The following is a 144,179-nucleotide window of genomic DNA, read 5'->3' on the forward strand; positions in this document are numbered from 1 at the left end:
TATGAGAATTGGGAAGTAGAGGAAGCTTGTCATAAGAAATCAGAAACTTATATCTATAGGAAATGGGAAATAATAAGGACAGGACAGGAGTGTAAGAGACAGATACTTACTGTAAATCTCCTACTATAACCCTCAACGGAATTCTGGGTGAGCAGTTGCTTATATAGTCCTCATGATATCATAATGTCCAGGCAGAGGTGACCATGGTGCCCATCCTGTGATGTCATAACATTCTAGAACAAGCCCTGCAGCCAATGAGATCCAATATAACTATGTATAATAATAAAGTCTATGGAGGGTTTATAATTGTATGTAAATAATCTGACACAGTAAATGGTTACAAATGATAAGAAACAGCAACACATCACATACAGACCCATGAACACATATACGCAGAAGGGTCTTATAATCAAATTGTTTTCTTCTACGTATTGTTACTATACATATACACCATAGGGACATAAGTATAGGGATACAGAATTTTATGACATCCCATTCTGAATTCATAGGCAATAATTTGGAGTTGGTCTCTTTGTACAAGATTTTGGAGGCGTCTGTGGGAATTTTAGCCCCTTCATTCAGAAGAGTGTTTCGTCCTGGCTAGCAATCTCCATTCTAGTTCATCTCAAAGGTGTTGGATGGGGTTAAAGTCCGGACTCGGTGCGGCCCGTCAGGTTCTTCCACACCAATCTCCCCCAACCTTGCCACATTTCTACTGCTCTGCAGTATGACAGATATAAAGTGATAATCCTGAAAAGACATTTTAAGAAAAATGGAGAATAATTTCGGTATTCAAGCTGATAAGAAAGTTCATGTCTTTGACAAAGAACTCAAGTCTAACACCTGAATTTATTACTCACTACATGGGCCATGTCACACCTCCACCAGGCTGACTCCAGATCACTACACTCCTAAGCCATCACTGCCATCATCCAGAGGCATATCTAGGAGAAGGGCAGCCGGGGCATGTTCCCTGGACGCAGCCAGCATGGGGGCGCAGTCGGGCCGCCTAATGCGGTGGTCCGAAGTGTCTCCCCCGGCGGCTGCATTCTGCCGCCCCCTGGACTGGAAGTCGGCAGTTCTTTGAGCCGGCTGTCAAGCTAACATCCGGCTCACAGAAGCTGCAGCGCACCCGCTCCCTGTGATCAATTGTACTCGTGTCTTTAAGATGCAAGAACAATGGAAGCTCTGACTGCCAGGTTAGAGTGTCGTCAGCAGCACGATCAAGTCATGTTATCACGCTGCTGACGTCACTTGCTGGCACGGAGAGCATTGATGGTAAGTGACGCACCCCTGGGCCTTCTGTGCCGTGCGGCATCGCGTACACGGGGGCTTACCCGGAGCCGGATCAGATGGGGGTAGTAGTCTTGTGGCGGTGACCCGGTCCGTGCCCAGGGAGTCAGACTAAGTGGCGGTAAAATAGCAGTGGATGTTGGATGACTACGCCACCCGTTGAATGCAGCTTTGGAGCTGCCGCTGCAGGGCAGACCGCTGAGACCGGTGGAAGGATGGTGCAGCGGGGATGGTATAACCCCCAACGGGAGGGGTATGGCCTCAGGGCAGCCGACGTGGATGATGGGGGTAGCAGGAACCACTCAGAGACGATGCGTGTAGTTCAGGGTCTTTACTGGTGACAAAGATAGACCCTCCCGGAGTACTTGCTAGCGATCGGGGCCTGGTCAGTCCTTGAGCAGATGGGATCTCCCCTGGCCAGGCGGAGTTGTAGGCCTTCCCAGCTAACTGTACTCTTCTGGCTACCTTGCTAGAGGCGGGTAAAAGTAGCCCACGTCCCTGAGTGTACCGTGTGGTGCTCACCCGTATGGCCGGTGACTCAGGGCCTTCTAATGGCTTCCGCTCCACGATGGCGGTGCTGGTCCCACGTGTGTGACCGTGCCTTCGGGTTTCTGGGCCAGAGGACCTGCAATCCCCTGCCGGTCGGTTTCTGCTGCTGGGTAAGGATTAGTCCCCACAGCCTCGGACTCCGGGTCCGGTGATAACTTCTCAGTCAGGGCGAGCTCTGCAGCTGCCAGCCCCTGACTCCTTGTAGCACTGCTCCCACAGAGCTCCTGTTGTTTCTTCCTATGCTGCTTCTCTTCTCTACTCTTGTTCTCTCCTAACCCTGCCTCAGCCCCAGGTTTATATAGGGGAAGTTCTTCCCCTCCCAGGACTGGGCAGGAGGTGTGGCATGCATAAGATCCCTGACCAAGAGACCTCCCACCTGCTCTCAGACATAATATTGCTATTATTGTGGAGACCAGACCCCTGGGGTGCCACATAAGTGCTCCACATTAATGGAGCTGAAGACACCGAAGATGGGGGGGATTTGGTGTAATGGGGCTGGGGTGTATTTACTGCTTGGGGGGTATTTACTTTCTGGGGGGGTATTTACTGCATGTGGGGTTATTTACTGTGGGGGGTATTTACTGTGTGTGTGAGAATATTTACTGTGTGGGGGGTGTATTTACTGTGTGTGTGGGTATTTACTGTGTGTGGGTATTTACTGTGTATGGGGGGTATTTACTGTGTGTGGGGTATTTACTGTGTGTGTGGGGTATTTCCCAGGTGTGGGGGGTATTTACTGTGTGTCTGGGGAGAAATTTGAAGACACAATATGAGGAGGAAGGGGTGAGATGGGGGCATGTATGGGGAGATGGCTGCAAATACAGTATGGTGAGTGGGGGTATGGCTGCGGACAGTATGAGGAGCAAGGGAAAAATGTATAGGAAGGGGTGATGGGATGGGTGCGGACACTGTATGGGGGGGTCAGAGGGACTCCCTGTCCTGTGTGGAGAGGCAGTATGGAAAGTGAGAGGGTAAATGTATGAGGAGGGTGGGGGAAACGTGTGAGAAGACTATTTGGGGGAATAGTGCGAGGAGACAGTATGGGGGGGGAGTGTGACTGGGCACAGATTAGAGACTGAGTAGTGGGGGGTAGCATGGGGGAACAGTGTAAGGGCACAGCCAGGAGGGAACAGTATGCCAAGGAGGGGGAGTGTGATGAGGGGGCACAGTATAGAGAGTGGGCCCTATATGGGAGACCCAGTGTGAGAGAACAGTGTGAAGAGGGGGCCCAGAATGGAAAGGAGGGGGGCAGTGTAGGGAGCATGTACCATAGGAGGGAGAGTGTGGGGGTTATATTTTGTTCTGGGAATATAGTGAGGGGCAATCATTTATTCAAGGGATCAGCGTATGGCAGATATTTTTATTCAGGAGCATTATAATGACACTGCTATCTTTAAGGGCATCGTGTCGGGATGTGCTGAAGAAGACCGGGGATGTAAGTGACTCGCCCCCCACGGCCGTGGGGTACTCGGCAGCCGGGCCTCTGGTTGCCAGGGTATATCACTGTGGCTGGCCTGGTCCGTGACCCAGGGCGGTCAGTGAAAAAGGGAACTTCTATATGGGGTTTTTGGGATTTTTCGTGATGCCACCTGTGGTGTCTGGTGAGGATCACCAGCGCTGCAACAGTCCACTGAGGCAGATGATAGGGCAGCTTGGGATGGAACGGCTCCCCACAGGTGGAGCAGGCCTCAGGGCAGTGTAGAATAGATTGAGGTGCGCTGGGCGTTGTGGTGCAGGGAGGGAAATGACAACGGTGAAATAAAGGAGCGAAGGCAGTTCAGTGCAGTCATCCAAGATTTACTCACAGTTCATAGACAGTCCACAGGTGCACTGTACTGGTGCAAACCTCCCGCGTCGCGCTGCATTCATCAGGCAGGGGTTCAGTCCTTCCTCAGGCAGTTCGGGTGTACTGGCAGAACCCCACTTTCCTGTGTACCTTCCTAGACCGACTTCACGCTGGGTCTTTACTCCCTCCTGCTCTGCGCTTCCCACTGTGAATCCTGTTCGGGTGCTGCGAGGTCCCCCCTGTCCGTCGGAGTTGCACAGACCTGCTTGACCTTACTTTTGGATTGAAGTGAGAGTTTGGCTTCTGGGTATAAAAGCCAGAAGCCTCCGGTTTTTCCAGCCGAGGCTTGAAGCTGCACGACTGGGCCAGTGGCCGGTCCCCTTCTTGCGGCCTAGATCCTCCTGACACTTGGCAGGTTCGGGTGTACGGGTGCCACCTGCACTCGCCGTACCCCCTAGGATCCCCTCTGAAGAATGGAGCCTACTCCCTGCTCCCCTCCTGGGCCTCAGTCCTTGGCCCGTGTAGTGGAGCAGAGCTCCTAAGGAGACTCTGCCCCCAGACTGTTCTCCAACCACTAGACTGCCACCCTAAGATGTCTTCCCTATTTTATATCTTTACTGTATGAGTGCTCCCATGAACTACTTCCTCCACCCACACCCACTACTGGTTCCCCCTAACTTTGGGTTCTCCCCACCCCAGCCAGGGTCAGGGCTCAGCAGAAAACTACATTGCGTCTTGCCCAGGAGCGGACACAGACTGTAGTGGGCCCCTGTGCAAGAATTTTTTGGGGGGCCCCCCCCCTGCCCTTCATAGGGGGCATGAAGGCCCCCCCCCCCGTGCATCTCTCATCCCCCTGTGCATCTCTGATTCCCCCCACTCCTAGTTAATTAATTGTATTTAAAAAAAATAAAACTTGTTATACTTACCCCCAGGGCCAGCTCCAGGTTTTTGTGGGCCCTGGGCGACAGAGTTTCAGTGGGCCCCTTTAACACATACCACGATTCATGATGCACAGATACCGCAGAGAAATATATATATATAGTACAAGGCCAAGGATTTCACTTACTACATTACATGAGCGATATCTATTGTAAATTCTACAATAGCTCAGAAACCGGCGAATCCTCACAGCGCACAGTGCAGACCGGACAGTATAGTCCTCCATACAGTATTATGGGCACCATATAATTCTCCATACAGGATACTGACCCCCTAAGGCTGCGTGCCCACAATGCGTTTTTCATGCGTTTCCGCTGCGGAATTTCCGCAACGGAAACGCATCAAAACGCATTGGTAATCCGCACCCCATGGTCCCCAATGGCATTCCGCAATGTCAATGCACATGCTGCAGATTTTTCCGCAGCGTTTCTGCAGCGCTCATAAATCCACAGCATGTTCATTAATTTTGCGGAAGCGCAGCGGAATGGCCGCCATTGACTTGCATTGAGACGCACATAATCCGTGTCTGTACATTTGCGGATGGTACCCAGGTCTGGAGGAGAGGAGACTCTCATCCAGACCTGGGTACCATTGTACCTGTGAAAAAAAGAATAAAATAATAAAAAAGTTTATATTCATCTGTCCGGCGGCCCCTGCAGCGCTTCTCCTTCCAGGACCTGAGATGACGTCGCGGTCATGTGACCGCAGGCTGTCTCGCGATGTGCCGGCAACCCGGAAGAAGCCAGGACGAGTGCGACAGCACACGCGGCGAGGGATCGGGGGTAAGTATAGCTTTATTTTTTTATTTTTACGGTCACACTGTATAAATCCATGCCTTTTGCATGGATTTATATAGTGTGACCTAGTTGTCAAGCACTTTCCAAGTGATGCTATCGCCTGGAAAGTGCTTGTCAGTCCGCATACGGAAACACATGCGTTAACGCATGTGGATACGCATGTGAATCCGCATGTATTCTGCAGGAAAAACGCATGCACAATCTGCATGCGTTTTTTCTGCCAGGGAGATGCGGAAATGCTGCAGAAATTTTCTGCTTCATTTCTGCATCGTGGGCACATAGCCTTATACTGCTCCATACAGGATACTGGTCCCCATATAATGCTCCATACAGGATACTGGTCCCCATATAACGCTCCATACAGGATACTGGTCCCCATATAACACTGCATACAGAATACTGTCCCCCATATAACGCTCCATACAGAATACTGTCCCCCATATAACGCTCCATACAGAATACTGTCCCCCATATAACGCTCCATACAGAATACTGACCCCCATATAACGCTCCATGCAGAATATTGGCCCCCATATAACGCTCCATGCAGGCTGTTCCCCCCTTATAATGCCCCATTACACGAGCGATATCTATTGTAAATTCTACAATAGCTCAGAAACCGGCGAAACCTCGCAGCGCACAGTGCAGACTGGACAGTATAGTCCTCCATACAGTATTATGGGCACCATATAATGCTCCGTACAGGATACTGACCCCCTTATAATGCGCCATACAGGATACTGGTCCCCATATAATGCTCCATACAGGATACTGGTCCCCATATAACGCTCCATACAGGATACTGGTCCCCATATAACACTGCATACAGAATACTGGCCCCCATATAACGCTCCATACAGAATACTGTCCCCCATATAACGCTCCATACAGAATACTGACCCCCATATAACACTCCATACAGAATATTGGCCCCCATGTAACGCTCCATGCAGGCTGTTTCCCCCTTATAATGCCCCATGCAGGATGACACCCCCTTTTAATGCCCTATGCAGGATGTCACCTCTCCCCCCCCATATAATGCCCCTTGCAGGATGTCACTTCCCCCCTTTTCAATGCCCCATGCAGTATGTCAGACCACCCCCTCCCTTATAATGCCCCATGCAGGAGGTCACACCCCCCCTCCTTATAATGCCCCATGCAGTATATCACACATCCACCCTCCTTATAATGCCCCATGCAGGATGACACACACCCCCTCCCTTATAATGCCCCATGCAGGATGTCAATTCCCCCCTCGCCCTCTTATAATGCCCCATGCAGGATGTCACACCCCCTCCCTTATAATGCCCCATGCAGGATGTCACTTCCCCCCTCCCTCTCTTATAATGCCCCATGCAGGATGTCACACCCCCTCCCTTATAATGCCCCATGCAAGATGTCACCCCCCCTCCCTTATAATGCCCCATGCAGGATGTCACTTCCCCTCTTCCCCTCTTATAATGCCCCATGCAGGATGTCACTTCCCCCCTTCCCCTCTTCTAATGCCCCATGCAGGATGTCACACCCCCTCCCACCCCCATATAATGCCCCCATGCAGGATGTCAATTCCCCCCTCCCCCATATAATGCCCCATGCAGGATGTCAATTCCCCCCTCCACCTCTTATAATGCCCCATGCAGTATGTCACCCCCCCATATAATGCCCCATGCAGGATGTCAAACCCACTCTCCCCCCTCCATATAATGCCCCATGCCCCCATACATAAAAAAAAAAAATCAAATGCTCACCTCACTTCTCACCTGATGCTGATCCGGACTCCAGCATCGCCCGCGTCTTCGCGCTGTGACAGCTCACGGGAGATCGCGCGCGGTGTAAACATATCACCGCGCCCTCTGACCTGAGACATCACAGTCAGAGGACGCGGAAGACGCTGTGGAGGCACGGGGAGGGTAAGTATTGTGCCGGCGCCGTCACATGACCGGAGATGTCCCTGCGCTCAGCATGGGGCCGGGGGCCCATGTCGAGCGCAGGGACATCTCCGGTCATGTGACGGAGGGGGGTCCTGCCGGGGGGCCCCATGAGGAGACGCACAAGAGGGGGGCTCCGAGGGGGCCCCGACCGGCCGGGCCCCATGCTGGAGTCAGGGCAGTCATGCCCTGATGGCGGCCCTGCTAACGGCTGGAGGGGCGCCCTCTCCTTCGGGGGCCCCGTTCAATGAACCGGCTGCACGGGCGGTAGGTCCGCCCCTTGTCTTGCCCCTCCTGCTGGCCTGGGGTAGTGTAGTGTTGGATGTAGGTGTTTGGGGTTCCGTGCAGCACTCCCTCCTTACCTGAGAGAAGGGAGACACCACACCTCTGGGAGAGGTGCAGTACCTCTGTGGCGACCGAACCCTCAGGGGCGCCACATAAGTCTGTAGAGATGAGCTGTGGATGAGAAAACTCATCATGGAGACTGGACAATATGAAGAAGAAAAGAAAGAGAACGACTCCAGAGATAATGTCATCTATAAGGTACCTGGATGTAAATGTTTTCTTTTGATACTAACTAATTCTCATATTTTTATTTATGTTCAGAGCATTAAAGGGGTTGTCCAAGTTTGTGATGAGTCTGCAGTCATTCTATGTGACTGCACGCTGTCAGGATTCTCTCGTGCCAGCAATTTGCATACATGTGGTCACGAGCCGACTAGACATGCGTGGCCTCACTCAATGAAAATGAATTGAGCGAGGCCGGACACATCTAGATGGAATGTGGCCAGAATTATACAAATCGCATACTTGTGTTGTGCAAGGGAGAATCCTAAAAGTGTATAGTGCATGCGCTGGGAGAATTCAGAAGCCTGCAGTCACATAGAGTGACTGCAGACTTTCATCTCAAGCCTGGACGAGCCCTTAATTATAAAATGAAGCCCTGTTGCCGATCCTAACAGCTCTGGTTCCAGCAGTCATCTCATGGCCACTTCACTCATATGTGATTTTCAGTGTTACGGTCACATGACGAGCTTCTCTTCCCGCTTCTCTTTTTTTCACTGAACATTGAGAGAACTACCGAGAGCAGCTTGTTGGCATGTGATTAAGGCTGGGGTCCCACCAGCGTATCACATTCAATGTGAGAGCATCGGATGCAATATGCTAATGACTTAGTCCATGAAAAATAGTAAAAACGTGGCGCTCACCGTCCTCTTAAAAAAATGCATATAATGTCCTTAAAATATTGCAGCGATGTCATCATTTGGATGCTGGACGGACGACGGCCGTTTTCTGCTAGCTGCGCATCAACGTCCAATGTTTTAGGGACATGAAATAAAGGTTTTTTAAGAGGACGGTGAGTGCCACCTTTTTTTTTATTTTTCATGGACTATGCTATTTGCACTTTTCTTCATGGTGAGCACCCAAGTTCCCAGAGCCATAGTGTGATCCACCTGTCCAGAGTAGGCTTGATTGTGTCAGCGTGAAGTGTTTTCTGGTGTTGGCATTTTTCTTTTTATCCTCCAGTGTTCGATATGCTAATGACACTCGGCTCCTGCTCTGCAGCGAGCGTGAGCCGAGTGTCAGTGCTCTGTGCTCCAATCCTCTAGCATGTGAGAATCACAGCACAGCTGCGGAGGAGACGTAGAAATTAATTTCTCCATCTCCCCTGTTGCTGGCATCAGAGGGAATCACACTGCACTCGGGTGACATCTGAGTGCAGTGCTATGTTTCACACTCACCCATTGACTTATATGGGTGCGTGCGATCCAAACTCCGTATGCAATTGCAGATTGCGTTTTTTTTTTCAGTCCGATCGTGATCCAATTCATAGATTAACATTGGACTGAATGCAATCTGATTTTTTATTCGATTGCATTTTTCCAATGTAATCGAAAGTGAGAGCGAGCCCTATGACTGTTCCTGGGAGTTCCTGGGATAAGCTCAGTGTGCTGTATATGGGTCTCTGTGCAAGCTCAGCTCAGTTTCAGATGATGAAATGAGTCCCTGGAGTTTTGGAGAGATGTATTTTTTTTATTTTTTCTATTACATGGCAATGTGTTTTGTCAAAGAGGTCACTGGGGTGGACTCAGTGGACAGTGGAATATGGGTCCCTGGGGATGAGCAGAGTGGACAGAGAAAGGAATCTTCATCATAGCCAGATTTCCCCCTGAGCTAAATCTGCTAAGGGTTCCCAGGGTGAGCTCACTGAACAGTGGGATACATCCCTGGGGATGAACCCAAAAGACAGTAATAGGATGAGAACAACGGACGGCATGTAATGACATTCAATTGGTCAAAATCCGCACTAAGACGCTATCTCCACTACAGAAATTGACATGCTGCAGCTTGTAAACCCACACCGCAGGTGAGTTTACGCAGCGTTAAACAGAAGCACAGTGGGCATGGGATTTCTATAAATCCCATCCACTGTGCTTGTAATGTAGAATGCATCGTTCTGGACGCAGCGCAGATGGGCTGCGTCCAAAACTCTGCTCTTCCTGATCGTGGGCACGAAGCCTTAGCAAAAGACCATACAACCCCTTTAAATCCCAAGTATTGTAGTGCACCTCCCCTTCACTTCCCCAAAGTTGTGCATTGGTGAAGGTATTTTTCTCGGGCTGAGCCCCTCACCTGGGACTGCATGTAAGATTCCCTGTGGTGGCGGCTCCACTGGGTCTAATATCTCCATCCACATAATGGGACTAGTGACTGGGAGAAAAATGGCTTAATTGTGGCCCCTGAGACAGTAACTAGAGTAATGGAATGATTGCTTTATCTGATTACCAATCTCTGTCTGGCCTTATGTATATGACTCGCCCCCTGGGCCGTGGGGCACTCGGAACCGGGCTTCAGGGCAATGCTGGGAGTAGTAGTGGCGACCCGGTTCCGTGGCTCAGGGTGGTAAGACCAGTGGTAGTCTGCTATGTGCTGTAAGTAATGTCCGACTACGCCACCCGTGGATTGCGGTCAGGGCTAACCGCCTCTGCAGTGCAGACCGCTGGGGCTAATATAAATGTGCAGCACTGAATAGTTCAACTCCCCACTGGAGGAGTATGGCCCCAGGGCAGAATATATAATGGATGATGGGGGGGATGATTCCGACCGCGATAGCCAGGAAACGGAGGCCTCTTAAACAGTTCAGGGTCTTTATTAGAACAGGTAATATGACCCAGAAAAAGGCCCGGCTAGGAGGGGGGCCTGGATGTCTGAGAACAAGTGGGAGGCTGGCCCTGGTCAGGGTGAGGGTGTAGGCCTACCGTGCTCTCTGTGCTCCTTCTGGCTATTTCCCTCCTTGTAGTGTAACAGCCCACGTTCCCGAGCTCACCGTGCCCGTATGGCTTGCAACTTGGGTCCCTTTCTACTCCCGGCCTGGTACGGCTTTGCTGGTCCCTTCCGCTGTGGCGGAGCCTCCGGGCTTCTTAGGCCAAGGAACATACAGTCCCCTGCGGACTGGTTATCTGCTGTAGGACGTGGAATCCTCACAGCCTCAGACACCAAAGTCTGGTAGATTAGTTTCTTCGTCTGCCAGGACAGGCGCACTTCGCCTCTTGTCCCTGGCTCATGGCTCTCCTACTGCCACACGTCCTCTTAGGCTGCAACACAACTGTCTCTCTCTGCTCTGGGACACCTCTCAATCCAGAGACAGGTCGTCCAGTTCTCCCTAACCCTGCCCCCAGCTCCAGCTTTTATAGGGGCAGCCTGCTCCCCCTACTGGTCTGGGACAGGAGGTGCTGCATGCTAATGATCCCTGACTAGAGGACCTCCCCCTTGCTCTCAGACACAGCTTTATTATATTTGTGGCATCCAGGCCAGGGTGACACATTCCCCCCTAGTGAAATTTAGTACTCCGGGACTAAACGAGAAACAAGAATAACATGCATGACCATAAAACATTAGTAGACAAACGACGCACAAGTTGAGTTCTTAAGGTCACAGTGTGGTCTGTGACCGGGTGTCCATATCACCAACACAACGGTGAGCCTTAACCAGGTGGGGGTCTGTCCTAGCCCCAAGTCCTTTACAGTCTTAGTTCATTCCTTGGTCAGGCTCCGAACGCAGTCCATACAAAGTTCCGGTTATTAAAAGTCCATAACCTTTGAGTCTGTACGGTAACTGCAAGAAACTGAAACACACAATTACCAATCATGCATGTAACTTTGCAAACATTTCAACACTTGGCAACAGGGTTATTTACAGTTTAGTGCACCCTATATTCTCCAGCGAGCGGGTATCTGCCCCTTTGTGCTCCTGGTTGACCTACTTAATCCACTGCCTGGTGGTGGACCGACCTGGCTTTCCCCACTAGCGTTAGGGGTACAGCTACCAGCTTGGTGTACAGGTAGGGCAGGCAGCTGTCTGCGGGTCCTTTGGCTTACCGCAGGCATGGCAGGCTCACTGTCAGCAGAGGGTTGATTCTCCTGGGCTGCTGGTACAGGCTCTTCTGCCTCTGGAACTGCTTGCTCTTCTTCACCTTCCGGCTCTGGTGTAGGTTGTTGCTGAGCCGGTTGCAGGAAATGCAGGACGGGTACCACTATGGCATCGTTTATTCGAGTCCAGGACTGAGGAAACTCTCCGAGAACGGTGCTGATCATTTCTTCCTTGTCCTCTGCGGGTTCAAGGTCACTTTGATCCTCTTCTGCACTACGGAGTTGCTCGGGGCACCTGTTTAGGTGGTCTCTGGAGACGGTACTAGTGGTTTCTCCTCCATCCTTGGTGATCACGCACACCTTTGAGTTGTCGTGGTCAGACTGCAGTACGGTGTAGGGTTCCCTTTCCCACTGGTCGTCCAACTTATGTAGCCTTCTCTTTCGCTTCAGGACCTGCTCACCAGGTTCTAGGGGACCAGCAGGGGCGTGTTGGTTGAAGAGTCTTTCTTGCCTTTCTCTCACCTGGGCCAGGCTCTTCTCCACACTCTCCTGTACCTTCTTGTACTGCAGTCGCCTTTCCGTATCCCAGTCCGCATCCAGGGAGGTGTCCTCAGGTGTTAGGACTCCCATCTCCAGGTCCATGGGCAGCTTACCTGGTCTGGCTCGCATCAGGTAAGCCGGGGTGCAGTTTGTAGCATTCACCGGGATATGGTTGTACAGGTCTATTAGGTCCGGCAGTTTTTCTGGCCACAGGCTGCGTTCCTCCAGGGGCAACGTCTTCTAGAGATCAATGACTATATTGTTCATTTTCTCACACATCCCGTTGGTTTGTGGGTGGTAAGGCGTTGTACGAATCTTCTTACAGCCATAGAGGTTGCAGAACTCTTGGAAGATTTCGGCTTCGAACGCTGGACCCTGGTCTGTCAGGACCTCTTCTGGATACCCGTGTGGACGGCAGAAGTATTGCTGGAAGGCTCTGGCCGCCGTTTGGGCTGTCAAGTCTTTCACCGGGACCACCACTAGAAAACGGGAATAGTGGTCCACGATTGTCAGGGCGTAGATGTATCCTGACCGGCTTGGAGCCAATTTGATGTGGCCAGAGCTACCAGCTCAAGAGGCTGCTGGGTGACGATGGGCTTCAAGGGTGTCTTCTGGCTGGTGCGGTCTTTTCTCCTTAAGTTACAAGGGCCACAGTCCCTGCACCACTTCTCTACAGCCCCTCTCATGCCGACCCAAAAGAACCGTCCTCTTAGCTGGAACTCCAGTTTCTTCCAACCAAAGTGCCCCGCTCTGTCATGGTAAGCCCCCAGGACCATAGCTGCATCCCGCCTTGGGACCATGACTTGCCAGGTCAGCTCGTGTGTCCGGTGGTTGACAAGTCTTCTGCACAGCTTGCCTTCATAGAGGAACAGCTTGCTCTTCTCTTTCCATAGCTGCTTGGCTTCCTCTGGAGCATCCGGATCTAAGCGGGTCAGCAGATCTTTCACCAGGCGGATTGCAGGGTCACTATCTTGGGTCTCGGCCCAACTGTGGTGAGGTAGGGGATTGATCATAACAGTTGTTAAATCTTCCTCTTTCACGCGGTGGGAGTATTGAGCGGCCCCATACCGGTGGAACGCGGGGAGTTCTACCTCCTCCAGCTCTTCTGAGTCTTCGTCACCTTCAGGTAAGTGAGGCATTCTCGACAGGGCGTCAGCATTGGCATTGGTTTTGCCTGCCCGGTACTTGATCACAAAGTCATAATTGGAGAGACGGGCCATCCACCGCTGTTCCAGGGCACCAAGTCTTGCACTGTCTAGGTGTGTTAACGGGTTGTTGTCCGTGTACACAGTGAACTTTGCAGAGGCCAAGTAATGCTTGAAGCGTTCCGTTACGGCCCACACCACCGCCAAGAATTCTAGCTTGAAGGAGCTGTAATTCTCCGGGTTCCTCTCGGTGGGCCTCAGCTTCCGGCTGGCGTACGCGATCACCCTTTCTCTGCCCTGTTGGTTTTGTGACAGTACGGCTCCCAGTCCCACATTACTGGCGTCTGTGTGGAGAGTAAAAGGCTGGCCATAATCAGGGTAGGCCAGGATCTCATCCCCTGTGAGGGCCATCTTCAACTGGCGGAAGGACTCCTCTTCCGGTTTATCCCACTTGAAGGGTGGCTTTTGGCTTCTGGACTTAGACTGTCCTATCAGGAGGTCCTGCATAGGAGCTGCCATCTTAGTGAACCCGGGGATGAACCTTGGTAGTAGCCTACCAACCCTAGGAACGGCATCACTTCTTTGATGTTCGAGGGGCTTGGCCAGCTCTTGATTTCCGTGACCTTGTCAGGGTCGGGGGCTACTCCTTCCGCACTTACCACGTGCCCTAGGTACTGGACCTTCGGTTTCAACAGGTGACACTTCGATGGTTTCACCTTCAGGCCATAGCCTGCCAGGGCTTCGAACACCTCGGCCTGGTGCTTTAGATGGTCCTCGTAAGTCTTCGAATAGACGATCACGTCGTCCAGGTAAAGGAGAACCGTCTCGAAGTTTCGGTGCCCTAGACAGCATTCCATCAGCCTCTGGAAGGTCCCTGGTGCGTTGCAGAGCCCGAAGGGCATACAGTTGAACTCGCTCAGTCCCATCGGGGTGGTGAAGGCGGTCTTCTCCTTGTCAGCCTCTGCCACAGGAACCTGCCAGTACCCGCTAGTAAGGTCCAAAGTAGAAAAGAAGTTAGCTGATTTTAGTGCGGCTAAAGACTCCTCTATTCTAGGCAGCGGATATGCGTCTTTGTGGGTGATACGGTTGATTTGTCTATAGTCCACGCACATTCTCATGGTGCCATCTTTCTTTTTTACCAGAACCAGGGGGGCTGCCCAGGGGCTACAGCTATCTCTAATGACCCCAGCTTCTTTCATTTCTCTTAGCATGCCCTTGGCGTTCTGATAATGTGCAGGGGGTACAGGCCTGTGTCTCTCTTTTATTGGTGGGTGGCTCCCCGTGGGCGTATGGATCTATCCCTTTTACTCTGCCGAAGTCTAGCGGGTGCTTACTAAAAATTCTCTGGTACTCCTGGACCACCCGGTAGACTCCTTGTTTTTGGTGCAGGGGAGTGGAGTCAGCACCCACATGGAGTTTCTGGCACCAGTCCTCCTTTTGTTTCTGGGAGCCATTACCCTCCGCCTGTGGAGATGGAGGCAAAGGCTCCACGGCCCTGATAGCTTTGTGTTCGACAGCAAACAGTTTGGCAAGTGTATCGTACCTGGGTAAGTGTACCTCCCTCTCTCCGATGTTGAGAATGCGAACGGGCACCCTCCCATGACGGACATCAACCACCCCCTGGGCTGTCAAAATGGTGGGCCTGCTGTCTGAGTACACGGGTTCTACCATGGCTTGGTAGTCTCTACCTCTCAACCCGATTGCAGTCTGACACCAGATCATCATTTCACTTTTGGGAGGCATGGAAATAGGGAATGGGTCACTCATTCTTACGCTACCGATCTCACCACCAGACAGTTCTACCTGCTGCCGTCTCATCAGGGCTTTTATCTCTTTGTTGAGGACTCTCTGTTGGCTGGAACTAGCATTCACTGCCACCTGTTGTAGAATTACAATTACCTCTGAAAGACAATTTTCAATCACGTTAGTACCCACAGTTATTTTAGGGTGACTTTCACGACGGTCAATGTCCACAATAATCACTCCCTGTGCCGGCAGTTCAACTTTACCAATCTTAATGGTCATCTCTTTGAACCCCATCTGCGGCACGGGAAGCCATTACTGGCGATGATGCTCAAGTCACTGTCTGGATACCGTGTTATATCAGCATCAGTCCAATACTGCTTAAAAAGTACATAAGGGATAGTGGTTACTTGCGACCCGGTATCCAGCAAGGCGCTCATTGTTATGTTCTGCTACCAGAGCTAAGGAAAGAGAGGAGATCTGTCCCTACGATACAACTCAGCTTAACCCCTACGATGTAACAGGGGACCTGATCCTGCGATCAGACCTGCTAAAGTCCTAAGCTAGTCTGTACGGAGACCTATAGATGTGGGGAAGGAATCCCTACAAGTACTAAGGACTGGGAGGAAAATGGGACACCTCCTAACAGAAATAGTAGCAGACAGACGAACAAACAAAATATATAGAACATAGAGGTCCGTAGACCAAGCAAACTAACAGAGTTAGATACAGAGCACAGGCTAGCTAGAAAGTAGTTAAACAATGAAGTCCAGCAAAGCCAGAAGGGCGGAGCAGGATTAAATAGGCCAACAAGGTCATGTGACCAGCAAAGGAAAAAACCTAAGAGCAAGGTTCTAACAGTACCCCCCCTTCTAAGAGGATCCTCCGGATCCCCTAGGACCAGGCTTATCAGGAAATCTCCTGTGAAACGCTCTGATAAGTCTGGACGCGGAAACATCATCCGACCTCACCCAAGAGTTATCCTCGGGTCCGAAACCTTTCCAGGCCACAAGATACTGCAAACTACCTCTTTACCGTCTAGAGTTAAGGATGCGAGAAATTTCATATTCCCCGTCCTCCACCACCGGGGGAACAGAGGCAGAGGCGTCACAATCCGATACAACAGCTTTTTTCAACAGAGAGACATGAAATACCGGATTAATTCTCCAGGAGGTAGGAACCTCCAACACTAACAGCAGATTGGTTGACAACCTGAAGCACCTTAAAGGGCCCTACAAACTTGGGACCCAATTTCTTAGAAGGAATCCTCAACCGCAGATTCCTAGAGGACAACCAAACCATGTCACCAACAGCGAACATAACCTCCTGTCGTTTCCTATCAAAGTAGTCTTTAGATTTTCTGTTGGCCTCCTGAAGATTACCACGCACATCCGTCCAAACTCTCTCCAAATCACCGGAAAAATTCTCCTCCTCAGGCACGGCAGATCCCAACTTGGAGAACGACCCAAACGACGGATGTCTCCCAGAACAACAAAAAAAAGGCGAACAACCAGCAGAAGAAGATGTATGATTGTTCAGAGCAAATTCAGCAAGTGGCAGAAACTCAGACCACCCCTCTTGATTGTCTGCCACAAAACAACGCAAGAACTGCTCAACATCCTGGTTTTTCCTTTCTGTCTGGCCATTAGATTCAGGATGATATCCTGACGAGAATGACAAATGAACTCCCAACCTGTCACAAAAGGCACGCCAAAAACGAGCCACGAACTGAGGACCTCTATCAGAAACAATGTCAGTAGGAACGCCATGAAGTCTGACAATTTCCTTGACAAAGGCCTTAGCGAGAGTTTTAGCGCAGGGCAGTTTGACGAAGGGAACCAAGTGACACATCTTGCTAAAATGGTCCACGACCACCCAGATGACAGTAAAACCCTCAGAGGGGGGAAGGTCAGTTATAAAGTCCATAGCCAAATGTGTCCAAGGAGCACTGGGAACCTCCAAAGGACAAAGCAACCCCGCAGCAGGAGTATGTGAGGACTTAGATCTAGCACATATAGTACATTGGCGCACCCACTTAATGACTTCCTTCTGCCATCCAGGCCACCAAAAACTGCGACCCACCAGTCTCTTGGTCTCAGAGATTCCGGGATGACCTGCCAACCGAGATTCGTGACACTCAACAAACAAATCTCTCCTAAAGGTCCCAGGCACAAACAACCTCCCATGAGGAGTGTTAGATGGGGCATTCTCCTGTGCTTTAAGAATCTCATCTTCCAAAACGGAGTCCAAAGCAGCTATCACAACACCTTCTTGTAAAATGTTCTCCTCTTTCTCAGCACCGACTATGGGAGAAAAACTGCGAGACAAGGCATCCGCCTTAACATTCTTAGTACCAGGGATGTAAGTAACGGAGAAATTAAACCGCGAGAAAAACAGTGCCCACCTAGCCTGACGGGCATTCAGGCGCTTGGCAGTATCAAGATATATCAGATTTTTATGATCCGTAAGAACCTGAACGGGAAATTCCGCACCTTCCAAGAAGTGGCGCCAGTGTTCAAATGCGAGTTTAATAGCCAATAATTCCCGATTACCAATATCGTAATTCAGTTCAGTCTCCGAAATTTTTTTTGAAAAAAAGGCACAGGGATGTAATCCATCCCCGTTATCCTGAGACAATACTGCGCCAACCCCCACAGAGGAAGCATCAACCTCAACCAAAAACGGCTTAGTCACATCAGGCTGCATAAGGATGGGAGCAGAGGTGAACCTCTCCTTGAGATACACAAAAGCTTCAATGGCCTCAGAAGACCACTGAACCGCATCAGCACCTTTCCTGGTGAGATCGGTCAGAGGTTTGACAATACTAGAAAATTTTTTTATGAATTTTCTGTAATAATTGGCGAAACCCAAAAACCTCTGTATCGATTTCAAACCAATAGGCCTAGGCCATTCCTGTACAGCTTGAACTTTAACCGGGTCCATCTCAAAACCTTCGCTGGAGATAATGTAGCCCAAAAAACTAATTCTCTGTACAGCGAACTCACATTTCTCCAGTTTAGCAAAAAGCGAATTGTCCATCAATAACTGTAATACCTCACGTACGCTCCGCCAATGAGACTCCAGATCCGGCGAATAAATCAAAATGTCATCCAAATACACAACCACATTTTTGCCGATCAAAGGTCTAAGGATGTCATTAATAAGATTCTGAAAAAATGCAGGAGCACTAGTAAGACCAAAAGGCATAACCAGATTCTCAAAATGACCCACAGGAGTGTTAAAAGCAGTCTTCCATTCGTCACCCTCCTTCATGCGCAACAGATTGTATGCCCCCTTAAGGTCGATTTTAGAGAACCACTTGGCCCCCATTAACTGGTTAAACAGATCAGGAATCAATGGCAGTGGGTAAGGATTGCGTACAGTAATTTTGTTAATCTCACGAAAATCCAGACAAGGACGTAAACCGCCGTCCTTTTTTTTTACAAAAAAAAATCCAACCGCCACAGGAGACTTAGAGGGCCTAATGTGACCGGCGGCCAAGCTTGTCTGTATGTATTCCTCCAAAGCCTTTCTCTCAGGAATAGTAAGGTTAAATAAACGACTTTTAGGAAGAGTCGCTCCAGGGACAAATTCAATAGAACAATCATAGTCTCTATGGGGAGGCAAAACCTGCGATTCCTTCTCAGAAAAAACTCTCCAAAAATCCTGAATAGGAACAGGCAATTCTCCCCTATCCAAAGCTGCAATACGCCCGTTACAACACTTGTCATAACATTTATGGCTCCAGGATTTAATTTCACTGGTAGACCAATCCAGTACAGGATTGTGAAATTTTAACCAGGGCAATCCCAATATTACTGGAGAAGGCAAGTTATTCAACACTACCAAATCCAATTTCTCATGGTGAACACCATTAATAGTGAGAGGAAATTCACAGACCTTGAGAGTAATATTCTTCAAAGGGGAACCATCCACAGAAACCACAGCAATGGGGGATGATAAAGGTTCGGGTTTTAAATTGAGTCTTTCCAAGAATCCCCCATCAATAACATTCAGAGTAGACACACAATCAACAAACACCCGAAATTCCATTAATTTTTCCTGAGCAATCGTGGAAGCAGCTAAAAATACACCCTTGGAATTTAAACAGGCAATACGGGCATGACTGACCATTTTTTTTTCTTTCTTGATACGAAGCTCACAGTCTTTAATTAAATGACCAGATTTTCCGCAATAGAAACACAAGCCTTCAGAAAATCTGCGATCTTTTTCTTGAGAGCGAGGTGCCATCGCTCCAATCTCCATCGATTCACCACTGTTGTTAGTACACACATTCTCATAACCAGAAACTGAGATAGCAGAGGATTTGCTCTCATTAACCCTTGCACGCAGTCTCCTATCCACCCGTATAGCTAATTGCATAGCCTGTTGCAAATCTTCAGGTGTAGGATAAGCAATTAGCAGGTCTTTAACCCTTTCACTGAGCCCAGCAAGAAATAGACTTTTCAGAGCAGAATCGTTCCACCCTGTTTGAGTAGACCATCGACGGAAATGAGTACAATATTTTTCCACATTACCTGATCCCTGTTTCAAATGTCTCAACTCAGTCTCAGCTGATGCGACACGGTCAGGATCATCATATAATAGTCCCAAGGCAGAAAAAAAACTATCCACTGAACTGAAGCATGTATCACTAGGTTGCAAAGAAAAGGCCCACTCCTGAGGCTCTTTGCACAAAAGTGACATTATAAACCCTATGCGCTGGGAATCACCCCCAGAGGACTTGGGTCTCAAACGAAAATACAATAAGCAAGCATTTTTAAATGAAAAAAATTCTCGGTGTTCACCAAAAAATAAATCCGGCAAACGTACCTTAGGCTCCAAGAAATGTGCTCCAGGACAGTTACTCACGTGTTGACGGAGCTCAGTCACCTCCAAAGAGAGTCCCTGCAGGTGTTTAGCCAAATCCAGAACCGACACCATGATGGAACAGAAAAAAATCTTTCCTTAGAGCATTTGCTGGGCTGGACTTACTGTTATGTTCTGCTACCAGAGCTAAGGAAAGAGAGGAGATCTGTCCCTACGATAGAACTCAGCTTAATCCCTACGATGTAACAGGGGACCTGATCCTGCGATCAGACCTGCTAAAGTCCTAAGCTAGTCTGTACGGAGACCTATAGATGTGGGGAAGGAATCCCTACAAGTACTAAGGACTGGGAGGAAAATGGGACACCTCCTAACAGAAATAGTAGCAGACAGACGAACAAACAAAATATATAGAACATAGAGGTCCGTAGACCAAGCAAACTAACAGAGTTAGATACAGAGCACAGGCTAGCTAGAAAGTAGTTAAACAATGAAGTCCAGCAAAGCCAGAAGGGCGGAGCAGGATTAAATAGGCCAACAAGGTCATGTGACCAGCAAAGGAAAAAACCTAAGAGCAAGGTTCTAACACTCATGGGGATACCGTCCAGCACCACGGGTAAAACCGGGCGCCCCCCAACGTACTTATTACGCCAATTGTAAGGGCCTGGTGATCTTATGCCTGGGGGTTGGCCCTCTGCCCCAGGTTGGACCCGTTTAAATTACAGTACCTGGAAATGTGTCCGGGCTGGTTGCATCGACGGCAAATGGGCTGTCCATCCTCTGCGTAGCGGTCTGTAGGCCTCCCTCGAAACGACAGGGTCCTCCTCTGTCGACGCCCCGGGACATCCTCCGGACTTGAAGCCAACTTGATGAGTCTTGACGGGTCCACTTGTAACGCCTGGACGGTCCTGGTCAACGCCGCGACGCTCCTGGTCAGCTCCTGGACTTGGTGATGCAGATCTTTCGACGGGGCTTGGTTCAGGGCCTGTGCATCGGCCCCCACAGAGTCCATAGAGGAGGGCGCCGCCTCCTGGTGGTAGGTGAGAGCAGGGCGCCGGGGGTTTATAGCGCCACTTGTTGCGGGTTCACGGAGCACCCTTATGGCCCTGTCCTTGAATTGGGCAAAGGTCAGATCAGGGTTCTGAAAGAACTTGAGGCGCAGCTGAGTCCTGTGGGCGCTAGACAGCAGACCTTCTATGAACTGTTCTGTTAGTAGCTTATCCGTATCCTGCATGCTGCCAGGGTCAGCTTGTTTGATGGCCCTCAAGGCTTCCTGCAAATTTAGGGCATAGTCTCTAATGCTGTCCTGTGCCCGCTGCTTACATCCATAGAACCGCATTTTAATTTCAGCGGAGGTACGGGTATCAAAGGTACCTCGCAGCCGGGCCACAATGTCCTTTACAGTCCTTTTCTCCTCAGCGGGCCATGACTTTACCTCCCGCTGGGCTGCGCCAGTTAGCTGCCCTGTCAGTATGCTAATCTTCCCTGAGGATCCCACCGGGTAACGGAAGGAGCGGAGCTTCCACCCGTACCCTTTTTCTGAGTGAAGTTCAGAGGGAGACCCGGCCTATCTACACACACACAGACAGGAAAGGACCCGGTCTGAAGTCCAGGAACACTCTGGTGCGGGGTCCTGATTGAACACTGGACTTACTCGGAGGTTGTCGGACCCCCCCCCACCTCTGGTGACCGCAAAACTCTGCGATGAGCAGGGAGAAGCCTTTCAACTGCAATCTCCACCGTGAGTAAAAACCCTGGAAGTTAACCCCTATGGCCTCCAGACTCTTTATTCTGCATTACACCGCACTACGCAGCACCAGACCTCCTAGACTACAACCCCCTCCATCCTGGCTCTCTCTGCCCTGAGGCCCTGCTCCGCCTGTGGGGAGTAGTAACAATGACGGGTGCCATAACATCCTGCCTCAGCGGCCTGCAGCAGCGCTGGTGGCCTTCACCAGGTGCCACAGGTGGCGTAGTCGAGATCAGCCACTCAACCCGGATAAGCCCATACCACCCCTTTTTAGTGTGACGGCCCTGGGCATGGAGCGGGTCCGGGCCACGGCTGCACCCCATCTACAACACAGGACCCGGCTCCGAGTCCCCCATCTCCCAGGGTAGGGCTTCCAGCGTCACACACACGCAGTGCGCTGTGTGGCTGTGTCTGGTAGTAATGATGCGGCAGGGGAGACACACAAGCAAAATTAAAGGCGTAGTGTCACCCCTGCCGCATCATTACTACCAGACACAGGCGCACAGCGCGCGGCCATGTCTGGAAAGTGACAGCACTGGGCCTAATTGGTGGAGCAGCAGCACACTAACTGCTGCATGAAGCAGAGCAGGACCCTGTACACATGACGGGTAAGCGTCCCGGGCCCCGACGGTGAATGGGTCCCCCTGATGGTCCAGGGCATGTGACACGCCGGAGGTCCTGCACTGCCACATGACTGAGGAGCTGGACGGGACACATGCCAGGGGGCAGGTGAGCGAGGCTTCCCCAATCCTCATATAAAAAATATTTCTAATGTGTGTGTGCATGTATGATGTGAATGTCTGTGTATGTCAGTGTGTATGACTGTATATATATATTTATGTCTGTTTTATATGCTTTTAAGAATCTGTTAAAATATGTATGTGTATGTATCTGTGCGTGTCTGCGTATTGTATGTGTGTATATCTGTGTACCATGTGCATGTCTGCAAACCGTGTGTGTGTGCATGTCTGCCTACTGTGCATGTGTGCATGTCTGCATATGTGAAGGATGAGGGGACAGGCTGGGCCCCGTGTACTATAACTATATTTCTCCGCCGTATCTGTGCATCATGAATGGTGGTATGTGCTAAAGGAGCTCACTGAGCCTCATTCTCCGGGGCCCACGAAAACCTGGAGCCGGCCATGCCTGGTGGGTATATGTTAGTGACAACATCAGAATGTATGGAGTCCTGGTGGGTATATAATAATGAAGACATCAGAATGTATGGGGTCCTGGTGGTATATATTAGTGAGGACATTACAATGTATAGGGTCCTGGTGGTATATATTAGTGAGGACATCAGAATGTATGGGATCCTGTTGGATATATATTAGTGAAGACATCAGAATGTACGAGGTCCTGGTGATATATATTAATGAAGATATCAGAATGTATGGGCTCCTGGTAGGTATATATTAGAAAAGACATTAGAATGCATGGGCTCCTCGTAAGTATTTATGAGTTTGTATGAAGGTTTACTGTGTATACACATGTCTATATGTATGTATGTGCATTTATGTGTCTGTATGTATGTGCTCTGTGTATACATATAGGTGTGTGTGTGCTCAGTGTATACATGCGTACATGAGTGTGTGCACTATGAGTGTGATACATATAGCCATGGTCGAAAGTGTTGGCACCCTTGAAATTTTTTCAGAAAATGAAGTATTTCTGCCAGAAAATTATTGCAATTACACATGTTTTGTTACACACAAGTTTATTTCCTTTGTGTGTATTATAACAACACAAAAAAAACAGAGAAAAAATGGCAAATTGGACATCATTTTACACAAAATCCCAAAAATTGACCGGACAAAATTCTTGGCACCTTCAACTTAATATTTAGTTGCACACCCTTTGGAATAAATAACTGCAATCAATCGCTTCCATCAACATCAACCATCAACAAGCTTCTTACAACTCTCAACCGGAATTTTGAACCACTCTTCTTTTGCAAACTGCTCCAGGTCTCTCATATTTGAAGGCGCCTTCTCCCAACAGCAATTTTCAGATATCTCAAAAGGTATTCAATGAGATTTAGATCCGGACTCATTACTGCCACTTCAGAACTCTTCAGCGCTTTGTTTCCATCCATTTCTGGGTGCTTCTTGAAGTATGTTTGGAGTCATTTTCCAGCTGAAATACCCATAACCTAGGAAGCAAACCCAGCTTTCTGACACTGCGCACTACATTGCAACCCAAAATCCATAGGTAATGTTCAGATTTCATGATGCCTTGTTCACAGTCAAGGCACCTAGTGCCAAAGCCAACAAAACAAACCCAAAACATCTTGGCACCTCCTTTTTTATTTGCTAAGCAGTAGAATGATGTGCTTTACCAAAAAGCACAGATTTCATAATACTTTGCACAAAGTCAAGGCACCCAGTGCCAGAGGCAGCAAAACAACCCCAAAACATATTTGAACCTCCACCATATTTGACTGTTGGTACTGTGGTACAGCAGAATGATGTGCTTTATCAAACAGCTCATCTATCCAGAAGACACTTTTTAAGAAGGATTTTGGCTTACTAACATACAATTTGGCAAACTGCAGTCTATCTTTTTTATGTCTCCGTGTCAGCAGTGGGGTCCTCCTGGGTCTCCTACCATAGTGTTTCATTTTATTCAAATGTCGACAGATAGCTTGCGCTGACACTGATGCACTCTGAGCCTGCAGGACAGGTTGAATTTCTTTGGAAATTGATTGGGGCAGCTTATTCACCATCCAGGCCATCCTGCGTTGCAACCTTTCACCAATTTTTCTCTGCCGTCCATGTCCAGGGAGATTAGCTACAGTGCCATGGGTTGTAAACTTTTTCATTATGTTTCGCACTGTGGACAAAGGAACATCAAGATCTCTGGAGATGGACTTGTAAGCTTGAGATTGTTGATATTTTTCAACAATTTTGGTTCTCAAGTCTCCAGACAGTTCTCTTCTCCTCTCTCTGCTCTCCATGCTTAGTGTTGCACACAGACATAAAATGCAAAGATTGAGTCAATTTATCCCCTTTTTATCTGGTTTCAGGTGTGATTTTCATTTTGCCCTCAGCTGTTACTTGCCACAGGTGAGTTGTTTACTCACAATTTTGGAAAGGTGCCAGCAAATTCTGTTCAGCCCATTTATGGGTTTTGTGTGACATTATGTCCAATTTGCCTTTATTTCTCTGTTTTTTTTGTGTTGTTCCAATACTCACAAAGGAAATAAACGTGTATAATAAAACATGTGGAGTTGCAATAATTTCCTGGGAGAAATACTTCATTTTCTGGAACAATTTCAAGGCTGCTAACACTCTTGGCCATGACTGTATGTATGTGTGTAACATACAGTGTATAAGAAGATGGAAGTATTGCCAACATTTCCCCTTGAAGACACGTGTATTGTTGCATTGTATTTTATGTGTGACCTGTTGGGACTTGTCTACCATTAGTCTGCTGGAAGTCAAGGAGTGAGCAGTACCGTGTAGTGACTGAACGAAAGTCCATTATGGTAGAAGTAGGCCTCACGTGCAGCGTACAGTCGGGTGGTGAAAGAGGATGTGGCCGGCTGTGGCAGTTGATGGAATTGGTGGAGCAGAGATGGGAGGATAACACAATGGAGGGGGTGGTCGCCCACTTAAAGGGAAGAATGGTAGGATCGCACGGGGAACATAATCGCGGGCCGTGTCAGCCTCTTTCACAGACTGCGATGGAGGAAGAAGAACCCGAGGCCTGCAGCCTGAGGGTGCGCTAAGGCCGGGTGGTCTAAACAGAGAAGACCACTGGGTCCCCTGAGGAAAAATCAGATGCGGGACTGGCGTTGGAGGTCTCGCATCTGATTTTTGGACAGTATATACTTCTCCCTACGTTATTGTCCAGTAAAAGACAGTTTATGTTTGAGTGGTGCTCTCATTAAAAGACTCTACAACATCTGGTCCTGGCCAACATGTTTGCAATCTCCCAACGAACGATCAAAATGCCGCTCATTCATTGGGTGATTGGATTGTTTATGCTGGAATAGAAAACATTGTTCTCAGCAGCACATCGCCCAGTGAAAACTGTAGATGTGCTGCTGATAACACGATACTGTATAGGGACAGATTGATCTATCAGGGACCATTCTGTTCCCATCATTCTTCATAAACCTGTGTAAAGTGGCCGGGAAAGAAGCGCTGACTGACTTCAATATTGTCATTCACGCTCATTTAACGGCCTAAACTCAGCCCATGTAATTGCAACCTTAATAATTGAGTGTGATGGTGCAATCTGTTAGCATTTAGGGCCCCGGTTAGGTTTGTCTAAAACTGGTCCTGGGTTTAGGTTAATAATAAATAACATTGGTAACCAAGGACACAGTAGCACCGGGACACAGGAGAATTCTCCGGTGGGCCCGCGTCCTTGGCGGGCCCCTGAGCAGCACTCATGGGGCCCGCTGGTTAACATGGCCGCTGGTGCTCCTGCACCGGGGCCCGAAGGTGGAGGGGGGGCCCTTGCAGTGCGGTTGATGAGGGCAATCTGGCCTGCTTCGTGGACCCCCAGGCCTCATAGTGTGCGGCAGGCAGGGAGCGATGTGATCCCTCCCGCTCCGTTGTTGACGGGAGGAAAATAACAGCGGAGCGGAGGGATCCGTCCTGTGCTTCCTGCCTGCCACTTTCTCCCTGACACAGACTCGCGCTGCTTGATGACGTCACCATGCAGCGCGAGCCTGTGTCAGGGAGAAAGATGGCGGGCAGGAAGCCGAGGATGATGCTGCGGGGGAACGAGCAGAGAGGGTAAGTGTTTTTTTTTTTTTACTAATACAGTGATGATGGAGGAGGTGGAGAGGAGATGAGGGAGAGCAACAATTATGGAGGAGATGGAGGGAGATGAGGTAGAGCAATGGTGATGGAGGAGGTGTGGGGGAGATATGGGAATGGTGATGGAGGAGGTGGGGGGAGATATGTATGGCATTGTGATGGAGGAGGTGGGGGAGATATGGCAATTATGATGGAGGAAGTGGGGGAGATATGGCAATGATGGATAAGGTGGAGGAGATATGGCAATGATGATGGAGGAGGTGGGGGAGATATGGCAATGATGGATAAGGTGGGGGAGATATGGCAATGATGATGGAGGAGGTGGGGGAGATATGGCAATGATGATGGAGGAGGTGGGGGAGATATAGCATGGCAATTATAATGGAGGAGGTGGGGGAGATATGGCAATGATGATAGAGGAGGTGGGGGGGATATGGCAATGATGGAGGATGTGTGGGGGAGATATGGCAATGATGGAGGAGGTGTGGGGGAGAAATGGCAATGATGGAGAAGGTGTGGGGGAGATATGGCAATGATGATGGAGGAGGTGGGGGAGATATGGCAATGATGATGGAGGAGATGGGGGAGATATGGCAATGATGATGGAGGAGGTGGGGGAGATATGGCAACGATGGATGAGTTGGGGGAAGATATGGCAATGATGATTGATAGGTGCGGGGAGATATGGCAATGATGATGCAGGAGGTGGGGGAGATATGGCTATGATGATGGAGGAGGTGGGGGAGATATGGCAATGATGGTGGAGGAGGTGGGGGAGATATGGCAATGATGGAGGAGGTGTGGGGGAGATATGGCAATGATGATGGAGGAAGTGTGGGGGAGATATGGCCATGATGGAGGAGGTGTGGAGGAGATATGGCAATGATGATGGAGGAGGTGGGGGAGATATGGCAATGATGGAGGAGGTGGGGGAGATATGGCAATGATGATGAAGGAGGTGGGGGAGATATGGCAATGATGGAGGAGGTGGGGGAGATGTGGCAATGATGATGGAGGAGGTGGGGGAGATATGGTAATGATGGAGGAGGTGTGGGGGAGAAATGGCAATGATGGAGGAGGTGTGGGGGAGATATAGCAATGATGATGGAGGAGGTGGGGGAGATATGCCAATGATGATGGAGGAGATGGGGAGATATGGCAATGATGATGGAGGAGGTGGGGGAGATATGGCAACGATGAATGAGGTGGGGGAAGATATGGTAATGATGATTGATAGGTGCGGGGAGATATGGCAATGATGATGGAGGAGGTGGGGAAGATATGGCAATGATGATGGAGGAGGTGGGGGAGATATAGCATGGCAATTATAATGGAGGAGGTGGGGGAGCTATGGCAATGATGGAGGAGGTGTGGGGGAGATATGGCAATGTTGATGGAGGAGGTGGGGAGATATGGCAATGATGGAGGAGGTGTGGGGGAGAAATGGCAATGATGGAGGAGGTGTGGGGGAGATATGGCAATGATGATGGAGGAGGTGGGGGAGATATGGCAATGATGATGGAGGAGATGGGGGAGATATGGCAATGATGATGGAGGAGGTGGGGGAGATATGGCAATGTTGATGGAGGAGGTGGGGAAGATATGGCAACGATGATTGAGGTGGGGGAAGATATGGCAATGATTGAGGAGGTGCGGGGAGATATTGCAATGATGATGGAGGAGGTGGGGGAGATATGGCAATGATCGAGGAGGTGGGGAGGATATGACAATGATGATGGGGAGATATGGCAATGATGATGGAGGAGGTGGAGGAGATATGGCAATGATGGAGGAGGTGGGGGGGAGATATGGCAATGATGATGGAGGAGGTGGGGGAGATATGGCAATGATGGAGGAGGTGGGGGGGAGATATGGCATTGATGGAGGAGGTGGGGAGGATATGACAATGATGATGGGGGAGATATGGCAATGATGATGGAGGAGGTGGAGGAGATATGAAAATGATGGAGGAGGTGGGGGAGAACAATGATGGAGGAGGTGGGGAGAGCAATCATGGGGATGGGGGAGAGCAATGATGGGGATAGGGGAGAGCAATGATGGGGGATTATTTGGACGCTATATACTGTTAATATGTGGTCTGGTCATGGTGTGGTGGTATTTCTCCCTTGTATGTAGTATTATTTGGTCACTATGTGGTGGTAATATGTTGTCTGGCCACGGGGTTACTGTATTTCTCCCTTGTATGTAGTATTATTCGGTCACTATGTGGTGGTAATATGTGGTCTGGTCACGGTGTGGCAGTATTTCTCCCTTGTACGTGGTACTATTGGTGTTGGTATAGTGGATTGTGTTGTGTATGGCGGTCATTTGTTCTCTCTGATATTAATTAGAAGATTCTTTGTTTCCATTAGTGATTAAATACTTGGAACAAGATGCACTCACAGGGGTTCTCCAGGGAAAACAAGTAATCACCTCTCCACAGGATAAGTGATAAATTAGTGACTAGTGGGGGTCTGACTGCTGGGACCCACACCGATTGGTAGAATGTGGAGTTTTTATCCCATTAGACTGGAGCTCATGTGCGACTTGACCACTGATCCATTCATTCCCTCAGTGGCTGTTCTTGTCTTTTTCTGGAAGCCACAAAGAGAATGAATATCCTGTCAGGGATAAAATGTCCCCATTCTTCCGATCAGTGCGTTTTCCAATGTTTGAACACAAACAATCAATAAGTTGTCACTAATCCTGTGGAGCCCATGGATCGATGATAACTTGTTTTAACCAAAGAACCCCTTTAATGCAAACTATCGTAATTGTACATCCCAGTTATGGTGGCGCACAGTAGTTGTGCAGGAGCCGCCTGTGATTTACAGTCGACACTCCACTATAACGGGGATAACAGCTAACGGGTATTTGCATATAGCTGTAGGGTGGGCCCTTAGGATCAATTCCTCCTGTGGACCCCAGACACCACAGTCCGACATTGTTGGTAACCTAATGGGTCATATACCCGATAAGGTGCTCAACTATTTTTTAGGGATAGTGGTTTAACCTCTTAACTCCGAACACCAGCATTCTTTAACACCTCCTAATAATACTATGTTAAATATTATTTGTATTCCAAAGTTATGAGCTTTAAAATGTGGAGATTAAAAAAAAAATTGCCATGTCAGAAAGCACCAACCCAGGCAGACGTTTGACAGGTGAAGTGTTATTTTTTGGGGATAGTAGGAAAAACAATAAAATATAAACGTAGATTGACAACGGATTACAATAATGTATTATTTCTCAGAATTCATTGCCATTAAAAGGGAGAATCTGTCTGACTCCCAAAGTTTACAAATTTTCTCAGTAATCGTGATGAGATAAAATTCTCACAAGGTGACAACACTGAACCCGCTTATTCTCACGTGATCTAAAATTGCCAGACTCATAGAGATGACAAAACGGGAATCAGCCACTTCCCTGCATGTCTCAGAAGTGGCTGTTTGTATAAATGAGACCTAATTCCACAGGAATATTGCTTTCTTTAAGGCAAAAGACGTAAAATTTATTAAAGTGAATCTGTCACCAGGTTTTTGTTACCTCATCTGAGAGCAGCATAATGTGGAAAAATAGACCCTGATTCCAATGATGTATCACTTAGTTTCCTGGGTGCAGCAGTTGTGACACAATCAGAGTTCTTAGATGTAGAATGTAGCAGAGCTTAGAAAGCTAACCCCGCCCACACCAGCCTCTGTATGTACCTAGTCTATTGACAGTGAGCTGATTATCACAGGAGGGGGGCGTGGTCAGACTAGCAGTTGTGTGAGACCTAGTCTAGCAATGATAATATCCTGGTGATAGAACCTTCATTGTAAATAAGCAACAGTACACAAGCTGATAATTGACACATTGCTTAATTCAGTGTTTTAACACCTACATTATGCTATCCTCACATTACATAGCAAAAAAAACTGCTGACAGGTTCTCTTTAAGTGTGACATTTTATCACAATTTAAATATTATTGGGAACATCTACTTTTCTCTGTTGGTTTTCCACAGATATATTGCTGAAGTTACAATCACATAATAGCAGGGGTTATCCAGAAAGAGTTTTTCAAAAATACTCTAAGCTCTTAGTATCAGAACATAGTATAAATGGTGAATTTCTGTATTATTATTATTATTATTAACCATACACTGACACCTAGTGGTCACAGAGTTAACTGTTGTTAGGGTGAGAGAAAATATACTGTACCAGACAATCTTCATATCAGTGATATTGAGTTGTGTGTTTCATTTATAATTCAAGTAATAATTTTTTTTTTTCATAGAAAATATTTTTTTTCTTTTACATAGGAAACAATATTTAATTAGTATACTAGAATACTGGCTCCTATGAATAAGAATGTAGATGGGCTATTTCTGATACCAAAAATGTTTGAATGATTAAAATTTTTATATTTATTTAACGGTTTTCTACTTTTACTTTATTTTTTAGTCCCCTTAAGAGACTTGAAGCTGCATTTGTTTGATCACTTATACTATAAAACATCAGGGCTGGTGCATATACATCACTGGAGACACTGGGCTGGGGTATATACATTACTGGAGACACTGGGCTGGGGTATATACATCACTGGAGACACTGGGCTGGGGTATATACATTACTGGAGACACTAGGGTGGGGCATATACATTACTGGAGACACTGGGCTGGGGCATATACATTACTGGAGACACTGGGCTGGGGCATATACATTACTGGAGACACTGGGCTGGGGCATATACATTACTAGAGAGACTTGACTGAGGCATATACATCACTGGAGAGACTGGGCTGGGGCATATACATCACTGGAGACACTGGGCTGGGGTATATACATCACTGGAGACACTGGGCTGAGGCATATACATTACTGGAGACACTAGGGTGGGGCATATACATTACTGGAGACACTGGGCTGGGGCATATACATTACTGGAGACACTGGGCTGGGGCATATACATTACTAGAGAGACTTGACTGAGGCATATACATCACTGGAGAGACTGGGCTGGGGCATATACATCACTGGAGACACTGGGCTGAGGCATATACATTACTGGAGAGACTTGACTGAGGCATATACATTACTGGAGACACTGGGCTGGTGCATATACATTACTGGAGACACTGGGCTGGGGCATATACATTACTGGAGACCCTGGGCTGGGGAATATACATTACTGGAGAGACTTGACTGAGGCATATATCTCACTAAAGATGCTGGGTTAGAGCATATATTTCACTGGAGAGACATGGCTGAGGCATATACATCACTGGAGACACTGGGCTGGGGCATATACATTACTGGAGACACTGGGCTGGTGCATATACATTACTGGAGACACTGGGCTGGGGCATATACATTACTGGAGACCCTGGGCTGAGGCATATACATCACTGGAGACACTGGGCTGAGGCATATACATCACTGGAGAGACTTGACTGAGGCATATATATCACTAAAGATGCTGGGTTAGAGCATATATTTCACTGGAGAGACTTGGCTGAGGCATATACTTTACTGGAGACACTGGGCTGGGGCATATACATTACTGGAGACACTGTGCTGGGGCATATACATTACTGGAGAGACTTGACTGAGGCATATATATCACTAAAGATGCTGGGTTAGAGCATATATTTCACTGGAGACACTGGGCTGGGGCATATCCATTACTGGAGACACTGGGCTGAGGCATATACATCACTGGAGACACTGGGCTGAGGCATATACATCACTGGAGAGACTTGACTGAGGCATATATATCACTAAAGATGCTGGGTTAGAGCATATATTTCACTGGAGAGACTTGGCTGAGGCATATACATTACTGGAGACACTGGGCTGCGGCATATACATTACTGGAGACACTGGGCTGGGGCATATACATTACTGGAGACACTGGGCTGGGGCATATACATTACTGGAGACGCTGGGCTGGGGCATATACATTACTGAAGACACTGGGCTGGGGCATATACAGGTGCATCTCACTAAATTAAAATATCATCAAAAAGTTAATTTATATCAGTTCTTCAATATAAAAAGTGAAACTCATATATTATATGGAGTCATTACAAACAGAGTGATCTATTTCAAGTGTTTATTTCTGTTAATGTTGATGATTATGGCTTACAGCCAATGAAAACACAAAAGTCATTATCTCAGTAAATTAGAATACTTTATAACAACAGCTTGAAAAATGTTTTTAAAATCCGAAATGTTCGCCTACTGAAATGTATGTTCAGTAAATGCACTCAATACTTGGTCGGGGCTCCTATTGCATCAATTACTGCATCAATGCGGCGTGGCATGGAGGCGATCAGCCTGTGGCACTGCTGAGGTGTTATGGAAGCCCAGGTTGCTTTGATAGCAGCCTTCAGCTCGTCTGCATTGTTGGATCTGGTGTCTCTCATCTTCCTCTTGACAATACCCCATAGATTCTCTATGGGGTTAAGGTCAGGCGAGTTTGCTGGCCAATCAAGCACAGTGATACTGTTGTTTGTAAACCAGGTATTGGTACTTTTGGCAGTGTGGACAGGCGCCAAGTCCTGCTGGAGAATGAAATTTTCATCTCCAAAAAGCTTGTCGGCAGAGGGAAGCATGAAGTGCTCTAAAATTTCCTGGTAGATGGCTGCGCTGACTTTGGTCTTGATAAAACACAGTGGACCTACACCAGCAGATGACATGGCTCCCCAAACCATCACTGATTGTGGAAACTTCACACTAGACCTCAAGCAGCTTAGATTGTGTCCTCTCCACTCTTCCTCCAGACTCTGGGGCCTTGATTTCCAAATGAATATTGGAACTCTGAGACCTTGTGGAGTGTGTCAATGACTGCCTTCTGGACATCTGTCAAGTCAGCAGTCTTCCCCATGATTGTGGAGCCTACTGAAACAGACTAAGGGACCTTTTTATAGGCTTAGGAAGCCTTTGCAGGTGTTCTTTGGTAATTATTGTATTTTACTGAGATAATGACTTTTGTGTTTTCATTGGCTGTAAGCCATAATCATCAGCATTAACAGACATAGACACTTGAAATAGATCACTCCGTTTGTAATGACTATATAATATGAGTTTCACTTTTTGGATTGAAGAACTGAAAGAAATTACATTTTTGATGATATTCTAATTTTGTGAGCTGCACCTGTACATCATTTGAGACGCTGGGCTGGGGCATATAGATCACTGGAGACACTGGGCCGGGTCACCACCCCGCGCACCCAGGCAAGTGCCAGGGCCCTGAGAAAGCGGGGGGCCCACTCGCCACCGGGAACTCTATCACGCTATGGGGCCCTTGAGTTGGGGGAGCCCAGTGCCAGCACCCCCGAGTGGGCCCCCCCGCTTGCTTAGGGTCCCAGCCCTTGCAATAACTACTTCTCCCTGTTCCACCGCAGCTCCGGTGTCTTCCATGTCTTCTGACTCTGTGATGTCTTAGGGATGTAAGTAATAAAAGAAAACTAAAAAAATACATTGGTGTCTTGAATTTTAGTCCTTGTGAGGTTGGCTCAGTTAAACCTTGCATCAGAGGAGACTTGATACAGACATCTATAACAGCTGTTATTCAGAGTTCATATACATGGCTGATATTTCAGTCATTTTAGACAAAGCAATCATGACTTATAATTGATGTCACCATTCTGTAAGCATGTTCCTATTAAGGGCAAGGCCAGTGTTGTAACATAGGCGGCTTTCTGTTGTCATTAATTTTTGGTGTAATAATAATATATATGTCCATAAGTAAAGTACATCTGCGAGCGGCGTTATCGAGTATTTTCATAGCAATAACTACTATATACCACTTTCACGTACAAACAAGAACTCTTCTTTGGTAATGCTCAACTGCATTGTTATGACCATGTTCACACTCTAACACAGGTAACGGTTGAAAAAAAGGAAAGAGAGACGCTGTACCTGCACCCAACTGGTCCCTGTACAGACTAGAAAAATCATTAACCACATAACTCAAAAACACTTCCTGGCTCCCTAAAAGGCTGTTGAGGGGTTTCTTGTACCTCCTAAGGAACCCGATGGGAGGCCGCAACACAAATGCTGCAAAAGGGAAAGGCAGGGAGACAGAAGAAGTCAGGGTAAGAAACTAAACACGTTCACACAGGATAGACAGGGATATATATCTAGAAGCAAAAAAATAAATGGACTAAGCGAAAAACCTCCCAATCCCCCAAACATAAAAGAAAGGGAAGGGTACGGGAAGGAGAACTCACAGTCAGACCGCAGGAAAAGCAGCTGGGCTTTATCAAGCAAGATAATCCTTAGTTGAGGAGCTGGAACGCCTAACACCATCTAAGATCTCATTCCCACGTCCGTGTCTCCAGTACGTGTGAACGCAGTATAGGCCGCAAAATGTCCCGCACACGTGCACACTGATGACATCCGTGTGTCATCAGTGTGACACTTACCGGACACTGCAGTTTGCGCTGTTCCCCGGCGCCAGGTGCTGAATGCAGCTCACATAATTGTCGTCTGCTCTCCCTGTGATCAGGCGACAATGATGGAAGTTGTATTCAGTACCCGCAGTGTACTTTGTGTGTAAAATCAAGAATTAAATTTTAAAAAATCGTGGGCTCCCATCGATTATTCATAACCATAAGAGGAAAATCGCCCGCTGGGGGAATAATGGGCCCCACATAGTTCTCCATAGAGTATAATGTGCCTACATATCCTCCATACAGAATAATGAGCCCCACATAGTCCTCCATACAGTATAATGGCCCCACATAGTCCTCCATACAGTATAATGGGCCCCACATAGTCCTCCATACAGTATAATGGGCCCCACATAGTCCTCCATACAGTGTAATGGGCGCCACATAGTCCTCCATACAGTATAATGGCCCCACATAGTCCTCCATACAGTATAATGGGCCCCACATAGTCCTCCATACAGTGTAATGGGCCCCACATAGACCTCCATACAGTGTAATGGGCGCCACATAGTCCTCCATACAGAATAATGGGCCCCACATAGTCCTCCTTACAGAATAATGGGCCCCACATAGTCCTCCATGCAGAATTATGGCCCACATAGCCCTCCATACAGTATAATGGGCCCCACATAGTCCTCCATACAGTATAATGGGCCCCACATAGTCCTCCATACAGAATAATGGGCCCCACATAGTCCTCCATACAGAATAAAGGCCCCACATAATCCTCCATACAGAATAATGGGTCCCACATAGTTCTCCATACAGAATAATGGCCCCACATAGTCCTCCTTACAGAATAATGGCCCCACATAGTCCTCCATACAGAATAATGGGCCCCACATAGTCCTCCATACAGAATAATGGGCCACACATAGTCCTCCATACAGTATAATGGGGCCCACATAGTCCTCCATACGGAATAATGGCCCCACATAATCCTCCATACAGAATAATGGGCCTCACATAGTCCTCCATACAGTATAATGGGCCCCACATAGTCCTCCATACAGAATAATGGGCCCCACATATTCCTCCATACCGTATAATATGCCCCACATAGTCCTCCATACAGAATAAGGAAGTCAAGAGGCCAATGAAAAACAAAAAAAGGGCTTTCGGTAAACTTAAACAAGAAGGCAGCGAGGAAGCGCTAATATCTTATAGGGAAAAAAACAAAATCTGTAAGAAACAAATAAGAATAGCAAAAGAGGAGACAGAGAGACTAATTGCCAAGGAAAGTAAAACGAATCCCAAACTGTTCTTTAACTATATAAACAGTAAAAGGATTAAAACTGATGGAGTTGGCCCATTGAAAAATAACCTGGGTAAAATCATGGAGGGCGATGAGGGTAAAGCAAACCTACTCAATAGCTTCTTCTCCACTGTTTTCACAAAAGAAAACAATTTATCGGAGGAAATGCAGAGTGATAAAGTAAACCCTCCGCTAAATATCACCCACCTAACCCAGGAGGAAGTTCAGAAACGCCTAAATAATATCAAAATAGACAAGTCACCAGGCCCAGATGGCATACACCCCCGGGTACTAAAAGAATTAAGTAATGTGATAGACAGACCGCTGTATCTTATATTCAAGCACTCTTTATGGACAGGGACTGTCCCACTAGACTGGCGCCAAGCAAATGTGGTACCAATATTCAAAAAGGGGTCTAAAAGTGACCCTGGGAACTATAGACCAGTCAGCTTAACGTCTGTTGTGGGTAAATTGTTTGAAGGATTTCTTAGAGATGCTATTGTAGAATATCTTAATGATAATAACTGTCTAACTCCATATCAACATGGATTCATGAGGGATCGCTCCTGCCAAACAAACCTGATCGCCTTCTACGAGGAGGTGAGCTCACAGCTGGACCGGGGAGAGTCAGTGGATGTTGTATACCTTGACTTCTCCAAAGCGTTTGATACCGTGCCACACAAAAGGTTGGTATATAAAATGAGAATGCTTGGTCTGGGGGATAATGTGTGCAAGTGGGTAAATAGCTGGCTGAGTGATAGAAAGCAGAGGGTGGTTATCAATGGAGTAAGCTCAGGGTGTGTCAGGGTTACTAGCGGGGTGCCTCAAGGGTCTGTCTTGGGCCCTATATTATTTAATATATTTATTAATGATCTAGTGGAAGGGTTGCATAGTAAAATAGCAATATTTGCAGATGATACTAAACTTTGTAAAGTAGTTAATACAGATGAGGATAGGGCACAGCTACAGGAGGATTTAGATAAATTGGGGAGTTGGGCCAAAAAATGGCAAATGGGGTTCAATGCCGATAAATGTAAGGTCATGCACATGGGAAAGAAAAACAGCAGTCACCCATACATATTAAATGGGAAACCGTTGGGGAAATCTGACATGGAGAAGGACCTGGGCGTCTTGGTTAATAGCAAATTAAATTGGAGTGCCCAGTGTCAGGCAGCAGCTGCGAAGGCAAATAGAGTCATGGCATGCATCAGAAGAGGAATAGGGGCATATGATGAGAACATTGTTCTTCCTCTGTATAAAGCGCTGGTAAGGCCGCACTTAGAATATTGTGCACAGTTCTGGGCTCCGGTGCTCAGGAAAGACATATTGGAGCTAGAGAGGGTACAAAGGAGGGCGACTAAGGTAATAAAGGGAATGGAGGGACTAGAATACCCAGAGAGGTTGTCAAAATTAGGCCTATTTACTTTGGAAAAGAGAAGGCTTAGGGGAGACCTCATAAACATGTATAAATACATCAGGGGGCAATACAGAGATCTCTCCCATGACCTGTTTATACCAAGGATGGTGACAAAGACGAGGGGGCACACTATGCGTCTGGAGGAAAGGAGGTTCCTGCACCAGCATAGAAGGGGATTCTTTACGGTCAGAGCCGTGAGACTCTGGAACTCTCTGGGAGAGGAAGTGGTGATGTCCAACTCACTTAATGAGTTCAAGAGAGGCCTGGACGCTTTTCTTGAGAACAATAAAATTACATTTTATGCTTAGTTAATTAATCCAGGGATTTAATCTGACTGCCAGATTGGTGTCGGGAAGTGAATTTTTCCTCAATGATGTAAATTGGCCTATACCGCATGGTTTTTTGTTGCCTTCCCCTGGATCAACGCTGCGGAATAGCTGCAGTGCACAAGAAATAGGCTGAACTGGATGGACGCTTGTCTTTTTTCGGCCTTATAAACTATGTAACTATGTAAAAACTATGAATAATGGCCCCACATAATCCTCCATACAGAATAATGGCCCCACATAGGGGTGGCTGTTCTGGTGTCACGGGCCAAATAAAACCACCCTGCGGGCCAGATTTACTCCATGGGCCAGAGTTTGACATGTATGCTTTAAAGTGGCTCTGTCAGAAAAAAAAAAATATTTAAAATATATGAAAAAAAACAAAACATGAAAGTTAAAAATAAAGATAATAAAAAAAGTAAAAGAAATAAGCATATGTGGCATCGCCGTGTTCAGAAAAGCCCAATCTATCAAAATATGAAAATTATTAGCCAGATTTGCAAACATTGTAAACAGAAATTTTTTTAAAAACGACAAAATTATATTGTTTGGCTGCTGCAATATCACAAAAAATGCTGTAACAAGCGATCAAAAATCTTGTAAACAGCAGAAAGTTTGTAAATTTTACTAATAAACCTAATTTGCAATGAGTTTGAATACTTTTCATAACAACTAATTTAGTAGGTGTTATTTATAGTCTTAAGAGTATGAACACATGGCATTTTTTAGACACCAGCGTCAAGTTAAATATTTCAGGAAAATGCTGGCGCAGTTTCTCCTGAAGCATCTTTCTTGCCATTGTTATTTGCGGCAGGGGCGCCATCAGGTCATTACTGCCCTTACTGCTGTATGGGGCCAGGTGAACAGCTGTAAAGAGCAGGGGCCGGGGCCCCCCTCTTGTGCTTCTGGTCACCGGGCCCCGGGTTATCACGTGCTGGTGCTGAGAGCATATGATGGACTGGGACTGGGGGGTAGGGAGAGCATATGATGGACTGGGACTGGGGAGTGGGCAGAGCATATGATGAACTGGGACTGGGGAGTGGGCAGAGCATATGATGAACTGGGACTGGGGAGTGGGCAGAGCATATGATGAACTGGGACTGGGGAGTGGGCAGAGCATATGATGAACTGGGAGTGGGGGGTGGGGAGAGCACATGATGGACTGGGGAGTGGGTAGAGCATATTATGGACTGGGGAGTGGGCAGAGCATATGATGGACTGGGGAGTGGGCAGAGCATATGATGAACTGGGAGTGGGGAGAGCTAATGATGAATTAGGAGTGGGGGAGCAAATAAAGAATGGGGGTAGGGAGAGCAAATTATGAATTGGGTGTGGGGGTGGGGAAAGCAAATTAATTAGGAGTGGGGATGGGGCTAGTAAATAATGAATTGAGGGTGGGGTAGCTCAAATAATGATGAATTGAGCGTGGGGGTGGGGAGAGCAAATTATAATGAATTGAGGGTGGGGGAGAATAAATGATGATGCAGTGGGGGTAGGAGAGAGAGGACATGAAAAAATGAATTGGGGCGGAGAGGGGCATGTAAATATAATTAATTGGGAGAGGGGGCATTGAGGGTGACAGAGTGTGACTAGTAATGAATTGGGGGAAAGAGTACAGGTTCTAATTAATTGATATATTTATTAGGTGGGGAAAGTGGCTATTTACAGTCAGTGGGGGCAAAGTGGTGGATTACAATTTATATTTGGAATGGTGGGTTACATAATAGCTACTTATATATTAATGGTGGGTGCATGTCTGTATTCAGCTGCGTAGTGTAGAAGTTGGGGAATGTGCTTTAGATAACTGTGATATTTTATGCAGAGAAGAGTCCTGGCTGGAAGAAGTGATGGCAGTCTGCGCTGGATGAAGGACTTCAACTAGTCAGTGAAATCTTTCGCATTGTACTGCATCTATATTTTTTATCCGTGCATCATGAATCGTGGTATGTGTTAAAGGGGCCCACTGAGACTCTTTCGCCTGAGGCTCACGAAAATCTGGAGTCGGCCCTGATAGCAACAGTTAACAGCCTCCAGCCAATCAGAGGCTAGCAGCTGACATCGGCACGCACATCGCCGGCAACGACGTCACTGCCATGCGCCAGCGTGTCCGCGCCTCAAATGGATGAGAGGACGCCGCTGTACCGCCAGGTAAGGAGAAATTTTTTTTGGTTTTTTGTATGGGGCCAGGATGGGAAATCATATGGGGCCTGGGGGCAGGATGGGAGAACATATATGGCCTGGGGCCGGGATGGGACATCATATGCAGCCTGGGGGCAGCATGGAGACACATGGAGACACATGGGGCCTGGATGGGAAAACATGGGGCCAGAAATGAGACACAATGGGGGCCAGGAATGAGACACAATGGGGGCCAGGAATGAGACACAATGGGGGCCAGGAATGAGACACGTCATTACAGGAAGGGCCAGGATGTGAAACATTATTACGGCTGTGATGTATTTTATTTTTGAGGATACGGTTTTCAGTGAGGGGGGTCCTGTTACGATGCAGGCCGGCACTATGTCGCCTTTTTCTTCATCTGGCGTAGTGTACAAGTTAGGGAAAAATTGAGGAATGTTCTCTAGATAACTGTTATTTTCTGCAGAGACAAGTCCTGGCTGGAAGAAGTGATGGCGGTCTGTGCTGGATGAAGAAGAGAAGCGAAGATGAAGGACTTCAACTAGAGACGTCACTGGTGAGTCAGTGTGTTACCTGTACACTTACACTATATACTATATACAGGGCTCAGGGCCGGCGTCAGCACCCGGTGCACCCAGGCAAGTGCCGGGGCCCTGAGCAGGAGGAGGGCCCACTCGCGGTCAGGCTCCCCGCCGGGCTATGGGCGGAGGAGAGCGGTGCCAGCACCTGCCCTTCTCCCCCGCTTGCTCAGAGCCCCGGCAGCCGGATACTTACCTCTCCCCGTGCCACTGCAGATCCGCTGTCTTCCTGCTGTGCGTTCCCTGTGACGTCTCAGGTCAGAGGGTGCGGTGACGTCTTTCCACCACGCCCTCTCCTGAGCCTTCACAGGCAGCGCAGAGTGGGAAGACGCCGGCAATGCTGGAGTCAGGACCTGAACAGTGGCAGCAGGTGAGGAGGAGTGAGGTGAGTATTTTTTTTTTTTAATGTATGGAGGCATGGAGCATTATATGAGGGGGTGACATCCTGCATGGGGCATTATATGGGGGGGGTGACATCCTGCGTGGGGCATTATATGGGGTGGTGACATCCTGCATGGAGCATTATATGAGGGGGTGACATCCTGCATGGGACATTATATGGGGAGGGGGGTGACATCCTGCATGGGACAGTATATGTGGGGTGACATCCTGCATGGGGCATTATATGGGGGGGAGAAGTGATATCCTGCATGGCGCATTATATGAGGGGAGTGACATCCCGCATGGGGCAATATATGGGGGAAGTGACATCCCACATGGGGCATTATATGGGGGGGTGACATCCTGCATGGGGCATTATATGGGGGGTGACATCCTGCATGGGGAATTATAAGGGGGGGACAGTCTGCATAGGGCATTATGTGGGGGGAACAACCTGCATGGAGCATTATATGGGGACCAGTATCCTGTACGGAGCGTTTTATGGGGGCCAGTATTCTGTATGGAGCGTTATATGAGGGCCAGTATCTTATACAGAGCGTTTTATGGGGGTCAGTATTCTGTATGGAGCGTTATATGGGGGCCAGTATACTGTGTGGAGCAATTTGCTGGTTTCTGAGCTATTATGGAATTTACAATAGATATCGCTCATGTAATGTAAGAAGTGAAATCTTTGCATTGTACTGCATATATATATTTCTCTGCGGTATCTGTGCATCATGAATCGTGGTATGTGTTAAAGGGGCCCACTGAGACTCTTTCGCCCGGGGCCCAGAAAAACCTGGAGCCGGCCCTGACAGGGCTCCTGTGTATAAAGTCACTGGTGATCTGTGTATTACCTGTACACTATATACTATATACAGAGCTCCTGTGTATAATGTCACTGGTGATCACTGTATTACCTGCAGGGGTGGATTAGGAGTAGCCAGGGTCCAGGCAGTTTAAAAGGTGTGGGTTCCCCCAGGTACCTGATGTATCACGTGACATGCCACATGATCCCCTTTGATAGATCATGTGATAGGTCATGTGAGTAAAACGCAGGTGCTCTGGTGCAGATCTGTGGATGGAAAACGGCAGAGATAGCGGCACGCAAATTTATCTCTTACATACAGCACTATACATAACATAGCGATATACATAATAGAGCAGGGGTGGGAGAATAATTTTCATGAGGAGCCACATGAGAGACCGTGACTGTTGAGGACGCCGAACCATTATGCTGAAATTAACTTTGGTAATTCTGATCAATATTAATATTAACATATTGATTAGAATTATTTTTTATATTAATTGTATCACTTAATATTGAGCAGAATTAAGTATGCTCACACCACCCTATCTACAGTATGAGTCCCCACAGAGCCCCCTACATGCAATATGAGCCCCCAAATAGCCCCCTCAATCAACAAACAAAGCCATCAACCTATGGGGCTCTTATACATGTAAACCATAGCAAAAAAAGACACCTTAAAAATTCTCCCTTTCATTATTTCTTTTAAAAACCCATTACATAAAAACATAAATGCACATACATTTGCACAGAAAAACAGGGATTTAAAAAAAAGAGCAGAAATGAGGGGATATAGGGACTAGTTTTACCTTTTACAATTCCCTTCCTGACAGTGGAGGTTGGCACACTAACTTGAAACGGTATGGCGCCCCCACTCCTCGTTGACTACCCCTATGTGGCCTTACCAATACTCTAACTGATCAGGCATCCTCAATCAGATAATATGTAATGAACATGTATAAATATATAAAATATAGATACTAGTGGGCTGAGGGATCGATCATCAATACTGTTCAACAATCTGGCCAGAAAAACCCTAACAAAGTCCAAAAGAAACACATATGATGTCCTTGTCAAACAAACAATAACCCTTCAGATCATAAATGGCCAGTCAATTAGCAGTGCAATTAAACCACAAAACATCCATATACCTCATATCACGTTTCTATGGACATGGACTAACTATGTATATATATATATATATATATATACACTGCTCAAAAAAATAAAGGGAACACTTAACAGAATATAACTCCAAGTAAATCAAACTTCTGTGAAATCAAACTGTCCACTTAGGAAGCAACACTGATTGACAATCAATTTGACATGCTGTTGTGCAAATGGAGTAGACAATAGATGGAAATTATTGGCAATTATCAAGACACCCTCAATAAAAGAGTGGTTCTTCAGATGGGGACCACAGACCACATCTCAGTGCCAATGCTTTCTGGTTGTTGTTTTGGTCACTTTTGAATGTTGGTTGTGCTTTCACACTCATGGTAGCATGAGACGGACTCTACAACCCACAGAAGTTGCTCAGGTAGTGCAGCTCATCCAGGATGGCACATCAATGCGAGCTGTGGCAAGAAGGTTTGCTGTGTCTGTCAGCGTAGTGTCCAGAGGCTGGAGGTGCTACCAGGAGACAGGCCAATACACCAGGAGACGTGGAGGGGGCCGTAGGAGGGCAACAACCCAGCAGCAGGACCGCTACCTCCACCTTTGTGCAAGGAGGAACAGGAGGAGCACTGCCAGAGCCCTGCAAAATGACCTCCAGCAGGCCACAAATGTGCATGTGTCTGCACAAACTGTTAGAAACCGACTCTATGAGGGTGGTATGAGGGCCTGATGTCCACAGATGGGGGTTGTGTTCACAGCCCAACACCGTGCAGGACACTTGGCATTTGCCACAGAACACCAGGATTGGCAAAGTCGCCACTGGCGCCCTGTGCTCTTCACAGATGAAAGCAGGTTCACACTGAGCACATGTGACAGACGTGACAGAGTCGGGAGACGCGTGCAGAGCGATCTGCTGCCTGCAACTTCCTTCAGCATGACCGGTTTGGCAGTGGGTCAGTAATAGTGTGGGGTGGCATTTCTTTAGAGGGCTGCACAGCCCTCCATGTGCTCGCCAGAGGTACCGAGATGAGATCCTCAGACCCCTTGTGAGACCATATGCTGGTGCGGTTGGCCCTGGGTTCCTCCTAATGCAGGACAATGCCAGACCTCATGTGGCTGGAGTGTGTCAGCCGTTCCTGCAAGATGAAGGCATTGAAGCTATGGACTGGCCCGCCCGTTCGCCAGACCTGAATCCGATTGAGCACATCTGGGACATCATGTCTCGCTCCATCCACCAACGTGACGTTGCACCACAGACTGTCCAGGAGTTGGCGGATGCTTTAGTCCAGGTAGGTCTGGGAGGAGATCCCACAGGAGACCATCCGCAACCTCATCAGTAGCATGCCCAGGCGTTGTAGGGAGGTCATACAGGCACGTGGAGGCCACACACAATACTGAGCCTCATTATGACTTGTTTTAAGGACATTACATCAAAGTTGGATCAGCCTGTAGTGTGTTTTCCACTTTTTTTTTGAGCAGTGTATATATATATATATATATATATATATATATATATATACTGTATACAGTATATATATACCCTATATGGCTGAACAGTTGTGCACTTAGCTTAATGGCATCTTCTTCTGACACATTTCCCTCCTCTTTTAGTAATTCAGGGGTTCATCAGGCAATTCCTTCAATCAGGACAAGAAAAAGAGACCATCAGCCGTACTGCAATGAGGATAACAGCTCACAGGCCTAGACACTATGCCCCCACATAGCCCCTTACATACAATATAAGCCCTCACACAACCCCCTATATAGAGCATGAGTCCTCACATAGTCCCCAATATACAGTATGAGCCCCCACATAGCTTACAGCCTGTAATTACGCCCTGGCACTTTGATTGACAGCTCCCAGTGCAGTGCATCATTGACCGAAAGCCAATGGTTCCTGGGATGAATAAAGTCAATTTTTTCCCCATGAGCTGCACTTTCAGTACAGCGGTCAGGCACCTTTCTAACGCTTGTAAGGAAGCTAACGGACACATAGTTGATGGGAGGTATGTATAACCGAGATGGTTGCCATCTGTGATGTAATCCTGAAGTGTTGCTCTAGTGCACATAGCGCTAAGAGGTTTGTTTGGTGCATCCGGGCCCAGATTTTACGGGTAGCTGGAGAGATGGGTGGATTTGGTTACCCACATACCTCACCTCTGGGTGTGGTTAACAAGGTAAAATGGAGTCTGTTATTTGACACATTGTTATTGGACACTGTGTGTGGAGGGAAAAGGCCTCCGGTGTGATATCAAGACGGAGGCAGGGTACTAGATGCTCTCCAGCCTGTGTGCTCACAGGACTGGCTAACCAGAGACTTTGGCTAAAGGACTGTTTTCTTTATTTTGCCTGCACTGAAGGCTGTTTGTTTTCCTTTTGCTTGTGGATGATTTATGAAGCAATAAACCGACATGGACATTTAAACAGAAACGCTTCTTTTTTTGCCTCCCGACGCACCCAAGTGAATAGAAATCCCACAATTGGTGTTAGAAGTGCAGGCAGCGTTACCAGCAAATACAGTACGTGTGACTGCTACAAGACGTACTGCATGTCCTGGGCGAAGTTTGCCATAAGCCAGCAAGTGACACCAGACAAAATGGAGGACATTCTTAAACATCTCGTGCAAGCACAGCAGGCACTGCACCAGCAGCATCTGCAATTGTTACAGCAGCACAGGGAGCAGCAGCAACAAATGGCGCAACTGGAGACAAGTAAACTGCTTATGCAGCAGCAGCGACAGGACCAGCACCGTCAATAGCAGCAGCAAATTGATTTGCTCGCAGAGGCGATTCGTGGCATGGCGACAGCTCCGACAAGGTCAGTGGATGATTTTTCCATCCGGGAGGCGGTAAGCAGAGCCCTGCAGAAAATGACCTCAGGGGATGATACAGAGGCCTTTTTGCCTGTTTTTGAAAGGGTCTCCAAGAGGGGGTAACTTCCGCCAGAGCAACCTCAGAGGTGCTGGCGCCATACTTGACGGGGGAGCCCCAGAAGACTTACTGTGACTTGGCTTTGCAAGACGCCAAGGAATATGGCAAGCTAAAAACTGAAATTTTGGCGTGCTTGGGGGTAACGATGACTGTCAAGGCGCAGCAGGTCCACCGCTGGGCGTATCATCGTGACAAACCCCCTCACTCCCAATTGTTTGACCTACTGCACCTGGTCCAAAAATGGTTGCAGCCGGATCCTCTTCCCCTGCGCAGATGGTAGAGCGAGTGATGATGGACCGGTTTGTGCACTCCCTTCTGAGGCCAATACAGATTTGGGTTGCCCAGGGTGATCTCTGGAACGCTGATGAACTGATCGGATTGTTCGAGAGGTATCAGGGGGTTGAGGGTTCCTTGGGAAGGCAGCCCACTCCATACTGGGGTTCCCAACAGGGGCGGAGGCCCAAAAAAGGGTGGGGCGTCCAAGGTCATGCCAAAGGTCCCTGCTGGCTATATTATATGCTGGAGATGGCACGGCCCAGGTCATATAGCCGCCCGTTGTCCCCTGACCTCCAAGCAAATGGATGTAGCATCCAGGCTTCGTCCAGGACTTATTGCACCCCATTACTATAGAGCGGGACTTTTGTTTGTTTTGGGATCTGTGGGGGAAGAGATCAAGGCTTAGTTGCTCGAATAAAAAGCCGGTTGGACCTAAAGAAGTATCACCACACCCAGAATCTGACAGGTTTCCCTTCTGTGTCCTTGTGGGGGATGAGGAGGTAGTGTCCCCTGGGACTGACTTCCTGAGTTAGGGGTGACCAGCGAAAATTTTGTGTCCACTCAACATAGGGACTTAACTCTAAGGAAAGCATTGAACAATGTAACAGTCATAAATGTTATTGCGCCGGTGGCTGACACGAGATTTCCCTATTTTATGTTGAGTGGGGAGTTATTGTACCAGGTTACGAAAATGAGGGTTAAACTTGTGGAACAGTTATTGGTACCAGGAGCCTATAGATGGAGGATGTTGGACATGACACATTTAATGTCTTGGGTGGCCATTTGGGAGTGGAAAAAAACTCAGAAATGGATCATGCAGCGGTTCTATTGGCCCGGATGTCACCGGGAAATCTTAAAGTATTGCAGGTGATGTCCTACGTACCAGTTAACAGCCCCCACCTCTCACTTTCGAAGTCCCCTCATGCCATTGCCCATCATTGAAGTGCCGTTTGAGAGAATTGCCATGGTCTTGGTCGGTCCCCTGGTTAAATCTGCTCGTGAGCAGCACTATATATTGGTAATCCTGGACTATGCCACACACTATCCTGAAGAGGATCCAAAGAGAAACTCCTCGGCAAAAAGTATAGCTTGCGAATTAGTCCACTTTTTTTCCCGGATAGGATTACCAAGGGAGGTCCTGACTGACCAAGGAACACCCTTTAGGAGTAAGGTGATGAGGGAAATGTGTAAGGTGTGTAAGGGCCTGCAAATCACCCAACTAAAGACATCAGTATATCATCCTCAGACAGATGGCCTTGTGGAAAGATTCAATAAAACTCTGAAGATTATGCTGAGGAAGACCATAGAAAAGGACGATAGAGACTGGGACTGTCTCCTGCCGTACCTGTTGTTCTCTATCCGAGAGGTTCCACAGGCCTCTACTGGGCTCTCGCCATTTGAACTTCTGTATGGCCGACATCCGCGGGGTCGCCCATCTCTATATACTACTAACATCAGCAGTTGTGTGAGCAGTATATAATTACAACATAAGTGTTACCATATTATCATTGATGCAATTAAGGTATTTTTTTGTATTATATGCAGAATACGTGTGAACTGGCACAGAATAGAAATGAATTCTTGTTATAATGACACATGGGGAGATTGATATTCTTGCACTGTATACTTGTGCACTATCCTTTCCTGATGTATATTAATCACTGATTATGGCGTGTTACCTATATATACCTTGTTTCTGCACTGTGAATGTTCATGGTTTGAGATAAACTCACAGTTAGAAGGGCCGAAACGTCGCCCGTACATGGGGAATAAAGGCCACAGTTTCTTTTACTATCAAGTCTGGAGTGCTGACATTTTTTGCCGTATATCACTATAAATAAATATGTATCTGTATCAATCTCTAATCATGTGGTTACTTTTTTATATGTAAAGCAATAACTGCACAGATGTCCTCATGTATATGAAATGTATAATCTACAGACTCGAGCCAATCGATCACAGGATCTATTGTAGTGGGACCAAGGTCCCACAAACGTCTTCGGCTGGTATTGGGACCCCGGCATCCTGGATGTATGTGGCATTTACAAGGGCGCACTATTTCCTGACCGGCCTAATTATTTTGCATGACCCTGACCTGATAACCATGGAGTCCTGTGGATCTTTTTATTCAGCTCTACAGTACACTGTATTATATATTGATGATGGCTTACACAGTGATTTTGGCCATGGCACAGTTTGTGCAGCACAAAATCATTGCAATCTCCTGCTACATTACATAGCAGCAGAAATAAAGTGAATAGGGTCACATTACATCCTCTAGGTACCACAACAAGCAACTAAAAAAAATCATAACTTGTCACATCACCGCAGAGGTCGCAATGTGACCCTACTCACGAGCGTCATACAGAGTCTGATGGGCAGAGGGCAGTGCTGGACACTTAGGCCGGGCAGTGCGAGCTCTGGCTGTGAGTTTAGAAAAAAGCACAGGGAGTTTCCCAGTCTGGAGAGCAGCATGTAAACAAACCAGGTGCAGGCAATGTAGTGAAATTCAGGAGGAACGAAAGTTAGAAACCACAAAATTTATAGGGGAGTTATAAATTATAATAGAGCACAGATTATCTTAAAAGTTTTATTTTTCGGTCTGACAACCTTCTTAAATTGGTGCCAGATGGAATTGGCTGCTTCTGGTGGTGGTGGTCGCCAGGTGGAATTGGCTGCTGGTGGTGGTGGTGGTGGTTGCCAGGTGGAATTAGCTGCTTCAGGTGGTGGTGGTGGTTGCCAGGTGGAATTGGCTGCTGCTGGTGGTCGCTAGGTGAAATTGGCTGCTGCCGGTGGTGGTGGTCGCCAGGTGGAATTGGCTTCTGGTGGTGGTGGTGGTCGCCAGGTGGAATTGGCTGCTGCAGGTGGTGGTGGTCGCCAGGTGGAATTGGCTGCTGCTGGTGGTGGTTGCCAGGTGGAATTAGCTACTTCAGGTGGTGGTGGTGGTCGCCAGGTGGAATTGGCTGCTGCTGGTGGTCGCTAGGTGAAATTGGCTGCTGCCGGTGGTGGTCGTGGTCGCCAGGTGGAATTGGGTGCTGCTGGTTGTTGCAAGGTGGAATTGGCTGCTGCTGGTGGTGGTGGTCGCCAGATGGAATTTGCTATTGCTGGTAGTCGCCAGGTGAAATTGGCTGCTGCTGGTGGTGGTGGTCGCCAGGTGGAATTGGCTGCTGCTGGTGGTGGTGGTCGCCAGGTGGAATTGGCTGGTGGTTGCTGTTGCTAGACGGATGTTTCTTTGCTATATAGAGTGGAGATATAAGAAATAATGTTAAAGTGCATTCAATTCACAAGATAAAACCATTTTTTTACACTTTCTGCATGCTTCAATAGTCTCCATAGGAGACTAGAAGCAGCAGTTGTCTGATAGCTTCTACTACATACAGGCGATAAGCAGATCGCTTGTATGCAGCAGAAATGCTCACTTGCTATGAGCGCCGACCACTAGGTGGCGCTCATAGCAATTGAGACATGACAACCACAGGGGTCTGCTGCAGACCCTGGGTTGTCATGCCCACCCATTGGTGACCCGCGATCACGTGACGGGGTCACCGATGGGCGGGGCTTAAGACGCACTTCCCGGAAGCGCGAGTTAAATGCCGCTGTCAGAGATTGACAGCGGCATTTGACTGGTTAACAGCCGCGGGTGGATCGCGATTCGACCCGTGGCTGTTGCGGGCACATGTCAGCTGTACAAATCAGCTGACATGTGCCCGGTTCAGTGCGGGCTCAGCGCCGGAGCCCCCGCTGAACCGGCCTTTCCGAGCTGGTGCATAATATTACTGACCAGGTCGGAAATGGGTTAAAATATGAAAAAATGAATAAAAAAAGCATAAAAGTTGGAATCACCTCCTTTATCCCCCAGTGAATAATAAAGAAAATAAAAATATACATCTGTGGTATCGCTACATCCATAAGTGTCCAGTCAAAGCATAAAAATAATTAACCCGTTTGGAAACATCATAAACAGAAAAAAATTCAAAATGATAAAAAATGTGTTTTTTTGTGTGCAGCAACACTGTAAAAAAATGTTGTAAGTAATAAAAATGTCATATCTGTCAATAAATTATATTGATAAAAACTTTGTCTCACCCTGCAAAAAATAAGTCCTCACACAGCTCTATAGTCCCAAAAATGAAAACATTATTAGTTTTGGGAAATGGAGACACAATCCCCCCCAATTATTTTTTTTTCAAAAATCTGTTTTTGTTTTCACCACTAAAATAATGAAAAAACTACTAGTTTGGTATCGCCGTAATCATACTGATGAGGAGAATCACATTGGCAGGTCATTTCTTACCACACAATGTTTGCCATAAATATAATTCCCAATATACAGTACAGACCAAAAGTTTGGACACACCTTCTCATTTAAAGATTTTTCTGTATTTTCATGACTGTGAAAATTGTACATTCACACTGAAGGCATCAAAACTATGAATTAACACATGTGGAATTATATACTTAACAAAAAAGTGTGAAACAACTGAAAATATGTCTTATATTCTAGGTTCTTCAAAGTAGCCACCTTTTGCTTTGATGACTGCTTTGCACACTCTTGGCATTCTCTTGATGGGCTTCAAGAGGTAGTCACCGGAAATGGTTTTCACTTCACAGGTGTGCCCTGTCAGGTTTAATAAGTAGGATTTCTTGCCTTATAAATAGGGTTGGGACCATCAGTTGTGTTGTGCAGAAGTCAGGTGGATACACAGCTGATAGTCCTACTGAATAGACTGTTAGAATTTGTATTATGGCAAGAAAAAAGCAGCTAAGTAAAGAAAAACCAATGGCCATCATTACTTTAAGAAATGAAGGTCAGTCAGTGCGAAAAATTGGGAAAGTGTCCCCAAGTGCAGTTGCAAAAACCATCAAGCGCTTCAAAGAAACTGGCTCACATGAGGACCGCCCCAGGAAATGAAGACCAAGAGTCACCTCTGCTTCTGAGGATAAGTTTATCCGAGTCACCAGCCTCAGAAATCGCAGGTTAACAGCAGCTCAGATTAGAGACCAGGTCAATGCCACACAGAGTTCTAGCAGCAGACACATCTCTACAACAAGTGTTAAGAGGAGACTTTGTGCAGCAGGCCTTCATGGTAAAATAGCTGCTAGGAAACCACTGCTAAGGACAGGCAACAAGCAAAAGAGACTTGTTTGGGCTAAAGAACATATGGACATTAGACCAGTGGAAATCTGTGCTTTGGTCTGATGAGTCCAAATTTGAGATCTTTGGTTCCAACCACCGTGTCTTTGTGCGACGCAGAAAAGGTGAACGGATGGACTCTACGTGCCTGGTTCCCACCGTGAAGCATGGAGGAGGAGATGTGATGGTGTGGGGGTGCTTTGCAGGTGACACTGTTGGGGATTTATTCAAAATTGAAGGCATACTGAACCAGCATGGCTACCACAGCGTCTTGCAGCGGCATGCTATTCCATCTGGTTTGCCTTTAGTTGGACCATCATTTATTTTTCAACAGGACAATGACCCCAAACACACCTCCAGGCTGTGTAAGGGCTATTTGACCAAGAAGGAGAGTGATGGGGTGCTACGCCAGATGACCTGGCCTCCACAGTCACCAGACCTGAACCCAATCGAGATGGTTTGGGGTGAGCTGGACCGCAAAGTGAAGGCAAAAGGGCCAACAAGTGCTAAGCATCTCTGGGAACTCCTTCAAGATTGTTGGAAGACCATTTCCGGTGACAACCTCTTGATTCTCATCAAGAGAATGACAAGAGTGTGCAAAGCAGTCATAAAAGCAAAAGGAGGCTACTTTGAAGAACCTAGAATATAAGACATATTTTCAGCTGTTTCACACTTTTTTGTTAAGTATATAATTCCACATGTGTTAATTCATAGTTTTGATGCCTTCAGTGTGAATGTACAATTTTCGTAGACATGAAAATACAGAAAAATCTTTAAATGAGAAGGTGTGTCCAAACTTTTAGTCTGTACTGTAAGTTAGAATTGCTTTTTTTATGCTAAGTAAAGTACACACATGGCTATACTGGGGCTGTGACACTGATTAAAACGATACCTGTGGTGCAGAAATCTGTTTTGTGGATTTTGTGTTTGAAGCGGTGGAAGTTTTTTTCTAATCATAGCTTTGTGCGTCGGGGCGGGACAGTGAGATGGAACTGTGGGTAGGGTCTTCGGCTCTGCCACAGCCCCTCCGCTGCTCTTGTTGTCTTTATCGTCCTCCTGGTTTAGACTTCGCGTCGGTGCTGTCCTAGCCACAAGTGGTGCTGGTGCACATTGATCTCTTTGCAGTTTTTAGGAAAATGGCGCTGCTGGTATCACATGCGCAAAATTGACCTCCCGGTGGTCTTCAGTAAAATGGCGCCAGTGGTGGCACATGCGCAGATTAAGATCTTGGCTAGTCATTGAGCCGAGATCTAAATCTGCCAGTGAGCCACCACCGGGACCATTTCCCTGAAGACTGGCAGGAGATCAATGTGCACAAGTGACGCCCGCGGCTAGGACAGCACTGGCGCAAAGTCTAAACCAAAAGGACAATAAAGACAACAGGAGCAGCGGAGGGGCCATGGCAGAGCCGAAGACCCTACTCCCAGTCCTGCCCCGATGCACAAAAAAAACTTCAAACCCTTTATGCGGAAAATCCACAAAACTGATTTCTTCACCACAGGTATCGTTTCAATCAGTATCACAGCGCCAATATGGCCATGTGTGTATTTTATTTAGCAAAATCCTGCTGACAGGTTCTTTTTAAGAGTATGTTCATACTGAGTCTTTTTCCTCAGTCCTTGGAGGGGAAACAGCAGAAATTCCTAGTTTTTGAGGAGTTGTGAATTTTTGAAGAGGATTTTGAAATTTCTGTTCCAAAAACTCAGTAAAAAAAAATCAATGTGAACACTCCCTAAAGCTAAACATTGGTTACATCACGGAGAGTATGTGCTCATAAATATTTTTTTAGGTTTTTTTTTTCAAGCAGATCTCCAAAATTCACCTCAAAAATTATTCCAGAAACTCTTGGAAAACAATTCCAGTTCATTTCTATGGAAAATCCACTTTGAACGCTTCAGGAAAAAAAACTCTTCCAAAACCTCTTAAAAATCAGGTATATAAGATGTGCAGTCAGAAATATACAGTAGTAAAGAATCATCTATATCATTATGTCATCATTTGCTAAGTACATCTCTGCTCTTACATGATCAGGGTGGTGGTCTTCTCCTGATCATCATTTTCGGTGATCTCATATCTACAGTACATAAAACATCTCATGTAAATGTGCAGGTAACGGTGCGGATTAGGGTCAATATTCACAGTGAAAATATACCAATAAAATCATACTTTATAAGATATGCACTAAAAAGAGCAATACTTAAAACCAACACAGTACTCAAACAAGAAATGCTCCAGGGGCCGGGTGGTGATCCCTAATGGAAAACTACAAGTGTAACATCTGACGATGTGGGGTCCCAAACTGACCCTATTATATATCCTACCTAACCACGGGGGTTGCCACCCTAGAAAACGCAAATGGCGCTCCTGCTCAAAGACTGGCCCCAATAATCCCTAATGGCCCAAAGGGGAACAGGTCACAGTTGTTAAGTCAAAATACAGAAGGGTGATATCAGGATACAGGTATATTACCCACACAGGCAGACAGATATGCTGATAGCTGCAAACTAACATGGAGTCACATCCTCATTAAATATAAAGGTGAACTAGATTGATTTGTGCAAATCCAAACAGTATAGAGCAAGTTCTCATATATGGCATTAAAAATTATTGTAGCCTAAATGACAAAGCCCCAATCAGCACTAAACATATTGAAACCAAATCACTCAACGCGTTTCCCCTCCAGCATCAGAGGATCTTCAGGAGAGAACACAGAAACAGATCTGCAGCAAAAATAGGTAGAGATATAAAGGCCAAAGGACTTCACTTATTTCAATGGATTTCAGTAACCACAGGTCCAATGGAGAGTGGGCTCCTCATAGAAGCACATATCAAAGAATATATCCTCCGAAGGTGAATGGCCCCATAGGAAGTGTGTGCCACAACTGTGGAGCTCTGTTCCTTAAGTGTGTCCAGGACCGGATGTGGTGAGCCCCCTTACCCTGGAGAAGGGGGTCTCTCCCTCATATCTCATAGAGGGAGACTGGATACCATACAACAGGGGTCTCAAACACGCGGCCCGCGGGCTGCATGCTGCCCCTCCGGCTGCTTCTTGTGGCCCGCAGGCACAGACTCCGTAACTATCGCGGCTCTCTCCAGCTGCCGCCGACATCAGCGCTGTAATGCAGTGTATTGCCGCGCAGAGACCGGCTCTCTGCACAGCAATACCAGTGCCAGCCATATTGCAGACATGGTCCCCCATCCAGATCCCCCATATTGCAGACATGGTCCCCCATCCAGGTCCCCCATATTGCAGACATGGTCCCCCATCCAGGTCCCCCATATTGCAGACATGGTCCCCAATCCAGGTCCCCCATATTTCAGACATGGTCCCCCATCCAGGTCCCCCATATTGCAGACATGGTCAGTTGTCTGTTCTCCTTTACTACACACAGGCGATCATCAGATCAACTGTGTGTAGCAGAATTGCTCACTGGCTATGAGCGCCGACTGCTGGGTGGCACTCATAGCAATCTGGCAATGACAACCGCAGGGGTCTCCTGCAGACCCCGGTTTGTCATGCCAAACCATCGGCGACCCGCAGTCATGTGATGGGATCACCGATGGGCGGAGCCAACCTTGCGTTTCCGATAAGTGCGAGTTAACAGGTAAACAGCCGCGGGTGGATCGAGATTCCACCCGTGGCTGTTGCGGGCATATGTCAGCTGTATAGATCAGCTGACATGTGCCCGGAAAGGTGCGGGCTCAGCACCAGAGCCTGCGCTAAACAGGGGGTTGTGATGTGTGTTGTACTATTACGGCAGACGTCATAAAGGGGTTAAACCCGTACAGCACACTGATGGTACACTAACTCCATCCATGAGCTGTACGTGTTTATCACGGACCCATAGACTTGTATTGGCCATTGTCATCCGTGCTGCCAGAAAAAACAGACCTGTCTCCATGTGTTTTGCAAGGACACCCGGTTAGGTTATAACGGGTACCGCATTTACTCTTCCGGGGTGGTGGCGTGTATACACCAATTGTCTCTGTTGATACATTTTGTAATATCACAAGGTAGTTTTCTGTCCACAGCATGGATGTCTATACCTGAGGGACTGTCGGGGCCTATTCCCTCACACATACTACCAGGACGATCCTTTTCAAAAACAAGAACAACCATGTAATGAAAGAGAGTAGTAATTATACTGAGGATTCATTCCAAGCCTGTGTTTTATGGTCTGGGTACATAATGCATTTTCCGGACTGGCTGCGAGTCTCCTCACCCGAACCCAACAGCTTCATATGTGCCTGAGGATGTGGAGTGTGGGGTCCGGAGATTCACAGTCGGACTGGAAATCACGGTCCATATAGCCTTAGGGCCGTTTCACACTGCGTTCTTCACCACGTTCACTCGGGGCTTGAGTCCGAACCCCCCGCAAAACAGGATTCGTGCATATGCGCCGACAGGGCCATTTACTATAATGGTGCAGATAGGACCATTGACTCTACCTTCACCATTATAGTCAATGTCACTGTCAGCGCATAAGACCCAATCCTGCTTTGAATTTATTAAGCCTGTGAATTAATATTCAACAGATGGGAGAAAAGCAGCACGAGCCTATAATACTGTGTGGATGGGGCCACGGTGGGATTTGAACCCACAACCCAGAGCCGCGCCGTCACTAAGCTCTGAGCCACCAAACCTGTAGGAAAAAATTGTGCTTTGGCCGAGACCACTTCATGTCTTGGAGTCCCTGGCAATGTCCTGCCAGCTGCATATGTGGTGGGCAAGCCACATAGGAGAACTCTCTGATCTGCTGCCTATCCTATCTATCTTCTGATAGATATCTGGCTTGCTGGCAGATGCTTTCTTTATGACACTACCATGATCTCTGCACTGCACCCGATTATACAGGTAAACCTCAGCTCTATTTATGTGCCCGTGATGGCAGAAACTTTTAACTTAGGGAGACTTAAAAAAATATATATCTAAAGTGACCTGCTGACAGTGACCCCGCCCCTGCCGGCAAAATGTCCCGCCCCTGCTGAATATTTAGGGCAAATTTGTTGAAAAGTTGTTGGTTTTGCCACCAGCTCATTTGCATATGTCGGTGAGCGAGCGCTCTGATTGGCTGGCTGTGGAATGCTGCATCTGCAGCCATGTGATAGACCGGAACATCACCCTGACAGGACAGGTCGCTGCACGAGGGATACGGGGTCACAGATTAAGGAAATGGGGCGTAACACAAGACTGTATTTACCCCATGGCACCTTAGAGCGGGTGTCTAGGTCGGCAGACTGCAGGGGGCGACGTCAGCATGATTGAATAAACAAACATGTATTTCCGCTGCTTCACCGCTGGACCGAGCGTCAGTATTGCCGATGATATTTGGTGGGATATCAATCCATCATCTACCACATCCTATACATAATCTAGGGCAGGGGTCTCAAACACACGGCCTCCTCCGGCTGCTTCTTGCGGCCCGCAGGCACATAGACCCCGTAACTATCGCGGCTCTCTCCAGCAGCCACCGACATCAGCGCTGTAATGCAGTGTATTGCCGCGCAGAGACCATCTCTCTGCACAGCAATACCAGTGCCAGCCGCCGGCCTATCAGAGGCCAGCAGCTGACATTGGCGTCCCAGCACAGCGGCGTATGACGTCACTGCCATGCGCAGATGTCAGCGGCTGGCCTCTGATAGGCCGGCGGCTGGCACTGCTATTGCTGTGCAGAGAGCCGGTCTCTGCGCGGCAATACACTGCATTACAGCGCTGATGTCGGCGGCTGCTGGAGAAAGCCAAGATCATTATGGGGTCTGTGCCTGCGGGCCACAGGTGAAGAAAGGACGCCGAGGGAACGGAGGACAGGTGAGAATCTTTTTTTTTTTTTCTCTGTCGTGTGAAATACACCACAGGGGACCTGTGCTCAGTATGGGGGGGGACACTGTGCACAGTATGGGGGGACAGGGACCCTGAGCGCAGTATGGGGGGACGGGGACCCTGAGCGCAGTATGGGGGGACGGGGACCCTGAGCGCAGTATGGGGGGACGAGCACCCTGAGCGCAGTATGGGGGGGACGGACCCTGAGCGCAGTATGGGGGGACGAGCACCCTGAGCGCAGTATGGGGGGACGGACCCTGAGCGCAGTATGGGGGGGGACGGGGACCCTGAGCGCAGTATGGGGGGGGACACTGAGCGCAGTATGGGGGGGGACGGGGACCCTGAGCGCAGTATGGGGGACTGGACGGGGACCCTGAGCGCAGTATGGGGGGGGACGGGGACCAGGAGCGCAGTATGGGGGGGGACGGGGACCCTGAGCGCAGTATGGGGGGGGGGTCGGGGACCCTGAGCGCAGTATGGGGGGGACGGGGACCCTGAGCACAGTATGGGGGGGGCGGGGACCCTGAGCGCAGTATGGGGGAGATGAGGACCCTGAGCGCAGTATGGGGGGGGGCGGGGACCCTGAGCGCAGTATGGGGGGGCGACGGGGACCCTGAGCGCAGTATGGGGGGGCGACGGGGACCCTGAGCGCAGTATGGGGGGGCGACGGGGACCCTGAGCGCAGTATGGGGGGGCGACGGGGACCCTGAGCGCAGTATGGGGGGGCGACGGGGACCCTGAGCGCAGTATGGGGGGGCGATGGGGACCCTGAGCGCAGTATGGGGAGGACTGGAGACCCTGAGCGCAGTATGGTGGGGGATGGGCACCCTGAGCGCAGTATGGGGGGGGGACGGGGACCCTGTGCGCAGTATGGGGGGGGACGGGGACCCTGTGCGCAGTATGGGGGGGGACAGGGACCCTGTGTGCAGTAGGGGGGGCAGCCCTGTGCGCACTATGGGGGGGACCTAGATGGGGGACATGTCTGCAACATGAGGACCTGGATGGGGGACATGTCTGTGAGATAAGGATCAGGATGGGGGACCATGTCTGCAATATGGGGGACCTGGATGGGGGACCATGTCTGCAATATGGGGGACCTGGATGGGAGACCATGTCTGCAATATTGGGGACCTGGATGGGAGACCATGTCTGCAATATGGGGGACCTGGATGGGAGACCATGTCTGCAATATTGGGGACCTGGATGGGAGACCATGTCTTCAATATGGGGGACCTGGAGGGGAGACCATGTCTGCAAGATGAAGGACCTGGAGGGGAGACCATGCCTGCAAGATGGGGGACCTGGAGGGGAGACCATGTCTGCAAGATGGGGGGCCTGGAAGGGAGACCATGTCTGCAAGATGGGGGACCTGGAGGGGAGACCATGTCTGCAAGATTGGGGCCTGGAGGGGAGACAATGTCTGGAAGATGACCAGTTCAAAAGGCGTATAGAAAATAAAATGGTATCACTAAAAATGTCACTTTGTCATGCAAATAATGCGGCCCCCCAAATTAAATGTTTTTCCGTGTGACCAGCTGAGTTTGAGACCCCTGATCTAGGGTATATAATATACACAGGGGCAGACATATCATTGGTGATCACAGGGGCCACTTCCACCGATAAAAGCACAGGGGCCCGTGTGTGTATAGACTTCTCGAATGACACCAGTCCCGTTAATTCACGTCCGTGTTTAAACTCTGATGTGTGAAGGAGGCCTTAGGCAATAATAATATATATTTATATATATATATATATATATATATATATATATATATATATATATATATATATATTGGCGCTAGACCCCCTTCACACATCAGTGTTTAAACACGTACGTGAAATAACTGGACTGGTGCCATCCGTGTTATTCATCCGTGTCTCCGTTTTTACCATCATTGTAGTCATCAGTGTTTTTCCAGTATGGATAAAGAAATGACAAAGCTTCTCCTATACTTCACAATGTTATCCCCTTACTGACCAGGCCATTTTCCGATTTCGCATTTTTTCGTTTTTTTGCTCCCCTTCTTCCCAGAGCCAAACTTATTTTGTTTTTCAGTCAATATGGCCGTATGAGGGCTTATTTTTTGAGGGACTAGTTGTACTTTTGAATGACACCATTGGTTTTACCATATCGTGTACTTTAAAACGGGAAAAAATTCCAAGTGCGGTGAAATTGCAAAAAAAAGTGGAATTCCACAGTTGTTTTTTTGGGTTATTTTTTCCATGTTCACTAAATGCTAAAACTGACCTGCCATTATAATTCTCCAGGTCATTAGTTCGTAGACACCAAACATATATAGGTTATTTTTTATGTAAGTGGTGAAAAAAAATCCAAAGTTTGTTAACAGAAAAATGGCGCCATTTTCCGAGACGCGTAGCGTCTCCATTTTTCAGGATCTGGGGCAGAGTGAGCTTAGTTTTTTCCCACCGAGCTGACGTTTTTATTGATACTATTTTGGGGTAGATCCGATGTTTTGATCGCCCGTTATTGCATTTCATTTAAATGTTGCGGTGACCAAAAAAAACTTAATTCTGGGGTTTTAATTTTTTTCTTGTTACGCCGTTTACCGATCGGATTAATTCTTTTTTTACATTGATAGATCGGGCGGTTCTGAACGCGGCAATAACAAATATGTGTATATGTAGCACCCGAGGGCTCGGCTGCTACAGGGGTATTGCACCTCAAACCAGAGGTGTGATATTCCACTCCCGGGTAAGGATGGAGTGTGGACCAGGACTCGGTAGGCTGCATGCACCACACACACCCCATTTCCGAGGGACAGCTCAACGGTGCTCCCACAGAAGTGCAGGCACGACAGCATCTGTCCCTGGCTGGAGTGGGGAGGGGAAAGTACACCCAGTGATGTAGGAGCAGATAGGGGTTGGGTCTCTGGGCATAGGTAGGAGCCCATTGGTTGCTAGTCACCTGGGCTCACACATAGAGGGAAGTATATAAGGTGGGCACCATCTTAGAACGGGGTTCTGTTCAGACAGACAGTCAGAGGAGAGAAGGAGTTCAGCCAGAGAGGGCTGACAGGGAGCTGTGGCTCAGTCTGGGCCCAGCTCCACGAGGCAGGCCTAGGGTGAAGGCCGGAGCCAGAGAGAGAGAGAACGGGAACAGAAAGGAACAGAAAGGAAAGAAGAAAAGGAACTTTAAGAGAGGCCCAGAGACACGAGAGAAGAAGGAACCCCATAGGCCCAGGAGATTGCGGGTGACGGGTTGGCAGAACAGGGTACCGGAACCCAAATTGGTGGAGGCAATAAATTCCTCAGCCAAAGACCGGAGGTTGTGACCACAACTTGGTGCGACCCCTCACTACATCCACCAGGAAAGCATACCACATAGGGTCAGGGAAACCGGAGATAAGTTTTGCCAAGAGAAGGCCCGAGGAAGCTGGACAAAGGTGGGTCACTGGTGGGGATGGCCAGAGAAAGGAAGAGAAGGGAGCCCTGTGCCACGCTCTGGAATTGCCTGGGAGTTGGTCGAGCCCCTTGCCTGGTGGACGCAGCACGGCTTGGGCAGTCACCGCCGGTACCGAGGTGACTAGGACCAGTAAAGAACTGTGAGTAAAGCATTGGAAACTGCAACTGACGCGCCCCTGGGCCTGTGTCGCGCTGCGTTGCGCACGCGGGAGCTTACCCGGAGCCGGATCTCTTGAGGGTTGTAGTCTCGTGGCGGTGACCCGGTCCGTGCCCAGGGAGTCAAACTGAGCGGCGATGTAACAGCGGTAGATGCAGGACGACTACGCCACCCGTTGAATGCAGCTATGGAGCTGCCGCTGCAGGACAGTCCGCTGAGGCCGGTGGATGGATGGTGCAGCGTAGATGGTATAACCCCCAACGGGAGGGGTATGGCCTCAGGGCAGCAGATGTGGATGATGGGGGTAGCAGGAACCACTCAGAGACGGTGCGGTGTAATTCAGGGTCTTTACTGGTAACAACGATAGACCCTCCCGGAGTACTTGCTAGTGAACGGGGCCTGGTCAGTCCTTGAGCAGATGGGATCTCCCCTGGCCAGGCGGAGTTGTAGGCCTCCCAAACTGACTGTACTCTTCTGGCTACCTTGCTAGAAGCGGATATAAGTAGCCCACGTCCCTGAGTTTACCGTGTGGTGCTCACCCGTATGGCCGGTGACTCGGGGCCTTCTAATGGCTTCCGCTCCACGATGGCGGTGCTGGTCCCACGCGTGAGACCGTGCCTTCGGGTTTCTGGGCCTGAGGACCTGAAATCCCCTGCCGGTCGGCTTCTGCTGCTGGGTAAGAGTTAGTCCCCACAGCCTCGGACGCCGGGTCCGGTAAGAAAGCTTCTCAGTCAGGGCGAGCTCTGCAGCTGCCAGCCCCTGACTCGTAGTAATATTGCTCCCACTGAGCTTCTGTTGTTTCTTCCTATGCTGCTTCTCTGTCTCTACTCTCCTTGACTGACCAACCCTGCCTCAGCCCAGGGTTTATACAGGGGAAGTTCTTCCCCTCCCAAGACTGGGCAGGAGGTGTGGCATGCACAGGATCCCTGACCAAAGGACCTCCCACCTGCTCTCAGACGTAATATCTCTATCACTGTGGCAACCAGACCCCTGGGGTGTCACATTCCCCCCTAGTGAAATTTAGTACTCCGGGACTAAACATATTTTTTTTTTTTTTTGAAAAAACATAACAAGGTATAACAATAACAATACAACAAGAAAACACATAAAGATGGTTACGGCGTGTCCGCAACCGGGTGCAGTTTTTGAAGAAAGCAAGGTGTCCATTTCACCAAAACAGGGAGACGTAACCAGGTAGGGGTCTGTCCTACCCCGAGTCCTTAACAGTCTCTAGTCCATCCTGGGTTACGCTCCAACTAATTGTACAAGGATTCCCGGTAGATCCACCAAGGATTCCTAAAAATAACTGGAAACACAAAATTATACACAAGCAACAATACACAGATAAACATAAATAAAACAATTTATACACTTCAAATCCTCCAGCGTGCGGGTAACTGGCCTCTAGTGGCCCTAGTGGACCTACGGAGCTGACTGTCTGGCCCTGAACTACAGGGTGTAGGAGCTGTCAAGGGTAAACTGGGCAGCTGTCTACCGGCTTTTTGTCTCACTAGGGGTACGGCAGACTCACTATAAGCAGAGGGTTGATCCTCCTGTTCTGCTTGTGTGGAGTCTTCTGCCTCCTGGACCGGCTGTTCTTCCAGCTCTACCTGTTGCTCCGTAGGTGCTTGGGATGCTGGTTGGAGGAAGGTGAGTACGGGTACCACAACTGCACCATTGACTTGAGTCCAAGACCGAGGGAAGTCCCCGAGCACAGTACTAACCATATCTTCCCTTTCCTCTACGGGTCGATGGTCTTCTTGTTCCTCTTCAGGGTTCCTCAGTTGTTCGGGACACTTCTTCAGGTGGTCCCGGGATACAATGGCTGTGGTTTCCCCTCCGTCTTTACTGATGGTACAAACCTTCGGGTTCTCGTGGCTTGAGGGCAGTACGGTGTACGGGTCCTTCTCCCACTGGTCATCCAACTTGTGGAGCCGTCTCTTCCTCTTCAAGACCTGCTCTCCGGGTACCAGGGGAACAGCGGGAGCATACTGGTTGTAAGTTTTCTCTTGTCTTTCCCTAGCCTGACAGAGACTTCGCTCCACGCTCTCCTGTACTCTCCGGTACTGCTGCTGCCTCTCTGTGTCCCAGTCTGTTTCTGGTGAAGTGTCCTCGGGTGTCAGGACTCCCATTTCCAGGTCAACAGGTAACTTACCAGGTCTTGCCCTCATTAGGTAAGCCGGGGTACAGTTGGTGGAACCTACCGGGATGTGGTTGTATAGGTCCACCAGATCGGGCAACTTCTCAGGCCACAGACTGCGTTCTTCCAGGGGCAACGTTTTTAGAAGATCCATTACCACCTGGTTCATTTTCTCACAAAGTCCATTAGTTTGCGGATGGTAGGGTGTCGTCCTTATCTTCCGGCAGCCATACAGATTGCAGAATTCCTGGAAGACCTCCGCTTCAAAGGCAGGTCCCTGGTCCGTCAGCACTTGGTCCGGGTACCCGTGTGGACGGCAAAAGTGCTGCTGGAAGGCTCTAGCTGCTGTTTGAGCCGTTAAGTCCTTGACGGGGACGACAACCAGAAATCGGGAGTAATGATCCACGATGGTTAACGCGTAGACGTAGCCACTTCTGCTTGGGGTCAGTTTTACATGATCCAAGGCTACCAGTTCCAACGGTTGCCGGGTGACGATAGACTGCAGGGGAGTCTTCTGGCTGGCACGGTCCTTCCTTCTCAGGTTGCACGGGCCACAGTCTCTGCACCACTTCTCGATGGTTCCCCTCATGCCTACCCAGTGGAACCGCTCGCGCAGCAGGAACTCCAGCTTCTTCCACCCGAAGTGTCCAGCTCCGTCGTGGTATGCCTCCATCACCATGGCTGCGTCTCTTCGTGGCACCACTACTTGCCAGAGTAATTCATGCGTCCGGGAGTTAACCATTCTGCGGCACAACTTCCCTTTGTAAAGGAACAGTCGACTCTTCTCTGCCCATAGTTGTTTGGCTTCCTCCGGAGCGTCTGGTTCAAGGCGAGCCTCCGGCCGAGTCAGCATCTCCTTCACCAGTCGGACGGCAGGGTCGCTGTCTTGCGTTTCCGCCCAGTTGTAGTGGGGTAAGGGGTTCAACGTAGCAGCCTGCTTACTCCTTACCCGGTGGGAATACTGGATAGTCCCATGACGGTGGAACGCAGGGAGTTCAACTTCTTCCAGTCCCTCCGGATCTTCTCCTCCGTCCGGCAGGTTGGGCATCCTGGACAAGGCGTCCGCGTTGGTATTGGAGCGTCCTGCCCGGTATTTGATTGTGAACTCGTAGTTGGACAGACGGGCCATCCACCTCTGCTCCAGGGCACCGAGTCTTGCCGTGTCCAGGTGTGTCAACGGGTTGTTATCCGTGTACACGGTGAACCGGGAAGAAGCGAGGTAATGCTTAAAGCGCTCGGTGACTGCCCATACTACGGCCAGGAACTCTAACTTAAATGAGCTGTAATTCTCGGGGTTCCTTTCGGTGGGTCGCAGTTTTCGGCTGGCGTAAGCGATTACTCGTTCCTTCCCCTGCTGGATCTGGGACAGTACGGCTCCTAGCCCGATGTTACTGGCGTCGGTGTAGAGGATAAAGGGCTGGCTATAATCCGGGTACGCCAGGATTTCGTACCCCGTGAGGGCCATCTTCAGCTGGCGGAAGGACTCTTCTTCCAGCTCCTCCCATTTGAAGGGCGGCTTCTGGTTCTTGGCCTTCCGGGACTGGCCTATCAGGAGGTCCTGCATAGGTGCTGCCTTTTTGGTGAAACCGGGAATAAACCTTCGGTAGTAGCCTACCAACCCGAGGAACTGCCGCACTTCTTTTACGTTGGAGGGGCTTGGCCATTCCTTAATTGCGGTGATCTTATCAGGGTCGGGAGCCACTCCGTCAGCGCTCACCACGTGTCCCAGGTACTGCACCTTTGGTTTCAGGAGGTGACACTTGGAGGGTTTCACCTTTAGGCCGTAACTTGCCAGAGCTTCGAACACTTCCGCCAGGTGTTTCAGGTGGTCCTCATACGTCTTGGAATATACGATGACATCGTCCAGGTACAACAGGACCGTCTCGAAGTTTCTGTGGCCCAGACAACACTCCATTAGTCGTTGGAAGGTTCCCGGTGCGTTGCAGAGTCCGAACGGCATGCAGGTGAACTCGCTAAGTCCCATCGGGGTGGTGAATGCGGTCTTCTCCCGGTCCGCCTCTGCTACAGGAACCTGCCAGTACCCGCTAGTGAGATCCAAGGTAGAGAAGAAGTTAGCAGATCTTAAAGCAGCCAATGACTCCTCTATCCTTGGTAAGGGGTACGCATCCTTGTGTGTGATACGATTGATTTTCCGGTAATCTACACACATCCTCATGGTGTTGTCTTTCTTTCGGACTAAGACTAGTGGAGCTGCCCAGGGGCTACAGCTATCCCTGATCACCCCAGCCTCCTTCATGTCTCTAAGCATCCCCTTGGCGTGTTGGTAGTGGGCAGGGGGTACGGGTCGATACCTCTCTTTTATAGGAGGATGGTCTCCCGTGGGGATGTGGTGTTCTACCCCCTTCACTCGCCCGAAGTCTAACGGGTGTTTACTGAACACTCTCTCGTACTCCTGAACCACCCGATAGACTCCTTGTTTCTGGTGTGCGGGAGTGGAGTCAGTACCCAGATGTAGTTGCTGACACCAGTCCTCCATGTTTTTCTTAGAGCCGTTACCTTCCTCCGGGTGAGATGGAGGCAAGGGTTCCACAGATTGTATAGAATTTTGGTTAATGGTATATAATTTGGCTAGCGTGGCATACCGGGGCAGGTACACTTCCCTCTCCCCGATATTTATTATGCGAACGGGCACCCTCCCATGGCGTACATCAACCACCCCCCGTGCTGTCAAAATGGTGGGCCTACTGTCCGAGTAAACTGGTTCTACCATTGCCTGGTAATCTCTACCTCTCAGACCAATAGCTGCCCGGCACCAAATCATCATTTCACTTTTTGGGGGCATGGCAATAGGAAAAGGGTCACACATTCTTACGCTACCAATCTCACCGCCGGAGAGTTCCACCTGTTGCCGTCGCATCAGTGCCCGGATCTCTTTCTGGAGCACCCGCTGCTCGCCGGAGCTGGCGTTCTTGGCAACCTGCTGTAAAAGGAAAATCACCTCTGCAAGACAATTTTCAATTACATTAGTTCCTAGAGTTATTTTTGGGTGACTCTCATGCTTGTCAATATCTACAATGATCAGTCCCTGTGCTGCCAGTTCGACTCTACCGATTTTGATGGTCACCTCTTTAAATCCGATCTGTGGCACGGGCTGGCCATTGCTGGCGATGATACTCAAGTCGTCGTTAGGGTAGCGGGTAATATCCGAGTCATTCCAGTACTGCTTAAAGAGCACGTACGGGATGGTGGTGACCTGTGACCCGGTGTCCAGTAGGGCACTCATGGGAATGCCATCCAGTACCACAGGCAAGACTGGACGTCCTCCCACATATCTGTCGCGCCAGTTCGATGGGCCTGGTGATCTTTTTCCTGGGGGTTGGCCCTCTACCCCAGGTTGTGCCCGTTTAAAGAACAGTACCTTGCCATATGTCCGGGTTGATTGCAGCGGCGGCAGATGGGTCGTCCGTCCTCGCTGTATCGGTCACTGGGTCTTCCTCTGGCCGGTGGGGTCCTCCTTGGTCGACGCCACGGGATGTCCTCCGGTCCGGATGCCAGCTGGATCTTCCCTGGGATGGAAGCCTGTAAAGACTGCACAGTTCGGGTTAACGCAGCAACGCTCTTAGCTAGCTCTTGGACCTGATGGTGTAGGTCTGGAGCCGGGTCATTGTCCAAAGCCTGCGCATCAGCTCCCACAGGCCCTGCCGACAAGGGCACCGCCTCCTGGTGGTAAGTGATAGCAGGGCGCCTGTGGGTCACAACGCCACCCGGTGCCGGTTCTCGGAGCACCCGGATGGCTCTGTCCTTGAACTGTGCAAAGCCCAGATGGGGATCCTGTAAGGCCATTGCCCGCAACTGGGTTCGGTGGGTATTACAATACAGTCCCTCTATAAACTGTTCGGTCAACAGCCTGTCCTCGTTTCCCACTCCATCAGGGTCGGTCTGCTTAATGGCCCTCAGGGCCTCTTGTAGGTTTAGTGCATAGTCCCTTATACTCTCATGCGCTCGCTGCTTGCACCCGTAGAATCTAAGCTTAATCTCGGCTGAGGTGCGGGTATCAAAGGTGTCCTTCAGCCGGGTTAGTATCCCTGCGACAGTCTTCCTCCCAGGTGGCCAGGATTTTACTTCCCTTTTGGCTGCCCCGGTTAGTTGGGCCACCAGGATGCTCACTTTTTGCTCTTCTGTGAGGGGGTACACCTGGAAGAGGCTATCCAGCTTTTCTCTAAAGTCATGCAGGGTATGTGACTCCCCTGAGTACTGGGGTAGCCAAGCTGCTCCCGGGATATAGGGCATGGTGAAGGGCATAACTGCAGCAGCGGTAGCGCTGGCGGGGGTTGAGGCAGTGAAGCTCTCCTCCGTATCCGACATCTTCCTCCCCCCTAGTGGACCGTGGCCTACCTTGCGATGATCCTCTTCCGTAGGCCGCGGCTCCGCAGTGGATCGTCAGGGTTGAGGACCTTCCGTCGCGCTCCTGTGACGTCGGCGTCTGCTGGGCTCCTTCCAGGACCTTACGCAACGTCCGGACTTGAGGCGGGGCTTCAGTTCTCGCGCGCTTTCGGAGTCCACGCCCCTCTTCTTCCCGCGCGGCGTCCTCAAGATGGCGTCCAATGGCGGGAAAACTTCACGGATGGTAAGTTTTAAAAGTCTCTTTTTCAGGCACGCAGTACCCGGTGGTTGCGGGCACGAAATCCTGCCGACTACGCCAAAGTTGACACGCCCCTGGGCCTGTGTCGCGCTGCGTTGAGGGTTGTAGTCTCGTGGCGGTGACCCGGTCCGTGCCCAGGGAGTCAAACTGAGCGGCGATGTAACAGCGGTAGATGCAGGACGACTACGCCACCCGTTGAATGCAGCTATGGAGCTGCCGCTGCAGGACAGTCCGCTGAGGCCGGTGGATGGATGGTGCAGCGTAGATGGTATAACCCCCAACGGGAGGGGTATGGCCTCAGGGCAGCAGATGTGGATGATGGGGGTAGCAGGAACCACTCAGAGACGGTGCGGTGTAATTCAGGGTCTTTACTGGTAACAACGATAGACCCTCCCGGAGTACTTGCTAGTGAACGGGGCCTGGTCAGTCCTTGAGCAGATGGGATCTCCCCTGGCCAGGCGGAGTTGTAGGCCTCCCAAACTGACTGTACTCTTCTGGCTACCTTGCTAGAAGCGGATATAAGTAGCCCACGTCCCTGAGTGTACCGTGTGGTGCTCACCCGTATGGCCGGTGACTCGGGGCCTTCTAATGGCTTCCGCTCCACGATGGCGGTGCTGGTCCCACGCGTGTGACCGTGCCTTCGGGTTTCTGGGCCTGAGGACCTGAAATCCCCTGCCGGTCGGCTTCTGCTGCTGGGTAAGAGTTAGTCCCCACAGCCTCGGACGCCGGGTCCGGTAAGAAAGCTTCTCAGTCAGGGCGAGCTCTGCAGCTGCCAGCCCCTGACTCGTAGTAATATTGCTCCCACTGAGCTTCTGCTGTTTCTTCCTATGCTGCTTCTCTGTCTCTACTCTCCTTGACTGACCAACCCTGCCTCAGCCCAGGGTTTATACAGGGGAAGTTCTTCCCCTCCCAAGACTGGGCAGGAGGTGTGGCATGCACAGGATCCCTGACCAAAGGACCTCCCACCTGCTCTCAGACGTAATATCTCTATCACTGTGGCAACCAGACCCCTGGGGTGTCACACAACCACACGTCTTTGTGTTTCATCGCCGCACCAGCACCATCAGTACTGGGTCGCTCACACCATCACTCTCATCATCCACACTAGCTGCCCTGAGGCAATACTTCTCCCGTGGGGAGTCATCCCAATACTTGGCTGCGCATACAGCATCAGCCTCAGCGGTCTGCAGCGCAGCGGCGGTCCCCACTGACCGCCATCCACGGGTGGCGTAGTCGGACACTTGTTATTACACTAAGACTGCCACTGAATTGACCACCCTGGGCACGGACCGGGTCAGCGCCACGGAGACTACAACCCCCAGCGATCCGGCTCCGGGTACTCCCTGCACAACACAGGCCCAGGGGGGCGCGTCATATATTTGTTTTTTTTATTGTTTTATTTTGAATGGGGTGAAATTTAAAATTTAAACTTTTATACTTTTTTTTCAATAACATTTTTTTTTACCTTTTGCATGATTCAATGTCTCCATGGGAGACTAGAAGCTGCAGTTGTCTGTTCTCCTTTACTACACACAGGCGATCATCAGATCAACTGTGTGCAGCAGAATTGCTCACTGGCTATGAGCACCGACTGCTGGGTGGCACTCATAGCATTCTGGCAATGACAACCGCAGGGGTCTCCTGCAGACCCCGGTTTGTCATGCCAAACCATCGGCGATCCGCAGTCATGTGATGGGGTCACCGATGGGCGGAGCCAACGTTGCGTTTCCAATAAGTGCGAGTTAAATCCGCTGTCAGAGATTGACAGCGGCATTTAACAAGTTAACAGCCGCGGGTGGATCGAGATTCAACCGGGGCCGTTGCGGGCATATGTCAGCTGTATAGATCAGCTAACATGTGCCCGGAAAGGTGCGGGCTCAGCACCAGAGCCCGCGCTAAACAGGGGGTTGTGATGTGTGTTGTACTATTACGGCAGACGTCATAAAGGGGTTAAACCCGTACAGCACACTGATGGTACACTAACTCCATCCATGAGCTGTACGTGTTTATCACGGACCCATAGACTTGTATTGGCCATTGTCATCCGTGCTGCCAGAAAAAACAGACCTGTCTCCATGTGTTTTGCAAGGACACCCGGTTAGGTTATAACGGGTACCGCATTTACTCTTCCGGGGTGGTGCCGTGTATACACCAATTGTCTGTGTTGATACATTTTGTAATATCACAAGGTAGTTTTCTGTCCACAGCATGGATGTCTATACCTGAGGGACTGTCGGGGCCTATTCCCTCACACATACTACCAGGACGATCCTTTTCAAAAACAAGAACAACCATGTAATGAAAGAGAGTAGTAATTATACTGAGGATTCACTCCAAGCCTGTGTTTTATGGTCTGGGTACATAATGCATTTTCCGGACTGGCTGCGAGTCTCCTCACCCGAACCCAACAGCTTCATATGTGCCTGAGGATGTGGAGTGTGGGGTCCGGAGATTCACAGTCGGACTGGAAATCACGGTCCATATAGCCTTAGGGCCGTTTCACACTGCGTTCTTCACCACGTTCACTCGGAGCTTGAGTCCGAACCCCCCGCAAAACAGGATTCGTGCATATGCGCCGACAGGGCCATTTACTATAATGGTGCAGATAGGACCATTGACTCTACCTTCACCATTATAGTCAATGTCACTGTCAGCGCATATGACAGAATCCTGCTTTGAATTTATTAAGCCTGTGAATTAATATTCAACAGATGGGAGAAAAGCAGCACGAGCCTATAATGCTGTGTGGATGGGGCCACGGTGGGATTTGAACCCACAACCCAGAGCCGCGCCGTCACTAAGCTCTGAGCCACCAAGCCTGTAGGAAAAAATTGTGCTTTGGCTGAGACCACTTCATGTCTTGGAGTCCCTGGCAATGTCCTGCCAGCTACATATGTGGTGGGCAAGCCACATAGGAGAACTCTCCGATCTGCTGCCTATCTATCCTATCTATCTTCTGATAGATATCTGGCTTGCTGGCAGATGCTTTCTTTATGACACTACCATGATCTCTGCACTGCACCCGATTATACAGGTAAACCTCAGCTCTATTTATGTGCCCGTGATGGCAGAAACTTTTAACTTAGGGAGACTTAAAAAAATATATATCTAAAGTGACCTGCTGACAGTGACCCCGCCCCTGCTGACCGTGATCCCGCCCCTGCCGGCAAAATGTCCCGCCCCTGCTGAATATTTAGGGCAAATTTGTTGAAAAGTTGTTGGTTTTGCCACCAGCTCATTTGCATATGTCGGTGAGCGAGCGCTCTGATTGGCTGGCTGTGGAATGCTGCATCTGCAGCCATGTGATAGACTGGAACATCACCCTGACAGGACAGGTCGCTGCACGAGGGATATGGGGGACCTGGATGGGGGACCATGTCTGCAATATAGGGGACCTGGATGGGGGACCATGTCTGCAATATGGGGGACCTGGGTGGGGGACCATGTCAGCAATATGGGGGATCTGGATGGGGGACCATGTCTGCAATATGGGGGATCTGGATGGGGGACCATGTCTGCAATATGGGGGACCTGGATGGGGGACCATGTCTGCAATATGGGGGACCTGGATGGGAGACCATGTCTGCAATATTGGGGACCTGGATGGGAGACCATGTCTTCAATATGGGGGACCTGGATGGGAGACCATGTCTGCAATATTGGGGACCTGGATGGGAGACCATGTCTGCAATATGGGGGACCTGGAGGGGAGACCATGTCTGCAAGATGAAGGACCTGGAGGGGAGACCATGCCTGCAAGATGGGGGACCTGGAGGGGAGACCATGTCTGCAAGATGGGGGGCCTGGAAGGGAGACCATGTCTGCAAGATGGGGGACCTGGAGGGGAGACCATGTCTGCAAGATTGGGGCCTGGAGGGGAGACAATGTCTGCAAGATGACCAGTTCAAAAGGCGTATAGAAAATAAAATGGTATCACTAAAAATGTCACTTTGTCATGCAAATAATGCGGCCCCCCAAATTAAATGTTTTTCCGTGTGACCAGCTGAGTTTGAGACCCCTGATGTAGGGTATATAATATACACAGGGGCAGACATATCATTGGTGATCACAAGGGCCACTTCCACCGATAAAAGCACAGGGGCCCGTGTGTGTATAGACTTCTCGAATGACACCAGTCCCGTTAATTCACGTCCGTGTTTAAACTCTGATGTGTGAAGGAGGCCTTAGGCAATAATATATATATATATATATATATATTTATATATATATATATATATATTGGCGCTAGACCCCCTTCACACATCAGTGTTTAAACACGTACGTGAAATAACTGGATTGGTGCCATCCGTGTTATTCATCCGTGTCTCCGTTTTTACCATCATTGTAGTCATCAGTGTTTTTCCAGTATGGATAAAGAAATGACAAAGCTTCTCCTATACTTCACAATGTTATCCCCTTACTGACCAGGCCATTTTCCGATTTAGCATTTTTTAGTTTTTTTGCTCCCCTTCTTCCCAGAGCCAAACTTATTTTGTTTTTCGGTCAATATGGCCGTATGAGGGCTTATTTTTTGAGGGACTAGTTGTACTTTTGAATGACACCATTGGTTTTACCATATCGTGTACTTTAAAACGGGAAAAAATTCCAAATGCGGTGAAATTGCAAAAAAAAGTGGAATTCCACAGTTGTTTTTTTGGGTTATTTTTTCCATGTTCACTAAATGCTAAAACTGACCTGCCATTATAATTCTCCAGGTCATTAGTTCGTAGACACCAAACATATATAGGTTATTTTTTATGTAAGTGGTGAAAAAAAATCCAAAGTTTGTTAACAGAAAAATGGCGCCATTTTCCGAGACGCGTAGCGTCTCCATTTTTCAGGATCTGGGGCAGAGTGAGCTTAGTTTTTTCCCACCGAGCTGACGTTTTTATTGATACTATTTTGGGGTAGATCCGATGTTTTGATCACCCGTTATTGCATGTCATTTAAATGTTGCGGTGACCAAAAAAACTTAATTCTGGGGTTTTTAATTTTTTTCTTGTTACGCCGTTTACCGATCGGATTAATTCTTTTTTTACATTGATAGATCGGGCGGTTCTGAACGCGGCAATAACAAATATGTGTATATGTAGCACCCCGAGGGCTCGGCTGCTACAGGGGTATTGCACCTCAAACCAGAGGTGTGATATTCCACTCCCGGGTAAGGATGGAGTATGGACCAGGACTCGGTAGGCTGCATGTGTGGCACCCCAGGGGTCTGGTCTCCACAGTAATAGCAATGTTATGTCTGAGAGCAGGTGGGAGGTCTCTTGGTCAGGAATCCTATGCATGCCACACCTCCTGCCCAGTCCTGGGAGGGGAAGAACTTCCCCTATATAAAACTGGGGCTGAGGCAGGGTTAGAGAGAAGAAGAGTAGAGAAGAAGAGGAGCAGCTTAGGAAATAAAGATCAGGAGCTCTGTGGAGCAGTGCTAAAAGGAATCAGGGGCTGGCAGCTGAAGAGCTCGCCCTGATTGAACAGTTACCACCGGACCCGGAGTCCGAGGCTGTGGGGATTAACCTTGACCCAGCAGCAGAAACCGACCGGCAGGGGATTTCAGGTCCTCTGGCCAAGAAACCCGAAGGCACGGTCACACGCATGGGACCAGCACCGCCGTCGTGGAGCGGAAGCCACTAGAAGGCCCCGAGTCACCGGCCATACGGGTGAGCACCACACGGTACACTCAGGGACGTGGGCTACTTTTACCCGCTTCTAGCAAGGTAGCCAAGAAGAGTACAGTTAGTTGGGGAGGCCTACAACTCCGCCTGGCCAAGGGGGATCCCATCTGCTCAAGGACTGACCAGGCCCCGACCGCTAGCCAGTACTCCGGGAGGGTCTATCTTTGCCACCAGTAAAGACCCTGAACTACACCGCATCGTCTCTGAGTGGTTCCTGCTACCCCCATCATCCACGTCGGCTGCCCTGAGGCCATACCCCTCCCGTTGGGGGTTATACCATCCACGCTGCACCATCCTTCCACCGGCCTCAGCGGTCTGCCCTGCAGCGGCAGCTCCATAGCTGCATTCAACGGGTGGCGTAGTCGTCCTACATCTACTGCTAATACATCGCCACTTAGTCTGACACCCTGGGCACGGACCGGGTCACCGCCACAAGGATTACTACCCCTATCTAGATCCGGCTCCGGGTATCCCTTGAACATGGCCCACGGGGCGCGTCAGCTTTTGGCGTAGTCGGCAGGATTTCGTGCCCGCAACCGCCGGGTACTGCGTGCCTGAAAAAAGAGACTTTTAAACTTACCTGTGGTGAAGATTCCCGCCATCCGGCGCCATCTTCAGCCTTCTTCCCGCCATCGGTGAAGATTCCCGCCATCCGGCGCCATTTTCAGCCTTCTTCCCGCCTTCCGTGGAGTTTTCCCGCCGTTGGACGCCATCTTGAAGACGCCGCGCGGGAAGAAGAGGGGCGTGGATTCCAAAAGCGCGCGAGAACTGAAGCCCCGCCTCACGTCCAGACGTCGCGTAAGGTCCTGGAAGGAGCCCAGCAGACGCTGACGTCACAGGAGCGCGACGGAAGGTCCTCAACCCTGACGATCCACTGCGGAGCCGCGGCCTACGGAAGAGGATCATCGCAAGGTAGGCCACGGTCCACTAGGGGAGAGGAAGATGTCGGATACAGAGGAGAGCTTCACTGCCTCAACCCCCGCCAGCGCCAGCGCTGCTGCAGTCATGCCTTTTACCATGCCCTATATCCCGGGAGCAGACTGGTTACCCCAATACTCAGGGGAGTCACATACCCTGAATGACTTTAGAGAAAAGCTGGATAGCCTCTTCCAGGTGTACCCCCTCACAGAAGAGCAAAAAGTGAGCATCCTGGTGGCCCAACTAACCGGGGCAGCCCAAAGGGAGGTAAAGTCCTGGCCACCTGGGAGGAGGACTGTCGCGGGGATACTAACCCGGCTGAGGGACACCTTTGATACCCGCACCTCAGCCGAGATTAAGCTTAAATTCTATGGGTGCAAGCAGTGAGCACATGAGAGTATAAGGGACTATGCACTAAACCTACAAGAGGCCCTGAGAGCCATTAAGCAGACCGACCCCGACAGCGTGGGAAACGAGGACAGGCTGTTGACCGAACAATTTATAGAGGGACTATATTGCAATGTCCACCGAACCCAGTTGCGGGCCATAGCCTTACAGGATCCTCATCTGGACTTTGCACAGTTCAAGGACAGAGCCATCCGGGTGCTCCGAGAACCGGCACCGGGTGGCGTTGTGACCCACAGGCGCCCAGCTATCACTTACCACCAGGAGGCGGCGCCGTTGTCGGCAGGGCCTGTGGGGGCTGATGCGCAGGCTTTGAACAATGACCCGGCTCCAGACCTGCACCATCAGGTCCAAGAGCTAGCTAAAAGCGTTGCTGCGCTAACCCGAACTGTGCAGTCTTTACAGGTTTCCACTCCAGGGAAGATCCAGCTGGCATCCGGACCGGAGGACATCCCGTGGCGTCGACCAAGGAGGACCCCACCGGCCAGAGGAAGACCCAGCGACCGATACAACGAGGATGGACAACCCATCTGCCGCCGCTGGAATCAACCCGGACATATGGCAAGGTACTGTCCTTTAAACTGGCACAACCTGGGGTAGAGGGCCAACCCCCAGGAAAAAGATCACCAGGCCCATCGAACTGGCGCGACAAATATGTGGGAGGACGTCCAGTCTTGCCTGTGGTACTGGATGGCATTCCTATGAGTGCCCTACTGGACACCGGGTCACAGGTCACCACCATCCCGTACGTGCTCTTCAAGCAGTACTGGAATGACTCGGATATAACCCGCTACCCTGACGACGACTTGAGTATCATTGCCAGCAATGGTCAACCCGTGCCGCAGATCGGATTTAAAGAGATGACCATTAAAATCGGTAGAGTTGAACTGGCAGCACAGGGACTGATCATTGTGGACATTGACAAGCGCGAGAGTCACCAAAAGATAACTCTAAGAACTAATGTGATTGAAAATTGTCTTGCAGAGGTGATTTTCATTTTACAGCAGGTTGCCAAGAACGCCAGCTCCTGCCAGCAGCGAGTGCTCCAGAAAGAGATCCGGGCACTGATGCGACGGCAACAAGTGGAACTCTCCGGCGGTGAGATTGGTAGCGTAAGAATGTGTGACCCTTTCCCTATTGCCATACCCCCGAAAAGTGAAATGATGATTTGGTGCCGGGCAGCTATTGGTCTGAGAGGTAGAGATTACCAGGCCATGGTAGAGCCAGTCTACTCAGACAGTAGGCCCACCATTTTGACAGCCCGGGGGGTAGTTGATGTATGCCATGGGAGGGTACCCGTTCGCATAATAAATATTGGGAAAAGGGAAGTATACCTGCCCCGGTATGCTACGCTAGCCAAATTATATACTATCAACCAAAATTCTATACAGTCTGTGGAACCCTTGCCTCCATCTCATCCGGAGGAAGGTAACGGCTCTGAGAAAACAATGGAGGGTTGGTGTCAGCAACTACATTTGGGTACTGACTCTACTCCCTCCCACCAGAAACAGGGAGTCTACCGGGTGGTTCAAGAGTACGAGAGAGTGTTTAGTAAACACCCGTTAGACTTCGGGCGAGTCAAGGGGGTAGAACACCACATCCCCACGGGAGACCATCCTCCCATAAAAGAGAGGTATCGGCCCGTACCCCCTGCACACTACCAACACGCCAAGGGGATGCTTAGAGACATGAAGGAGGCTGGGGTAATCAGGGATAGCTGTAGCCCATGGGCAGCTCCACTAGTCTTGGTCAAAAAGAAAGACAACACCATGAGAATGTGTGTAGATTACCGGAAAATTAACCGTATCACACACAAAGATGCGTACCCCTTACCAAGAATAGAGGAGTCTTTGGCTGCTTTAAAATCTGCTAACTTCTTCTCCACCTTGGATCTCACTAGCGGGTACTGGCAGGTTCCTGTAGCAGAGGCGGATCGGGAGAAGACCGCATTCACCACCCCGATGGGACTTAGCGAGTTTACCTGCATGCCGTTTGGACTCTGCAATGCACCAGGAACCTTCCAGCGATTGATGGAGTGCTGTCTGGGACACCGGAACTTTGAGACGGTCCTGTTATACCTGGACGATGTCATCGTCGACTCCAAGACCTACGAGGACCACCTGAAGCACCTGGCGGAAGTGTTTGAAGCTCTGGCAAGTTACGGCCTAAAGGTGAAACCTTCCAAATGTCACCTCCTGAAGCCAAAGGTGCAGTACCTGGGACACGTGGTGAGTGCTGACGGAGTGGCTCCCGACCCTGATAAGATCACCGCAATTAAGGAATGGCCAAGCCCCTCCAGCGTAAAGGAAGTGAGGCAGTTCCTCGGGTTGGTAGGCTACTACCGAAGGTTCATTCCCGGTTTCACCAAAAAGGCAGCTCCTATGCAGGACCTCCTGATAGGCCAGTCCAGGAAGGCCAAGAACCAGAAGCCACCCTTCAGATGGGAGAAGCTGGAAGAAGAGTCCTTCCGCCAGCTGAAGATGGCCCTCACGGGGGATGAAATCCTGGCGTACCCTGATTACAGCCAGCCCTTTATCCTCTACACCGACGCAAGTAACATCGGGCTAGGAGCCGTACTGTCCCAGATCCAGCAGGGGAAAGAACGGGTAATTGCTTACGCCAGCCGAAAACTGCGACCCACCGAAAGAAACCCTGAGAATTACAGCTCATTTAAGCTAGAGTTCCTGGCAGTGGTGTGGGCAGTCACCGAACGCTTTAAGCACTACCTCGCTTCTTCCCGGTTCACCGTGTACACGGATAACAACCCGTTGACACACCTGGACACTGCAAGACTCGGTGCCCTAGAGCAGAGATGGATGGCCCGCTTGTCCAACTATGAGTTTACAATCAAATACCGGGCAGGACGCTTCAATACCAACGCAGACGCCCTGTCCAGGATGCCAAACCTACCGGACGTAGGGGGAAGATTCAGAGGAACTGGAAGAAGTTGAGCTCCCCGCGTTCCACCGTCATGGGACTATCCAGTATTCCCACCGTGTAAGAAGTAAGCAAACCGCTACGTTCAACCCCTTACCTCATTACAACTGGGTGGAGACGCAAGACAGTGACCCTGCCGTCCGTCTGGTAAAGGAGATGCTGACTCGGCCAGATGCATGCCTTGACCCAGACGCTCCGGAGGAAGCCAAGCAACTGTGGGCTGAGAAGAGTCGACTGTTCCTTTACAAGGGGAAGTTGTGCCGCAGAATGGTTAACTCCCGGACGCATGAACTAATCTGGCAAGTAGTGGTGCCAAGAAGAGACGCAGCTATGGTGATGGAGGCATACCACGACGGAGCTGGGCACTTCGGATGGAAGAAGCTGGAGTTCCTGCTGCGCGGGCGGTTCCATTGGGTAGGCATGAGAGGAACCATCGAGAGGTGGTGCAGAGACTGTGGCCCATGCAACCTAAGAAGGAGGGACCGTGCCAGCCAGAAGACTCCCCTGCTGTCCATCATCACCAGACAGCCGTTGGAACTGGTAGCCTTGGATCATGTAAAACTGACCCCAAGCAGAAGTGGCTACGTCTACGCGTTAACCATCGTGGATCACTACTCCCGGTTCTTGGTTGTCGTCCCCGTCAAGGACTTAACGGCTCACACAGCAGCTAGAGCCTTCCAGCAGCACTTCTGCCGTCCGCATGGATACCCGGAGCAGGTGCTGACGGACCAGGGGCCTGCCTTTGAAGCGGAGGTCTTCCAGGAGTTCTGCACCCTGTATGGCTCCCGGAAGATTAGAACAACACCCTATCACCCGCAAACTAATGGACTTTGTGAGAAAATGAACCAGGTGGTGATAGATCTTCTGAAAACTTTGCCCCTGGAAGAACGTAGTCTGTGGCCTGAGAAGCTGCCCGACCTGGTGGACCTATACAACCACATCCCTGTAGGTTCCACCAACTGTACCCCGGCTTACCTAATGAGGGCAAGACCTGGTAAGCTTCCTGTTGATCTGGAGATGGGAGTCCTGACACCCGAGGACACTTCACCAGAAGCAGACTGGGACACAGAGAGGCAGCAGCAATACCGAAAAGTACAGGAGAGCGTGGAGCGTAGTCTCTGTCAAGCTAGGGAAAGACAAGAGAAAACTTACAACCAGTATGCTCCCGCTGTTCCCCTGGTGCCCGGAGAGCAGGTCTTGAAGAGGAAAAGACGGCTCCACAAGTTGGACGACCAATGGGAGAAGGACCCGTACACCGTACTGCCCTCAAGCCACGACAACCCAAAGATCTGTACAATCAGTAAAGACGGAGGGGAAACCACAGCCATTGTATCCCGGGATCACCTAAAGAAGTGTCCCGAACAGCTACGGAACCCTGAAGAGGAACAAGAGGACCCTCGACCCGTAGAGGAAAGGGAAGATATGGTTAGTACTGTGCTCGGAGACTTCCCTCGGTCTTGGACTCAAGTCAATGGTGCTGTTGTGGTACCCGTCCTCACGTTCCTCCAACCAGCATCCCAAGTGCCTACGGAGACACAGGTAGAACTGGAAGAACAGCCGGTCCAGGAGGCAGAAGGCCCCACACAAGCAGACCAGGAAAATCAACCCTCTGCTTATAGTGAGCCTGCCATACCCCTAGTGAGCCAAAGAGTCCGTAGACGGCTGCCCAGTTTACCCTTGACAGCTCCTATACCCTGTAGCTCAGGACCAATCAACCAGCTCCGTAGGTCCACTAGGGTCACTAGAGGCCAGCTGCCCATACGGTGGAGGATCTAAATGTTCAAGCTATTTTATTAATGTTTACCTGTTTATTGTTGCTTGTGTATAATTATGTGTTTCTAGTTATTTATAGGAGTCTTTGGTGGATTTACCGGGAATCCTTTGTGCATATAGTTGGAGCATAACCCAGGAAAGGACTGAAAGACTGTTAAGGACTCGGGGCAGGACAGACCCCTACCTGGTTACGTCTCCCTGTGTTGGTGAAATGGACACCCTTGTTTTCCTCAAAAGTTACACCCGGTTGCGGACATGCCGTGACCACCTAATGTGTTTTTCTTTATTGTACCGTTTCTGTTTTTACCTGTTATGTTTTACAAAAATATGTTTAGTCCCGGAGTACTAACTTTCACTAGGGGGGAATGTGGCACCCCAGGGGTCTGGTCTCCACAGTAATAGCAATGTTATGTCTGAGAGCAGGTGGGAGGTCTCTTGGTCAGGAATCCTATGCATGCCACACCTCCTGCCCAGTCCTGGGAGGGGAAGAACTTCCCCTATATAAAACTGGGGCTGAGGCAGGGTTAGAGAGAAGAAGAGTAGAGAAGAAGAGGAGCAGCTTAGGAAATAAAGATCAGGAGCTCTGTGGAGCAGTGCTAAAAGGAATCAGGGGCTGGCAGCTGAAGAGCTCGCCCTGATTGAACAGTTACCACCGGACCCGGAGTCCGAGGCTGTGGGGATTAACCTTGACCCAGCAGCAGAAACCGACCGGCAGGGGATTTCAGGTCCTCTGGCCAAGAAACCCGAAGGCACGGTCACACGCATGGGACCAGCACCGCCGTCGTGGAGCGGAAGCCACTAGAAGGCCCCGAGTCACCGGCCATACGGGTGAGCACCACACGGTACACTCAGGGACGTGGGCTACTTTTACCCGCTTCTAGCAAGGTAGCCAAGAAGAGTACAGTTAGTTGGGGAGGCCTACAACTCCGCCTGGCCAAGGGGGATCCCATCTGCTCAAGGACTGACCAGGCCCCGACCGCTAGCCAGTACTCCGGGAGGGTCTATCTTTGCCACCAGTAAAGACCCTGAACTACACCGCATCGTCTCTGAGTGGTTCCTGCTACCCCCATCATCCACGTCGGCTGCCCTGAGGCCATACCCCTCCCGTTGGGGGTTATACCATCCACGCTGCACCATCCTTCCACCGGCCTCAGCGGTCTGCCCTGCAGCGGCAGCTCCATAGTTGCATTCAACGGGTGGCGTAGTCGTCCTACATCTACTGCTAATACATCGCCACTTAGTCTGACACCCTGGGCACGGACCGGGTCACCGCCACAAGGACTACTACCCCTATCCAGATCCGGCTCCGGGTATCCCTTGAACATGGCCCAGGGGGCGCGTCACATGCACCACACACACCCCATTTCCGAGGGACAGCTCAACGGTGCTCCCACAGAAGTGCAGGCACGACAGCATCTGTCCCTGGCTGGAGTGGGGAGGGGAAAGTACACCCAGTGATGTAGGAGCAGATAGGGGTTGGGTCTCTGGGCATAGGTAGGAGCCCATTGGTTGCTAGTCACCTGGGCTCACACATAGAGGGAAGTATATAAGGTGGGCACCATCTTAGAACGGGGTTCTGTTCAGACAGACAGTCAGAGGAGAGAAGGAGTTCAGCCAGAGAGGGCTGACAGGGAGCTGTGGCTCAGTCTGGGCCCAGCTCCACGAGGCAGGCCTAGGGTGAAGGCCGGAGCCAGAGAGAGAGAGAACGGGAACAGAAAGGAACAGAAAGGAAAGAAGAAAAGGAACTTTAAGAGAGGCCCAGAGACACGAGAGAAGAAGGAACCCCATAGGCCCAGGAGATTGCGGGTGATGGGTTGGCAGAACAGGGTACCGGAACCCAAATTGGTGGAGGCAATAAATTCCTCAGCCAAAGAGCGGAGGTTGTGACCACAACTTGGTGCGACCCCTCACTACATCCACCAGGAAAGCATACCACATAGGGTCAGGGAAACCGGAGATAAGTTTTGCCAAGAGAAGGCCCGAGGAAGCTGGACAAAGGTGGGTCACTGGTGGGGATGGCCAGAGAAAGGAAGAGAAGGGAGCCCTGTGCCACGCTCTGGAATTGCCTGGGAGTTGGTCGAGCCCCTTGCCTGGTGGACGCAGCACGGCTTGGGCAGTCACCGCCGGTACCGAGGTGACTAGGACCAGTAAAGAACTGTGAGTTAAGCATTGGAAACTGCAACCACACGTCTCTGTGTTTCATCGCCGCACCATCAGTACTGGGATGCTCACACCATCACTCTCATCATCCACACTAGCTGCCCTGAGGCAATACTTCTCCCGTGGGGAGTCATCCCATACTTGGCTGCGCATACAGCATCAGCCTCAGCGGTCTGCAGCGCAGCGGCGGTCCCCACTGACCGCCATCCACGGGTGGCGTAGTCGGACACTTGTTATTACACTAAGACTGCCACTGAATTGACCACCCTGGGCACGGACCGGGTCAGCGCCACGGAGACTACAACCCCCAGCGATCCGGCTCCGGGTACTCCCTGCACAACACAGGCCCAGGGGGGCGCGTCATATATTTGTTTTTTTTATTGTTTTATTTTGAATGGGGTGAAATTCAAAATTTAAACTTTTATACTTTTTTTTCAATAACATTTTTTTTTACCTTTTGCATGATTCAATGTCTCCATGGGAGACTAGAAGCTGCAGTTGTCTGTTCTCCTTTACTACACACAGGCGATCATCAGATCAACTGTGTGCAGCAGAATTGCTCACTGGCTATGAGCGCCGACTGCTGGGTGGCACTCATAGCAATCTGGCAATGACAACCGCAGGGGTCTCCTGCAGACCCCGGTTTGTCATGCCAAACCATCGGCGATCCGCAGTCATGTGATGGGGTCACCGATGGGCGGAGCCAACGTTGCGTTTCCAATAAGTGCGAGTTAAATCCGCTGTCAGAGATTGACAGCGGCATTTAACAAGTTAACAGCTGTGGGTGGATCGAGATTCCACCCGTGGCTGTTGCGGGCATATGTCAGCTGTATAGATCAGCTGACATGTGCCCGGAAAGGTGCGGGCTCAGCACCAGAGCCCGCGATAAACAGGGGGTTGTGATGTGTGTTGTACTATTACGGCAGACGTCATAAAGGGGTTAAACCCGTACAGCACACTGATGGTACACTAACTCCATCCATGAGCTGTACGTGTTTATCACGGACCCATAGACTTGTATTGGCCATTGTCATCCGTGCTGCCAGAAAAAACAGACCTGTCTCCATGTGTTTTGCAAGGACACCCGGTTAGGTTATAACGGGTACCGCATTTACTCTTCCGGGGTGGTGCCGTGTATACACCAATTGTCTCTGTTGATACATTTTGTAATATCACAAGGTAGTTTTCTGTCCACAGCATGGATGTCTATACCTGAGGGACTGTCGGGGCCTATTCCCTCACACATACTACCAGGACGATCCTTTTCAAAAACAAGAACAACCATGTAATGAAAGAGAGTAGTAATTATACTGAGGATTCATTCCAAGCCTGTGTTTTATGGTCTGGGTACATAATGCATTTTCCGGACTGGCTGCGAGTCTCCTCACCCGAACCCAACAGCTTCATATGTGCCTGAGGATGTGGAGTGTGGGGTCCGGAGATTCACAGTCGGACTGGAAATCACGGTCCATATAGCCTTAGAGCCGTTTCACACTGCGTTCTTCACCACGTTCACTCGGAGCTTGAGTCCGAACCCCCCGCAAAACAGGATTCGTGCATATGCGCCGACAGGGCCATTTACTATAATGGTGCAGATAGGACCATTGACTCTACCTTCACCATTATAGTCAATGTCACTGTCAGCGCATATGACCGAATCCTGCTTTGAATTTATTAAGCCTGTGAATTAATATTCAACAGATGGGAGAAAAGCAGCACGAGCCTATAATACTGTGTGGATGGGGCCACGGTGGGATTTGAACCCACAACCCAGAGCCGCGCCGTCACTAAGCTCTGAGCCACCAAACCTGTAGGAAAAAATTGTGCTTTGGCCGAGACCACTTCATGTCTTGGAGTCCCTGGCAATGTCCTGCCAGCTACATATGTGGTGGGCAAGCCACATAGGAGAACTCTCCGATCTGCCGCCTATCTATCCTATCTATCTTCTGATAGATATCTGGCTCGCTGGCAGATGCTTTCTTTATAACACTACCATGATCTCTGCACTGCACCCGATTATACAGGTAAACCTCATATATAAAGTGACCTGCTGACAGTGACCCCGCCCCTGCTGACAGTGACCCCGCCCCTGCCGGCAAAATGTCCCGCCCCTGCTGAATATTTAGGGCAAATTTGTTGAAAAGTTGTTGGTTTTGCCACCAGCTCATTTGCATATGTCGGTGAGCGAGCGCTCTGATTGGCTGGCTGTGGAATGCTGCATCTGCAGCCATGTGATAGACCGGAACATCATCCTGACAGGACAGGTCGCTGCACGAGGGATACGGGGTCACAGATTAAGGAAATGGGGCGTAACACAAGGCTGTATTTACCCCATGGCACCTTAGAGCGGGTGTCTAGGTCGGCAGACTGCAGGGGGCGACGTCAGCATGATTGAATAAACAAACATGTATATCCGCTGCTTCACCGCTGGACCGAGCGTCAGTATTGCCGATGATATTTGGTGGGATATCAATCCATCATCTACCACATCCTATACATAATCTAGGGCAGGGGTCTCAAACACACGGCCCCCTCCGGCTGCTTCTTGCGGCCCGCAGGCACATAGACCCCGTAACTATCGCGGCTCTCTCCAGCAGCCGCCGACATCAGCGCTGTAATGCAGTGTATTGCCGCGCAGAGACCATCTCTCTGCACAGCAATACCAGTGCCAGCCGCCGGCCTATCAGAGGCCAGCAGCTGACATTGGCGTCCCAGCACAGCGGCGTATGACGTCACTGCCATGCGCAGATGTCAGCGGCTGGCCTCTGATAGGCCGGCGGCTGGCACTGCTATTGCTGTGCAGAGAGATGGTCTCTGCGCGGCAATACACTACATTACAGCGCTGATGTCGGCGGCTGCTGGAGAAAGCCAAGATCATTATGGGTTTTTTTTTCTCTATCGTGTGAAATACACCACAGGGGACCTGTGCTCAGTATGAGGGGGGACACTGTGCGCAGTATGGGGGGACAGGGACCCTGAGCGCAGTATGGGGGGACAGGGACCCTGAGCGCAGTATGGTGGGACGGGGACCCTATGCGCAGTATGGGGGGACGAGGACCCTGAGCGCAGTATGGGGGGGACGGGGACCCTGAGCGCAGTATGGGGGGGACGGGGACCCTGAGTGCAGTATGGGGGGGGACGGGGACCCTGAGCGCAGTATGGGGAGGCGATGGGGACCCTGAGCGTAGTGTACGGGGGCGACGGGGACCCTGAGTGCTGTATGGGGGGGTGACGGGGACCCTGAGCGCAGTATGGGGGGGTCGACGGGGACCCTGAGCGCAGTATGGGGGGGTCGACGGGGACCCTGAGCGCAGTATGGGGGGGTCGACGGGGACCCTGAGCGCAGTATGGGGGAACGGGAGACCCTGAGCGCAGTATGGTGGGGGACGGGCACCCTGAGCGCAGTATGGTGGGGGACGGGCACCCTGAGCGCAGTATATGGGGGGGACGGGGACCCTGTGCGCAGTATGGGGGGACGGGGACCCTGAGCGCAGTATGGGGGGGGGGGACCCCGAGCGCAGTATGGGGGGGACGGGCACCCTGAGCGCAGTATGGGACGGGGATGAGGACCCCGTGCGAAGTATGGGGGGGGGACGGGGACCCTGTGCGCAGTATGAGGGGACGGGGACCCTGTGCGCAGTATGGGGGGACGGGGACCCTGTGCACAGTATGGGGGGCGGCCCTGTGCGCAGTATGGGGGGGGACCTAGATGGGGGACATGTCTGCAACATGGGGACCTGGATGGGGGACATGTCTGTAAGATAAGGACCAGGATGGGGGACCATGTCTGCAATATGGGGGACCTGGATGGGGACCATGTCTGCAATATGGGGGACCTGGATGAGGGACCATGTCTGCAATATGGGGGACCTGGATGGGGGACCATGTCTGCAATATGGGGGACCTGGATGGGAGACCATGTCTGCAATATGGGGGACCTGGATGGGAGACCATGTCTGCAATATGGGGGACCTGGATGGGAGACCATGTCTGCAATATGGAGGACCAGGATGGGAGACCATGTCTGCAATATGGGGGACCTGGATGGGAGACCATGTCTGCAATATGGGGGACCTGGATGGGAGACCATGTCTGCAATATGGGAGACCTGGATGGGAGACCATGTCTGAAATATGGGGGACCTGGAGGGGAGGCCATGTCTGCAATATGGGGGACCTGGAGGGGAGACCATGTCTGCAAGATGAGGACCAGTTCAAAAGGTGTATAGAAAATAAAATGGTATCACTAAAAATGTCAGTTTGTCATGCAAATTAAATGTTTTTCCGTGTGCGGCCCATATGCCCAGCTGAGTTTGAGACCCCTGCCATACAAAATACTATTTCATGGTCACTGCGCCTTAGAGTGACGTAATATAAGATGGCTACGCAGTCCACTCGGGAATGCATCTGGTTACTGCACTTGCGCAACCGGAAGTGATGTCATCAATATGACCCTCCACAACAGTGAACGGTCTCTCATGTGGACCCTCGGGGAATGTAACTGTCCACCCCTGGGATAAAGGAATCTAAACGATTGATGTAGAAGAGTATATATCCCATGTGAATGCCATATCCAGGTATCTCTACCCACAGCTGGAAGTGTTTTTTACAATGCAGGCCCTTTAATATAAATCCTGAGAAAGCAGGTATGCTATTATTAAGATGAGACACTAGTCAGCCAGGTGGATCGCCTGTGGTGGTAAAACAACTACTGGATAACTAGGGAGTAATAGAAAGCACTGGACCAGCGGGTGCGAGAAATAGATAGCAGGATCACTACAAGTACTGTACTCCACCAGGGGGTCAAGCGGAAACGCAACCTTGTATAATATATCAGACTGGTCATATAGTATATTTTCAGAAATAATATACGTACGGGATGTTTTCAAGAGATGAATTCTCCATACTATATTCGTATGCAGACGTCCAGATCAGTCTTGCATTTGCGATTTTGTGGAACTTTCTGTTGTAAAAGAAAAGTAATGACAAAGATTTAACAGCAGCAAATGTATGACAGCGACCTCAGAGCCACAATGATCCGACAAAGGTGACATATCGGAGAGATCGCACCACTCAGGGTGTAGTGTGACTGCAGGGGGCGCCACTATCTAACAGCAGCTTCCTTTCCCTACAGCTTCTTTCATCAGCTCAGGATGATGGGGGGTTAAGTAATGTGTTTTTTTACTGGACCCTTTAATTTTTTATAGTCTAAGACCCGAATTTATCCAAGTAATTTAACCAGAATTCTGGGATAAATTGCTAAATTTTAGCACAACTTGGAGTTGCACAAATATTTTTCAGCACTTTAAAAGACAGAAAAGGTGATGTGTTATGAGGGCACTTAGTCTTCTATGACAGTAGAATACCCCCGTATATGCCCCACAGTATAAAACCTTCACAGTATGACACCCCCACGATGCCCCTCCATATAGTATGATAGCCCAGAGATGTATTCCCACCCATAGGATAATACCCCTAACACACACATTACTATGCACCTACACATAATGCCCCAAAAAGTTGCACCACCACACAGTATGTTGCCCCAAGGCAACCCCCTCGCTCTATGATGCCCCCACAGTATAATGCCCCAAGGTGCTCCTTCACACTCAGTACAATGTCTCAAAATGCCCTTCCCAGTGCCCACCCCACGGCACGCAGAATAGTGCAATGGCTAAAAAAAACCTCACAAAGTCTTGTTCCCATGATAAGTATGAATCTACAGGCTTGCTCTATTCTATGTCGTGTGGCTGGACGCTGCAGACATGATCTAGTGACATCATTATGTCTTCTGCACCAAACCTTATACAGTGCGGAGAGCATAGACTGTGTGGTGGTGCAGGGAGCTGACGGCTCCCTGCTCCACTACTATATACAACCATATCTATGAGGATACAGACTGGACATGTGCTGACCTCCTGAGACAGCTTCCCCAATCCAGCACCCTAGACAGGAGGTATGCTATAGAAAGTATACATACTTCTAATTATTACTCGTGTCTTTCTAAAGGAGCCATAGAAAAATGCTGGGTCATGAATAGAATAGAACTATAAGCGTAGACAGATATATATAATATGTGTCGACAGGTTTTATATAATTTCTACCTGAAAAAAAAAAGTACTTACAAAGTTTTCTCCATTGTCTTCATCTCTTCCTCTTCTTTTTCCAATCTCTCTTGTAAGATTTGTTTGATTTCTTTCCTGTTGTAGATGGAACATATATCATCATCTCATATGTAAATGTATAAATATCAGCAATTTGAAGATGAGTAGTGAACACATTCCACCCCTTGGCCTCCATCCCAAATACATTCCCAACATTTTCCATCTACATCATACAAATGATACAATTTTGTCTACATGGAGTGATCACTAGAGGGCGCTCACTGTGTAGGGACGGAAGAAACCTAGAAGGCTGGCGGCATAAAAAGACCTCATGGTTGTTATATACTTTTGATATATGTCTATCCCAGACTTATTTAAAGCTTTAATAACTGGGAAATTTTCCATTTTGGAATCTTCATTTGCACCGTTTGCCTTCTATAGCTTCTGTGTTGCAATATCTATTGCTGGCTGCATGACGAGTTAACCGAAAATCTGTCAGTGAACTTGTTCTAATGGTCCAATGATAGAGTTTGTAACTTTATCTGTCTTTTTTAGTTCCTCTCAGCCAATTTATAATCACAGACCACATCAAAGTTGAATGTGGAGGGAAACAAAGCGCCTGTGAAAGGCAAATGGTGCAAAATTTGTAATGAAATCAAAATGCTAAAATGTTTTGTCACCTACTGCAGTGATTTCCAACCAGTGTTCCGCGGCACACTAGTGTGCCGCGACACATGGTCGGGTGCGCCGCGGGGAAAGTTCCCCAAACTATGGTGCCCCCTGTGTTTTGTTTCCCGGCAATGCGCTCGATGCGCAGTCACGCCTTCTTACAATGTAGGAGACGTGTACAATAACACATGTGCAAGCTTTGAACCTCGCGCGACTTAATGACGTCACCGAGGCCGGCGCGTCATCCTGAGAGAAAGCTGAGTTCTACGTCACTAGTGTCAATTCAAGCAGGAAATGCAGACCGTAGTAATATAAGTTATTATCACACACATACAGCTCTCGCGAAGTTCACTCTTGGGGGGTTTAAATCAGCTTCTTGTCACCACGAGAGCTGCTTTTTAAGCCCTCAGGAATGAAATATGCCTAGCAGAGGTCCTTTAAGTGTGGCAGATAATGTAATACTCTTCTATTTTAGTGTGTGGCTGCGCACACTATTTCAGCAGTGATGGAGAAGTATTTGAGAATGGAAAAGGCAAATGCCGAACAGGACCCCGGACACAATTCTAACCCAAATGAAGGCCCTAGTATGAGAGTTCGACAAAAGAAAAAAGACAAGACGGTGAGCTCAAGGCAATACAGTGAAAGCTATCTTTCATTTGGATTTACTTCCACTGGGGATGCGACAGCACCAACACCACTGTGCTTGGTGTGTGGTGAGAAGCTTTCCAATAGCGCTATGGTGCCAAGCAAACTTAAACGCCATCTCCAAACGAAACACCCTTCCGTTCAAAATAAACCGATGGAGTATTTTGTACGCTTACGTACAAACAATGAGAAAGGGGCAACTTTTTTTGAGAAAAAGCACAAAGGTAAATGAGAGAGCCCTCAAAGCTAGCTACCTTGTTGCTGAACCAAGCTAAATCAAAAAAGTCCCACACTGTGGCAGAAACATTAATACTACCAGCTTGTAAAGCTATTGTAAATGAGATGCTTGGCCCTGAAGCAGCTAAAGAGATAGCTAAAGTGCCTCTCTCTGATAACACAATTGCCAGACGGATTGATGACTTGTCTGCGGACATTGAAACAGTTGTTTTGGAAAAGGTGCGCATCAGTAAGAAATTTGCCTTGCAACTTGATGAGTCGACGGATATCAGTGGACATTGTCAGTTGTTGGCCAATGTGCGTTTTGTGGATGGTGAAGCCATTAGAGAAAACTTCCTATTTTGCAAGGCACTGACAGAAAAATCAACAGGAGAGGCAATATTCCAAGTCACATCGGAATATCTTGATAAAAGTGGACTTACATGGGAAAACTGCACAGGTGTCTGCACTGATGGAGCCGCAGCCATGGTCGGGCGCATCAAAGGCTTTGTAAGTAGGGTTAAAGAAAGAAACCCAGATGTTCTTGCTACCCACTGTTTCTTGCACCGTGAGGCCCTCGTTGCAAAGACCTTACCAGCAGATCTAGCTCCTGTGTTGGATGATGTTGTGCGCATAGTGAACTTTGTGAAGACGCGACCTTTGAGATGTCGCTTATTTGCGTCTTTGTGTACAGAAATGGGAACATAAAATCTTATTGCTCCACACGGAGGTCAGGTGGCTGTCACGCGGCAAAGTGCTGGCCCGTGTGTATGAGTTGCGAGAGGAACTTAAAATATTTCTTACAAACGAGAGGTCCGATTATTCAAAGCTGCTTGCAAGTGATGAGTGGTGTGCAAAGCTGGCATACCTGGCTGATATATTTCAATATCTGAATGAACTAAACACACGGATGCAAGGTCGAAATGAAAACCTGCTTACAAGCACTGATAAAATGAACGGATTCCGTTTAAAGGTGCAGCTCTGGCAACAACATGTGCAGGGTGGCAACCTTCAGATGTTCCCACTCACCGAGAAACTGCATGATGACAATACTGCTGCAATGTGCGAAGCGATTGGCAGACATTTGAAAACTCTTGAGGAGAAGTTATCGTTCTATTTCTCTTCAGCCTTCACAGAATGCCTTGACTGGGTTAGGGACCCATACAGCTCATTATCCGTTGCTGGAAAGGACATGACTTTAAAGGAGCAAGAGGAACTCGTTGAACTGAAGCAAGATCGTGGTTTAAAGCTAAAGTTTGCTGATCTTCCTTTGGACAGTTTTTGGTTATCTGTTGCCAAGGAGTTCCCCATTCTGGCCAACAAAGCTATTTTGACATTGCTCCCATTTTCAACCACATATCTATGTGAGCTGGGCTTCTCAAGCTTGACTGCGATAAAAACTAAAAACAGGGAGAAACTGAGAACTGTTGAGGAAGAGCTTCGTGTGTGTCTTTCCACCATTCCTGCCAGGATATCCCTTTTGTGTTTATCGAAACAGGCCCAGGTTTCACACTGAGTGAGTAAAATAAATTTAGAATCTATATTATTAACTATATGTATAATATGACTGTTTTAGTGTCATTTTGTGCTATTTTGGTTGGTGGTGTGCCCCAGGATTTTCTAAGTATAAAAAGTGTGCCGCGGCTCAAAAAAGGTTGAAAATCACTGACCTACTGTACCTAGTGGAATAATCCATTATCGCCTGTATTTTATACCATATTTTATCCAGGATGGAATAAATGTTAAATCTTATGGGATCTGCTTTGCTGGACTGAAATTTTGGATTGAGAAGTCTGTGTCTCCTGGCAGATGTTACTGTGATCTGGGAGTCCTCAGCCCTCCAGCGGTGAGATGACTTTATCTATAGGTTTAACATCTATAATATCTGATATATTTCTACAGAAGCCATATCAAGATATTGCCTCATTTTTCTTTTCTTCTCACAATTCAAGTAACAATTCCACTAATATTTGTATCCCATAAAAAACACTGCCATCTTTCTACAATAAAATATGAGAAATGAGCCACACCCAGTAAATGGCAACTACTGTATCTGTGTATCAGGCTTATCCCCAGGAAGAAGCACATCACGAAACGCGCGTCGGGGCTAGTGATTCATCTCTCAGGTCATATACGCTACTCCTATTTATTTATCTCTCACTACCAGCACTTTATGCTTATCTACCTCTTAACCCTTTATACCTGCCTACTTGATCTGCATATTTTCTGCGTGTTTGCACTATTTTAAGCACTTTCTGCTACTATGTGATCCTAATTCTATCTAATATACACCTACACTATGTTAGGCCTTTTGGCCACTACGTGATTTGGATTTTCTATGATTTGAATTGGTAATATAATCACTTTGAGGTGGACTGCTACATGTTTTAATTATCATCTTCATATCTGACATTAACACCGGAGTTAGACCTGTGAGGGGTATATTTTTCTTCCTCTTTGTACCTATTAAGCACAAGTTCACTTTACTTGCTTGACCTAGATACAAATTATTTTTGTCATTAATTGTCTTTCAAACTTGCTGAATTTGATATATCATGATGAGAGTTTACATCTATCACTATGAAATGGAGTGTGAGCTCCCTCTTGTGGAGGAACCTGGTATGACCACTGAATGAATTTATTTCTGCTAGTATTTTTCACCATTTTTTACTTGCTTTTAAAGAAATAATTTTTGACAATAAAGATTGATGTTTTTCTGGTATGATTGCTTTGACTTCCCATTCTTTGTAGGTGGTTATTATTTATATGGAAGTGCCATAGGATCTATTTGGCTATATTTAGGTTGACTTTACTGTATCTGTGTAGTAGATATACGGTGTATCATGTGCAGACAGGTTTTATATCATCTGTACCTGGAGACAATGAGTCACACATTGGAGATAAGGAAACATCTATATCATTGGGATCTATAAGGTTTGCTTCTATTAGATCAGTAATTCTCTGCACTTACATAGTAATGATCCTCTTCTTGATCAATTTTATTTTCTTCTTTCCCTCTTTCTTAGGGGTGTCCTTACTATTGTACAAGGAAGATCCATCAATTTATGTTAAATGGTCACAAACCCAATAGTACGAGCAAATGTAAGAAGCTTTGTAATATAGGTTATCAGAGAAATATGCTTCCTTCCCCACTTATGAGCCACTTCTACTCCCACCAGCGTCTTGAACTCACCATCCAAAAAAATAATTAAAAAAACAGTTTAAGGTGAACCTGTCAGGTCCTATAATGCTGTTACCTGCAGATATTGGGTTAATCTGCAGGTTACTAGCGTTATGAAGGTGCCGGGCGGCTGCACTGAAAGTGCCGCACCTGGGAGAAAATGTCATTTCTTCTGGGAGCTGCCGGCTTTCAATCGTTCAGGCGTGCCCGGAGGAATTACAGTCACGGCTCACAGCACTGAGAGTGGCGGATGTAACCACACCCCGACACTGACTGGTCGCTCAGAAGTGCATCAGTGCAGAGCCGGCTGTCAGTCAGTGGCGGGGTCCGGTTACAGCCGCCCTCACTGTGTACGTAGTGGTGACTGAAGCTGTGCCGGACACTCCTCTATGACTGAAAGCTGGTGGCTCCTCAATTGCCGGCATTTTCAATAATCGCACGGCACTTGGATGACATCCGACTGCAGTCCGATGTTTTGCACCCATAGACTTGTATGGGTGATTGGAATCCGATTCCCGAATGCATTCACAGCTTGCTGCTGTTATTTTCTCATGCTGAATCGGCACGAGATTTTAATCAGAGCATTTGCCGCCTCTAGCGGCCATTTTCCCCAAACTCATCGCAGTGAAAAGGATGGATAGTGCAGGGACTCCGCCGATATTTTAGGAACGCCCCGTGCTCGCAGCAAACCCTCACACCACCGAAAGCTCCCTCCTCCCAACCCGGGGCCCACAGCATCGCCCCACTCCTGACACCGCAGCCAGCTTCCTGCAGCAGCGACCCTGCTTCTTCTAGGACCCTGCTCCACTGTAAGCTATATTCAGATTAAAAGGCACACCCCCATTTTCCCCCCGAAATATAGGGGGGAAAAAGTGCGTTTTATAATCTGAAAAATTCGGTGCGTATTTGATGGCTTGGCACCAGCAAAGCCATGTCTTATTCAGGACTGTAACAGAAAACAGTTTTCATCCATGAGGCCTCGTATCACGACTCATTCATTATACACTAGATTACAATACATACATCTGATGTAAAGGGAAACTGTCACCAGGTTTTTTACTCTAAATCCAGTGATGTGTCACTTACTGGGCTGCTTGCTGTTTTATCAGCAGTAGATTATCAGTAGAGGATTAGTAATCCTGCTGCCATTTAGTCCTCCATACTCATAATCTCTGTATAATCCCACCCCCACTACTGATCGGCAGCTTTCTGCCTATGCACAGTGTACACAGAAAACTGCCAGTGGTGGGGACAGGGTTATTCTGAGCTCAGTATTCAGAGAATTGGTAGATCTGCAGCAGATAAAACAGTGACTTTATCAAAACTGCTGCAAATAACCCAGTAAGTGATACATCTCAGGAATCAGGATCTCTGCCCCTACATTTGCTGCTCTGAGATGGGACAGCAATAACCTGGTGGCAGATTCACTTTTAATGTGTTTACATCTAGGCATTCACCAGTCCTGTGTGTGTCTTATAACCACCTTATAACTGGGTAATATTAATATTCATTATTATATAATTTTACTCTAGGACCAAATCTGGGGACGTCTCCGCTTTCTAACCTGGTGGGGGTCCGACTACCAGTGCTACAGATCCTGAGAGTGAAGGGTCCGCAGTGCTGGTTAGTGTCGCTTCCCCTCTGTTATTCCATGTACCGCTGTGCTCTCAGCCATGTCTGTATTAGGTGCAGCGCTGCCCCCATCACCTCCATAGAGCTGTGCTGTGGCTCCTGCATAGTAGGTGGATTTTCATTGAATCTTGCTGGTAACTATTGTGTCACCCGGTCACATTCTCATAGTTTCCATGTAACTTAGTGTGGTGCTTAGTTAAACTTTACACTAAGTTACAGTGTGGGGGGGTAGAGGAAAACCTGTAAGGCTATGTTCACACGTTCTGTTTTTGCTGTGTTTTTACACGAATTTATGCAAAATGTAAGCTGTGTTTTACAGTACCAGCAAAAGCTATGAGATTTCAGAAATCTCATGTACACACATTGTTTTTTTTCCTGACTGAATTGGAAAACTGCAGCATGTCACTTCTTTCAGCGTTTTTTCACCCATAGAAAGCAATGAGTGAGTGCAAAAATGCAGCAAAACGCAGGTATCAGGTTTTGCTGCATTTTTGTGAAAAAAGCAGGTACAGCAGGATGTGAAACCCATCTATTTTTGTGATTTTCCCAAGTTTAAACCATAATATCTTGGTCACGGGGGTTGGACACGATGACCCTGGAGGTCCCTTCAAACGCTAACATTCTATGATTCATCACCTGATAATGCCAGTTTAGGATTAGTGCAGTTTAATTAAATTAGTGATATGTAGAAAGTAAAAATTGGCTGACCAAGGTGTGAAATTGAACAATACTTGGTCAACTCAAAGGCTGAGCAAAGTGTGAACGTAAACAATATCCTACAAACTCAACAATCTGCCAATGTCTTAGGTAAACTATTCCCGACCAATTCACCCCACTGTTACATTTGTAATTGTGTAATTTTTCATTAACTTCTTTCTTCAGAATAGTCACTATTTTTTGAGGCATAAAAATCTTTTTCCACTAAATATTTTGATCAAATTGCCCTTTTTCCCAAAAATGGTTTTATGGTTTCACCTATGTCTTGAATTGGTGACCTGTGTTAATGCTTCTTTGGTGGAAACAAAGCTGAACTTTGGGATCCTGAAAAACGCAGCAAAACCTGCTATTTGTAAGCAGCTTCTTTACTGCCAAGAGAGCAGGTTTGGCTGCAGAGAAAAAAACGCAGCAAAAATGCAACATGTGAACATAGCCTTAGAATATAAATCATTATGTTATTTATAACGTTAGATTTTATTAGCTCAATAAATCTCAGCACTTACAGAGTCAGGCTAATGTTCTTCAGGGCCATGTTCTCTTCTTCAATTTTCATTTCTAGAAGCTGTATGTTCCTCTTCCTATTGTACATGGAAAATATATCTCATATTGAAATATACAAATGCCATTATTTATTACGATATACACTAGTGACCAGGTACTTTCATTGCCAACATTTTACACTGACTACATTCCACAGTTAAAGGGAATCCGTCAGCAGGTTTTTACTATTTAATCTGAGAACAGCATGATGTAGGGGCGGACACCTTGATTCCATCAAGATGTCAATTACTGGGCTGCTTGCTGTAGGTTCAATAAAATCAGTGATTTATCAGCAGGAGATGATCACTAGAGGACTAGTTCTCTCCTGCTCTGTATAACCTCGTCCCCACCACTGATCAGCAGCTTTCTGTCAATGTACAATTTCCCCAATCAGTGGTGTGGGCGGTCAGGGCTAGATTTAGCGCTCATGCTGCTCTAGGCACTGTGATTTTTAATGCACTCTAGTTTTTTTTACATATCTGTTATCCAGGTAAGCAAGACAAAAAAAATCTCCAAGCTTCTCTTACCCAGTGAACAAAAAAAAAAAAAAAAGGATCTGGGGGCGGAGTGTCCAGGGGGCGGAGTGTCCAGGGGGCGGAGTAACAGACCTGCTCATCCCTGAACCGATGTACTTACACTGTCCTGATGCAGGATGATCTGATGGCGCAGCCGGGGATCAGTCTTCCCTATGCACAGTGTCCTTGGATGTAATCTGTCTTCTGATTGGTGGAGCATCGCACAGCAGCCCCTGCTGACTTCCGTTCCACCAATCAGCGCTGAGCGTTCTATTTTTCACTACATTATTCTGCTGCTTTCTGTCTGCCCTCGTCTCCGCAAAAAAACACACCCCTTCCCTCCCCCCTCAGAAAAACACCAAAATAACTTACAAGTCTGGAAGGAGAAAAAGGGGAGTGGGGAAAAAATCACCACTAGGTGGCACCACCCCCTACAATATGCCGCCCTAGGCACCAGCCCTCCAGTGCCTAATGATAATTATGGCCCTATGAGTGGTGCTATACAGAGCTCAGCATTCAGAGCTCAGCTAGATCTACAGCAGAGAAAACAGTGATTTTATTAAACTACAGCAAGCAGCCCAGTAAGTGACACATTGCTGGAATCGGTGCTTTTAGATGGGAAACCTGGTGACAGATTTCCATTAAGTCCAGGGTCAGACAACCGTAGATTCTCTCATCCAAGAGAATTAGGTCCATTATGTTAATGACAATCTGATCAGAGTTTGCTCAGGGTGTCGGCATAGTGTGATCCGTGAGTAGAAGATGGAGAACAAAATTTCTCCCTTTTTTCAATTTTGTGAGTCCGTGGAAATTAGACTGCACTTAGTTGTCACCGAGTGCAGTCTGATGTTTTCCACGCACCCATAGGCTTGAATGGGTGAGTGGCATCTGATTTCAGAATGAATCGCAGCATGCTGTGATTTTTTTCACTGCCAGATCCTGCAATCAGTCATCACCACTGCCCTATTCAATAACATTAGTATGAATGCTATGCAATAAAAAAATCGGATAGAGCTCGTCCAATGTATACGATGGTGCCGCCCTAATTACTAAAATTCTGTCTGCCAGTTGCTGCCAGGACCTAGAAGATAATTGGCAGAAAAAGACTCCGTGGTCCATCTTGTCCATATTATTTCCCTTTTTTAAATTTACAATAGATGATTATGTGGCACCCCAGGGGTCTGGTTGCCACAGTAATAGGAATATTACGTCTGAGGGCAAGTGGGAGGTTTCTCTGGTCAGGAGCCCTTAAGCATGCAACATCTCCTGCCCAGACCTGGGAGGGGAGGAATCTGCCCTTATAAACTGGGTCTGGGGCAGGATCAGAGAGTCAGAGCCTGGAGAGGGAAAGTTACAGCAGGAGCTCTGTAGGAGCTAGGAGCAGAAGACCAGGGGCTGGAAGCTAAGCAGAGATATAGCTCGCCCTGGCAGAAGAATCTGATAACCGGACACCAGAGTCCGAGGCTGTGGGGACTGATATCCACCCAGCAGCAGAAACCAGCCGACAGGGGATTCCAGGTCCTCTGGCCTTAGAAGCCCGGAGGCTCAGTCACAAGGAAGGGACCAGCACCGCCATCCAGGAGCGGAGGCTAACAGAAGGCCCCAAGTCACCAGCCATACGGGTGAGGACCACACGGTATACTCAGGGACGTGGGCTACTTCTACCCGCTTACAGCAAGGTAGCCAGAAAGAGTGCAGATAGAAGGGGAGGCCTACAACTCCACCTGGCCAGGGGAACTCCTGTTTGCTCGCAGACTGACCAGGCCCCTTATGCTAGCCAGCACTCCCGGGAGGGTCTGCATTAATATCACCAGTAAAGACCCTAAACTGCACTGCTAAGACTCTGAGTCGTTCCTGCTTCATCGCCGCACCAGCACTATTAGTGCTGGGACTCCCGTGCACTATCACCCTCACCATCAACTACACTGCCCTGGGGCCGCACTCTTCCCGTGGGGAGTCACACTACCTAAGCTGCATACACCATCAGCCCCAGCGGTCAGCCTTGCAGCGGCGGTCCGCACTGACCGCAATCCACGGGTGGCGTAGTCGGACATTAAACCACAAAAACCCCATAAAAGACCACCATCAGCCTGACCACCCTGAGCCACGGGTCCGGGTCGCCGCCACGGAGACTACAACCCCCAGAGACCCGGCTCCGGGTAACCCACACGCGTCCACACTAGGCCCAGGGGGCGAGTCAATTATACCAGACATATTTAATTTACTGGTGATTTCCTAACTATGCCCCACAAAGTGAATATTGTAAATATTAATCGCAAAAAATAGCAATATTGCAGTTGTTTTGCATTTTGTCTTCTGCAGCCTCCATACATTCTAATACATTTAAGGCTGCTCAATCCTGTTCACTGTCAGATGAGCTTGTATACAGTTCACTGCAGTATACGTCCTTTCTTTCTAAAGAAGTCATACTACAATAGTGGCTTGTGTGTGTTTTCTCCTGGTTTCCATTATCCTTAGTGACTGAGTCAATTTTGACTTTAAGGCTATGTGCCCACTTAGCAGATTTGATGCAGAGCGTTTTTGCCTCTCCCTGGCAGAAAAAACGCATGCAGATTTACATGAATTTTTTCTGCCAGAGAGAAGCGTTTTTTCAGTGTTATTACATGCGTTTTCGCATGAGTTTTTTCAAGCACTTTTCCAAGAGATTTTGGCTATGTGCCCACGATGCAGAAATGAAGCAGAAAATTTCTGCAGCATTTCTGCATCTCCCTGGCAGAAAAAAACGCATGCAGATTGTGCATGCGTTTTTCCTGCAGAATACATGTGTTTCCGCATGCAGATTGACAAGCACTTTCCAGGCGATAGCATCACTTGGAAAGTGCTTGACAACTAGGTCACACATGCAAACAGCATGGATTTATACAGTGTGAACCGTAAAAATTAAAACAAATAAAGCTATACTCACCCCGGAGGCCCCGGCGTGGCTGCAGCGCTGGTTCCCGGCTGCCGGCATATCGCGAGACAGAGCGGTGAAGGGCCTGCGGTCACATGACTGTGACGTCACCGCAGGTCCTTCAGCGCTGCTGGCATTCAGAGAGAAGCCGCCGGACAGGTGAATATAAACTTTATTTGTTATTTTATTCTTTTTTTACAGGTACAATGGTACCCAGGTCTGGAGGAGAGTCTCGTCTCCTTCAGAACTGGGTACCATCCGCACATAGAGACGCATAGAAGCCGCTTGTAAAAATGTACAGTCGCGGTTTCTGTGCGTCTCAATGCAAGTCAATGGCGGGAGTTCCGCTGCGCTTCCGCAAAATTAAATGACATGCTGCGGATTTTTGTACGCAGCATAAACGCTGCGGAAAAATCCACAGCATGTGCATAGAACATGCGGAATCCCCTTGGGGACCATGGGGTGCGGATTACCTAGCGTTTTACAAGCGTTTATGCTGCGGAAATTCCGCAGCATAAATGCTTGAAAAACGCTACGTGGGCACACAGCCTGAGAGCATCACTTGGAAAAGTGCTTGATAAGTTGATCACACAATATAAATCCATGCAACCGGCATGGATTTATAATGTGTGAACAACTTAGATGTTTTAAATGCAGCATCTATAGTAAAAAAAAAAAGAATTAAAAAGTTTAAAAAAAAAAAAACCTGTATACTCGCCTCTCCGGCGGCCCCCGGTCTGCTCTCCGGTCTCCTCCGGTCTGCTCCCGGCCGCGTCTTCTCTCTTCAGCATCCCGCAGTGTAGTGTCAGGACCTGCGGTGACGTCATTTAGTCAGCTGATAGTCACGCGACCATCACCTGACCGCCGACGTCAGCGGTCGCATGACCATCAGGTGACTAAATGACGTCACCGTAGGTCCTGACAGTACACTGCGGGACGCTGAAGAGAGAAGACGTGGCCGGGAGCAGACCGGAGGAGACCGGGGGCCGCCGGAGAGGTGAATATATAGGTTTTGTTTATTTTTAACTTTTTATTTCTTTTTTTCACCGCGTGGTAGCCGGGATGAAGAGGAATTATAGTCTCGTCTTCATCCCAGGTACCACACGCACCGTGATTACGCTGCAGCGTAATCGCAGTAGAAATGGTCATGTTGCGTTTTGCAAAGCAATGCGAATTCGGCGCGCAAATTAGCACATCATGTGCACAGCACATCCGAATTCACATTGCTTTGCATGGCAGACTGTTTTACAAGCGTTTTCGTGGCCGTAAAAACGCCGCAAAACGCTACAAAAACGCTACAAAATCGCTACGTGGGCACATAGCTTAATGACCAGGACACATTTTTGAAATCTGACCAGTGTCACTTTGTGGTAATAACTCTGGAACGCTTCAATGTATCCTAGTGATTCTGAGACGTTTTTTTTCGTGACATGTTGTACATTGTGGTAAATTTAGGTCAATAATTTTTTCCTTTTATTTGTAAAAATATCTGAATTTCGGTAAAGACGTAGAGAAATTCACTTTTTTCAAACTTTCCATTTTGGTATCCTTACACCAATTAGTCATGCGGCACAAAATAATTAATAAAAAACACTTCACATATGTCTACTTTACATCTGCATAATTTTTAAAACATCATTTGATTTTGTTTGGGTGTTAGAAGGGTTAAAAGTTTAGCAGCAAATTTTCATTTTTTGCAAGAAATTAACAAAACCAGTTTCTATAGGGACCTATTCAGATTTGAATGGACTTTGAGGTTTTTATATTTTGGAAACTCCCCAAAAGTGATACCATATTAAAAACCGCACAATTCAAATACTTCAAAACAGCTGTCAAGATTTTTTTTTTTAACCCTTCAGGTGCTACACAGGAATTAATGCAAAGTGGAATGTAAAAAAACTTTTAATTTTTCCCCTTTAGACCCAATTTTTTCACTTTTACAACTGATAATACAAGAAAATGGACCTCACAACTTTGTTACCCAGTTTCTTCTGAGGGGGCTGATACCCACGTGTGGTCAGAAACCTTAGTTTGGACAAATGTCAGGCCAGGAAGGGTAGAAGCACCATTTGAATTTTGAAACACAAATTTGGATGAAATAGATTGCAGGCACCATGTCACATTTGCAGGGCCCCTGAGGTGCTTAAACAGCAGAAAACTCCCACAAGTGACCCCATTTTTGGAAACTACAGCCCTCAAAGATATTATCCAGAGGTATCTGGAGCGTATTGAACCCAAAGGTACTACACAGATATAGATAACATTAGATTGTCATTTTGAAAACTTACATTTTTTTCATAATGTTCTTTTTGCCCCCAATTTTTCACTCTTGCAAGAGGTAACATGAAATAGTGGACACAGCAATTTACCAACTATCTTCTGAGTGTGCTGACACCCCACATGTAGTCAAAAGTTCTGTTTGGACGGAACGGAAGTAGCGACATTTGGCTGGAATAGATCGCAGACACCATGTCTCATTTGCAGGGCCCCTGGGGTATCAAAACAGCAGAAATCCCCACAAGTGACCCCATTTTTGGAAACTATCTCATCAAAAAATTCTGTGTTCTGTGTTGACCATGTTGAACTCATAGGTTCTTCACAAAACTTTTTAAAATGTGGATGTGAAAATGAAAATGATGTTTTCTTCTGCTAAAATGTTGTTTGAGCCCCAAATTTTTAATTTTCACAATGGTTTACATGTAACTTCTCTACCTAAATAAAAGAATCAGTCGTCTGAGATAAGGAAACATCTATATCACTATATAATCTATAAGGTTTACTTGTATTAAATTGTTACATTTTTCACTTACGTTGTTGTGAACTTCTTTTTAATGTCTTTACTGAGATCCTGAAGAATTTTTTTCAGGGGGTCCACCCTATAGTACGAGGAAAACATATCAATGTGCTTAATATCAGCATGACTACATGTGCACATGCGGATATTAAGCGATTCAATGTGCGGATGGTACCCGGGTCTGGAGAAGAGGAGACTCTCCTCCAGACCCGGGTACCATAGTACCTGTAAAAAAATAGAATTAAAATACAAAATATACATTATACTCATCTTCTGATGCCCCCAGTCTCCATAGCGATGCGTCCTGGCTCCCCGGCTGCTCGCAATGGTCTAAAAGGACCGGCCATGACGTCATTTAGTCATGTGACGGGTCACGCGACCGTTGATGTCGGCTGCCGCTTGACCCGTCACATGACTAAATTACGTCATGGCAGATCATTTTACACAACCGCGAGACACCGGGAAGACCGGATGCATCGGATAAGGAGACCGGGGGCCATCGGAAGGTGAGTATAAAGTTTTTTGTGTTTTTTTAACATTTTTATTCTTTTTTTTAACTAACTTGGTCACACTATATAAAATCCATGCCGGTTGCATGGATTTATATAGTGTGACCAAGTTGTCAAGCACTTTCCAAGTGATGCTAAAATCACTTGGAAAGCGCTTGATAACCCACATGCTAAATCGCATGATCAAAACGCTTCACTTACGCTTGTCCCTGGCAGGAAAAACGCATGTAAAATCCGCATGTAAAATCCGCATGTAAATTCCGCATGCGTTTTTTCTGCCAGGGAGATGCAGAAACGCTCAGGAAAAATCCGGAGCATTTCTGCATCGTGGGCACATAGCCTTACACTGGTAATTGATTTGAACTATTAAAAAAGATGTCCTAGCTTATTTCTCCCCTCTCCACAGTACAGGGAATAAGCTGCTGATTGCTGGGATCCATCTGCCGGACCCTCCAGCTCTGAGATGCCCTTGTAGGATGGAGCCGCGGTGACGCCTGCGCACCCCACCACTATACAATGAGAAGAAAGACTCTTACCTGTAAATCAGGTCTGTGGCTGAAAGACAAACAACAGGTTAGAATTAGATTTACTGAATTATATAATAAAAGTCACTCAGCTGCAGTCAATGACTTATTTTTAGGCCGTATTCAAACTTCATTTTATTCTCATCTGCATAAAACCAAAACAACTAGTTGTCACTATTATACTGCATCCGAGTTTCATCTTTTTTTTTTGGGGTCCGTGCCCATTTTTACCATCAGTATGTCATCCATTTCTCTTATATGCAAAAAAAGGAAAAAAGCTGCTGGAAGTTTTTCTTAGTAGTCAGTCAATGGGTGAGTGTGATCCACAATTCTCCCCAGAGCTGACATGTTACTAGCTCCATAGAATATAATGGCCAGTGAAAACTGCACACCATACACCTGGTACAGACACAACCATGTGAATGAACCCTTCCTCTCCATCATTATTGTACAGAGACTTCTTTACACAATATCGGATCTGATCTGGCATTCAGGTTTCGGCTGTACTGTAACTACTGCAGTGCAGGGGTGTTACATCCATAGCGGCAGACCACACGGCTGTGAGTCCTGGGGAGCGCTGGCTCTGTACCCCCATCACCCAACCGTCATCACTATATTACTGCTCATGTTCCACCATTCAGCCTGCCCCTGTGCGTCTGAGACTCAGCTCAGCAGGCACGATTACGTCACTGGATGGCGCCTGCTGTGCAAAGCCTCAGTCCCCACACTGCACAGCCCGGAGCAGGGCGCTGGGGAACACGGCGAGGTATAAATGCTATAATTGTGTGTGAGAATGTCAGTACTTACATCTCATGTTGGAAATTGCCGTCTGTAATAGTAAAACAGAGAAATATATAAAGTACATGGTTTCCTATTACACTGGATAATCAATGGGTTTTTAAGTTATCGCACAAGATAGATTTATTAATACTAGCGCAGTCTATGAGCAGAGAGCCAGTCCGTGCCCCATGCAGCATTCATATAGTCCATAAACCGCACGCCCGGTAAGTGACCCCGGAAACTGCTGACAACTCAGTGACATCTGACTTTATTGTCCACTTATTCAAGTATAAAATATGTGGAATATATTGTGACAGTGGTGGAATACTGGAGGGAGGGGAGATATGTTTCACTGAGGCTATTAGCTTCAGTGATGTAAAACATGGAAATTGCTTCTGCATATTAGGTGCAAAGAGGGTTAATGAGTCAGGTTTACAAGGGCATGTTTTATTGGTGGATTGCTAAGTGCAAGGTGGGAGGCCATCCACCATACCTCCAATCCAGGGAGTCTTCTGGGCTTTAAATAGCCAGCCTTTTGACTCAGGTGTTGTTCAGTATCTGGAGAGACTTGCACCAGAGAGCGGCTGGCAGGGATTGTGCTGAACCCTGTGTGATTAACCCTGAGTGGCCAGACCTCGGCCGATATATGGACTGTGCTGCAACTTTGTATTTTTTGCCAAATGGGCTGTGTTTACTTTATGGACTCCAGGTTAGTTTATGACGCTTAATAAACTAACCCAAAATTTTAAAGAGACAGTGTCTTGTGTCTACCTCCGTGTACAGCCAAGCAAGCAGCTTTGCCACAATATCTATAAATGAGCTGTGTGTTATGAGTCTCTGAAGCTGTGTCTATTTTTCCACATTTGTGTTAATAGATGGGGTCAGACTGGCAGAGCTGCATTGGTAAATCTGCATGAATGTAAGAGTTATGTGTATTCCGGGTGCTGTATACTACATAGATTAACCCTTTAATGCCCCATGAGAAATATATTCCTCATGGAGCGTGTCAGGGACTTTGGAGCGGTCTCAGAAGCAGAGTCCACTCCACACTGGGCAGATGTCGCTATATTATATAGACAGCATCATCCTCTAAAAGCAGCAATTGGCGTGACCACTGACTGCTGCTGTTAACCTGTTTAATGCCGCTGTCAGTTTCTGACGTTACGTGATCGCAGGGGGCGAATGGGTTGCTGTGACAGTCAGGGGCCGGCTAAACTCCCCTGTGCCTGGTATGTGATCTCTCCTGTGATGTCCATCCTGTGGTTGAGCGTCAGAGAACACAGTGATTTTTACTATATACCGCAATACTGCTGTATTACTGTATGTAGCACAAGTGATCAGATAATCGCAGGTTCAAGTCCTGTAATGGACCTAACAAATAAAGTAAACAGTAAAGACATTTTTTTTAAAAAATGTAATCGAATTACCCAGTTAAATTTAAAGGAAAAAATAAATAAAAAAATACACATATTTGGTTTCAATGTGTTCAGAAAAGTCCAATCTATGAAAATATAAAAGTAATTGACCCAATCTGTAAATACTGTAAAGCAAAAAAAAAATCAAAATGCCAAAATTGCGGGTTTTTGGATGCTACAACTAAAAAAAATGAATTAAGAAGGGATCAAAGCTTCATAACTATCCCAAAATAGTATCAATAAAAACATCAGGTCACCATGCAAAAAAAAGAAGCCCTCACACAGCTCCATCCACCCAAAAATTTTAATTTTACTGCTATTCAAAAATGACGACTCAAGTTAATTCTTGTTTTCTTTTTTTTTTTTACAAAATTCATATTTTTTTATTTAGCATTTAAAGGGAATCTGTCAGCAGGTTTTTTCTACCTCATCTGAGAGCAGCCTGATGTAGGCAAAGAGAAGCTGAATCCAACTGTGTATCACATAGATTACTGGGTGCAGCAGTTCTCACACCAATCAAAGTTTTTAGATTTAGCGAAGCAGAGCTGAGAAAGCTAACCCCGCCCACACCACAGCTATCCCCGCCCACACCAGGCTCTGTATTTACAATGTCAATAGATAGTGAGCTGCCTGTCACAGGAAGGGGCGTGTTGGACCAGGGCTCATGGGACTAGGTAGTCACAATCCTTGTAAGCAAACAACATGGGGCTTGATAAGAGAGGCATCGCTGAAATCTGTGTTTACCCCTACAGCATGCACTTTTCAGTTTACATAGCAAAAACCAGCTGACAGATTTCCTTTAAATTAAAAAAAACAATGCAAGTTTGGTATCGTTGTAATCGTACTGATCTGATTGGTCCAGGCATTTGGCCGTGAATAAAGAATGGACATCAGACAACAGAAATTAATTTTTATATATCCGTATAGAGACATCATTACATTCACTATTCTGAATTACATGACTTTTCTTATTTCAGACTTACAAAAATCTTTGTCCAGTGTGCGCTCGACATTTTTCAAAAATAAATAATCACAGAAACCTGAATTGGATAAAGAGAGAGGTTTCCTTATAAATAACCTAATGTTAAATACCAATTGTATCAATTGTACATATTGCCATAACGAGCTAATTAACAAATATAAGGTTTTCTAATGAAAAATGTCTGGGATATGAGAATTGGGAAGTAGAGGAAGCTTGTCATAAGAAATCAGAAACTTATATCTATAGGAAATGGGAAATAATAAGGACAGGACAGGAGTATAAGACACAGATACTCACTGTAAATCTCCTACTATAACCCTCAACGGAATTCTGGGTGAGCAGTTGCTTATATAGTCCTGATGTCATAATGTCCAGGCAGAGGTGACCATGGTGCCCATCCTGTGATGTCATAACATTCTAGAACAAGCCCTGCAGCCAATGAGATCCAATATAACTATGTATAATAATAAAGTCTATGGAGGGTTTATAATTGTATGTAAATAATCTGATACAGTAAATGGTTACAAATGATAAGAAACAGCAACACATCACATACAGACCCATGAACACATATACGCAGAAGGGTCTTATAATCAAATTGTTTTCTTCTACAGTATTGTTACTATACATATACACCATAGGGACATAAGTATAGGGATACAGAATTTTATGACATCCCATTCTGAATTCATAGGCAATAATTTGGAGTTGGTCTCTTTGTACAAGATTTTGGAGGCGTCTGTAGGAATTTTAGCCCCTTCATTCAGAAGAGTGTTTCGTCCTGGCTAGCAATCTCCATTCTAGTTCATCTCAAAGGTGTTGGATGGGGTTAAAGTCCGGACTCGGTGCGGCCCGTCAGGTTCTTCCACACCAATCTCCCCCAACCTTGCCACATTTCTACTGCTCTGCAGTATGACAGATATAAAGTGATAATCCTGAAAAGACATTTTAAGAAAAATGGAGAATAATTTCGGTATTCAAGCTGATAAGAAAGTTCATGTCTTTGACAAAGAACTCAGTCTAACACCTGAATTTATTACTCACTACATGGACCATGTCACACCTCCACCAGGCTGACTCCAGATCACTACACTCCTAAGCCATCACTGCCATCACCCAGAGGCATATCTAGGAGAAGGGCAGCCGGGGCATGTTCCCTGGACGCAGCCAGCATGGGGGCGCAGTCGGGCCGCCTAATGCGGTGGTCCGAAGTGTCTCCCCCGGCGGCTGCATTCTGCCGCCCCCTGGACTGGGAGTCGGCAGTTCTTTGAGCTGGCTGTCAAGCTAACATCCGGCTCACAGAAGCTGCAGCGCACCCGCTCCCTGTGATCAATTGTACTCGTGTCTTAAGATGCAAGAACAATGGAAGCTCTGACTGCCAGGTTAGAGTGTCGTCAGCAGCACGATCAAGTCATGTTATCACGCTGCTGACGTCACTTGCTGGCACGGAGAGCATTGATGGTAAGTGCTCCACATTAATGGAGCTGAAGACACCGAAGATGGGGGGGATTTGGTGTAATGGGGCTGGGGTGTATTTACTGCTTGGGGGGTATTTACTTTCTGGGGGGGTATTTACTGCATGTGGGGTTATTTACTGTGGGGGGTATTTACTGTGTGTGTGAGAATATTTACTGTGTGGGGGGTGTATTTACTGTGTGTGTGGGTATTTACTGTGTGTGGGTATTTACTGTGTATGGGGGGTATTTACTGTGTGTGGGGTATTTACTGTGTGTGTGGGGTATTTACCAGGTGTGGGGGGTATTTACTGTGTGTCTGGGGAGAAATTTGAAGACACAATATGAGGAGGAAGGGGTGAGATGGGGGCATGTATGGGGAGATGGCTGCAGATACAGTATGGTGAGTGGGGGTATGGCTGCGGACAGTATGAGGAGCAAGGGAAAAATGTATAGGAAGGGGTGATGGGATGGGTGCGGACACTGTATGGGGGGGTCAGAGGGACTCCCTGTCCTGTGTGGAGAGGCAGTATGGAAAGTGAGAGGGTAAATGTATGAGGAGGGTGGGGGAAACGTGTGAGAAGACTATTTGGGGGAATAGTGCGAGGAGACAGTATGGGGGGGGAGTGTGACTGGGCACAGATTAGAGACTGAGTAGTGGGGGGTAGCATGGGGGAACAGTGTAAGGGCACAGCCAGGAGGGAACAGTATGCCAAGGAGGGGGAGTGTGATGAGGGGGCACAGTATAGAGAGTGGGCCCTATATGGGAGACCCAGTGTGAGAGAACAGTGTGAAGAGGGGGCCCAGAATGGAAAGGAGGGGGGCAGTGTAGGGAGCATGTACCATAGGAGGGACAGTGTGGGGGTTATATTTTGTTCTGGGAATATAGTGAGGGGCAATCATTTATTCAAGGGATCAGCGTATGGCAGATATTTTTATTCAGGAGCATTATAATGACACTGCTATCTTTAAGGGCATCGTGTCGGGATGTGCTGAAGAAGACCGGGGATGTAAGTGACTCGCCCCCCACGGCCGTGGGGTACTCGGCAGCCGGGCCTCTGGTTGCCAGGGTATATCACTGTGGCTGGCCCGGTCCGTGACCCAGGGCGGTCAGTGAAAAAGGGAACTTCTATATGGGGTTTTTGGGATTTTTCGTGATGCCACCTGTGGTGTCTGGTGAGGATCACCAGCGCTGCAACAGTCCACTGAGGCAGATGATAGGGCAGCTTGGGATGGAACGGCTCCCCACAGGTGGAGCAGGCCTCAGGGCAGTGTAGAATAGATTGAGGTGCGCTGGGCGTTGTGGTGCAGGGAGGGAAATGACAACGGTGAAATAAAGGAGCGAAGGCAGTTCAGTGCAGTCATCCAAGATTTACTCACAGTTCATAGACAGTCCACAGGTGCACTGTACTGGTGCAAACCTCCCGCGTCGCGCTGCGTTCATCAGGCAGGGGTTCAGTCCTTCCTCAGGCAGTTCGGGTGTACTGGCAGAACCCCACTTTCCTGTGTACCTTCCTAGACCGACTTCACGCTGGGTCTTTACTCCCTCCTGCCCTGCGCTTCCCACTGTGAATCCTGTTCGGGTGCTGCGAGGTCCCCCCTGTCCGTCGGAGTTGCACAGACCTGCTTGACCTTACTTTTGGATTGAAGTGAGAGTTTGGCTTCTGGGTATAAAAGCCAGAAGCCTCCGGTTTTTCCAGCCGAGGCTTGAAGCTGCACGACTGGGCCAGTGGCCGGTCCCCTTCTGGCGGCCTAGATCCTCCTGACACTTGGCAGGTTCGGGGTGTACGGGTGAGACCCGCACTCACCGTACCCCCTAGGATCCCCTCTGAAGAATGGAGCCTACTCCCTGCTCCCCTCCTGGGCCTCAGTCCTTGGCCCGTGTAGTGGAGCAGAGCTCCTAAGGAGACTCTGCCCCCAGACTGTTCTCCAACCACTAGACTGCCACCCTAAGATGTCTTCCCTATTTTATATCTTTACTGTATGAGTGCTCCCATGAACTACTTCCTCCACCCACACCCACTACTGGTTCCCCCTAACTTTGGGTTCTCCCCACCCCAGCCAGGGTCAGGGCTCAGCAGAAAACTACATTGCGTCTTGCCCAGGAGCGGACACAGACTGTAGTGGGCCCCTGTGCAAGAATTTTTTGGGGGCCCCCCCCCCTGCCCTTCATAGGGGGCATGAAGGCCCCCCCCCCCGTGCATCTCTCATCCTCCTGTGCATCTCTGATTCCCCCCACTCCTAGTTAATTAATTGTATTTAAAAAAAATAAAACTTGTTATACTTACCCCCAGGGCCAGCTCCAGGTTTTTGTGGGCCCTGGGCGACAGAGTTTCAGTGGGCCCCTTTAACACATACCACGATTCATGATGCACAGATACCGCAGAGAAATATATATATATAGTACAAGGCCAAGGATTTCACTTACTACATTACATGAGCGATATCTATTGTAAATTCTACAATAGCTCAGAAACCGGCGAATCCTCACAGCGCACAGTGCAGACCGGACAGTATAGTCCTCCATACAGTATTATGGGCACCATATAATGCTCCATACAGGATACTCACCCACTAAGGCTGCGTGCCCACGATGCGTTTTTCATGCGTTTCCGCTGCGGAATTTCCGCAACGGAAACGCATCAAAAACGCATTGGTAATCCGCACCCCATGGTCCCCAATGGCATTCCGCAATGTCAATGCACATGCTGCAGATTTTTCCACAGCGTTTCTGCAGCGCTCATAAATCCACAGCATGTTCATTAATTTTGCGGAAGCGCAGCGGAATGGCCGCCATTGACTTGCATTGAGACGCACATAATCCGTGTCTGTACATTTGCGGATGGTACCCAGGTCTGGAGGAGAGGAGACTCTCATCCAGACCTGGGTACCATTGTACCTGTGAAAAAAAGAATAAAATAATAAAAAAGTTTATATTCATCTGTCCGGCGGCCCCTGCAGCGCTTCTCCTTCCAGGACCTGAGATGACGTCGCGGTCATGTGACCGCAGGCTGTCTCGCGATGTGCCGGCAACCCGGAAGAAGCCAGGACGAGTGCGACAGCACACGCGGCGAGGGATCGGGGGTAAGTATAGCTTTATTTTTTTATTTTTACGGTCACACTGTATAAATCCATGCCTTTTGCATGGATTTATATAGTGTGACCTAGTTGTCAAGCACTTTCCAAGTGATGCTATCGCCTGGAAAGTGCTTGTCAGTCCGCATACGGAAACACATGCGTTAACGCATGTGGATACGCATGTGAATCCGCATGTATTCTGCAGGAAAAACGCATGCACAATCTGCATGCGTTTTTTCTGCCAGGGAGATGCGGAAATGCTGCAGAAATTTTCTGCTTCATTTCTGCATCGTGGGCACATAGCCTTATACTGCTCCATACAGGATACTGGTCCCCATATAATGCTCCATACAGGATACTGGTCCCCATATAACGCTCCATACAGGATACTGGTCCCCATATAACACTGCATACAGAATACTGTCCCCCATATAACGCTCCATACAGAATACTGTCCCCCATATAACGCTCCATACAGAATACTAACCCCCATATAACGCTCCATACAGAATATTGGCCCCCATATAACGCTCCATGCAGGCTGTTCCCGCCTTATAATGCCCCATTACACGAGCGATATCTATTGTAAATTCTACAATAGCTCAGAAACCGGCGAAACCTCGCAGCGCACAGTGCAGACTGGACAGTATAGTCCTCCATACAGTATTATGGGCACCATATAATGCTCCGTACAGGATACTGACCCCCTTATAATGCGCCATACAGGATACTGGTCCCCATATAATGCTCCATACAGGATACTGGTCCCCATATAACGCTCCATACAGGATACTGGTCCCCATATAACACTGCATACAGAATACTGGCCCCCATATAATGCTCCATACAGAATACTGTCCCCCATATAACGCTCCATACAGAATACTGACCCCCATATAACACTCCATACAGAATATTGGCCCCCATGTAACGCTCCATGCAGGCTGTTTCCCCCTTATAATGCCCCATGCAGGATGACACCCCCTTTTAATGCCCTATGCAGGATGTCACCTCTCCCCCCCATATAATGCCCCTTGCAGGATGTCACTTCCCCCCTTTTCAATGCCCCATGCAGTATGTCAGACCACCCCCTCCCTTATAATGCCCCATGCAGGAGGTCACACCCCCCCTCCTTATAATGCCCCATGCAGTATATCACACATCCACCCTCCTTATAATGCCCCATGCAGGATGACACACACCCCCTCCCTTATAATGCCCCATGCAGGATGTCAATTCCCCCCTCGCCCTCTTATAAAGCCCCATGCAGGATGTCACACCCCCTCCCTTATAATGCCCCATGCAGGATGTCACTTCCCCCCTCCCTCTCTTATAATGCCCCATGCAGGATGTCACACCCCCTCCCTTATAATGCCCCATGCAGGATGTCACCCCCCCTCCCTTATAATGCCCCATGCAGGATGTCACTTCCCCTCTTCCCCTCTTATAATGCCCCATGCAGGATGTCACTTCCCCCCTTCCCCTCTTCTAATGCCCCATGCAGGATGTCACACCCCCTCCCACCCCCATATAATGCCCCCATGCAGGATGTCAATTCCCCCCTCCCCCATATAATGCCCCATGCAGGATGTCAATTCCCCCCTCCACCTCTTATAATGCCCCATGCAGTATGTCACCCCCCCATATAATGCCCCATGCAGGATGTCACACCCACTCTCCCCCCTCCATATAATGCCCCATGCCCCCATACATAAAAAAAAAAATCAAATACTCACCTCACTTCTCACCTGATGCTGATCCGGACTCCAGCATCGCCCGCGTCTTCGCGCTGTGACAGCTCACGGGAGATCGCGCGCGGTGTAAACATATCACCGCGCCCTCTGACCTGAGACATCACAGTCAGAGGACGCGGAAGACGCTGTGGAGGCACGGGGAGGGTAAGTATTGTGCCGGCTTCGTCACATGACCGGAGATGTCCCTGCGCTCAGCATGGGGCCGGGGGCCCATGTCGAGCGCAGGGACATCTCCGGTCATGTGACGGAGGGGGGTCCTGCCGGGGGGCCCCATGAGGAGACGCACAAGAGGGGGGCTCCGAGGGGGCCCCGACCGGCCGGGCCCCATGCTGGAGTCAGGGCAGTCATGCCCTGATGGCGGCCCTGCTGATGGCTGGAGGGGCGCCCTCTCCTTCGGGGGCCCCGTTCAATGAATCGGCTGCACGGGCGGTAGGTCCGCCCCTTGTCTTGCCCCTCCTGCTGGCCTGGGGTAGTGTAGTGTTGGATGTAGGTGTTTGGGGTTCTGTGCAGCACTCCCTCCTTACCTGAGAGAAGGGAGACACCACACCTCTGGGAGAGGTGCAGTACCTCTGTGGCGACCGAACCCTCAGGGGCGCCACATAAGTCTGTAGAGATGAGCTGTGGATGAGAAAACTCATCATGGAGACTGGACAATATGAAGAAGAAAAGAAAGAGAACGACTCCAGAGATAATGTCATCTATAAGGTACCTGGATGTAAATGTTTTCTTTTGATACTGACTAATTCTCATATTTTTATTTATGTTCAGAGCATTAAAGGGGTTGTCCAAGTTTGTGATGAGTCTGCAGTCATTCTATGTGACTGCACGCTGTCAGGATTCTCTCGTGCCAGCAATTTGCATACATGTGGTCACGAGCCGACTAGACATGCGTGGCCTCACTCAATGAAAATGAATTGAGCGAGGCCGGACACATCTAGATGGAATGTGGCCAGAATTATACAAATCGCATACTTGTGTTGTGCAAGGGAGAATCCTAAAAGTGTATAGTACATGCGCTGGGAGAATTCAGAAGCCTGCAGTCACATAGAGTGACTGCAGACTTTCATCTCAAGCCTGGACGAGCCCTTAATTATAAAATGAAGCCCTGTAGCCGATCCTAACAGCTCTGGTTCCAGCAGTCATCTCATGGCCACTTCACTCATATGTGATTTTCAGTGTTACGGTCACATGACGAGCTTCTCTTCCCGCTTCTCTTTTTTTCACTGAACATTGAGAGAACTACCGAGAGCAGCTTGTTGGCATGTGATTAAGGCTGGGGTCCCACCAGCGTATCACATTCGATGTGAGGGCATCGGATGCAATATGCTAATGACTTAGTCCATGAAAAATAGTAAAAACGTGGCGCTCACCGTCCTCTTAAAAAAATGCATATAATGTCCTTAAAATATTGCAGCGATGTCATCATTTGGATGCTGGACGGACGACGGCCGTTTTCTGCTAGCTGCGCTTCAACGTCCAATGTTTTAGGGACATGAAATAAAGGTTTTTTAAGAGGACGGTGAGTGCCACCTTTTTTTTTATTTTTCATGGACTATGCTATTTGCACTTTTCTTCATGGTGAGCACCCAAGTTCCCAGAGCCATAGTGTGATCCACCTGTCCAGAGTAGGCTTGATTGTGTCAGCGTGAAGTGTTTTCTGGTGTTGGCATTTTTCTTTTTATCCTCCAGTGTTCGATATGCTAATGACACTCGGCTCCTGCTCTGCAGCGAGCGTGAGCCGAGTGTCAGTGCTCTGTGCTCCAATCCTCTAGCATGTGAGAATCACAGCACAGCTGCGGAGGAGACGTAGAAATTAATTTCTCCATCTCCCCTGTTGCTGGCATCAGAGGGAATCACACTGCACTCGGGTGACATCTGAGTGCAGTGCTATGTTTCACACTCACCCATTGACTTATATGGGTGCGTGCGATCCAAACTCCGCATGCAATTGCAGATTGCGGTTTTTTTTTCAGTCCGATCGTGATCCAATTCATAGATTAACATTGGACTGAATGCAATCTGATTTTTTATTCGATTGCATTTTTCCAATGTAATCGAAAGTGAGAGCGAGCCCTATGACTGTTCCTGGGAGTTCCTGGGATAAGCTCAGTGTGCTGTATATGGGTCTCTGTGCAAGCTCAGCTCAGTTTCAGATGATGAAATGAGTCCCTGGAGTTTTGGAGAGATGTATTTTTTTTATTTTTTCTATTACATGGCAATGTGTTTTGTCAAAGAGGTCACTGGGGTGGACTCAGTGGACAGTGGAATATGGGTCCCTGGGGATGAGCAGAGTGGACAGAGAAAGGAATCTTCATCATAGCCAGATTTCCCCCTGAGCTAAATCTGCTAAGGGTTCCCAGGGTGAGCTCACTGAACAGTGGGATACATCCCTGGGGATGAACCCAAAAGACAGTAATAGGATGAGAACAACGGACGGCATGTAATGACATTCAATTGGTCAAAATCCGCACTAAGACACTATCTCCACTACAGAAATTGACATGCTGCAGCTTGTAAACCCACACCGCAGGTGAGTTTACGCAGCGTTAAACAGAAGCACAGTGGGCATGGGATTTCTATAAATCCCATCCACTGTGCTTGTAATGTAGAATGCATCGTTCTGGACGCAGCGCAGATGGGCTGCGTCCAAAACTCTGCTCTTCCTGATCGTGGGCACGAAGCCTTAGCAAAAGACCATACAACCCCTTTAAATCCCAAGTATTGTAGTGCACCTCCCCTTCACTTCCCCAAAGTTGTGCATTGGTGAAGGTATTTTTCTCGGGCTGAGCCCCTCACCTGGGACTGCATGTAAGATTCCCTGTGGTGACGGCTCCACTGGGTCTAATATCTCCATCCACATAATGGGACTAGTGACTGGGAGAAAAATGGCTTAATTGTGGCCCCTGAGACAGTAACTAGAGTAATGGAATGATTGCTTTATCTGATTACCAATCTCTGTCTGGCCTTATGTATATGACTCGCCCCCTGGGCCGTGGGGCACTCGGAACCGGGCTTCAGGGCAATGCTGGGAGTAGTAGTGGCGACCCGGTTCCGTGGCTCAGGGTGGTAAGACCAGTGGTAGTCTGCTATGTGCTGTAAGTAATGTCCGACTACGCCACCCGTGGATTGCGGTCAGGGCTAACCGCCGCTGCAGTGCAGACCGCTGGGGCTAATATAAATGTGCAGCACTGAATAGTTCAACTCCCCACTGGAGGAGTATGGCCCCAGGGCAGAATATATAATGGATGATGGGGGGGATGATTCCGACCGCGATAGCCAGGAAACGGAGGCCTCTTAAACAGTTCAGGGTCTTTATTAGAACAGGTAATATGACCCAGAAAAAGGCCCGGCTAGGAGGGGGGCCTGGATGTCTGAGAACAAGTGGGAGGCTGGCCCTGGTCAGGGTGAGGGTGTAGGCCTACCGTGCTCTCTGTGCTCCTTCTGGCTATTTCCCTCCTTGTAGTGTAACAGCCCACGTTCCCGAGCTCACCGTGTCCTCTCGCCCGTATGGCTTGCAACTTGGGTCCCTTTCTACTCCCGGCCTGGTACGGCTTTGCTGGTCCCTTCCGCTGTGGCGGAGCCTCCGGGCTTCTTAGGCCAAGGAACATACAGTCCCCTGCGGACTGGTTATCTGCTGTAGGACGTGGAATCCTCACAGCCTCAGACACCAAAGTCTGGTAGATTAGTCTCTTCGTCTGCCAGGACAGGCGCACTTCGCCTCTTGTCCCTGGCTCATGGCTCTCCTACTGCCACACGTCCTCTTAGGCTGCAACACAACTGTCTCTCTCTGCTCTGGGACACCTCTCAATCCAGAGACAGGTCGTCCAGTTCTCCCTAACCCTGCCCCCAGCTCCAGCTTTTATAGGGGCAGCCTGCTCCCCCTACTGGTCTGGGACAGGAGGTGCTGCATGCTAATGATCCCTGACTAGAGGACCTCCCCCTTGCTCTCAGACACAGCTTTATTATATTTGTGGCATCCAGGCCAGGGTGACACATTCCCCCCTAGTGAAATTTAGTACTCCGGGACTAAACGAGAAACAAGAATAACATGCATGACCATAAAACATTAGTAGACAAACGACGCACAAGTTGAGTTCTTAAGGTCACAGTGTGGTCTGTGACCGGGTGTCCATATCACCAACACAACGGTGAGCCTTAACCAGGTGGGGGTCTGTCCTAGCCCCAAGTCCTTTACAGTCTTAGTTCATTCCTTGGTCAGGCTCCGAACGCAGTCCATACAAAGTCCCGGTTATTAAAAGTCCATAACCTTTGAGTCTGTACGGTAACTGCAAGAAACTGAAACACACAATTACCAATCATGCATGTAACTTTGCAAACATTTCAACACTTGGCAACAGGGTTATTTACAGTTTAGTGCACCCTATATTCTCCAGCGAGCGGGTATCTGCCCCTTTGTGCTCCTGGTTGACCTACTTAATCCACTGCCTGGTGGTGGACCGACCTGGCTTTCCCCACTAGCGTTAGGGGTACAGCTACCAGCTTGGTGTACAGGTAGGGCAGGCAGCTGTCTGCGGGTCCTTTGGCTTACCGCAGGCATGGCAGGCTCACTGTCAGCAGAGGGTTGATTCTCCTGGGCTGCTGGTACAGGCTCTTCTGCCTCTGGAACTGCTTGCTCTTCTTCACCTTCCGGCTCTGGTGTAGGTTGTTGCTGAGCCGGTTGCAGGAAATGCAGGACGGGTACCACTATGGCATCGTTTATTCGAGTCCAGGACTGAGGAAACTCTCCGAGAACGGTGCTGATCATTTCTTCCTTGTCCTCTGCGGGTTCAAGGTCACTTTGATCCTCTTCTGCACTACGGAGTTGCTCGGGGCACCTGTTTAGGTGGTCTCTGGAGACGGTACTAGTGGTTTCTCCTCCATCCTTGGTGATCACGCACACCTTTGAGTTGTCATGGTCAGACTGCAGTACGGTGTAGGGTTCCCTTTCCCACTGGTCGTCCAACTTATGTAGCCTTCTCTTTCGCTTCAGGACCTGCTCACCAGGTTCTAGGGGACCAGCAGGGGCGTGTTGGTTGAAGAGTCTTTCTTGCCTTTCTCTCACCTGGGCCAGGCTCTTCTCCACACTCTCCTGTACCTTCTTGTACTGCAGTCGCCTTTCCGTATCCCAGTCCGCATCCAGGGAGGTGTCCTCAGGTGTTAGGACTCCCATCTCCAGGTCCATGGACAGCTTACCTGGTCTGGCTCGCATCAGGTAAGCCGGGGTGCAGTTTGTAGCATTCACCGGGATATGGTTGTACAGGTCTATTAGGTCCGGCAGTTTTTCTGGCCACAGGCTGCGTTCCTCCAGGGGCAACGTCTTCTAGAGATCAATGACTATATTGTTCATTTTCTCACACATCCCGTTGGTTTGTGGGTGGTAAGGCGTTGTACGAATCTTCTTACAGCCATAGAGGTTGCAGAACTCTTGGAAGATTTCGGCTTCGAACGCTGGACCCTGGTCTGTCAGGACCTCTTCTGGATACCCGTGTGGACGGCAGAAGTATTGCTGGCAGGCTCTGGCCGCCGTTTGGGCTGTCAAGTCTTTCACCGGGACCACCACTAGAAAACGGGAATAGTGGTCCACGATTGTCAGGGCGTAGATGTATCCTGACCGGCTTGGAGCCAATTTGATGTGGCCAGAGCTACCAGCTCAAGAGGCTGCTGGGTGACGATGGGATTCAAGGGTGTCTTCTGGCTGGTGCGGTCTTTTCTCCTTAAGTTACAAGGGCCACAGTCCCTGCACCACTTCTCTACAGCCCCTCTCATGCCGACCCAAAAGAACCGTCCTCTTAGCTGGAACTCCAGTTTCTTCCAACCAAAGTGCCCCGCTTTGTCATGGTAAGCCCCCAGGACCATAGCTGCATCCCGCCTTGGGACCATGACTTGCCAGGTCAGCTCGTGTGTCCGGTGGTTGACAAGTCTTCTGCACAGCTTGCTTTCATAGAGGAACAGCTTGCTCTTCTCTTTCCATAGCTGCTTGGCTTCCTCTGGAGCATCCGGATCTAAGCGGGTCAGCAGATCTTTCACCAGGCGGATTGCAGGGTCACTATCTTGGGTCTCGGCCCAACTGTGGTGAGGTAGGGGATTGATCATAACAGTTGTTAAATCTTCCTCTTTCACGCGGTGGGAGTATTGAGCGGCCCCATACCAGTGGAACGCGGGGAGTTCTACCTCCTCCAGCTCTTCTGGGTCTTCGTCACCTTCAGGTAAGTGAGGCATTCTCGACAGGGCGTCAGCATTGGCATTGGTTTTGCCTGCCCGGTACTTGATCACGAAGTCATAATTGGAGAGACGGGCCATCCACCGCTGTTCCAGGGCACCAAGTCTTGCACTGTCTAGGTGTGTTAACGGGTTGTTGTCCGTGTACACAGTGAACTTTGCAGAGGCCAAGTAATGCTTGAAGCGTTCCATTACGGCCCACACCACCGCCAAGAATTCTAGCTTGAAGGAGCTGTAATTCTCCGGGTTCCTCTCGGTGGGCCTCAGCTTCCGGCTGGCGTACGCGATCACCCTTTCTCTGCCCTGTTGGTTTTGTGACAGTACGGCTCCCAGTCCCACATTACTGGCGTCTGTGTGGAGAGTAAAAGGCTGGCCATAATCAGGGTAGGCCAGGATCTCATCCCCTGTGAGGGCCATCTTCAACTGGCGGAAGGACTCCTCTTCCGGTTTATCCCACTTGAAGGGTGGCTTTTGGCTTCTGGACTTAGACTGTCCTATCAGGAGGTCCTGCATAGGAGCTGCCATCTTAGTGAACCCGGGGATGAACCTTGGTAGTAGCCTACCAACCCTAGGAACGGCATCACTTCTTTGATGTTCGAGGGGCTTGGCCAGCTCTTGATTGCCGTGACCTTGTCAGGGTCGGGGGCTACTCCTTCCGCACTTACCACGTGCCCTAGGTACTGGACCTTCGGTTTCAACAGGTGACACTTCGATGGTTTCACCTTCAGGCCATAGCCTGCCAGGGCTTCGAACACCTCGGCCTGGTGCTTTAGATGGTCCTCGTAAGTCTTCGAATAGACGATCACGTCGTCCAGGTAAAGGAGGACCGTCTCGAAGTTTCGGTGCCCTAGACAGCATTCCATCAGCCTCTGGAAGGTCCCTGGTGCGTTGCAGACCCCGAAGGGCATACAGTTGAACTCGCTCAGTCCCATCGGGGTGGTGAAGGCGGTCTTCTCCTTGTCAGCCTCTGCCACAGGAACCTGCCAGTACCCGCTAGTAAGGTCCAAAGTAGAAAAGAAGTTAGCTGATTTTAGTGCGGCTAAAGACTCCTCTATTCTAGGCAGCGGATATGCGTCTTTGTGGGTGATACGGTTGATTTGTCTATAGTCCACGCACATTCTCATGGTGCCGTCTTTCTTTTTTACCAGAACCAGGGGGGCTGCCCAGGGGCTACAGCTATCTCTAATGACCCCAGCTTCTTTCATTTCTCTTAGCATGCCCTTGGCGTTCTGATAATGTGCAGGGGGTACAGGCCTGTGTCTCTCTTTTATTGGTGGGTGGCTCCCCGTGGGCATATGGATCTATCCCTTTTACTCTGCCGAAGTCTAGCGGGTGCTTACTAAAAATTCTCTGGTACTCCTTGTTTTTGGTGCAGGGGAGTGGAGTCAGCACCCACATGGAGTTTCTGGCACCAGTCCTCCTTTTGTTTCTGGGAGCCATTACCCTCCGCCTGTGGAGATGGAGGCAAAGGCTCCACGGCCCTGATAGCTTTGTGTTCGACAGCAAACAGTTTGGCAAGTGTATCGTACCTGGGTAAGTGTACCTCCCTCTCTCCGATGTTGAGAATGCGAACGGGCACCCTCCCATGACGGACATCAACCACCCCCTGGGCTGTCAAAATGGTGGGCCTGCTGTCTGAGTACACGGGTTCTACCATGGCTTGGTAGTCTCTACCTCTCAACCCGATTGCAGTCTGACACCAGATCATCATTTCACTTTTGGGAGGCATGGAAATAGGGAATGGGTCACTCATTCTTACGCTACCGATCTCACCACCAGACAGTTCTACCTGCTGCCGTCTCATCAGGGCTTTTATCTCTTTGTTGAGGACTCTCTGTTGGCTGGAACTAGCATTCACCGCCACCTGTTGTAGAATTACAATTACCTCTGAAAGACAATTTTCAATCACGTTAGTACCCACAGTTATTTTAGGGTGACTTTCACGACGGTCAATGTCCACAATAATCACTCCCTGTGCCGGCAGTTCAACTTTACCAATCTTAATGGTCATCTCTTTGAACCCCATCTGCGGCACGGGAAGCCATTACTGGCGATGATGCTCAAGTCACTGTCTGGATACCGTGTTATATCAGCATCAGTCCAATACTGCTTAAAAAGTACATAAGGGATAGTGGTTACTTGCGACCCGGTATCCAGCAAGGCGCTCATTGTTATGTTCTGCTACCAGAGCTAAGGAAAGAGAGGAGATCTGTCCCTACGATAGAACTCAGCTTAATCCCTACGATGTAACAGGGGACCTGATCCTGCGATCAGACCTGCTAAAGTCCTAAGCTAGTCTGTACGGAGACCTATAGATGTGGGGAAGGAATCCCTACAAGTACTAAGGACTGGGAGGAAAATGGGACACCTCCTAACAGAAATAGTAGCAGACAGACGAACAAACAAAATATATAGAACATAGAGGTCCGTAGACCAAGCAAACTAACAGAGTTAGATACAGAGCACAGGCTAGCTAGAAAGTAGTTAAACAATGAAGTCCAGCAAAGCCAGAAGGGCGGAGCAGGATTAAATAGGCCAACAAGGTCATGTGACCAGCAAAGGAAAAAACCTAAGAGCAAGGTTCTAACAGTACCCCCCCTTCTAAGAGGATCCTCCGGATCCCCTAGGACCAGGCTTATCAGGAAATCTCCTGTGAAACGCTCTGATAAGTCTGGACGCGGAAACATCATCCGACCTCACCCAAGAGTTATCCTCGGGTCCGAAACCTTTCCAGGCCACAAGACACTGCAAACTACCTCTATACCGTCTAGAGTTAAGGATGCGAGAAATTTCATATTCCCCGTCCTCCACCACCGGGGGAACAGAGGCAGAGGCGTCACAATCCGATACAACAGCTTTTTTCAACAGAGAGACATGAAATACCGGATTAATTCTCCAGGAGGTAGGAACCTCCAACCTAACAGCAGATTGGTTGACAACCTGAAGCACCTTAAAGGGCCCTACAAACTTGGGACCCAATTTCTTAGAAGGAATCCTCAACCGCAGATTCCTAGAGGACAACCAAACCATGTCGCCAACAGCGAACATAACCTCCTGTCATTTCCTATCAAAGTAGTCTTTAGATTTTCTGTTGGCCTCCTGAAGATTACCACGCACATCCGTCCAAACTCTCTCCAAATCACCGGAAAAATTCTCCTCCTCAGACACAGCAGATCCCAACTTGGAGAACGACCCAAACGACGGATGTCTCCCAGAACAACAAAAAAAAGGCGAACAACCAGCAGAAGAAGATGTATGATTGTTCAGAGCAAATTCAGCAAGTGGCAGAAACTCAGACCACCCCTCTTGATTGTCTGCCACAAAACAACGCAAGAACTGCTCAACATCCTGGTTTTTCCTTTCTGTCTGGCCATTAGATTCAGGATGATATCCTGACGAGAACGACAAATGAACTCCCAACCTGTCACAAAAGGCACGCCAAAAACGAGCCACGAACTGAGGACCTCTATCAGAAACAATGTCAGTAGGAACGCCATGAAGTCTGACAATTTCCTTGACAAAGGCCTTAGCGAGAGTTTTAGCGCAGGGCAGTTTGACGAAGGGAAACAAGTGACACATCTTGCTAAAACGGTCCACGACCACCCAGATGACAGTAAAACCCTCAGAGGGGGGAAGGTCAGTTATAAAGTCCATAGCCAAATGTGTCCAAGGAGCACTGGGAACCTCCAAAGGACAAAGCAACCCCGCAGCAGGAGTATGTGAGGACTTAGATCTAGCACATATAGTACATTGGCGCACCCACTTAATGACTTCCTTCTGCCATCCAGGCCACCAAAAACTGCGACCCACCAGTCTCTTGGTCTCAGAGATTCCGGGATGACCTGCCAACCGAGATTCGTGACACTCAACAAACAAATCTCTCCTAAAGGTCCCAGGCACAAACAACCTCCCATGAGGAGTGTTAGATGGGGCATTCTCCTGTGCTTTAAGAATCTCATCTTCCAAAACGGAGTCCAAAGCAGCTATCACAACACCTTCTTGTAAAATGTTCTCCTCTTTCTCAGCACCGACTATGGGAGAAAAACTGCGAGACAAGGCATCCGCCTTAACATTCTTAGTACCAGGGATGTAAGTAACGGAGAAATTAAACCGCGAGAAAAACAGTGCCCACCTAGCCTGATGGGCATTCAGGCGCTTGGCAGCATCAAGATATATCAGATTTTTATGATCCGTAAGAACCTGAACGGGAAATTCCGCACCTTCCAAGAAGTGGCGCCAGTGTTCAAATGCGAGTTTAATAGCCAATAATTCCCGATTACCAATATCGTAATTCAGTTCAGTCTCCGAAAATTTTTTTGAAAAAAAGGCACAGGGATGTAATCCATCCCCGTTATCCTGAGACAATACTGCGCCAACCCCCACAGAGGAAGCATCAACCTCAACCAAAAACGGCTTAGTCACATCAGGCTGCATAAGGATGGGAGCAGAGGTGAACCTCTCCTTGAGATACACAAAAGCTTCAATGGCCTCAGAAGACCACTGAACCGCATCAGCACCTTTCCTGGTGAGATCGGTCAGAGGTTTGACAATACTAGAAAAATTTTTTATGAATTTTCTGTAATAATTGGCGAAACCCAAAAACCTCTGTATCGATTTCAAACCAATAGGCCTAGGCCATTCCTGTACAGCTTGAACTTTAACCGGGTCCATCTCAAAACCTTCGCTGGAGATAATGTAGCCCAAAAAACTAATTCTCTGTACAGCGAACTCACATTTCTCCAGTTTAGCAAAAAATGAATTGTCCATCAATAACTGTAATACCTCACGTACGCTCCGCCAATGAGACTCCAGATCCGGCGAATAAATCAAAATGTCATCCAAATACACAACCACATTTTTGTCGATCAAAGGTCTAAGGATGTCATTAATAAGATTCTGAAAAAATGCAGGAGCATTAGTAAGACCAAAAGGCATAACCAGATTCTCAAAATGACCCACAGGAGTGTTAAAAGCAGTCTTCCATTCGTCACCCTCCTTCATGCGCAACAGATTGTATGCCCCCTTAAGGTCGATTTTAGAGAACCACTTGGCTCCCATTAACTGGTTAAACAGATCAGGAATCAATGGCAGTGGGTAAGGATTGCGTACAGTAATTTTGTTAATCTCACGAAAATCCAGACAAGGACGTAAACCGCCGTCCTTTTTTTTTACAAAAAAAAATCCAACCGCCACAGGAGACTTAGAGGGCCTAATGTGACCGGCGGCCAAGCTTGTCTGTATGTATTCCTCCAAAGCCTTTCTCTCAGGAATAGTAAGGTTAAATAAACGACTTTTAGGAAGAGTCGCTCCATAGTCTCTATGGGGAGGCAAAACCTGCGATTCCTTCTCAGAAAAAACTCTCCAAAAATCCTGAATAGGAACAGGCAATTCTCCCCTATCCAAAGCTGCAATACGCCCGTTACAACACTTGTCATAACATTTATGGCTCCAGGATTTAATTTCACTGGTAGACCAATCCAGTACAGGATTGTGAAATTTTAACCAGGGCAATCCCAATATTACTGGAGAAGGCAAGTTATTCAACACTACCAAATCCAATTTCTCATGGTGAACACCATTAATAGTGAGAGGAAATTCACAGACCTTGAGAGTAATATTCTTCAAAGGGGAACCATCCACAGAAACCACAGCAATGGGGGATGATAAAGGTTCGGGTTTTAAATTGAGTCTTTCCAAGAATCCCCCATCAATAACATTCAGAGTAGACCCACAATCAACAAACACCCGAAATTCCATTAATTTTTCCTGAGCAATCGTGGAAGCAGCTAAAAATACACCCTTGGAATTTAAACAGGCAATACGGGCATGACTGACCATTTTTTTTTCTTTCTTGATACGAAGCTCACAGTCTTTAATTAAATGACCAGATTTTCCGCAATAGAAACACAAGCCTTCAGAAAATCTGCGATCTTTTTCTTGAGAGCGAGGTGCCATCGCTCCAATCTCCATCGATTCACCACTGTTAGTACACACATTCTCATAACCAGAAACTGACATAGCAGAGGATTTGCTCTCATTAACCCTTGCACGCAGTCTCCTATCCACCCGTATAGCTAATTGCATAGCCTGTTGCAAATCTTCAGGTGTAGGATAAGCAATTAGCAGGTCTTTAACCCTTTCACTGAGCCCAGCAAGAAATAGACTTTTCAGAGCAGAATCGTTCCACCCTGTTTGAGTAGACCATCAACGGAAATGAGTACAATATTTTTCCACATTACCTGATCCCTGTTTCAAACGTCTCAACTCAGTCTCAGCTGATGCGACACGGTCAGGATCATCATATAATAGTCCCAAGGCAGAAAAAAAACTATCCACTGAACTGAAGCATGTATCACTAGGTTGCAAAGAAAAGGCCCACTCCTGAGGCTCTTTGCGCAAAAGTGACATTATAAACCCTATGCGCTGGGAATCATCCCCAGAGGACTTGGGTCTCAAACGAAAATACAATAAGCAAGCATTTTTAAATGAAAAAAATTCTCGGTGTTCACCAAAAAATAAATCCGGCAAACGTACCTTAGGCTCCAAGAAATGTGCTCCAGGACAGTTACTCACGTGTTGACGGAGCTCAGTCACCTCCAAAGAGAGTCCCTGCAGGTGTTTAGCCAAATCCAGAACCGACACCATGATGGAACAGAAAAAAATCTTTCCTTAGAGCATTTGCTGGGCTGGACTTACTGTTATGTTCTGCTACCAGAGCTAAGGAAAGAGAGGAGATCTGTCCCTACGATAGAACTCAGCTTAATCCCTACGATGTAACAGGGGACCTGATCCTGCGATCAGACCTGCTAAAGTCCTAAGCTAGTCTGTACGGAGACCTATAGATGTGGGGAAGGAATCCCTACAAGTACTAAGGACTGGGAGGAAAATGGGACACCTCCTAACAGAAATAGTAGCAGACAGACGAACAAACAAAATATATAGAACATAGAGGTCCGTAGACCAAGCAAACTAACAGAGTTAGATACAGAGCACAGGCTAGCTAGAAAGTAGTTAAACAATGAAGTCCAGCAAAGCCAGAAGGGCGGAGCAGGATTAAATAGGCCAACAAGGTCATGTGACCAGCAAAGGAAAAAACCTAAGAGCAAGGTTCTAACACTCATGGGGATACCGTCCAGCACCACGGGTAAAACCGGGCGCCCCCCAACGTACTTATTACGCCAATTGTAAGGGCCTGGTGATCTTATGCCTGGGGGTTGGCCCTCTGCCCCAGGTTGGACCCGTTTAAATTACAGTACCTGGAAATGTGTCCGGGCTGGTTGCATCGTCGGCAAATGGGCTGTCCATCCTCTGCGTAGCGGTCTGTAGGCCTCCCTCGAAACGACAGGGTCCTCCTCTGTCGACGCCCCGGGACATCCTCCGGACTTGAAGCCAACTTGATGAGTCTTGACGGGTCCACTTGTAACGCCTGGACGGTCCTGGTCAACGCCGCGACGCTCCTGGTCAGCTACTGGACTTGGTGATGCAGATCTTTCGACGGGGCTTGGTTCAGGGCCTGTGCATCGGCCCCCACAGAGTCCATAGAGGAGGGCGCCGCCTCCTGGTGGTAGGTGAGAGCAGGGCGCCGGGGGTTTATAGCGCCACTTGTTGCGGGTTCACGGAGCACCCTTATGGCCCTGTCCTTGAATTGGGCAAAGGTCAGATCAGGGTTCTGAAAGAACTTGAGGCGCAGCTGAGTCCTGTGGGTGCTAGACAGCAGACCTTCTATGAACTGTTCTGTTAGTAGCTTATCCGTATCCTGCATGCTGCCAGGGTCAGCTTGTTTGATGGCCCTCAAGGCTTCCTGCAAATTTAGGGCATAGTCTCTAATGCTGTCCTGTGCCCGCTGCTTACATCCATAGAACCGCATTTTAATTTCAGCGGAGGTACGGGTATCAAAGGTACCTCGCAGCCGGGCCACAATGTCCTTTACAGTCCTTTTCTCCTCAGCGGGCCATGACTTTACCTCCCGCTGGGCTGCGCCAGTTAGCTGCCCTGTCAGTATGCTAATCTTCTGTTCCTCTGTCAGGGGGTAAACTTGGAACAAACTGTACAGCCTTTCCTTAAAGTCAGTTAGGGCATGGGGCTCCCCTGAATACTTGGGCAGCCAGGCCGCTCCAGGGATGTAAGGCAGGGAAAATGGCATCACCGCTGCTGCAGCGGCGCTGGTGGTAGAAGGTCCCTCCGCGTCCGTCATCTTCCTCCCCCCTAGTTAAGCGTGGCCTACCTTCCGACGATCCTCTTCTGTAGGCCGCGGCTCCGCTGGTGCTGCTCCGGACGAGGACCTTGCGTCGCGTCCTGGTGACGTCAGCGTCGCTCTCTCTCCCTTCCAGGACCTTGCGCAGCGTCGGTGCGTGGGGCGGAGCTTCGGGTCTCGCATGGTTTGGACGTCCACGCCCCTCTTCTTCCCGCTCGGCGTCCTGAAGATGGCGTCCGATGGCGGGAAAACGGCTGAAGATGGCGGGAACCGATGGAAGATGGCGGGAACCGATGGAAGATGGCGGGAAACGGCTCCGGATGGCGGGAAACCTCTTTTCAGGTGCGTGTACAGTCTTTTTCAGTCACGCAATACCCGTTTGTGGCGGGTTGGTTACTATCCTGCCGACTACGCACAAAACTGACTCGCCCCCTGGGCCGTGGGGCACTTGGAACCGGACTTCAGGGCAATGCTGGAAGTAGTAGTGGCGACCCGGTTCAGTGGCTCAGGGTGGTCAGACCAGTGGTAGTCTGCTATGTGCTGTAGGTAATGTCCGACTACGCCACCCGTGGATTGCGGTCAGGGCTAACCGCCGCTGCAGTGCAGACCGCTGGGGCTGATATAAATGTGCAGCACTGAATAGTTCAACTCCCCACGGGAGGAGTATGGCCCCAGGGCAGAATATATAATGGATGATGGGGGGGATGATTCCGACCGCGATAGCCAGGAAACGGAGGCCTCTTAAACAGTTCAGGGTCTTTATTAGAACAGGTAATATGACCCAGAAACAGGCCCGGCTAGGAGGGGGGCCTGGTGTCTGAGAACAAGTGGGAGGCTGGCCCTGGTCAGGGTGAGGGTGTAGGCCTACCGTGCTCTCTGTGCTCCTTCTGGCTATTTCCCTCCTTGTAGTGTAACAGCCCACGTTCCCGAGCTCACCGTGTCCTCTCGCCCGTATGGCTTGCAACTTGGGTCCCTTTCTACTCCCGGCCTGGTACGGCTTTGCTGGTCCCTTCTGCTGTGGCGGAGCCTCCGGGCTTCTTAGGCCAAGGAACATACAGTCCCCTGCGGACTGGTTATCTGCTGTAGGACGTGGAATCCTCACAGCCTCAGACACCAAAGTCTGGTAGAATAGTCTCTTCGTCTGCCAGGACAGGCGCACTTCGCCTCTTGTCCCTGGCTCGTGGCTCTCCTACTGCCACACGTCCTCTTAGGCTGCAACACAACTGTCTCTCTCTGCTCTGGAACACCTCTCAATCCAGAGACAGGTCGTCCAGTTCTCCCTAACCCTGCCCCCAGCTCCAGCTTTTATAGGGGCAGCCTGCTCCCCCTACTGGTCTGGGACAGGAGGTGCTGCATGCTAATGATCCCTGACTAGAGGACCTCCCCCTTGCTCTCAGACACAGCTTTATTATATTTGTGGCATCCAGGCCAGGGTGACACATATACACAAAATCCAGCCCGCATGTCTTCCTCTGCTTACTGTCACCAAATGGAAATATTGATTCCTGAGGCTGAACACATTCCAGGAGAAATTTGTGCATCTTAAACTGACGAGCAAGCAAATCTCTAATAAAATGCAACAATATAATCGACGTAACCAGTGCTCCATGCTGGAAAAAGTCTACATCCGTTAGAGCAGTGGACTCCACTCTACGTCCATTGGTCCAATAGTCTTTAGTCCATGGCCAGCTCCTCACATCTTATATCACAACCAAAACAGACAATGATTCAATAATTTGCATCATATTTGAATTCATACCAAGAAGTACAACAATGACTACACTGATATGACTTCTTTATCCAATTTCTGGTCTCAATGGCCACATGATGACTATGCTACAATCGAGAATGCAGAATGTATGGGCTCCTGGTCGTATATATTACTGAAGATATCAGAATGTATGGGCTCCTGGTGGTATATATTAGTGACAACAACAGAAAGTATGGGATCCTGTTGGATATATATTAGTGTAGACATCAGAATGTATGGGGTCCTGGTGGTATATATTAGTGAAGACATCATAATGTATGGGGTCCTGGTGGTATATATTAGTGAGGACATCAGAATGTAAGGGCTCCTGGTGATATATATTAGTGAAGACATCAGAATGTATGAGGTCCTGGTGGTATATATTAATAAAGACATCAGAATGTACAGGGTCCTGGTGGTATATATTAGTGAAGACCTCAGAATGTATGGGGTCCTGGTGGCAATATATTAGTGAAGATATCAGAATATATGGGCTCCTGGTGGTATATATTAATGAAGACATCAGAATGTACGGGGTCCTGGCGATATATATTAGTGAGGACATCAGAATGTATGGGCTCCTGATGGCAGGGCCGGCATCAGCACCCGGCGTACCCGGGCAAGTGCTGGGGCCCTGGGCCATCAGGGGGGCCCACTCGCCGTTGGAGCCCGGGCCGCTTCCCCCGCATCTGTGCAGGGCTGCCGGTCCTGTCCGAGCCCTGCTCTGCTTCATGCAGCAGTCAGTGTGCTGTCAGTGTGCTGCTGCTCCACCAATCAGGCCCAGTGCTGTCACTTTCCAGACATGGCCGCACGTGTGGCGCCCCTGAGGGTTCGACCGCCACAGGGATGCTGCACCTCTTTAATGGGGTGTAGTGTTCCTCCTTTGAGGTAAGAACAGTGCGATGGTCAGGACTCTACCTCCACATCCAACACCACACTTCTCCCACCAGAGGGGGCTAGTAGGCACCAGGTGCCGCCTCTGCTGGGAATCGGGAGACTGGGGAACCAAGAGATACGGGAACCAACTAGTGGGTGAGGGTGGAGGATTCACATTTTAGTGACACTTTAAATGTGATATTTAATACACAGCCATCTTGGTTCTGGGTTCTTGGATCGTGACCTCCCTCCCTGAGCGTGGATCCTGTGTGGACCTGCAGAGGATGGAGGCACGGCCCTCGTACCCTGGCCTTGGGTCGAGGGGCAGGTTGCAGATAATTTATGTCTCAGCCCGGTCAAGGACCATGACCAAGAAGGCCCAGAGCTTAGGAGTGTAGCTCCACCACAAATGGATCCCAGGGGGATGCAGACGGAGGGGTATACGCCACCTGTCCTCGCAACCTGATCTATTCAGAAGGATTCCAGCTGCAAGAGGGGTACCGGCCCCTGACACCTGACCTTGCCACTCTACGTCCTGGTCAGGGAAGTCCGGTAGGCCCTGAGGATCCCACCGGGTAACGGAAGGAGCGGAGCTTCCACCCGTACCCTTTTTCTGAGTGAAGTTCAGAGGGAGACCCGGCCTATCTACACACACACAGACAGGAAAGGACCCGGTCTGAAGTCCAGGAACACTCTGGTGCGGGGTCCTGATTGAACACTGGACTTACTCGGAGGTTGTCGGACCCCCCCACCTCTGGTGACCGCAAAACTCTGCGATGAGCAGGGAGAAGCCTTTCAACTGCAATCTCCACCGTGAGTAAAAACCCTGGAAGTTAACCCCTATGGCCTCCAGACTCTTTATTCTGCATTACACCGCACTACGCAGCACCAGACCTCCTAGACTACAACCCCCTCCATCCTGGCTCTCTCTGCCCTGAGGCCCTGCTCCGCCTGTGGGGAGTAGTAACAATGACGGCTGCCATAACATCCTGCCTCAGCGGCCTGCAGCAGCGCTGGTGGCCTTCACCAGGTGCCACAGGTGGCGTAGTCGAGATCAGCCACTCAACCCGGATAAGCCCATACCACCCCTTTTAGTGTGACGGCCCTGGGCACGGAGCGGGTCCGGGCCACGGCTGCACCCCATCTACAACACAGGACCCAGCTCCGAGTCCCCCATCTCCCAGGGTAGGGCTTCCAGCGTCACACACACGCAGTGCGCTGTGTGGCTGTGTCTGGTAGTAATGATGCGGCAGGGGAGACACACAAGCAAAATTAAAGGCGTAGTGTCACCCCTGCCGCATCATTACTACCAGACACAGGCGCACAGCGCGCGGCCATGTCTGGAAAGTGACAGCACTGGGCCTAATTGGTGGAGCAGCAGCACACTAACTGCTGCATGAAGCAGAGCAGGACCCTGTACACATCGCGGGTAAGCGGCCCGGGCCCCGACGGTGAATGGGTCCCCCTGATGGTCCAGGGCATGTGACACGCCGGAGGTCCTGCACTGCCACATGACTGAGGAGCTGGACGGGACACATGCCAGGGGGCAGGTGAGCGAGGCTTCCCCAATCCTCATATAAAAAATATTTCTAATGTGTGTGTGCATGTATGATGTGAATGTCTGTGTATGTCAGTGTGTATGACTGTATATATATATTTATGTCTGTTTTATATGCTTTTAAGAATCTGTTAAAATATGTATGTGTATGTATCTGTGCGTGTCTGCGTATTGTATGTGTGTATATCTGTGTACCATGTGCATGTCTGCAAACCGTGTGTGTGTGCATGTCTGCCTACTGTGCATGTGTGCATGTCTGCATATGTGAAGGATGAGGGGACAGGCTGGGCCCCGTGTACTATAACTATATTTCTCCGCCGTATCTGTGCATCATGAATGGTGGTATGTGCTAAAGGAGCTCACTGAGCCTCATTCTCCGGGGCCCACGAAAACCTGGAGCCGGCCATGCCTGGTGGGTATATGTTAGTGACAACATCAGAATGTATGGAGTCCTGGTGGGTATATAATAATGAAGACATCAGAATGTATGGGGTCCTGGTGGTATATATTAGTGAGGACATTACAATGTATAGGGTCCTGGTGGTATATATTAGTGAGGACATCAGAATGTATGGGATCCTGTTGGATATATATTAGTGAAGACATCAGAATGTACGAGGTCCTGGTGATATATATTAATGAAGATATCAGAATGTATGGGCTCCTGGTAGGTATATATTAGAAAAGACATTAGAATGCATGGGCTCCTCGTAAGTATTTATGAGTTTGTATGAAGGTTTACTGTGTATACACATGTCTATATGTATGTATGTGCATTTATGTGTCTGTATGTATGTGCTCTGTGTATACATATAGGTGTGTGTGTGCTCAGTGTATACATGCGTACATGAGTGTGTGCACTATGAGTGTGATACATATAGCCATGGTCGAAAGTGTTGGCACCCTTGAAATTTTTTCAGAAAATGAAGTATTTCTGCCAGAAAATTATTGCAATTACACATGTTTTGTTACACACAAGTTTATTTCCTTTGTGTGTATTATTACAACACAAAAAAAACAGAGAAAAAATGGCAAATTGGACATCATTTTACACAAAATCCCAAAAATTGACCGGACAAAATTCTTGGCACCTTCAACTTAATATTTAGTTGCACACCCTTTGAAATAAATAACTGCAATCAATCGCTTCCATCAACATCAACCATCAACAAGCTTCATACAACTCTCAACCGGAATTTTGAACCACTCTTCTTTTGCAAACTGCTCCAGGTCTCTCATATTTGAAGGCGCCTTCTCCCAACAGCAATTTTCAGATATCTCAAAAGGTATTCAATGAGATTTAGATCCGGACTCATTACTGCCACTTCAGAACTCTTCAGCGCTTTGTTTCCATCCATTTCTGGGTGCTTCTTGAAGTATGTTTGGAGTCATTTTCCAGCTGAAATACCCATAACCTAGGAAGCAAACCCAGCTTTCTGACACTGCGCACTACATTGCAACCCAAAATCCATAGGTAATGTTCAGATTTCATGATGCCTTGTTCACAGTCAAGGCACCTAGTGCCAAAGCCAACAAAACAAACCCAAAACATCTTGGCACCTCCTTTTTTATTTGCTAAGCAGTAGAATGATGTGCTTTACCAAAAAGCACAGATTTCATAATACTTTGCACAAAGTCAAGGCACCCAGTGCCAGAGGCAGCAAAACAACCCCAAAACATATTTGAACCTCCACCATATTTGACTGTTGGTACTGTGGTACAGCAGAATGATGTGCTTTATCAAACAGCTCATCTATCGAGAAGACACTTTTTAAGAAGGATTTTGGCTTACTAACATACAATTTGGCAAACTGCAGTCTATCTTTTTTATGTCTCCGTGTCAGCAGTGGGGTCCTCCTGGGTCTCCTACCATAGTGTTTCATTTTATTCAAATGTCGACAGATAGCTTGCGCTGACACTGATGCACTCTGAGCCTGCAGGACAGGTTGAATTTCTTTGGAAATTGATTGGGGCAGCTTATTCACCATCCAGGCCATCCTGCGTTGCAACCTTTCACCAATTTTTCTCTGCCGTCCATGTCCAGGGAGATTAGCTACAGTGCCATGGGTTGTAAACTTTTTCATTATGTTTCGCACTGTGGACAAAGGAACATCAAGATCTCTGGAGATGGACTTGTAAGCTTGAGATTGTTGATATTTTTCAACAATTTTGGTTCTCAAGTCTCCAGACAGTTCTCTTCTCCTCTCTCTGCTCTCCATGCTTAGTGTTGCACACAGACATAAAATGCAAAGATTGAGTCAATTTATCCCCTTTTTATCTGGTTTCAGGTGTGATTTTCATTTTGCCCTCAGCTGTTACTTGCCACAGGTGAGTTGTTTACTCACAATTTTGGAAAGGTGCCAGCAAATTCTGTTCAGCCCATTTATGGGTTTTGTGTGACATTATGTCCAATTTGCCTTTATTTCTCTGTTTTTTTTGTGTTGTTCCAATACTCACAAAGGAAATAAACGTGTATAATAAAACATGTGGAGTTGCAATAATTTCCTGGGAGAAATACTTCATTTTCTGGAACAATTTCAAGGCTGCTAACACTCTTGGCCATGACTGTATGTATGTGTGTAACATACAGTGTATAAGAAGATGGAAGTATTGCCAACATTTCCACTTGAAGACACGTGTATTGTTGCATTGTATTTTATGTGTGACCTGTTGGGACTTGTCTACCATTAGTCTGCTGGAAGTCAAGGAGTGAGCAGTACCGTGTAGTGACTGAACGAAAGTCCATTATGGTAGAAGTAGGCCTCACATGCAGCTACAGTCGGGTGGTGAAAGAGGATGTGGCCGGCTGTGGCAGTTGATGGAATTGGTGGAGCAGAGATGGGAGGATAACACAATGGAGGGGGTGGTCGCCCACTTAAAAGGAAGAATGGTAGGATCGCACGGGGAACATAATCGCGGGCCGTGTCAGCCTCTTTCACAGACTGCGATGGAGGAAGAAGAACCCTAGGCCTGCAGCCTGAGGGTGCGCTAAGGCCGGGTGGTCTAAACAGAGAAGACCACTGGGTCCCCTGAGGAAAAATCAGATGCGGGACTGGCGTTGGAGGTCTCGCATCTGATTTTTGGACAGTATATACTTCTCCCTACGTTATTGTCCAGTAAAAGACAGTTTATGTTTGAGTGGTGCTCTCATTAAAAGACTCTACAACATCTGGTCCTGGCCAACATGTTTGCAATCTCCCAACGAACGATCAAAATGCCGCTCATTCATTGGGTGATTGGATTGTTTATGCTGGAATAGAAAACATTGTTCTCAGCAGCACATCGCCCAGTGAAAACTGTAGATGTGCTGCTGATAACACGATACTGTATAGGGACAGATTGATCTATCAGGGACCATTCTGTTCCCATCATTCTTCATAAACCTGTGTAAAGTGGCCGGGAAAGAAGCGCTGACTGACTTCAATATTGTCATTCACGCTCATTTAACGGCCTAAACTCAGCCCATGTAATTGCAACCTTAATAATTGAGTGTGATGGTGCAATCTGTTAGCATTTAGGGCCCCGGTTAGGTTTGTCTAAAACTGGTCCTGGGTTTAGGTTAATAATAAATAACATTGGTAACCAAGGACACAGTAGCACCGGGACACAGGAGAATTCTCCGGTGGGCCCGCGTCCTTGGCGGGCCCCTGAGCAGCACTCATGGGGCCCGCTGGTTAACATGGCCGCTGGTGCTCCTGCACCGGGGCCCGAAGGTGGAGGGGGGGCCCTTGCAGTGCGGTTGATGAGGGCAATCTGGCCTGCTTCGTGGACCCCCAGGCCTCATAGTGTGCGGCAGGCAGGGAGCGATGTGATCCCTCCCGCTCCGTTGTTGACGGGAGGAAAATAACAGCGGAGCAGAGGGATCCGTCCTGTGCTTCCTGCCTGCCACTTTCTCCCTGACACAGACTCGCGCTGCTTGATGACGTCACCATGCAGCGCGAGCCTGTGTCAGGGAGAAAGATGGCGGGCAGGAAGCCGAGGATGATGCTGCGGGGGAACGAGCAGAGAGGGTAAGTGTTTTTTTTTTTTTTACTATACAGTGATGATGGAGGAGGTGGAGGGGAGATGAGGGAGAGCAACAATTATGGAGGAGATGGAGGGAGATGAGGTAGAGCAATGGTGATGGAGGAGGTGTGGGGGAGATATGGGAATGGTGATGGAGGAGGTGGGGGGAGATATGTATGGCATTGTGATGGAGGAGGTGGGGGAGATATGGCAATTATGATGGAGGAAGTGGGGGAGATATGGCAATGATGGATAAGGTGGAGGAGATATGGCAATGATGATGGAGGAGGTGGGGGAGATATGGCAATGATGGATAAGGTGGGGGAGATATGGCAATGATGATGGAGGAGGTGGGGGAGATATGGCAATGATGATGGAGGAGGTGGGGGAGATATAGCATGGCAATTATAATGGAGGAGGTGGGGGAGATATGGCAATGATGATAGAGGAGGTGGGGGGGATATGGTAATGATGGAGGATGTGTGGGGGAGATATCTCAATGATGGAGGAGGTGTGGGGGAGAAATGGCAATGATGGAGGAGGTGTGGGGGAGATATGGCAATGATGGAGGAGGTGTGGGGGAGATATGGCAATGATGATGGAGGAGGTGGGGGAGATATGGCAATGATGATGGAGGAGATGGGGGAGATATGGCAATGATGATGGAGGAGGTGGGGGAGATATGGCAACGATGAATGAGGTGGGGGAAGATATGGCAATGATGATTGATAGGTGCGGGGAGATATGGCAATGATGATGCAGGAGGTGGGGGAGATATGGCTATGATGATGGAGGAGGTGGGGGAGATATGGCAATGATGGTGGAGGAGGTGGGGGAGATATGGTAATGATGGAGGAAGTGTGGGGGAGATATGGCCATGATGGAGGAGGTGTGGAGGAGATATGGCAATGATGATGGAGGAGGTGGGGGAGATATGGCAATGATGGAGGAGGTGGGGGAGATATGGCAATGATGATGAAGGAGGTGGGGGAGATATGGCAATGATGATGGAGGAGGTGGGGGAGATGTGGCAATGATGATGGAGGAGGTGGGGGAGATATGGTAATGATGGAGGAGGTGTGGGGGAGAAATGGCAATGATGGAGGAGGTGTGGGGGAGATATAGCAATGATGATGGAGGAGGTGGGGGAGATATGCCAATGATGATGGAGGAGATGGGGAGATATGGCAATGATGATGGAGGAGGTGGGGGAAGATATGGCAATGATGATTGATAGGTGCGGAGAGATATGGCAATGATGATGGAGGAGGTGGGGAAGATATGGCAATGATGATGGAGGAGGTGGGGGAGATATAGCATGGCAATTATAATGGAGGAGGTGGGGGAGCTATGGCAATGATGGAGGAGGTGTGGGGGAGATATGGCAATGTTGATGGAGGAGGTGGGGAGATATGGCAATGATGGAGGAGGTGTGGGGGAGAAATGGCAATGATGGAGGAGGTGTGGGGGAGATATGGCAATGATGATGGAGGAGGTGGGGGAGATATGGCAATGATGATGGAGGAGATGGGGGAGATATGGCAATGATGATGGAGGAGGTGGGGGAGATATGGCAATGTTGATGGAGGAGGTGGGGAAGATATGGCAACGATGATTGAGGTGGGGGAAGATATGGCAATGATTGAGGAGGTGCGGGGAGATATGGCAATGATGATGGAGGAGGTGGGGGAGATATGGCAATGATGGAGGAGGTGGGGGGGATATGACAATGATGATGGGGGAGATATGGCAATGATGATGGAGGAGGTGGAGGAGATATGAAAATGATGAAGGAGGTGGGGGAGAACAATGATGGAGGAGGTGGGGAGAGCAATCATGGGGATGGGGGAGAGCAATGATGGGGATAGGGGAGAGCAATGATGGGGGATTATTTGGATGCTATATACTGTTAATATGTGGTCTGGTCATGGTGTGGTGGTATTTCTCCCTTGTATGTAGTATTATTTGGTCACTATGTGGTGGTAATATGTTGTCTGGCCACGGGGTTACTGTATTTCTCCCTTGTATGTAGTATTATTCGGTCACTATGTGGTGGTAATATGTGGTCTGGTCACGGTGTGGCAGTATTTCTCCCTTGTACGTGGTACTATTGGTGTTGGTATAGTGGATTGTGTTGTGTATGGCGGTCATTTGTTCTCTCTGATATTAATTAGAAGATTCTTTATTTCCATTAGTGATTAAATACTTGGAACAAGATGCACTCACAGGGGTTCTCCAGGGAAAACAAGTAATCACCTCTCCACAGGATGTGATAAATTAGTGACTAGTGGGGGTCTGACTGCTGGGACCCACACCGATTGGTAGAATGTGGAGTTTTTATCCCATTAGACTGGAGCTCATGTGCGACTTGACCACTGATCCATTCATTCCCTCAGTGGCTGTTCTTGTCTTTTTCTGGAAGCCACAAAGAGAATGAATATCCTGTCAGGGATAAAATGTCCCCATTCTTCCGATCAGTGCGTTTTCCAATGTTTGAACACAAACAATCAATAAGTTGTCACTAATCCTGTGGAGCCCATGGATCGATGATAACTTGTTTTAACCAAAGAACCCCTTTAATGCAAACTATCGTAATTGTACATCCCAGTTATGGTGGCGCACAGTAGTTGTGCAGGAGCCGCCTGTGATTTACAGTCGACACTCCACTATAACGGGGATAACAGCTAACGGGTATTTGCATATAGCTGTAGGGTGGGCCCTTAGGATCAATTCCTCCTGTGGACCCCAGACACCACAGTCCGACATTGTTGGTAACCTAATGGGTCATATACCCGATAAGGTGCTCAACTATTTTTTAGGGATAGTGGTTTAACCTCTTAACTCCGAACACCAGCATTCTTTAACACCTCCTAATAATACTATGTTAAATATTATTTGTATTCCAAAGTTATGAGCTTTAAAATGTGGAGATTAAAAAAAAAATTGCCATGTCAGAAAGCACCAACCCAGGCAGACGTTTGACAGGTGAAGTGTTATTTTTTGGGGGATAGTAGGAAAAACAATAAAATATAAACGTAGATTGACAACGGATTACAATAATGTATTATTTCTCAGAATTCATTGCCATTAAAAGGGAGAATCTGTCTGACTCCCAAAGTTTACAAATTTTCTCAGTAATCGTGATGAGATAAAATTCTCACAAGGTGACGACACTGAACCCGCTTATTCTCACGTGATCTAAAATTGCCAGACTCATAGAGATGACAAAACGGGAATCGGCCACTTCCCTGCATGTCTCAGAAGTGGCTGTTTGTATAAATGAGACCTAATTCCACAGGAATATTGCTTTCTTTAAGGCAAAAGACGTAAAATTTATTAAAGTGAATCTGTCACCAGGTTTTTGTTACCTCATCTGAGAGCAGCATAATGTGGAAAAATAGACCCTGATTCCAATGATGTATCACTTAGTTTCCTGGGTGCAGCAGTTGTGACACAATCAGAGTTCTTAGATGTAGAATGTAGCAGAGCTTAGAAAGCTAACCCCGCCCACACCAGCCTCTGTATGTACCTAGTCTATTGACAGTGAGCTGATTATCACAGGAGGGGGGCGTGGTCAGACTAGCAGTTGTGTGAGACCTAGTCTAGCAGTGATAATATCCTGGTGATAGAACCTTCATTGTAAATAAACAACAGTACACAAGCTGATAATTGACACATTGCTTAATTCAGTGTTTTAACACCTACATTATGCTATCCTCACATTACATAGCAAAAAAAACTGCTGACAGGTTCTCTTTAAGTGTGACATTTTATCACAATTTAAATATTATTGGGAACATCTACTTTTCTCTGTTGGTTTTCCACAGATATATTGCTGAAGTTACAATCACATAATAGCAGGGGTTATCCAGAAAGAGTTTTTCAAAAATACTCTAAGCTCTTAGTGGCAGAACATAGTATAAATGGTGAATTTCTGTATTATTATTATTATTATTAACCATACACTGACACCTAGTGGTCACAGAGTTAACTGTTGTTAGGGTGAGAGAAAATATACTGTACCAGACAATCTTCATATCAGTGATATTGAGTTGTGTGTTTCATTTAAAATTCAAGTAATAATTTTTTTTTTTCATAGAAAATATTTTTTTTCTTTTACATAGGAAACAATATTTAATTAGTATACTAGAATACTGGCTCCTATGTATAAGAATGTAGATGGGCTATTTCTGATACCAAAAATGTTTGAATGATTAAAATTTTTATATTTATTTAACGGTTTTCTACTTTTACTTTATTTTTTAGTCCCCTTAAGAGACTTGAAGCTGCATTTGTTTGATCACTTATACTATAAAACATCAGGGCTGGTGCATATACATCACTGGAGACACTGGGCTGGGTTATATACATCACTGGAGACACTGGGCTGAGGCATATACATTACTGGAGACACTAGGGTGGGGCATATACATTACTGGAGACACTGGGCTGGGGCATATACATCACTGGAGACACTGGGCTGGGGCATATACATTACTGGAGACACTGGGCTGGGGCATATACATTACTGGAGACGCTAGGCTGGGGCATATACATTACTGGAGACACTGGGCTGAGGCATACACATTACTGGAGACACTGGGCTGGGGCATATACATTACTGGAGACACTGGGCTGGGGCATATACATTACTGGAGACACTAGGGTGGGGCATATACATTACTGGAGACACTGGGCTGGGGCATATACATTACTGGAGACACTGGGCTGGGGCATATACATTACTGGAGACACTGGGCTGGGGCATATACATTACTGGAGACACTGGGCTGGGGCATATACATTACTGGAGACGCTAGGCTGGGGCATATACATTACTGGAGACACTGGGCTGAGGCATACACATTACTGGAGACACTGGGCTGGGGCATATACATTACTGGAGACACTGGGCTGGGGCATATACATTACTGGAGACACTAGGGTGGGGCATATACATTACTGGAGACACTGGGCTGGGGCATATACATTACTGGAGACACTGGGCTGGGGCATATACATTACTGGAGACACTGGGCTGGGGCATATACATTACTGGAGACACTGGGCTGGGGCATATACATTACTGGAGACACTGGGCTGGGGCATATACATTACTGGAGACACTGGGCTGGGGCATATACATTACTGGAGACACTGGGCTGGGGCATATACATTACTGGAGACGCTAGGCTGGGGCATACACATTACTGGAGACACTGGGCTGGGGCATAAATGTAGCACCCTGAGGATTCGGCTGCTACAGGGGTATTGCACCTCAACCCAGAGGTGTGATATTCCACTCCCGGGTAAGGATGGAGTGTGGAACTGAGCTCAGTTAGCTGCATGCACTACACACATCCCATTTCCGAGGAACAGACCGATGTTACTCCCACTAGAGAAATGTGCAGGTACGACAGTGTCTGTTCCTGGCTGGAGTGGGAGGGGGGTGGAACATCCCAGTAGTGTAGGGGCAGATAGGGGGAGCAGCCTGGGTAAAGCTAGGAGCTCATTGGGTGCTGGTCACCTGAGCTCACACATAGAGGGAGTATATAAGGTGGGAACCATCTTAGATCAGGGTCAGTCTGTGAGACGTCAGTCGGTTGTCAGTCAGCCAGTCAGACAGTCTGTCTGAGAGCCTGAGAAGCAGAGCAGAGGAGAAGGAAGAGAGACCCAGAGGCGCAGAGGGGACCCCAAGATCCCAAAATAAGGACAAAAGGGTGAAGGGTCGGCAAAAGGGTACCGGATCCCAAGCTGGCAGAGGCTACAGCACACCTTAGCCAGGAACCGGAGGTCGTGGGCAGGATCTGCCACGACCACCCACTAAATCCACCCGGAAGGCAAACCAAGAATAGGGTCAGGGAACCCAGAGACAAGGGTTTACCAACAGGAGGCCCGAGGGAGCCGGACTTAGGTGGATCCCTGGTGGGGAAGGCCAGAGAGGAGGACAAGTCAGAAAGGGAGCTCAGGACCACACTCCGGAGTTGCCTGGGAGTTGACCGAGTCCAGGACCTGGTGGACGCAGCACGGCTTGGGTGGTCACTGCTGTACACAGTGACCCGAGCAACACCAGTAAGTAAAACCCTGGAACTGCATTTTATGCCTCTGAGTCTCCTTGCTGCACCTTCACAACCACCATCCTCCACGGCTGACGCCCTGAGGCTATACCCCTCCCGTTGGGGGTTATACTACCGCAGCTGCACACACACCACCAGCCTCAGCGGACCCTGCTGCAGCGGCGGCCTTTTGACCGCGAATCAACGGGTGGCGTAGTCGACACAGAGAACTCTAATAACATCTGTAGGACTGCCACACACTGAGCTTGACACCCTGGGCACGGACCGGGTCACCGCCACTCGGAGACTACAACCCCCATCTGATCCGGCTCCGGGTATCCCCTAAACAACACTGGCCCAGGGGGCGCGTCAACTTTGGCGTAGTCGGCAGGATTACGTGCCCGCAACAACCGGGTACTGCGTGCCTGAAGAGAAGTTCACCGTTACCTTAAAAAGAAGTCTCCCGCCGGTTCCGGAGGGTCCCCGCCAACGGACCCCATCACAGGTCGTTTCCCGCCGGTTGTCCGCCATTTGCAGCTTTTTCCCGCCATCCATGGAGTTTCCCGCCACTGGGAGACGATTCCCACCATTTCCAAAGATTTCCCGCCTTGGAAGAGCGGACGCCATTATGGGCGTGCCAGAGGGTGGCAAGAGGCCACCTCCCATCGTGGGCAAGGTCGAAGAATGGCGCCAAAAGCGGAAACCGCGCCCACCAACAGAGACTGTGATGCTGGAAGTGTCCATCAGCGTGAGAGAACTGCCCCTGGAACTGACAATCACAAAGTTGCCCCGGGACCACCTTCAAAGTGGGCGGAGACTGAAGAAGAGAGCAAAGATGGGTGTCGCCTGGAGCAGTCTGGAGAGAGCGCACCCGGAGACAAGACGTCTGGAAGAGAGTCCAGAGAAAGCCTACCCGGAGATGGAGGGAGAGTCAGGCAGCACCGACCCAGTGGTCAGGAGCCTGTTGCAGGTCGCCACTCCAGAAGGCCTGCTGGAGATCCTAACACAGCTCCCCCGAGACCGGGAGTGTGCACAGACCGCGCTGGAGGGCCTCGCACGGAGGATGGCCCGGGTGCAGCGAGAGACGTTGGCGGAGTGGAGCCGAGAGATGGCCCAGCAGACCGGCACCCATCAGCGGAGCACGCCACCTGAGACGAGGAGACAGACCGCCTCTGAGGATGGCGCAGGAGGAATGAAGGCAGGAGACGGCGCCGAGAAGGGAGCTGAACGGACGGAGGCAGGTAAAGGGGACGTCTCTACCCCGAGCCGGGAAACCGCGTGCCTGCCCCAGCTCCCCGTCGCAGAGCCCGAAATTCCCCCTGCCGTGCCCGTCGCTGCATCGTCACCGCCGCCGACTAGGCCTCAACCGGAAACCGCGGCCGCGACCCCTGTGACGTCACACGCCTCGACCTCGAGCGTGGCCAAGCAGGAAATACCACCGGCCTGGTCGCAAGGCCTAGTACCCCCGGGCGCCGCTATTCCAACAGCGCCCCCACCGGCCTGGCCGCAGGGCCGAGTAACCACGGGCGCCGCCGTTCTTACGGTGCCCTTTTCCTTTAGCGTGCCCCAAGCCTGGTCGCAAGGCCTGGTCAACCCGGGCGCCGCTACCACCACAGCGCCCATAGCACCTAAAGTACCGCACCTGGGTGAGGACCTGTTCGCCCAGCATACGTGCCCGGATGGGCAGCCCTTCATATGGCCACCGGAGTTTCACCATCCCCGACTCCGGAAAGAGAGACCCCTAGATGAACCCCTGATTCCGGTTCCGAAGCCCGCAAGGAGGACCTCGCCCCCGCTGGAGGAGGCACAGTTCGAGTGGGACCCCACTGGAGAAGACCTCATGGGGTTCACTCAGGAGACTCGGGCGGCCGCAGCGGAGCGTGCAGAGTGCTGCCGGCAGCAGCTCGAGGTCTTCGAGAGGGAGCGGAGAGAGAGGCGGGTCCGGGAACAGCAAGCGCAGATAAGGAGCGCGGAGCAGAAGAGCCGGACCAGGAGGAATCCCCGTGCAGCTCATGGTCCCCCTTCCACCGGGACTGTGATAAAATTCAACATGCAGCATGGGTGGGGCTTCATTAGAGACCATCATACCCCCGGCGACGTCTTTGTGACCCGCAGAGACGTAGAAAGCCATCTGCCGGAGGGACACAGAGGTCGTGACCTGTATGTAGGGGACGAGGTCACCTTCACCCGGCACAAGTGTGCCAAAGGACCCTACGCCCTCCATGTGCATCGCCTGACGGAGGAGGAGCTGCGGTGTGAGGAGGAGCAAGAGGACCCGGACGGGTCTGAAGAATCTAAAGAAGGAGCAGGAGGACGCCGTCGTTGAAGTACGGTAGAGAGAGACTGTACATAGTTACCCGTCAGGGTATAAGAACTGTTCTAGTTAAAATATAGTCCCCGTTGGGACCAGCAGATTGAACTGAAACCCGTGTGTCCCTATTCCCACTGACCGAGGACTGAGAGCGGTCATTCCTCCCTAATACCTGGCCGAGGACTGAGAGCGGCCATATTTCCCTTGTATATAGTTGCGCTTCCTAAAGCGCCCCCTACCGGTTTTATAGGGAACTGTTTTATTCCAAGAGAGACTGTCGCACTTTACCCGGTCACAAGTTGCACCGTGACCGGAGGAACCAGAAACAAGAATGTTATTTATATGAAAAGTTTATTGCTGATATATATATATGATGTTTTCTATGTTTATGTTTATAAAAAAAAAAAAAAATTGTATGTTTTGGATGTTTATATTTTACAGCCCGAGGACGTGCTGTGATTTCCCAGGGGGGAATGTAGCACCCTGAGGATTCGGCTGCTACAGGGGTATTGCACCTCAACCCAGAGGTGTGATATTCCACTCCCGGGTAAGGATGGAGTGTGGAACTGAGCTCAGTTAGCTGCATGCACTACACACATCCCATTTCCGAGGAACAGACCGATGGTACTCCCACTAGAGAAATGTGCAGGTACGACAGTGTCTGTTCCTGGCTGGAGTGGGAGGGGGGTGGAACATCCCAGTAGTGTAGGGGCAGATAGGGGGAGCAGCCTGGGTAAAGCTAGGAGCTCATTGGGTGCTGGTCACCTGAGCTCACACATAGAGGGAGTATATAAGGTGGGAACCAGAGACGCAGAGGGGACCCCAAGATCCCAAAATAAGGACAAAAGGGTGAAGGGTCGGCAAAAGGGTACCGGATCCCAAGCTGGCAGAGGCTACAGCACACCTTAGCCAGGAACCGGAGGTCGTGGGCAGGATCTGCCACGACCACCCACTAAATCCACCCGGAAGGCAAACCAAGAATAGGGTCAGGGAACCCAGAGACAAGGGTTTACCAACAGGAGGCCCGAGGGAGCCGGACTTAGGTGGATCCCTGGTGGGGAAGGCCGGAGAGGAGGACAAGTCAGAAAGGGAGCTCAGGACCACACTCCGGAGTTGCCTGGGAGTTGACCGAGTCCAGGACCTGGTGGACGCAGCACGGCTTGGGTGGCACAGTGACCCGAGCAACACCAGTAAGTAAAACCCTGGAACTGCATTTTATGCCTCTGAGTCTCCTTGCTGCACCTTCACAACCACCATCCTCCACGGCTGACCCCCTGAGACTATACCCCTCCCGTTGGGGGTTATACTACCGCAGCTGCACACACACCACCAGCCTCAGCGGACCCTGCTGCAGCGGCGGCCTTTTGACCGCGAATCAACGGGTGGCGTAGTCGACACAAAGAACTCTAATAACATCTGTAGGACTGCCACACACTGAGCTTGACACCCTGGGCACGGACCGGGTCACCGCCACTCGGAGACTACAACCCCCATCTGATCCGGCTCCGGGTATCCGGAGACACTGGGCTGGGTCA

This window comes from Phyllobates terribilis, unplaced genomic scaffold, assembly GCF_046119375.1.
Source record: "Phyllobates terribilis strain yellow unplaced genomic scaffold, ASM4611937v1 Scaffold_5__5_contigs__length_657084704, whole genome shotgun sequence".
NCBI lineage: Eukaryota > Metazoa > Chordata > Amphibia > Anura > Dendrobatidae > Phyllobates > Phyllobates terribilis.